We start from the raw sequence: 121,896 nt of genomic DNA, 5'->3' as shown, positions 1-121,896 counted from the left end.
CTGGCTGGCTTGGAACTCACTCCAGGCTGACCTTGAACTCAGGGATATCTGCCTGTCTCTGCCACCTGAGTGCTGGGATCAAGAGGTGGCACATCTGGCTGCTATACTGCTTTTATTATAGGACAGAAGTGAAAAGTTACACTCAGATAATTCTTCCTAAGGTGATAAACTAGTTGCCATGGGTGCTCAAAATTGATGCTAACTTTTCCCAATGAAAGAATGTAAAACAAAACAAAACTCTTCCCTCCCAGCCACCTGCTTTCTATAGTTAAAAACTCAACTCCAGAATATTTTTTCTCATGCTAAAACCAATGTATATTTAAGCTTTTTTTCAAATGCTAAGTGGGCTTTCTCCCTATCCTATCTACCAAATCCTAATTACCAGCAGTAAAACTATTCATAATATACATTATTTGTGGACTGCCTCTTAAAGCCAATGCTACCTGAGTTCACCTCATACCACAGTTAACTGGGCTGTCTCATGGCACCATATTCTCTCCACCTTTCTCTTTCCCATGCCTTGTGCATCCCAGTGAGCAGAGATGCCTTGGCTATTTCCTCCCAACTCTTTTGTCCAGAACAAAACCATGCGCTAAAGACTAAATTATTCTGATGAAGTGAACTCTGAACATGACTTAGAAATTTCAGTGATATTTCCAGAAAAAAATATTTGGAGAGAGACAGAGAAAGACATAGACACAGAGAGAGACAGAGAGAAATAGAGAGAGAGAAAGACATAGAGAGAAAGAAGGGGAGAGAGAGATAGAAAGAGGAAGAGAGAGACAGAGACAAGAAAGGGAGAGAGAGACACAGAGAGCAGAGAGAGATAGAAAGAGAAAGGGACAGAGGGACAGAGACACAGAGAGAATTAGTTACTGCTGCTGGTACTCATTTCCTGTGGAGTAGAGAGCTTTACACCTAGTCACATCTGATGGTAGTAGTACCTGGTTGCTCTGCTCTGCTGGAGGGCAGTACCAGGTACTTCCAGTCTGTGGGCACATAAGGCATATTCTATAAGACAGAATATAAAATTCAGTCAGCTCAAAATCAACAGGGCTTTTTGATTTTGCTTGTTTTTGAGACAGGATTTCTCTCTATGTAGCCCCAGCTGCCCTGGAACTCACTATATAGAGCAGGCTGGCTTTGAACTCACAGATACCCTCCTGCTTCTGACTTTCCACCATGACAGGTCTGACCTTTCCAGGCCTGGATGATTCATTGTGAAGACAAGGAACAAATATAAATCATCATGACAGGAATCCAGTTCCGTTCCCTTTAGTTAAAAACATTTTTCTAATCCAGGAAGTAAAGTGCTTTTATGAAGAAAGGGAGGGACCTTTGTACATACCCCAGACCCTCCAAAGAAACTGAGATTTTTGGTGTATGCAACATAATCATGGTCCCTGGCTGCTTCAGCTCTTGTCAGAACCAGTGATGAAGCCTCCCACCAAGAGAAATTCAGGGTCCTGAGATGTTGTGAGAGCTTTGAAACTCCTGAAGATGATGTTTACCACTATTTCATAACCTGAGAGCCTGTCACTTGGTGACGTAAACACATGGTCATAGAGCCTAGTTTAATAGGTGTCCATCTGTCTTATCTCTAGGATAACTTGCATGCAAATATAAAACCTGGCCATCCAGAAACCTCTGGGGCTGAGTCATTGTCACTCCTGCTGTTACTAATGTCTTCCAGAAAGAAAACTAACCATTGTATATAGGAATTTCTTAAGAAAGCTATGAACCTCTTTACTGTGTTGAGGTTGGTCACAGTCTGTCTTTGTTTTGGTGACTTACAGATGTGATGATAGGATTTCTCAGTGTTGGGGAGCTGCAGTTGGGGTCATCCTCTCCCACACAGAACTGTCTCTATTCTGCTCCCTACAGAGTCCTACAGTCGGTGGCTGTCCACATCTTTCCTCTGGCTCTGCTGTCTAATCTGTTTGCAGTCTTCTGTAGACTGAGCAGATCCCCCATTCCTTTAGAATTATGTATAAGGATTGTGCAGACTCTAGGAGACTCTAAACCAGAGTCCAACCCACATGTTCTGTGCTGGGCTTTTAGCACTAGGTATCATGAGCCCTTTCTGGTGTCTCCGAGCCATTGAGCTGGAAGACTTTCTTATCAGTGACAGGATTCTCAGAGGATGACCTTTGTGTTAGGTTTCATCTTCATGTTGCTCTATCACTTATTAATACTGTAGTGTTGCTCAGTTCAGACTCCACCACAATGAACGACAGCCAAACTCCAAGACAGCAAAGCATGGGAAGAAGTTTCCATCTGTAGAGCCCAGGCTCACGGTACAGGAGGTTGTGTGTGTGTGTCTCACTTGGACAGAGGTAGTGAAAGAGGGCTGTACTACACAACCAGGCAGCACGGGGAGCCACATGCCCCCCTGGAAATGGGGACAAGAATACAGTTGTTGCGGACTGCATGGGTTAGCATCCCATAGCCCTTGGGAAGCATCAACTCCCATTTGAAGACAGAGAAGAGTGAGCCAGGACTGAAGTTTGGTTTTGTTCTAGTATAAGAATGTATTTTTTTTTAAAGAGTGTATTTCCTTTTGCCCCCCCTCTTTTTTTTACTGAGGAGAAAAGAAAAAAAAGGTTAATATGAATTTTTTGCTATGTAATAAATTTTCTCTGCTGCATGAGCTGGCTTTTTGGAGCCCATTGCGTCTGGTGGGACATCTTACACAGCCTTGATGCAGGGGGAGGGACTTGGGCCTGCCTCAGCTGAGTGTGCCAGGCTTTGCTGACTCCCCATACCTTTCCGGTGGAGGGGATGAGGGGATGGGCTGAAGGGTGAAGGCTGGGGAGAGCGAGAGGAGGGATGAGGGACGAATCTTCTGTGGTCGGTATGTGGAATGAATAAAAAAATTGTAAAGAAAAAAAGAAATTTTAATTCATATATTTTATTTGTGTTTGTGTATGCTTGCGCATACGCATGTGCACCATGTGCATGCGGAAGCCCTCTGAGGTCAGAAGAAGGCATCAGATGCTGTGGACTGGAGTTACAGGGTGACATGAGCCACCATGTAGATGCTGGGAATTGAACCTGGGTCTTCTGCAAGAGCAGAAAGTGCTTTCCACTGCCTTCTTCAGCACCTATATAATAATTTCTACTTATCAAAAAAATCTAGCTGGGTAGTGATGGTGCAGTCCTTTAATCCCAGCACTCTAGAGCAGAGGCAGGCAGATCTCAGTGAGTTTGAGGCCAGCCTGGTCAACAAAGTGAGTTCTAGGACATCTAGAGCTGCTACACAGAGAAACCCTGTGTTGGAAAAAAAAAAGAAAAAGAAAGAAAGAAAAGAAAGAGAAAAAAGTGGAGAAAGAAAAAGAGAAAGGAAGGAAGAAAGAAAGAAAGCCATCATGTCTTTTAGAAAACAGCCATTGCCTAAGCAAGACCTAATATTCTGCCAACATCTGACAAGTAAAAACACAAAGAAAGGAAGTAAATAGTGAAGACAGTCACGGGAACTGAGCCAACCAAGGAGTACTTCCAGGTTGACATGCAGGAAGGAAAGCCTTCTGAGATGACTCCCTCGTGTGTGTGTGTGTGTGTGTGTGTGTGTGTGTGTGTGTGTGTGTGTGTGTGTTATGTGTGTGTGTTTGTGTGTGTGTGTATTCATGTATGAATGTGCATGTGTAGGTGTATGTGCCTGAGTGTGCACATGCATGGGGGGCAGAGGTCAACTGTGAGTGTCTTTCTCAAAATTGCTTTCTGTATGATGCCAGCGAAGTACTGAGTAAATCTGCGATGTTGACATGGGCACAGTCATGTTAAGAGACCCATCATTTCAGCCCCATCCAGGTGGCAATGCCTTCCCTGATGAAGCTCAGTGTGGATGTTAACAGTGTGTGCAGAAAATACCCACCAGAGCTTTCCCCTCCTGGATGCAGACTGCTCCTACAGAGATTAGCTAAACTTGCTAATCAGCTGTATGCAATAGCCCTGCCTTCCTAGTCAAGCGTGTATAACAAACACGCTGAGTTTCTTAGGTGCTGCTTCTCCACGCGGGAGCCCAGACCACCCAATGCCAGCTTTTCTGTGTATCTGTTCTTTCTTCATTCCCCAGTCAGGTCAGGCCCTGGAGCTGGGCAAGGATGTGCCAGTGTGATACCTTATTTATTGAGACAGGATTTCCTTTTGCTGAAACTCAAAGATTCAGCTAGGCTGGTTGTCTAGCAAGCCCCAAGGATCCGTGACTGCCCCTCATCTCTGCCTTGCCAGAACCAAGGCTCCAGGAGCATGCTAATGCTGTGACACTCAGCTAATGCTACCACACTGAGCTCTTACACAGTGCTGGGGTTCTAAATTCAAGTCCATATACTTTGAAGATAAGCACTTGACCAGCTGAGCTACCTCCACAACCCACAAGACACTTTTTAATGTGTTCAAGAAGTCCTTCGGGGAAGCGGAAAGAAATGAGGGTAGGCCGGGGCAGGCTAGGGCTAGGGACTTCTTGAGGCAGCAGCCAGCCCACAGACCTTTTCTTCAGTTTTATAATCTCATGAAATGCAGGCTCACCAGCAAGGAAGTGTGGTCTTGAGTTGTTAAACTCCAGGTTTGGTAAATGAAAGGACAAGGCTTGAAGGTGTGTCGTCATTAATTTAGAGGCACAGTTTTTCTCCCCAACTGTTTGTTGACTCATTTCCAAAGACAAACTGCAGAATCCTTGAACTGTGGCTAGAGACAATGAATGGGGATTAGCTTTTTTAGGTGCCCACACCTTATTATTCACCAAGACCTGAGCGACTGGACATAGGCTAGGTCTTTCAAAGCAGTCAGTAAAAGGCAAACAAAAGGCAAGAAAAAGGAAGGTCCTTTGCTTCTACCAGGATGGAGAGTCCCTCTGCCTCCTGCTGAGCTTCCGGGCTGTCAAAACATGAGAAAACAAGATGGTTGGTGGTTTTTATTGTAAACACCAGGCTCCAAACAATCAGCTCAATTCGTTAAGCAGTTGGATGACCCATTTTGACTCATGCTGTCCAGGTTATGGAAATTCCACTGCAAACAGCAGGAGGGATTAGATGAGACTAAGTCAAGTCAGGTGTCTGTGGACGTGGTGAGGGGCAGTGAATCACGGCAGGACTAAGATAAGTCTCGTCCTTCTGAACTCGAAGTAGTCCAGAGTCCATTTGCTGAAGTCATTATGAAAAAGGAAATTCATCTGAGTAAATAGAAAGTAAACCTCGTCAGAGCTGCCCAGGTGACATTTCCCACAAGAAGCTGAAGGTCAGAGCCCAGGAGGGAAGAGGCTTTTGTCAGCCCAACCAGTGGGCCACAAGTCTCCATCCTTCATCACATAGACCAGGTTCATAGAAGAGTAAAATGAGGAGCACAGTGGACTTTACTACACTAAAAAAAAAAAAAAAAATAGTTCAAAACTGGCCTGGTGATGCATGTCTGGACCCTCAGCCCTTGGCTTCACCTAAACAGAAAGTTTAAGGCTAGCTTGGGCTAAATGAAATTCTGTCTCTCCAAACAAAAAATGAACAAACAAAAGACCTCCAAAACTTAATTTGAAAAGAACAAAACAAAGCAAAAACTAAAAATTATTGCAATTATTGAGTTGGGTTTTTTTTCTGTAATAAAAAGAAACAGATATTGTCAGTTGTCCTTAATGAGTTTTTTAAATATGTAGTTTTCACATGTGAGACTGTATGTACATATACATATATATATATATGTATGTATACATATACATACATATATATAGATATACATATATATATACATATATATATATATATATATATATATATATATATATCCTATCATGGGTAAAGATTACTACAAGGTATGTTCTGGGGTAGATATGATGTTGAAGCTTCTGTGTTGAAGTTGACCTATGATGGGAGGGTTGTGGAGCTTGAAGGGTACCAGTCTATCTGCAGGCTGGGAGGCTTAAGCCATCGCTTTCCTCCTCTCAGGCAGGAGAGGAGACTCCCCAAAAACCTGTTTCAGCCCCCTGTCCTTCTAAGGAGTCCTAAGCCTGACTTGTTGGGCTGTCCTCATGGAGTTCAGTCGGTTCTGGCCATTTACCTATTGTGAGTGTTCTTGCCAACAGTCCTGGGGAGTCATGATGAAGTGGGCATTCTGTAAACAGTACACCAGGCTCAGAGTTAGGTGACCAGGGTGGAGTCCAGCTTTACTCCTGAACTCGATATATGTGTCAAGTTACAGTTGCCAGGGCTTGACAGCTAGATGAAGGAGGTAGGGAAAATCCCCACCTCAGAGATTCTGTAAGTCCAGAAGTTCAATTATCAGTGGGAACAAGAGTCTGCAGGCTGGTCAGATGGAGAATATCTGTAGTCCATGCAGAAACAGAAGAATCCCTGAAAGTTTCAGGCCAAACTAGTTCACATAAGTGAGCTGCAAACCAATCAGGACTTCCCAGTGAGACCCTGTCTCAAAAATAAACAGAACCAACCATCCATCCATCCATCCATCCATCCATCCATCCACCCAACCAACCAACCAACCAACCAACCAACCAACCAACCAACCAACCAGTAACAATAAAATCTTCCAAAGTAAGCAGTCTGACAAGCTGCCAGACCCTCCGAGAATACGCCAGCAGAAAGACAAAAGGCATGGAGCAGCTTCTCAGGGCAGGAACCAGGGCTGTGCACTGTCTGCTGGGCCACCATTGTGCAGTGCAGTGAGCCCCACAGTTCGCCGGGAAGGAAGACTTCATTGCCAGTTTTTCAGTGCCCCTATATCTTCTTCTCTCTTTGCACCATGGACTTGAAGTGGTAACCTACCCTCTATGCCATGCAGTATAACATTACCACTCCCCTTGTCCTGCTTTTCATTCCACAAGTATCAGATTGGAGCTGACTCTAAGGAGACAGGGCAGGAGGCACACCTCCCCCCCCCCCCCCCATGAAAAACCAGTTTGTCTTTCACCGGCTCCCATTGTTGAGAGCTGGCCAGAGACTGGGGTGCATTTTAGACAGTATTTATTTTTTTAATATGTGTAGCTGTGTCAAAATTCGAAAGATTCAAAATAATTCTCAAGGTAAAGTAAATCTCCCATTGCTCACCCTCCCCTTCTCTCTTTTCCAGAGGCTCCAACATTCTCCTGATTCTTGCATATCTGCTCAAAGATCATCAACACAGAGGCAGAGGGCAGAGCTCGGAGGCAGAGGCACTGTTTAGGCTGTGTAAGATCTGGGTTTGATCTCCAACACTGCAAAAGAACATATTTAATGCACATATAACACTTTGCAAACACACTGCTATCTTTCCCTTCCACCAACGGAAGCAGGGGCACATGTTAATACACACTTGCTTTCCTTTCATCTCTAGTCATGTTTAGAAATCTTTCATTTTAACACATGTAGAATATGTTAAAATTCCTCTCCCTGCCCCCTCCTTGGTGGTCCTAGAACTCTCTCTGTAGCCCAGGCTGGCCTCGAATCCACAGAGATCAGCCTGCCTCAGCCTCCTGAGTACTGGGTTCAAAAGCATGACGCACTACTATCTGGCATTAAAATTCTTTTTTAAAGCAGTATAGTATTCCACCATGTAACCGATTGTTACTTACTTACAGTCTTCTATTTCACAGACATTTGAATGGTTTCCAGAATGCAGTCATAGAAAACAGCACTGAAACAAATGTCCTTCATACCTAGGACAGTGTCTGGTCACACTCTACCTTGTGCTGTTCATTTTATTCTCATGTGTAAATATCTTTTTGATGAGGTTGTAAATGCCTGGAAGAGACACTATTGCACCATGATTACCAAAGCAAGAAGCAGCAGGGTGCACGTAGTTTGTGTCTTATAATGCTGGATGAACGGACCCGAACTCCCCAGTCATGCTGATGACCCTTTAGACAGAAGCAGAGAGCGTTTGAAAGGTTAAATGGCCGGCCTGATTTCACAGAGACCCAGCCAGTCAAAGCAAACACCAATAAAGTTAAAGAAGTGGACAGATAAAGTTGAGATTTAGAATTTGTTCTTAAATGAGAATGTTTTTCCCAACATTGCCTTGCGCACCAGAAGTGATCATCTTATTGGCTAGCCCAGCAAGAAGAGTAAACAACTGCTCTGGAAAAATTTGTCATCTTGGGAGGTAGGCAGATGTCCCCAGCTTTTGGAATGGCACTTGGCATTGACTCCAATTCTCCCAAAGGTGTCCCAGTGACCTGGAAACACTCGGGTTCAGCATCATGCCAAGAGCCTGGCTGGCAAGTAGATCATTGCTCTCAGTAAGGAACCTGATTGATATAGCCCAGAAGAGGACAAAAATGAGGTTAGGATGAAGGAGCGGGAACCAGGAGAAGCACCCTGTGAGCACGTGCCAGCTCTGGAATAAATCAGGAAAAGAGGGAAGGAGTGGATGACTCCAGGGCTGCTGCCTCAACTGCTGTGGGTGATCCATGGATGGAATGCACCTTTGTTAACAGACAAGCAGGGTGTTGTTATCACAACACCTAATGAGCACTCATTAGAACCGGGTAGGGCAAATGTGTGGTCCAATTGGTGGCCCTCAAAACAATTATGTCGACATCTCATAGCTTAAAGATAGGGCTCTGTGGTTTCGCAACCCCGCACCCCTAAAAAACAGAAAGAGATTTTCATACACATGAGTGTTGCATGAATCTCTATGACTCCTTTCATGGATTTCCAAGATCCCCACCTAGAGTGACTCCATACTGACACACCCTTCCCTTTTTGTTTTGAGGTAGTAAGTTTCCTTTGCCCTCAAGGGAAAGGGAAGGAGAAGAGGTTCCATAGCTGCTGCTGCTTTTCTTTTATTCTTTTTCCTCTTTCATTCCTCTCTTTGGTGACATGGATGAGCAGGCCCACCGAGATCTGGAAGTCTCCCGATTCACTCAGTTCATCATGGACTGGAAAACAACACTCCAGGGAAGAGGAAGTGTGGATGCCAGGCAGCTCTGCAATGCAAGAGTCAGTGGAGAAGTGTAATTATCCAAGGCTGCAGTCTGCTGGGGGATGAAGGCCGACACTCCTCAGCTTGAGTACAGTGCCCTGGAATCTGAGTGGCTATTGAAATAGTCCACATTGCAAGTCTCTGGCTCACCTCAAAGTGCTGGCCGCAACCCCACACCAAGGCCCACCTGGGTGCTCATGGCCCTGACCCATAGGGCAGAGAGCCCATGCTGAATCACCAATCCCTGCTAAGCTGAGCCAAGAGCTACAGGGCAAGGCCACCCTGCTTTTCTTTGTTACCTTGACCAAAACACACATTGAACAGAGTGGCTGGACCAGAGTGCCACAGGCAGATGTTTCAATGATACATTTTAACTTTAACACATCTTTATTAAGATGAGCAATAAGCTTTTAACTTGCTGGTTTGTAGTAGTGGACTCAGAGGTCACCTGGTTTACTTGAGGCATTTTACAGATGTGGAGAGGTGACATGCTTTGCTAAAGTCATCCAGCTGGCCAGACCAGTAGCAAGCCAAGTGTCTTGGTCACCTGACCGCTAACATCCCCTGGTCCAGTCCTGTCCATCTCCTGACACCGACACTCCCCAGGACTCCAGCTTTTCATCATTCCTTTTCCAAAGAACATTTTTTAAAAATAAAATAATGTCTCGTTACAGTGACTGTAGACATCCTTATGAAACAGGGAGCTGGTTTGAAATTAAAACCTCACACCATCTCAGCAAGAGATTTTCTACATGCTACTGGAAAAACAAATCAAGTCAGTGTTATCTCTAGAGACTCCTGTCTATGAAGAGCTGCATAGAGACAGCACTGACCAGCCACACGCGAGTCACCACTGTCATAACTGACATTTGCACAGGAAGACACAGGCAGATGTACCAGTGGTTGATGCTACTCTGACCTTGTCCCATTGGGCCGGTACCCTGAGTGGAATATGGAATTTTTCTACTAGGCATCTGAACCTAAATACTGTCAGAATATTGTTCATATTCACAAAACCCTTTTGAGCCCCAGATGAACATATGTAATAATACTTTTTAAAATCTGTAAAATTAAAAGCTGTATAGTCAAAGCTGGGTATTAGTCTCTTAAAATAAATTTGATCTCCCTTAGCAGATACTAATATAACTACTTTATTTAAAAAGTACCAGTGACATGAATCAAATTATACATTACACTTTCCCTGCTAAAGCAGGTAATTCTCTGAGGTCAAAGTCCTGGCCTTGTTCCTACCTGACCCTCGACCTGGCCTGCCCCCAATACCTGGAGTGCAACAGGCAGGCAATAAAGGATGAGTGCATGCGTGGAGACAGCTTGAAAAGCTGGAGTTCTTTTTTGTTCTCACGATGACAAACCTGTAACTTGAGACAGAAATAAAAGAATCCGAAGTTTCACATCTTTATGTATCTGATGAGAGGATTTACAATTATGAGGGGCACTCAATGACTCCCAAACACTTCACACTGTGGTGTCAATTATATGTTGGTGATCCTTCCTAAACTCTTCCACCTGGTAATACACAGTAAAATGTAGGTTTCAGTATACATTGTAAACTTTATCTTACTTCTTACTTCAAAGATCTAGGGTTGTTTTTGTTTGTTTGTTTGTTTTTTTAAACTAAAGTTGAGCTTCTGAGATGGAGAAAGTGTTGGCCATAAGTTAGAAAGGCTTTGGTCACAGTAAGTGTGACATTAAGTTACTCAAGAATATTTTTAGAGGGGCTGGGAATGTGGCTCAGTGGTTAAGAACACTTGCTGTTCTTGCAAAAGACCCATGTTGGGTTTCCATTACCCACATGAAAGTTCATAACCTTCTGTAACTCCAGTTCTAGGGAATCTGTTGCCTTCTTCTGACCTTCATGGACACTAGGCACACATGTGGTGCACATACATACATACATACATACATACATACATATATACATACAAGCAAAGCACTAATACACATAACATTAAAATACATATATATTTTTAAAAATATTTTTTTTACACAGGACAGTGGCTGTGTACACCTTTTATACCAGCATTTGGGAGTCAGAGGCAGGTGAATCTCTGTGAGTTTGAGGCTAGCCTGGTCTACAGAGAGCTAGTTCCAGGACAGCCAGAGCTACACAAAGAAACCCTGTTTCAAAAAACCAAAATAATAACAATAATAATGGTAATAATAAAATAAAAATTTTTAGAGCCAGGCCTGGTGACACACCCAGCTACTGAGGCAGATGGATTACAAATTCAAGGCCTACCTAGGCCAGTTAAGAAGACCCTGTCTGAAAAAAAATTGAAAAGAGAACTGGGGGTCATGGTTCAGTGTTATAGCACTTGTCTAGCAGGTAGGAGACTCTAGGTTCAACCTTCAGTCATATAAAGGAGAAACTTCCTACAGCACCGTGTTGTCTCTCTACATCATCCAATGTTTACCCTCTCTGGATTCCTTTTTCTGTACCTGTGAAATGGACCTAATAAAATAACCTTAAGGGGCGTTTGTGAGGATAAGTTAATCACCAGGACCAACTTAGTGTCTTCTCGGGAGAAGTGGAACTCGAGGCACCGTGTTCAGACTGCTCCGATCAGAGGCTGTCTTTAGGTTCATTTTTACTTTCTGTTTCTTCTGCTGGAACCATGCCACTTTAAATGAATACTATGGAGGAAAAACAGACATGACTCATGAATCAGACGTTCTTTGGAACCCTAATCTCTTGCTTTCTTCATTTATCTCATGAAGGAAATGAACTGAAGAAGGAAAAGACCAGGCAAGGGTGGACATAAAGCCACTGTAAGGAGCGCTAGGCGAATTTCTAGAAAGCTCACTGCCAAGCAGTGTCGGCAACTTGTCCAAGGTACTTTATAGGGCTGTGAGATGATTGGAGTGTGATTTGTAATCTGTCCATGCAGTTTATTTCCCCAGCATTTCTGCTTAAGAGTAAGAAGCATATTGTAAAAGCCTCTGAGCTTTGTTCTGTTCTGGGCAGGACTATCATCTACTGAAAAACAAGCCAGCTTCATTCTGAGCCTTGAAGCTTGACAGTGTCATTTACAGCGTGACCAGAAACATTCCAGAGTTCATGACTGTTGTGTAACAACAACACTTCAAGGGTGGCTGCAGGCACGAGGTACAGCACGCCCAGTGTGCAGTGACTGCGGAGTAACCACTCCCCTGGAATGTGGCCTTGCTCAAAGGCAGTCAGGCCTTCTCGCCATCCCTACCAGCCGAGCGTGCTGGGGGTGGACAGGCCAGACTGGAGGGACAGCTCTATTTTCAGGGAATGACAACTTGATTGTGCTGATTGGGCGAGAGTACTTACCTGCCCCCTGCTCTGGTTCCAGGGACAACCTGCAGGGAGGATTTGCTTAGTATATGAGGAAATGCCACCACACAACCAGCTACTGAAGAGGGAAAAGGACATCAACCAAGGGTTGACTAGAAAATTCTCCTCCCGACAACCCTACAGCCACCAGGTTGAAGAAGAGGACATTCCATTCCACTGAGAAGGAGAAGGAGACAAGATGGCAACTCTAAATTACATGTGCAATAGCCAAGAGGCTTATAAACATTTAAGGAGCTGATTGTTATTTTCATTCCTGACTGGTGTGCTGGTGCAAATAACTCCATAAACTGCTGCAGCCCAACTGGAGTGCTGAGCACATGGATTTGTGATTGTGATCTGCAGTGAATGATGAATGTTCACAATGAGTGAATCTGGACTGCTCCTCCAGCATGGCAGTTGGTGTGTGAACTCAAAACAGGTGGTGGTGTGGAAATCAAGCTTATAGACATAACTGAAGAAAAGCACTCATGATCAGTGTCATGATCAAGAAATGTCAGTACCCAGTAGCTGAAGGGGAGGGGAAGGAGGACAAGAGTTTCAGTTTTGCAAGATGAAAAAGGTCTATTGCACAACAAAGTGCATACAGTTGACACTACTCTACTGAATACTTAAAAATGCTTAAGACGGTACATTTTCTATGTTTTTATAACCAAGAAGAGAGGCCACAGATGGAGCTCAGTTAGTGGAAGGCTTGTCTAACATGCTCTAAGTCCTGGCATTGATTCTCAGCACCACATAAACTGGGTGTGGTCACAGACACCTGGAATCCCTGGAATCCCAGCACTTGGAAGTAGCAGCACAAGTTCAAGATCACCCTTGGCTACAGGGCTGAGGACCAGCCAAGATACACAAGACTCTATCTCAAAAGAAAAAAAGAAAAATAGGAGAAAAGACAGACCACGTGGCACTACAGAGTTTATCCCTAACGGCTACAACGAAATAGGTACCTGTTCTCCCGCCCATCTTTACCCATCTGAGCCCTCGTCAGTACCTGTGCTAACGAGTCAAGCATAAACTATTCTTAGGCTACCCAGAAGTCATTGTGGCCACTCTATTGGCTTCTCAGAACCACAGAGCTCTTGAAGTTATGTTCTTTGCTTTGTCTAATGATATGTTTCTCCTCATCCCGCGATGATGAAAGGTGAAGTGGACTCCCCAAAAGACACGCTTGGCTGATTGGAGGACTTAAGTCTATGTAGGCCAGAGAGGCAGGCTTCAGGCCCTCTCTGCTCCCCTTGCCCCTGTCATCCCTTCCCAGTCCTCAACACCCTCTCCCCCCACAGGCACCATCAAAGGGACTTTCCCTCTCTAACCACCAGGGTCTCCAGCGGTGAGCAAAGACATGACAGAAGAGGTGATGTGGTTTCTGCACAGTTAGAAGCCCAGAAACAACTTTCAAACAGCCCTTAGAAGGGGCAAAACCAAGTGCGGAAGGAAGTCTGAGCACTTCAGCACAGGCTTGTCTCTTTTTCTTCTAAATCTTCCACAAGGACCTGGTTTGGAGAAGGCCCTCAGCAGAGCTCAGGGTAGAATCTGTACTGGCAAGACTCACTTCCACCCCACCGATTTCACACTCCTTTCTCTGATATAAATCAGGATTCGGCCCTAGATTTACAAAATGCTTCTTGCCTCTAAGTTTTAGAAGGGTCCTTCCTTCCCTCTTTCTTTCTTTCTTTCTTTCTTTCTTTCTTTCTTTCTTTCTTTCTTTCTTTCTTTCTTTCCTTCCTTCCTTCCTTCCTTCCTTCCTTCTTTCTTTCCTTCCTTCCTTTCTTTCTTTCTTTTCTTCCCAGCCAGCTTTTTAAAGAGCACATAATTCTTCAGGCTACAGATGAACAATAATATGTTTTGCAACTGACTTCAAGTTGGAGGAAGGGTTGAAACAGCTGTAACCTAGCTGATATGGGCTGGTTTACCTCGAATAATAGAAGTTTTAGTCTGGGACCCACATGTAGGTCAAAACCAGAAGAAACTAAAGCTGCCAATTTGAAGCACTACAAATATAAATCTTCTAGGGTTTCTGTTGATTGTAAAAGCTCTGTGACGGGTGGCCATGTGAAAAGAAGCCTTCACACAATCCCAAAAGAAGTTGTACCTATTGGGATCCCACTGCCTAAGAACAAAAGATTGACCATACTGTTCTTTCTTAACTTTCATCTCTGCCATATTTAAGGCAGGGAATGAACCATCTTAAATTCAGAAGCAACACACGATTTTTCTGTGTACTCGAAATAGAAATGTATGTATTCATGTGTCCTCCTTCCTTTGTGGAGAGGATCCAGGTTCTCTGCTCTAAAGTGGAAGGAATGTTTAAAACCAGTTTTTCTAAACAGCAAATGCCTACTCAATCCCTGCTACCCAGGATTTGAGTGCTCTGAGGCATGGGTTAACTTGGTACCTCAGTTTCCTCTCTGAAAAACAGTTGATCTGAGGCTGGCATAGAAGCCTGACACCTGCCTATCTACAAAAGCAACAGAAATACAAACTTCCTGAGGCACCTCACAGAAGTCCTGTCATCCCCAGGACTGAAGAGGAGGGTTCAGAATAATAGCAGACCATGGTAGGCCGTAGTTCTCCAAGACTCTCTATCTCTTCCCTTCTAACATGACTTACAGAGTTAAGAGTCCAAGCCATGTGGCTGCAGGTCTAGTTCAGTGGTAAAGCACTCACCTAGTACCCACAGGGCCTGAGCTCAATACCCAGTACAGAAGAAGAGCTAAGTGTCTGACACAGCAACAGGCTGTACTCTAGTGCCATAAAGCCCTCACGTTTGGTACCTGCCCAAAGTATAAGCAATAGCAGCGGCTCCTTTGTTTGCCCAGCTGAGTTAGAAGCAATGTCTAACCTGCTGACATATTGCCCACAGTCACTTTCCAGTACCAGCATGAAGTTGTTAGATGCCTTGGGCATCATCCTTGACCGTTTTCCCATCTCTGGGCTGGAGATACTCCAAGCCCAATCCCATCTATGTCCTTCATGGAAAACCCCGGAGAGGAAAACACATTGACTTTAAGCTTCCCACTAGCAAAGGCCAGGGACCTTCTATTCTCTAACAGCTATTGAAGGTCCTATGGGGCTTTCAGGGAAACCTCAGCCTCATTGGCCAGTGGACAGAACTACATTCACACGATGGTTATTAAAAATGAAACAGGTACATTAGGAGCAGACTCATCCTTTGGCTGTCCACCCAGCTACATGCATGGGTTAGTAGTTCGTTGGGTCATCTGGGTCCAATGTCCCCTGGGCCTAGTTTCCCTAGTGCCTAGGTCACTAGAGAGGCACCTGCCTCCTTAAGCCTGTCACTTAGATGAGGGTGAGCTCACAGAGGGAGGATGCTTCCCAATGGAGTGCACAGAAAACACAGCCACACAACTAAGCTTGGGATGTGTGGCCACCTGCTTCCCACCACCTAGCTGTGTGCAACCCCACAGTGGGGAACTAGCTATGGCATCTGATACTGGCCATTTTCCAAAACACCAGGTCTGGCTGGTGGGTACTTAAGCACTTCCTCTCATATCCCTAGTCATGCAGGCTCACAGGAGGGCAGACTCATACTGGCAGAACCGGTCCACTTCCTGGTGCTCTCTGTACTTCCCCAACTATGCAAAGGGGTGGAGGACGGAAGCCTGCTATGATTGGCATCTTTCTTGCTACACCCGAGCCCAGATGTGCTCAGGGGAGGGTCATCTGTTGGTGTCATCGGAGAAGGGACTTGAGGCAGGGCCACCATGGCTTTGTTGGGAACATACCCTCAGGAATGACAAGAATCATTGAACAGCAAAATGTAGCAGCAGGTCATGGCTTCGGGTCTCAAGAACCCCTCTGCTTCTTCTTCCCCCTCTGCCCTCACCCCTTGGCTTGTCCCATTGGGCGCTGCTTGGCTATCACCTACTGTCATGTCAGCAGGTTGGAGAGGTGACCAGTCATGTTTTTGGTGATCAGGGTGGTAAAGTGGCCCATGCCGTCTGTGCTGGAGGCAATCACAATGAAACTGAACAGTCAAGTAGAAAACAGTGTCCGCCCACAGGCACTGCCGAGCCAAGTGCTGCTGTGGAGGTAGGGGCTAGGGCTGCTCAGGCCAGCTCCCTGCCACAGCTTGTGATTCAGTAATAACTGGAAGCGCGATTGCTTTTTCACTCACTATTTTTCAACGGTTTATTCATAAAGCAGTTTTTCACTTTTCACTTATTTTCAGCCCCTTTCACATCTGTCTACTCCCAGTTTCTGTCGTGGCTTAACCTTTTCCTACTCCTCCCTCTCAGCTCAAATCTTCTTTATTCCCCTTTTTCAACTTTGAGCCGTTAAAGTGGGGTCGAGGCCTCAATGGCCTTGCTGACTGAAACGTTTCCTCTCAATGCCTCCTTGGGGTCTGCTTACCGTGTTCTCACGGTCTTCCTCAGTGGTCAGTGCTCCTGTCTCCTTGCCCCTTCTGTGGCAACACACTTAAATCTTTCTCAGTTGTCCTGTAAACATGATTTTGCTTTAAAGAAATTAAAAAAAGGGAAAGAGGACAAAGAAGGAAAAGCAAAAACTGATTCAATTAGACACTCTAGAACTCTGGTACGGAGTCTAGCATGGGTCTGACCTAAGCATAACCCATTATTTCCATTAAAAGAATGTAGGTTTCCTTCAGATGAGCAGAGGAAAGTGCATAGTTCTCACAAGTTAGCAGGACCTGTAAGCTCACTCTCTTTGCCAGAAGAAGCCCCAGTAGTTGGCCCCACACCAGTGTGTCCTTGGTATCTGGGTCCCTGTCATCTACTCTCTGCCTACCACAGCAGCCACACTTCAAAGGACAACAAAATGATTAGCACAGCAAAGGTGGAATACTTCAGAGAGAGCTGGGAACAACCCAGGAATGGCTCCCCATTCTTAGGATCAGGAGACAGAGGCCCAGGAAGGTTCTAGGATTTTCTCAGGAGGATACTTCTGATGACAGGCAGACCCAAGGCTAGCGCTATACTCCTTATTCTGGATACACAGTGTGTCCCAGGAGAAGAAGGATTCAAACTCAGTTTGTACCTTGAATATATTCCTGGACAATGGGTCTAAGACATGTGGAAGAAAGCATTAGGTGACCCTTTTATTGATCTTCAGCTAGTGGGTGTCCTAGGGCATCTCTAGCAGGTTACTTGTATTAAAACTGGGTAAGAAAGGTTTAAAAAGAAGATGTTGATGCCCCATACTTCCTTTGCCTGCAGGGGTGGGAATTTATAGTCAGTTCCATTGTGCTAATGCTGATGGGAGAGGGGAGGCCAGAGGACCCCTTCTTCCCAAGTAATTACCAATCCTGAACCTTCTTGGTTGGGGATTTCTCTAACATTGCCAGGTGAACACATCATTTTATTGCCCTTTTCAATACCTGGGAATTGCCACGAGAAAGATTTTTTTTAATTACATGAGATTTTGTTTGTTTGTTTGTTTCTGCATAGTATCATGGACTCTTGCTCAGAGTTAGGCAGCCTTTCCTAGTTTGTTTAATTATATACATTGCAGCTGGGCAGTGGTGGTGCATGCCTAAAATCCCAGCACTCAGGAGGTAGGAGCAGGCAGATCTCTGTGAGTTCGAGGCCAGCCTGGTCTACGGAGTGAGTGCCAGAACAGCCAGGACTGTTACACAGAGACAAAGATACCTCAGGCACATAAAGGAAACTAAAGTTATCCACCAAAGCCTTGTATGTGTCTTGGTTTAGGTCTACAGCTGCACACAGAATTGACAAATGCTTGGACTGTGGGCTTAGGAGGGCTTGCCATGGCATCTTGGGCTAAGCTTGTGTTTTCAAGCCAGGTAGCTCTTCCTTAAGACCTGCAAGCAGGGAGGCTCTGTCCCTGCCCTGGGAGAAGTCCAGTGTGTTGCCAACCTCAGAATGGTTAGTTAGTTAGGTTAATTGGGTAGTTAGTCTCTTTAGTTTAAACCAATGATTCTCAACCTTCCTGATGCTGTGACCCTTTGATACAGTTCCTCATGTTGTGGTGACCCCCAAACATACATTTATTTCACTGCTACTTCATAACTGTAATTTTGCTACTGTTATGAATCATAATGTAAATATCTGCTATGCGCCCCCCAGGTTGAGAGCCAGCTGCTGGTTTAAACCCTTCTGCTGTGGGCTAACTTCCTTTCCTGTCCTTGGCCTTGCTTCCAGTGGAGAACAGCTGGTTGCCATTATCCACAGGTGAGTCCTGAAGCCTAAAGATGGGGCGTTTTCCTACCATTTCATGAAAACACATTTTGTGAGCACGTTGAAGAATTTCTTACCAAAATTGCCCATGGTGCTTATCTGTCACTTCCTCTTTCTTTCTCGATAGGGCAGAGGAAAACTAAGAGATGACTATGCCACACTGGTGCTGAATAACACCTTCTATCTTAAACACACAGCGAGGGAAATGTGCACATGGCCGCCTCTGACTCAGCACTTGGCAAGCCTGGAAGGAGCAAACAAGGAGAGGTTAGTTTATAGTATTCTCAGAAGCTGGGCTGTGCAGAGAACATTTGCATACATCAGGTTAAAAATAACCTTCTGGAATCTTGCTGCAGTTCTCTGAATCACACTGATTAGGGCTGTATTGAGATTAAAATCACTTCTCACTCCTTGAAGAAGCTGTCAGCCGGGACTTTGAACACTGGGACTTAGGGGGCTCTGAGGTCTTGAAAGGGGTGTAATGGGAGGTTTCCCCATAGGTTCAGAAACTTTACAATCATGAAACAGTGGGAAATGGATGTCAAGAAGTAGCCAGTGCCTGAATGGTCTGGCTGAAGGTAAGGAAAGGACACATTATGGGGAAAGTACTCCCTGGTTCTCCCGGAAAGGAAGTGCCCTCTGGGCTGGTTCAGTGAGCACTGTGAGTTTCTTCCAGTTCATCATCACTTCTTCCAGCTGCTCCCTCTGCTCCAGCCCTCCTTTCTACAGAGATCTCCCTGGAGAGCTGCTTCTACATTAGAAATCCTCCTCCACATCCCTCTAATTATTGTCGTATCTCCCTCTGTCCCGGCCCTTTCTCATTATCTATGTGTGTCTGTGTGTGTGTTTAGACAGGATCTCACTACATAGCCCTGACTGGCCTGGAACTCCCTATGTAGACCAGGCTGGGCTTGAACTCAGAGATATCTGTCTGCTTCCCCCTCCAGAATACTGGCATTAAAAGTGTGTGCTACCACACTTGGCACCATCATTTTTAGAGGACACCCCCTTCCCCCGACCCCTACACACACACACACACACACACACACACACACACACAGACAGACGAGAGAGAGAGAGAGAGAGAGAGAGAGAGAGAGAGAGAATAACTTCACTCATACCATTTTATGGGACATGAATTGATTTCATTTCCCCCAAAGAAAAATCATCAAGAAATGTGCTCATAAACTTCTATGGTGGAACTTATACAGTCTATATATTGTCATATGGTAGAAAGTATTTCTACATAGCTTTTATATAATTAAGGAAATTTTCAAAAAGTAGTGGCTTCTGCAAATTTGCTTTGCCCCACAGAGGGCAGTGATGCCTAAATCTAACAATATGGACTCTGGCAGATGGTCTTGGACTCCTGTGGGTATTAATGTTCCATCCAAGTCCACCCACAAGTGTTCCTGAGATAGGCAACTCTCAAGAAAATAAGACATGATCTACCAACTAAAGAATTACGATTTATGTTAGGAATTGTTACACCCCAGATCTTATAGGGGCTTTAAAAAGAATTATTCCCACAATGGTTCTGCAGAATTTAGGCATCTAACCAGCACCACTTGGCACATTATGACAACAGGGCTCTGTTTTTCTTCACTACACAGTTGTATGTTGGCAGCCTTTCAAATTCTTGGCACAGATATTTAAGAGAATTTAAAGATACACCGAAAGCAAAAGAAAATGTAAGGGAGTCTTGAGTGTCTAAATGTAAGAAGACTCATTTTCTCAACATGCAGTTAGCGTGGACTCATGAACTTGTAATGGTGAAATGGGAACCATGAAAAGCTTTGTAAAGGGGCTTTAGGTCATTCCCCAGAGAGCACTGGCACTCTTTAGACCTGTCTTCCTATTTTATCTACCAGAAGGGAAACAATGTGCTTGTGCCTTCTCTCTGGGAAGTGGTTTGGTTCTGGAACATCCATGAACAAGAAAGGAAACTTATTCCCACCATATGATCCATGAGGCCCAGAGCCTTGCCATCACGAACCCTGGGTTTCTCACTAAGAATGCCTAGATTTGGGTTAAACCATCCTTTTGGAAATTCACGTTAAATACTCAAGTTGCAAATGTGCTTTCCAAGTTGATGAGGGGTGGAATTTAGGGCTTTCCTTGTGGCATGCTTTGTGTTAGCTTCAAACTGCAGAAAGAATGCTAATGTGGGAAATGTTCCTGAACTCAGCTCCCAGGATCCCTTACCCACCCAAGAGCTGAGTACACACATGCCATTTCTGAAATAGGTCCTAGTGTTCCTTGGCTCCTCACTATGACCTCAAGATTATCGATAAATATCCATAACTCATAATGAAAGCAAAACTGTACACTGACATTCCCATCCTGAACATAGTCTCAGAAGCTGAGCAGGGCCAGGCATGCTTAGTACTTGAATAGGAGCATTATGAGGTACTACAATGCTCACTGGCTTTCTGGAGAACACAGGAGAGTGGGAAATGGGGCATTATGGCTGGTACTGGCAGGACAAAGGAAAAGAGGGTGCTGATGGAGCAGGAGGAGACAAACTGAAAAAACCTTCATTCAAAATGTTCAGTGACACTCTGGCAGTCGGGACAAAAGGATAGGGCATCTTATTCAAGACACTAGACAAGCACTGATAAAGCGTGAACATTTATATTTAATTTACATTTTAACAATTTGCACATAAATAACAATGTAAACCAGTACGTAAACATAAGATAGTTTGTTGTTCTAGCAAAGTAAAAAGCCAATAACTTTGGTCAGTTTTAACTCTGAGGGGAAAAATAAAATAAAACCACTGTTCATTGTGGGCGCAACACTCACATGTAAGAGGCCTAAGAGGAAGACAGATGGCAAGAAAAGCAGTTAGGACTTGTAAAAATCCTCCCAACACAGAAAAACGCAGGAAGAAACCATAGGAGTTCACTAGAAAGAAAACGTATTTGGTGATGTTGTATCATGCTTTGGTTTACCTACACTTAAGGACTATTTTCCTCAAACACAGATGCATCCCGAAATGTCAGTCTTGAGTTGGGCTGCAGCTCAGTGATAGCTTGCTTCTCTAGCATGTGTGGAATCTCTGGTTCTGATCCTTGTAGGTGAAGAGAAACCCATCTTGCTAGTCACAGCAGCAGATAAGTAAGGCTCTTGGGCTTCCCTGGATGATCTGAAGTTTTCTCTTTGTAAGTTGACAGACATATACAAACCACTGAAGAGCAAGGAGGTGTCAGGGTTCCAAAGGAGGGGGTGAAGAGTATAGTGAAGATGAAATGATTTTTATTTCTGTGACCCAACTGACACAAATGGAGCAGAACAATCAAACAGGACAGGTGACGCTAGGAAGCAGAATGACATTCTACTCCTCCCTAGTTGCTACATGGCCCTGACCTCAACACCGAGGTGCTGTGGTCTCTGGTAGTAGGCAAAGAGGTGCGCAAGCACCAGTGTGAATGTGAGGTCATGGAGTTTCAAGCAAAACTTCAGAAAAGGGTTCTTTTTGCTCCTTAGGAAAAGTAGGTTCTTTTACATGGCTTGGCTCACAATTTAAGTGGTTATAAATATATTATATATACACATGGTATAGTGGTATAAATAGACTCATAAATATACATCATTCTTTGCTACACCTTGAACACCAACAGGTAACCTTTGGGCTTAGACGAGTACAAGACAGAACAACCCAGCCTACCATTCTGGAGCACACATGCTCAGCTGAGTAGCAAGTCATGAGATAAGACATCACTTCCTGCACTCCTACTGGATACACTCAATGAGGTAATTGTTGTTGAACAACTTTGCAATGCCCTTTCATCTTCAATTAAATTATAAAATGCAAAAACAGAAATACTGAGAAAAGCTAGGTTTTACAGAAATTACAATTGATGTGTTGGGGATAGGAATGTTCATTACCCGCTTAACCTAAGATGACAGGAATACCCGTTTCTTTTATTTGTTTGTTTTGTTTAGTTTTCTGTTAGTTTTTTGTTTGTATTTTAAATGTGGCCTGAGCCTATCTACATCAAATCCTTCTTGGTAGGGCACCACCTTTGTGCAATTTTGACACTAAAAGACAATAACAAGTCAACAACAAAATGACACCCAGACTCAAGCCCCAACCCTCACACACAATCATCTGTGCTAAAAGACAGATTCTCGGTGGTTTGAATATGGCATTAATCTTCTTCACATTTTCAGATAACACACTAGGATGCCAAAGTCATATGGCCACTCACAATGGTCCTATGACATTGGAGATAGGAAGACCCTATATTTTGGAGGGACAGGCTGGCAAAGCCTATCACCATTTTGGTAAAATTGTGGCTAGGAGGGGGGAAAATAAACTATCATTAGAAACATAAAATAGTCCTTATCTGATTCCTTCCCCTCAAATATTGCTAAGTAATTCTGCACACATACCCCTAACTTACACAATGTTGTTCAAATGATATTATCCTCTGAGTTAATACATCAACCATATGACTTTGGCAACATCAAAACCTCATTTTAAAGCATTATTATAGAGAAAGGTTGACTGAGATCACACAGCTGTTTACTAAGTCTCAGGGATCAACAGATGTGCAGAAATTATCTACAAAGAGTAGCCACAAGACAATAACACATTTATATTCAATTACGAAGAATCTTTCCAGTCATTGTAAACTTTTTTAATTATTGCTTTTTGAAAGATAAACTGTATAATAAATTATGAACTATTATCTTTGAAAAAATAATTATGGCTAGGCAATAGTTTTAGTAATAGGAAGGCTATGCAAACATATCCACACAAATATTCAAAATACACAGGTTCAAATATATAGACATAACTGTAAATAAGTATATATATATATATATATATATATAATATGTATATATGTATATAGAGTGAGTCTTTGCCTCATTTATGCCCTGAGATTTTGGTAACTTTGGAGTCCTTCTTTAATTCCAGAGAGGTTCGGAGAACCACCTGCTGCCAGGAGTTTTGCAGATCTGGAATTGTTTACAAGCAATTTGATACAGGCACCCTGACTCACCAAGTCATAACCTAAGAAGCAAAGCAAAACAAAACACCTGTTTTCTGAAAATCTTAAGGATCCATTGGTTCAACTGTTTCTTGTTTGACCTTTACAGGTACCAGAGGTAGTGGCTTGCTGTGAGGCAACTTCATGAGAGACAGGTCTGATGACTCATAGAGGCTGCACCCTGAGGACAGAAGTCCGGTCCCCATGTTTCTTTGCAAAGACACTTTCAGACCAGTTTCTTCTTTCTCTTTGCTGACAACAGATAGAATCTCCTTCTCCACCAGAGAGGTAACATCCATGTTGTCCTCCATGTCCTCAAGACGGTCAGCATTGTCGCTAATGTCAAACTTTTCGATTTCTTCATTGATTCGGGTCAGATCCTCCAAAGGCAGCCCAGTGGCGGGGGCCACAGGACAGTTGCCCTTCAGGTGGACCTTGAGACTGCAGAGATGGATGTAGCTCTTGTGGCACTGGGCACACTTGTGGGGCCGTTCCCGGGTATGCAGCCGCTTATGCAGCTTCAGGTGCACAAACTGAGTAAACTTGGCGGGGCACACCTTACATTGGTAAGGTTTTTCTCCAGAATGCAGTCGAAGGTGGGTCTTGAGATTGCTTGTGCTGCTGAATCGCTTGTGGCAGACCTAAAGCACGGAGACAAAAGAATACAGGGAAAGGATAGAGGGGGGAAAATCGTAAGATTACATATTGCCAATGGGAGGAGCCAGACAACAGGCCATTACCCAGCAACCTTGGGAGACCAGAAGTCTCTTAAGGGCACTCACGGTGTGGCAAGTAATAAGGGGAAGGTGCTGTTTATCTGTGGCCATTTCTCCACCCACTGTTCACTAACTGTGTCACCCGCCCATCACTGGAGCCTGCCAGTAGCCACAGAGCCTCCAGGAGCATCACAGTGTCAGTAGCTTGTGGCAGGGAAGGAATCTTGTGCTGGCTGAAGCAACACTACCAATGTTTTTCTCAAAAGTTCTACCCAGAAAACACTGCCCACCTGGCATTCGTGTGGCTTTTCTCCTGTGTGTACCAGGTAGTGTTTCTGCAGGTGGGCGAGCTGAGTAAAACCCTTGTTGCAGGTCTGGCATTTGAAAGGCCGTTCTCCACTGTGCACTCTCAAGTGGACCTGGGAAGAAGCCACAGGGGTTAGCTCTAGAATTGAGATGAGGCCTACCACTTAAGCTTCTGCTCAAAGGGCCAAGTGTGTGCGATGCAAGGATCTTATGAAAGGCATCAAGATAAACCCCACATTTTCATGATTCAGCAGGCAGCACCCGCCCAGGCCCAAGCTGGGTCTCCTATGGCTCAAGTGCAATTAAACAACCCTCAGGTGTCTGGAGGCCTACCTTCAAGTTGGAGAGCTGACCAAATGTCTTGGCACAGACATTACACTCATACTTGATCTTGCCGTTCTGTTTCTTCAGCGGGTAGGGAAGAGTCTTGTAACCAGTCATGTTTCTTTTGTTTTTTATGAGATTCATGGCTCCGTCAGTGCTGGGGGCTGCCATCACTGCTGAGGTAGCTTTGGGTTGTACCACGTGTTCTGGTGTGGCTGCGGTTCCCGCTGTTGGAGATCCACTCGGGGGACTACTCTCGTCCTTCATGCTGGCGGCAGCCCCGGTAAGGGAAAAGGCACTGTGGGGCGCTGGGATGGGGTGCTCCGGAGGAAGCAACCTCCGGGCTCCATCTGAGGGCAGGGAACTCGGTAGAGAAGCTGGATTGAGCATGGGGTGAGGCAGGTTGCCCCCACCAAGGAGGTTACTATACACAGGATACAACCTGGGGAAGAGGCTGAAGTTGTTGATGCCATTGATGTTGCTCATGGTGCTCAAGCCATTGGAACTTAGGCCATAGGGTGGCAACAGGAACTTGGGGTAGTGAGCATTGTAAGAGGGAATGAAAGCCGGTGGGAGGTGGGGGGCAGGTGCGTAGCCATGGTAGGAGCCCAGGCCCTCGGAGCCATAGGAGACATTCAAGTAGGGGTAGGAGTCCCGGGGTTCTGGGGGGCCTGGCGCCAGGGGTGACACGGTGTTCCCCGGGCTGCTGTGGGGGCTGGAGCTCTTGAGGCTCTGCTCTGGGCTACTGCTTGCCGGGGGGCTTGGAGTTGTGGAAGACAGAAGGGGGCTGTGAGTAATGTAAGTGGGTCTCTCGATCCCATAGGCCAGGGATGCTTTCAAATAGTCTTCTGGCAGAGGTGCCCGGATGGGGTAAACGACCCGAGGGTAGAAGGGCGTGTCGGGGCTCCCATTTTTCCTAAAGCCATCCATGTCCTTTTCTGAAGTGAGTGGTGAAATGTCGGAACGGTAGAAGTCCTTTCTTTTGGAGGGATTGGAGTCCAGTTTTAGGATTTCTTTCACACTGTACTCTCTCTTGGGAACATTCTTTGGGTACAGTTCATTTTTCCCACTACTGTATTGCTTTGGGTTGCTTTCCGTTTGCGCTAAAATGAAGAAGAAAGGGCGGTTACTCAGACTGTGGAGAACTGAAGTGAAATCAGAAAGCATCCTCTCTTCTTGAGAAACCCTGAGCAGCAGCTGGCAGTACAGAGGCTAGACACCTGGCCCCTACCGCCTCTCACTCCAGAGGGCTCTGGGCCACCCACTCAGAAGCACTGCTCCACTTCCTCCGAGGGGAAAAAGTGGGAACATCAACAACGAAAACGGGACCAGTGGCAGCCTCCACTCGGCCCCAGCGCCATTCGGATGAGCTCGTTTCCATTAGTGCAAACTAGGACCGAAAAGTGCTGTTCAAACCGGAACGGTAGAGCGCACACTAAGTCGGGGTGGAAAAATACAGGGGTGGGGGGTTGGCACGGGTTCATAAGTCATTCTGATGTTCGCAGTTTACCTAAAGGAAATCGGCACACTCTGCAAACTTAGATGGAAGATTAAAACTAGTTTTAAGTAATGAACAGTCATCAATTTTCAGCTTGATTATTTAAATAGGAACTCCATAAGGCCCTGGTCAAATGGCCTGTGCCAAAGAGATTAAGAACATGGATGCAACCCTTTATGGCCATTGTTGGACAGCACATGCTTCTAGTCTAACTAAGCTACCATCTGGGCTGTGTCCTGGAATTGTGAGGTGTGACAGCCACCTCTGCCAAACCACAACACGTACTTCCCAAGCCAGTTCAATTACTTACAGCACCAAAGAAAACAGAGGCAGCTCAAAGGAAAACATTCACTCTTAGAGACAGCTTATATTCCCTGGTAACAATGAGCACCTTCCTAGACTATCTACAGCCGTCTGGCCCTATTACACACAGAAGATGAAGCCTGCAGGAAAAGCCTCAGCTCAACTCCCCTGGCCAAAGATAACACATATGATGCACAGGATGAGCTCTGGTTTCTACCCAGGAGTATGCCGCGGGCAATGGGGAGGGGGCACGTGGGTGCAATGGGTGCTGCACATGCTCTGCGTGAAAGCAACATTCCTGTAATTCTCTGCAACTGAAGATGTGGCAGGTTCTGGATGATGTTTAAGACACTGTAAAAAAGTATCCTTTGTACTCATATAAAACAGCCCTGTTGGGCTTAACTGAGAAGGAACTCCAAGCTTGCTACCTGATAGGTCTGAAGATGAACTCTTTGGAAGCCCAGAACTAAACCTTTCAAATCCATTCTCCAGGCTGACAGGCTGGAGGGATTCAATTCCAGTTGGAAAGCCCTTTAGAGGCTGTTATCTCCTGCAGGCTGTTATCAGTTACCCCTGGGCAGCCAGAGCCCCAGAATAAACACCAGTGGACAACACTATCAGGGAAGATGCTGGGGGGGGGGGGGTCAGTGACGGAAAGCTTTCTGAGGGAGGGCAATTTCTCAAGCCTCTAAACCAAAATAAATATCCCCTTATCAGGCCAATATCTGTCTTTCGGTGAGGCCCAGCAGGCAGGAAGTTCAAATTGTCACTTTTGTTTTTTAAAGCTAAACTGGTAAGGGAAGAGAGACAAGGAAGCTGGAAAGCTGATAGGCAAGGCATCCACAGTCACAGGAAGGGATTTACTGGAGGTTAAAAAAAAAAAAAAGATAATGATTTGGAAGCATCCTCAGGTCAAAAGAAAAGAAAAGGAGGTTGTGTGTGTGTACAACCCTACTAACTCTGCCCTTTGTGGGGGGGATGAGATAGTAAATGCAGCCTTAGTTGGTCTGGAACTTGCTCTGTAGACCAGATTGGCCAAGAACTCAGAGATCCACCTGCTTCTGCCTCTCAATTGCTGGGATTAAAGGTGTGTGCCACCACACCCAAGTCTGTGCCATTTTTATGTGGCAAATCACATCAACGCCTCATAATGTTTTTGCAGTAGTCCCACAGTGGAAATATAATGAATGAAAGCTCTAAGTATAAAGAATTAGCCTCTCTCCCTTTGCTGCCCCCTGTTTAATCATGTGTTCTTGCTAAGCACTTCAGTTACTGAACTGATCTAAAGCTAATGGTTCAGCCAACAAAGAGTCAAAACTTCATTTTCTCTATGACACATATAGCATCATGTTTGGTGTCTCTGTCTTCAGAAAAGCAGGCTGGACAGCTTACTCTGAAGGAATATCTGCAGCAAAATGTCAGTGTCTCTAAAATACTTTACAGCTGGAAATTATAAACTGTGTATGAAGGTACATTTTTAAAAACTCATCCTTCAGCAGCTGAGTAATCAGAGGAGCTGGTATCATTTCTAACTCTCCCACTTAGCAGCTTGAGTTAACATGAAAAAGAAAATCAAGATCTGTTTTTGTTCTTAAATCTCAAATGGCTGTAGGCGGACAGAGTCATTTCAAGAGTGAGCTGCCTCTGAGGTTCTGAATGGCTTAATTATGCCGACTCACATTTTCGATCTATAATAAGCACCCCCAAGACGCCAAGAAAGAACCTAGAAGTTCTGCAGTAGGCAAAACAAAGTCTGTTTTCAACTGAAACCGAGAAAGCAGGTTAACATTCAGAAGTCTATAATTTGGTCAACTGATTTCTAGATGGGTTGGTTAGATAGATAGATAGATAGATAGATAGATAGATAGATAGATAGATAGATAGATAGAGAAAGAAAGAAAGAAAGAAAGAAAGAAAGAAAGAAAGAAAGAAAGAAAGAAAGAAAGGAGTTACCAAAACCAGTCCTCTTTACCTGCTTCCCTCCCTGTCCCTTCTTGCCAGTTTGTGATTTCTGGCTACCTATTCTCCTTCATCCCATCTCTAGTCTTTCTCCACATTGTCAGTCCCTAGGGACATTCTGGACAGACCTCCATTGTGCTTTAAGCATGGAAACCCAGAACAGCTCATCATGGACACACACTCTACCTATTAGGCATGATGAAATGGTGGAAATTTTCCTGATCACAGTCTCATCCATCAGTTAGCACACCTGAGCCAACAGATTTCACAATCAGTGGCAGGAGCCGTGTAGTGTGACTGCATTGTTACCTCTTTCTTTAGTAGGAATATCAGACAAAGGGGGTGCTCACATGACACTCAAAAGAACCCTGGATAAACCAAAGGAGACATCTGGAAGAACAAAGATGCCATTTCACAGTATACATCACAATTACTTCTGAACACACACACACAAAATCAATGCTTGAGCCAGGCATGGTGGGCACACGCTTGTAACCCTTGCATTTCAGGAATGTGGGTGAGGTCAGAAGTTCAAGGGCATCCTTGGCTACCTATCAAGTTTGAGGTGAGCCTAAGCTGAATGAGACCCTGTCAAAACAAAAACAAAACAACAGTAATAAAAAAACAAAATTAAAACATAGGAGGAGAGGGATCACTCTCTTTGGCTAGGATGGATGGTACCTACCATGTTCAGCTCAAGGGCACACTATGCTGAGTTAATGGCCCTGGGCACAGAACCTATAATGTGATCCTTCAGCTGCTGAAGCTGTGACTTTCAGAAAACTGAAAATTCCTGACAACCTGAACATTGTAGAATAAACATGGACAGAGTATGCTGTCATTAAGTCATTGGTCTTAAAGTTAAAATATTAAAATTAATATTTATTCCCAATGTCTCAATGGTAAAATGTGAACTATATTTAGTCTCCAGGGAAAGCAAAGGAGACAGCAAAGTAAAATCTGGGTAAAAAACATATTGGAACTCTGTAGTTTTCTGGAAACGTTTCCTCAGGTTTGAGATACTATCAAAATGGAAATTTTTGCTGGGAGGTGGTGGTGCCCACCTTTAATCTCAGCACTTAGGAGGCAGAGGCAGGCAGATCTCTGAGTCTGAAGCCAGCCTGGTCTACACAGCTAGTTCAGGGACAACCAGGGCTACACAAAGAAATTCTATCTCAGAAAACCAAAAATCAAATCCAAAACAAAACCCCCCAAACAAACAAAACCAAAACTTTTAAACCTTCACCATTTCATTTTAATCAAAAGGTGGTCATTTAAAAAGTGCTACAGAATTCATCAGTATAACCCAGAACATATAACCAGAGTTATAATAGAAGTTAGAATTTTTTATTCTTAAATTCTTCTTAAAGCTACTTGAGAATGACTGAAATAGAGCATTGCTTTGTAGAGGCCATGACAGCAATTTTAGCCAAACTTTAAAAAAAAAAAAAAATAGAAAAGTAAAAGCTTATAAACCTAAGGAACCAAGAATTTGTCAAGATAAAGTGATAGGTGGTTACCGTAAGACTGATTAAAAGATGAGATTAATTCATTTTACCATAAGGAAGGAAGCTAAGATATGAAATCTTTTAGGGTTAGACTACTTGAAAAATTATGACAGGTTTTCTAGAAACAGCCTTCCACATTAGCTCCTGGCTTTATCCACAGGTTTCTTTCTTTCCAAGATTTCATGAACACACTAAGCCCTGACACATGGAGGCAGTAAGGGACTGCAGCCGGCATGTCCATACCAGTCTGCATCATGCCTCCAATCACCCCCTCCGCATAAATTAGAATTGGAAATGTATTTTTTCCTGTAACTTACTGAAATCAACATCCAGAGTAGATCATTTTTTATGTATGTAATAAACACATATAAATATTTGATGATTAAGTTTCATAATAAGGAATAGGGATATTAAAAATGTTTTCCTCTTCCTAGTCTTAGCTAAAGCCACCTACTTAGTCCAACAGGTATGAAGCCAATAATTAAACAACAATGTTATTAGCTCATAGGGGCCGAACTGACATGACTGGCGTTTTTGATTTATTTTTTGTTCTGTAATCCACTTACTGAGATTCATCACTGTGAGCTCTCCAGGATAAGGATAGTGAAGGCGCTCTGCAAAGTCCCGACAATACCACACAAGAAGTTCCTGGTTGGCAGGGATGGGCTTAATGGTGTAGAAGTAGATGTTCATCCCGTTCTGACAGGCAGCCAGGTTTTGCTCCCGGGCAGAGTGAGCTGGATTCACGTAGCGCATCCAGTTACTTTTCTCCTCATTAAAGCCATCGATGAAGTGGTGGAACTCCTCTCTGGAATAGATCTGTCCAAAAGAGAGGAAAGATGTGGTGTTGAAGAACAGCTAGCCCAAGCCAGGGAAAGCTTCCCCAAATCTCTCAGAATAAACACAGGCAGGCAAGGCAGTAGGTGGGATTCCAGCCCTCACTGACTAGTTAGAGAAAGGAATCCAATCACTGGTCTGGTGGGAATCACCTTGAATCAGCAGAAATGAGGTAAGGTACATTTTCTCAGTTACCTTTTCCATTTCAATTTTATGGTCTTTCCATGTATGTGGTGGTGGGGCAGATAGCAAAAGAATAAAACACAAAACCTCATCTAAAGAGCAGCCTGGAGTGGATGAAAGTGCCACAGAGAACTCTGGCTACAGTAGCAAAGAGCGGATGGGCCACTAGGCTCAGCACACTTCCAACTATGCTGACTTTTAGTGCTTTGAGTCACTGGGCAGACGAGCAAGCAGAGGACTGCGTCAAACCGAGTCTCAGCTTTTTTCTATGGCCTCTGTACTTGTGTTTCCTACACCTCCGCCTGGGGCTCTGACTCTGCAAACATCCTCCACCCCCAACCCTGAGTCCCACAGTAACACTTGTTCAGATGAATACTTGGAACCCTGCCTTTTTGTGGAAACACGGGGTGGGGCAAAGGTGAACTTCACCTGCCATAACAAAGTGAGCCACTGGCACAGAGGCCAGTTTGGCAGTCTACTGAGAAGTAAGTCACTTTTCCTCTTGGTGAACGTGTGCAGCCTTGTGCCTCTCTCTCATGCCAAAGGAGTAGACGTTCCCCGGTGTCTGTGAGGAGGCTGGCCACAACAGCACACACAGAATCACGCTTTGGGGATTTTTGAAAAAGAAGAAGAAAAATATATGGTTCCTGTAAAGAACAGAGTTCGTCCTTGCTACCTCTGGCTAAGTAAAAAACGCATAGTTAAGAACAGGGAGAGAGAGAGAGAAAAAAAAAAACACTCTTACTGAAACTGAGGGGTAATAAACTCACTCCTTATCTTCTCCAGAAAGTTCCTTTCCTTGAAGAGGCACCGCCTTCCTTCAGACCCCAGAGCTCTTTACACACAAGACAGTTAGTACCTGGTCATCTGCAACTGAGTCTCCAAGAGGTGCCGTGTTGCTCACCCCAGAGAGCTCTACGGGGCAGAAGGCTATTGCTTTATTCTTAGTCACACTGACTGTGTGAGCGTTTCTGTATTTCTCTCCAACGTTATCAGAAATAAAAAGGAACTCTGTCCCTTTAATACAGGCAGCAAACAGTAGAATCAGTTTCTTTTAAGAGTGACTTCCTGTGAATTGTGAGGGGGATGTATGTGGCTTCATCAAAGCAGCCTGTGAGAGCTTCCGCGGTGTGTCTTGTTAAGAGAAAATGTAACAAGACTGGGTGAATTCAGCTATCAAGAGGGGTTTTCAAGTTTGTTTACTCTGACGCGCAAACTTCCAGGAACATGGGGTTCCAGTGCTCTTGCACTAGGGCGGAAACTGCTAGTGGCAGAGGTGTTGATCCCAGTCGGCTTTCCACGACTACAACTTACTGTGTCCTCATTTAAAAACATCATTTAAAAACAGACTCGTGGATGCCATGAAGTCACACACAGCCCAAGAAAATAAAACCATGCATTTGTAAAACGCACACGGATGCCTGCCTTTCCATCTATTATCAAGAAGATTAAACACGTGCTGACTCATAGTACAGTTACAAGAAATGTCACTGGTTTCTCAACTTGAGCATCTCTTTGACTGTGTAATTTGCATGAAACCCTTTCATTCCTCACAACAGATGTTCGTATTCCTGCCCTACAAATCAGGCTTTCCAACATGGGAAAAGTTTTCTTCCCTACAGTCTTTGTTGCATGTGAAAGGAAAGCCTTTCTGTTTATTATTATTATTATTTTGCAAATCTTTGAAACAGGACTGGGAGAGCAATGGGAAATTCTTAGGTATTTCTTGACTGTTTTCAAAATGACAATGTATTAATGAACATGTCAGATTGTCTTAGTTCAGACCATTTGAGGCCAAGATTAATATACCTCTATGGCTCCCATCTGAGAAGGGCAATAAAGGTAAAATGGCACTCATATTTTCACATTGTCAGTCATATAGCAGTATATTTTAACACTAAATAATTATTAAAAACAAAAATTAAGAACAAATAATTCTTAACAAATCTACAGTAGCAAGTAAGTGTCTGGAAATAAAATGCCCTAGATGTAGAGGAATCTCTCAGGAATAACTTCACGAGTAATTTCCTAACCAAAGTCTTGATAAGTTACTTATGCAAAAATATCAGCCAGAGTACACATGATCCAGTCTTGGTTATTACTATATCTTCAGGTGATGTGTACTTTATGTCTGTATGAGGAAAAGTGCTCACTAAATTTATATAAATATTTCTTCATTTCTAACCTGAGAATGCCAGAGACATCTTGGGGAAAGGGAGGCTGACTTTTCTTTATCTACTCCCAATTTAGATTTTACCCATGAATCCCATCTCTTAGGTCACCTCAGAGTCCTTGCAAACCATGACATCCCAAGAGACTGCATTGGTCAGACCTTTGAAATAGCTGTACTAGCCAAGTTTCTCGTGTCACATGCATGTCCGGATTTTCCTTATGCTTAGCAGCTTAAGATGCTCTCAAATGTAGCAGTTTTACAGTATTGAGAGATTTAAATAAAATGACTTCTGTGGTCATTTTCTGCCCCACTAACCCACCTTTTACCTATCCTTTTTTAGTGACATTTCTCTTCAAGATAATTCATTTATGATAACTCTTCCATTCAACTGAAGTGAACTCAGCAAGAAATCAAGAAAGGGTGAAATCGAAGGCTTGGTGACTCATTACTACTTCCTCGAAGGGAATGCAAATGAACCTGCCCTTGAAGCAAGCATCAAACTGTTTCCTTTCATCACAAAGCTGGATGCAATGAGTTGCAAAAATCAAGATTCACATGGAGTCCCTGTCTCATTACCTACAGCACTATTTCCAGAACATTTAAGCAGTTTCATCGAACTTGCTCAGATTTCCAAAGCTTCCTTGAGTGAGCCCCATTGTTTCCCATCACAGGCTGAGAAGGAAGTGGCCCTGTTCCTTAAGCTCCATCTACCCCAAATATTGAAAAGTCTTAAAAATGTTTCCTTACTTACCCGCCAAAAATATTTCCTGTTGGCGTTCTTGGGAACCGTGTCATTGGTATAGATTTCACCTATCAGGGGTCCAAACCTCGTTCCCTGTGGTATGTACTCCTTACTCACCACGCCAATGACCTACAGAGTAAAACATGAACTCATTACACAAAACTTCAAGATGTTAATCTTGTTACTTCAGTGAACCGAATTGTCCATTAATAACCTACCAAGACACCAATGATGCCTCTACAGTAAACAGTAAGCTTCATTACAGAGGAGGCTGCCTGGCACTGAGATAGTCCAGGGAATTGTTTTCTGGTGTCTGTGGCTCTTGGCTTTATTGCTTTTTATGCTAGGACACCAGAAGATCAGCATTCTGTTCTAAGAAAATGAGCGGCGTAGGGACATGTCCAGATTCGACCAGTTTCCTAATTCCCTCCTTCTCCCTCAAACCATAAACATAGTGTTCTTGAGGGGAATAAAAGAGTTTTTAACCTCAGAAACCAAAATGCTCTTTATTTGTTCTACAGAGGCCGAAGAAACCAGAAACCAAACACATTAAGGTTTTTGTTTTTGTTTTTCATTCCAGATGAGGTTTTTCCTCCCCCCCCCTCCCTTTCCCTCATAGCTTGGAAGGGTTTTTTACTAGAAGAAAGATCTTCAAGTAACTTTGTTCTTCTCTAACATCTACTCAATGGTGGTCAGAAGTCCCTCTTTGAAATGGAATGTGTAATGAGGAGACTGTGGGTTCTAAAAGATGTGGCTTCTAAGATCTGAGGAAATGACCTTTTCAGACTGAAGCCTTCATGCATTACAACTCTGTGGGGTTTACTAAAGAAACATGTTAACTATGGCGGGTCTTCCTTGATCATAACTTTCTTTTTAGGGTATTAAAAAAATCAGACACAAACCAGGAAGCAATTCAAATGAACTCTAAGAACTACTCAGAGTTCACCTTTCACGGTAGAGATTTGTTTTCTCATTTTAATATTTGTTCTGGTTCAAAACAATAAGGAATGCCTTACTGAAATGACCAAGGCAGTGTAAACCATAGTATTCATTTCTACTTTTATTTCTCTTGGTGGCTCTTGTATAATTATATACCTGAAATGGAAGGTGCAGATAAGTGAATTAATGACTGTTCAAACGGTTTGTAGTGGAATCCAGGACTTTGGTTTTAATACACATTGTACCTCATTCAATCCAACAAAAATTTAACCTCTGTCTAATTAATATGAAATAAGTAAACTTGAATAGCTTGCACAGGCCACTCTTTCTCATGTCAGTTTTTTTTAAATCATCAAATGCCCTTTTTTCTTAAACAATTTAATATTTAATATACAGTTAATGGTGCATTCTTAAGACAGGAAAGGGGTGGAGGTGGAGAAAATTTGCTATACTCAATACAAACTCGAAACGAAGTCGGTGAGTTAAAGGTGTTATTTTTGGTCCTATATGAATTTGTGGCAAAGGTCTGAAAAAGGCAGATGTTCATGTCCTCTGCCCTCATTACATCTGTTTATGCTTCCAAGAAAGCTTCATCACTGCTGCTGTCTGTTGCAGCCCAGCTTTGGGGAGGCAGGAGCATCTCAGAGCAGAGACTCTAGAGATAAAAAGATACTCAGAAAGCCTGGCTAACCTTCCCTGGTCACGGGCTCGTTTAGGACAAATTATTGAACCTACTCTGTAAAACTCATGGAATTGTCTTCTATAATACACACATTATTAGACATTTACATTTGAATGCTTATTCCATAATATTAAAATGCCAAACAGGAAAAACAAATAATGCCATTTGTCAGTGAGCCAATAATTAGCAGCTGATAATTTCAACATATCCACTTTAAAGCAGTAATTTTAAGAAAGGCACTAGACTGGTTCATCAACTTTGTTTTAAATTATAGCCTCCTGCAGACAGTCTTTGGAGTCAGAGCCTGATTACCAACAAGGAGCATTACATTGAGGTCACAGTTTCCCTTCTAAATTGCCATTCTTCTTGCTACAGAATGGCCGCTTGGTTTTCAGCTATCAATCTTATTCTAAGAAAATACATTTTTCCTGTGGCCAAAAGGAAGTTAATTAGAATCTTGTTCCTACAACAAAAGAATGTGGGGAAGGCATAACCTTGTCTAGTACCTGTTAAGCACAGCTATGGACTCAGCACTGTAGATGTTTAAATCAGTTTTGGAAGCATCTGCCATCTATAACCTCACACATGCAAATTGACAGACAGGATGCGAGAACAATGAAAAACCAAGCAGCTTTTTTAAGAAAGAAAGTACCGGTGTGGCTTCATATCCCAGCTACTCTGGAGGCTAAGGCAAGGGATTGGTGAGTTCAAGGCCTGTCTGGGAAATACAGCCAGACTGAACTTCAATATTAGATGATTTTTATGAATAAAATAGAACCTTAATAATTAGAATTCCCACTATATGCAGAGCTGAGGAATACAGATAAATTAACACTGACAGATCAAGAAACAATTCAGCATTCTGAGATTAGAAGAATCCTGTTGCTTCCAAGTCACCTATCTATCACTAGTGGGGATGTATGCTTTAATCATAGTACACAGGAGGCAGAAAGATCACCAGCTTGTGGCCTGCTCTGACAGACATCTCAAGATTCGATCTCAGAAAACAACATAGGCTAAGCCATCTACATCCACTCCAAGTTCAGCTTACTACTAATAACACACAATAAACACCTCTGTGTCAAACCCGCGTCTGCTTTATTAGTCAAAGAAGACACAAAAACTGCCACTTTAACATGGGGATGGGAGCCAGAGTTGTTCTTAATGGAAATTAGAAAATGGAGTTAGAGGTCTCTGGTCCTAAAAAACCTAGATGAATATTGTAGCCCAACCCCACCTCCCTAACCCATTGTTTACAGTGTTCTAGCCTAGGAACAAGCAATTGGTATAGAGAAACCTGGCCTGTGCTTTGAGTTTCACAGTGCTAAAAACACTAATTAAGAACGTGCTTACCTAACTCAGGAAGGAAATGTCACTGGAACTGACCAGGGTCCTAAAGAATTACTGCTGGGGACTGGCAGCTTTGTACTTTCTATAAACCTATCAGTAAGAGAAAGAGGCTTCCAAAGGCTGCCCATGCTTCTTCTGCCCCTACAGAAGCCCTTCAAGCTTGCTTTATGTGCTGAGCTGACCTCTCTGCCACCTGGGCACATCTGTCTCTGTCAGTGCTTTGGCTATAGAATACAAACTGTCGAGCTTTAAGACAAAAGCCAGGGCTTCTTTTTAACTTTACAAAATAAAGATTATTTTAAAACAGTTCAGGATGGAATGAATGAGAATATGGAATGAAAAGTCTCATAATAAGGACAACGTAGGCCACCCTTAAGACAGTGTGCAATATACACACACAAGAAAGCACAGGGATTTGAAAGAGACTCTTCATTTATGAATGTGGTCTGAGTTGACACTTCAAATTAAGAGTACTTTAACTACTTGTTATCTTTCTCCTCTCCAAAGCTCACCACATTAGGGCTTTCCCCCCCTATATTTTTAACTGTAAGGGTGTAGACCAAGATATCAGTCTGTATTTCACTCCATTATTCAAAGGAATGAACAGGTGTTTTGAAAGGTTTCCAACTTTGTTATCTTTACATTAAAGGAAATGTGGTAATGCCTTGCCATACACTACCAAATAAAAGAGTTTGGAGGTGGAATTGCATATTATGGTGAGATTCTTTACAGATGGTTCAACTTAATAATGTACCTCAGTTGGAATGGACACCAAGTCCCTACCACCTGCCTGGCGTTTGTCAGCACTCAACTGCAGATCAGAGTCTCAGAGGAGCCAAGTGTCTCTTGAGGACAACCCACCTCAACTGACAGCAGAAATCTGTCCCGGACACTGCTCCTAAACCTCCAGTGATTTTTATGTAGTCAAATATTCACAGATTATCTCAGGAGGCTAAGGGGAAACTCCCCACAAAAGAATAACCCACCAGGTTAAACGTTCTAAAAGCTTTAAATAGCATGTCTGTATTTAGTTTTAGATCTGGAAATAGGAAGTAAGAACAGCTTCAATAAAAGTGCAAAATGATTCTGAGCCAGATCTAAAAATTAATGTTGAGATCAGAAATACAGTTTGTATGTTTTGTTTTTAAACCGAGGGGGTGGGGAGTGAGAAGGTGCTGACACATAGCACAAATTCATAATGAAAAATGATCTTGTTAAAAAAAAATTCCCCAGGATGTCAGCACACAGTACATAAAGTAACAGCTTTTGCTATTTTAATGAAAACATTTAAAGATGAGTGAGATAAATCAGTCAGATAAAACCTACATGTAGAAAGGCCTTTTCCCTGTTTCCACGACTCATGGGACTCAGAGAACTAACTGAACAATGAAACAACGATAATGTATGTAAACATTTCAGCAATTCTAGACACTTCTGTCCTGGAACTGGTTTGCATCTATCACGCCCTCAGTGGCTCAATTCTACCATTCTCCCTTACCACTCTTAAGGAGCTGTCCCAAAGTTCAAAATGGGGGGGGGGAGACAGAGACAGACAGAGAGATGAGACAAACAAACAGACAGACAGACAGACAGACAGACAGACACACACACACACACACACACACACACACATACAGGGAGAGACAGAGAGAGAGAGAGAAACAGGCATACATTTTGGTATAAGCTTAGGACAGGATGATATTTAAGTTGTTTCCTGGCTGCTTTTGTGATTGAGGACTAAAGAGGTACTACCTTCTATTCAACTGTTTCATTTAAGTAAAATACCTGGAAGAAGGATAACAGAATCCCAACTTCCTACGTGCTATGAAGGACTCCCCTTCAGGAAATAAGTACTGTCTCTTTCTGGTTGCTTAACATTGCAGAGATAAGGAAGGATTCAGCAGAAAAAAACCCAAACAGACTTAGTGAAAAGACAGTTCTGACCTATGCTAAGGAGATAAATAAAGCCACAGTGACACCAAGAGGGACCAGAGTAGCATGGTCCAGCAACACCTGGAGCAATCAGAGAACTTTGCTCCCAGTCTGAGCCTGGCTGTAGCTACATAGCCTTTGGGGAAGTTGACTGTCTCTCTCTGAACCTTGAACTAAATGATCTAATAGCATAACTCCACTCAGCCATGATTTCCAGTAGAATGACAAAAATTGAAAAACTTAAATGAGCTGAACTGAGAAAGACATTGTAGGCTAACAAAGCAGAGAACCCACAGAATGGGGGTCTTCACTTCTATCCTAACAGGCTGCAGAGACAGCAGGGCATGAATGACCCTTTTGAGGGGACAAATATTTAGTCAAATCTGATGTGGAAAAAACCACACTACACCTTTGAAGCCACAGCCAGGCCTCAGACACCCAAACAAATGCTACATTGACTCCAAGAACTGCGCTCAGAGGCTTTCTCCTGAGAACACTGCTTTCAGGAAGAGGTATAATTAACGCTGACCTCTGGGGTTACATTTTTTTTGTAATATTTATATACAAATTACAATTTAAATTTTGCTTTTTATAACATCTAGCACTGGTCTCCCATCAGAAACAAAAGAAAGCATGGAGCTTTAGTGAAACACAAAGCAGAATTCCTCTCTTTAAGTTTGGATCGATCTCTCTCTCCCCCTCCCTTCTTCCCAAAAACATTGAACGCAGACACTCAAACAGGAAAGAGACAAAGTGTTTCCCGACTCTGGGATTCTTTCACATGCTGAAGGAGGAAAGTGATTTAACATGGCCATCATGAATACTTCCAGGAGCAAATCTGGGATTTTTACAACTCAGGACCTCCTTTTCACTGCTCCCCAAAATCAGTAAGTATCAGAAACCCACAGCTGGGAGTGAAGGCTGTTGTGATGGTGGGAAGCCTTGTGGGAGTGTGCTGGAGGCTATCCTCGGCCACTTAGCCCCTCAGAGGACAGCAACTACAGGAGCTAGATTCTCAGAACAAGAGATGGTTCTCAAATCACTTCCAAGTTACACATCATGCCAGCTTTAATTGTTATATAAACGGGTCAACACAAATCAGGTGTTCCTCAGTTGCCTGTCCCTTTGAAACAACAAAGAGCATACCCACTTCAGAAGCCATAACAAGTGGGCCTGCCAGCCTGGCCAAGGTGAAGAAGCTGCCACGGGTAAACAGTGGTTAGTGAAGTCATCCTGACAGAGGACACTTTTACGTGACCCTCTTCCTCCTGGTTAAGGCCATCACTTCAGTTAATAAACATGTCAAGGTTTTGAGAATAATTTTAGAAACCCAGCTAATAAAGCTGGCTCGTTAAAAAGAATAAAGCTATCTCACAAGCAAAAGGAGACAAAAGGAAACTTTTTTTCCTCTCAGAAAACTTCCTTCTTTAAAGCTGTGTACAGCAGGGCCAGTGTGAAGGGCAGAGCTAAAGCTACCCCAGAGTGCTGCCCACCCAAGCTGCAAGTCAGCTCTTCCGAGACATGTCAGTTTGCCAAAAGATTTAACTGTTTACTAATTAGTATAGAACAGCTGACCGTAGGAGGAAATGAACAGGAATTGGCTCGAAGAGAAAGCAATGAAAACCGTGACTAGAGCGATCAATTATTTGTCAATGCCTGTAAATCCTCATGGTTCTCAGAGACAGTAGGGGAGCTGCCCAAGTGCCAGTCAGTGTTCACTAAGGCTGAGGCTTACCTCTTTGCTGTTGGTGGCGGCGTACTTGAAAAGCAGGTTCCTTGGTAAGGATGCCTCTGCTTGAAGAGAAGTACCCCCGTCAGCACCAGAATCCCAGGGGTGGTCATTCACTATGTAGGTACACTTCTCTTCAAACTCAGCCTCGGTCCATAGAGTCATATCAGCGTCCTCCATGTCCATTTTCATGATCCCAGTCCTCTCTGCCAATCCCTGAAACTTCACGGGGCTGGAGCTACACTTAGGGGCAGCCTGGAAGAGAAGGGAAAGGCCTTTAATCCCCATTGTCCGACGTTCCTGTGGCTCCCTCTGAGAGGCTATGACTAACACAGTAGTCTGAAGACTTTAAGAGCTGATGGAGTACTTGTACAGTTGAGTAAGAGTCCAAAGCAGTATAAAGCAGACTGCCTTGAAGAAGCACGATTTGAAAATGCAACCCTTGTCTGAAAAAACAAAAACAAAAACCCATATGTATATATGGCAACTTATCAGGAGAAAAAGAATAGCTACCTTTGAACAATCCTTGGTTTTACCTCTGAAGGCAGAAATACGTTGTGGGCGCTGCTGCGTCCTGTGTCCCGGGACGCCTGGGGTCATGGCCGCCAGACCCTCAGCTCTGTGGAAAAGCTGCCTCAGAGAAGTGTCACAAACAAGGAGAGGAAGAGGAAGGAGCGCTGTCTGCCTCTGAATGAAGCTAAAAATGGAAAGCGCGTGTGGTGCAGGAGCGGAACCTAGCCTGCCTTTTCCAAATGGGGAAGACTGAACTTTCCCACCAGCTCCCTACGCGAAACAACTTTCAAAACAACTGGGTTGTCACCCTCCCTCTGGCGCGCTCCATCTCTTTCATCCTCTAGCAGGGAAGCCCGAAAGGGGCTGCATCCTGCCAGCATCCCTGAGCACCAGCCTTCCCGAGCTCCCGTGGACCACAGGAAAAGAGAAATGGGTGAAGGGGGAAACACCCTGCAGCCTTTTTGGATCGGAGGACGTCTCGAGCCAGATAGGAAAAATAAAAAACAAAACATAAAAATATTCAATAGAATTCCCTGAAGAGAATTCCTTTAGGAGCTCTCAGCTACAAATAGCACTTTCCATTTAAATGTGAAAGTGCATGAATTCCCAGAAGTCACCGAAGCGGCACAGCTTTACTGTAACTAAGTTATACAGAAGACTCCGGGATCCTCCTGGAATCGGCCCTCGGAAAAAAGTGCTTCCCAAAGAGGAAAAACAAAAGGATGAACAGCCCCTCCAACGCATTGCCACATAGACGCGACAGATTAAAAATTAGGAGTAAGGATATCCAAGTAAGAACATGCGCTAGGAAAATGTAAACACTGTGAGAGTCGCTCGAGGTGTTTTTCACATTTCCCACATCTTCCCTAAATATCATGCTCCTGGGGTGGGGGGGGGGGTGATGTTCAGTTGTCTTTGCCCCAGTCACAACTTAAACTCTTTATTCAGTTCCAACACGTAAGGTCATGTTGGACGAGCGATGTTAAAGTTAATAAAATTGGAAACCTAAGCCAACCCGGGATAGTGGCTTTTGCTGGCAGCGGGTGGGGAAGCGGGGAAGCCGACTAGAACCACTACTGAAATTTCAGTGAATTGACAATTATATCTAGAACTGAAAGGGTTAATGATTCATACGGAAAAAGTCTTTTTAAATGTTTGACAGTGCTCCGCGGACTAAAGCAGAAGCGTCGGTTTCTACTGCAGCTGCGTCCTTTAAAAAATAAAAATAATAAAAAAAAAGAAAGGAACGGGGGAGAGAGAGAGAGAGAGAGAGAGAGAGAGAGAGAGAGAATAAAGTTTCCCAATCAGATTAAAAAGAGAATTTAGGTCCTTACCAAGGTCGTACCCACACGTTTTTCCAAGAGAAGATCCAACATCTGAGATAAGGCTCGCTCATGTCCACCCAGTCCACATCCTCCCGCGTCCCGGCCGGGCTGAGCAGCACTGACGCGCACCTCCGCGGTCCCTCCTTTTCTACGGCCGCGCTCCGGGCGGACAGGTGCTGCGCGCTGCTCTTGCGTCTCCGCAACACTGGAGGGCCGAGTGTCACGGCAGCACTGTCTGTGCTCGCGAGCGCCGGCGCTTCCCCCTCCCTGCTTGCCGCAGACTTCTCTACCCACTGTTGGGTCTGATTCACTCCTACCAGCCGCCGGGATGGGGGCGTGGCCGCACCTGGACGGCCCAGCCGTGCGGCGCGGGGTTCAGGGCTCCCTCCACCCCCCAGCACCCCGACTGCGAGCCACGGCAGCTTCCTCTCTTTGCAAGTGAATTTCAACACGGACTGGGAATCTTCTTACTTCCCTTTGCGGGCGCTTGCCCTCCACGTTTACTCACGCTGCGATTGCGATTGTATTCTAAGTGCTCCAGGACTGGGAATCTTTCTAATTCCCTGTGCTGGCGCTAGCCCTCCACGCTTACTCACTCTGCGATTGTATTCTAAGGACTGCAGATCGCCTGCTTCCTGTCGCGGCAGAATGGGGCGGGGTGGGGGACTCCTCCGAGGAAGAAAACCCAAGTTACCTAAACTTGGTGTCTCAGTTACAGGATCCGACTTACTCGGAAGGAGAGAGTTAAAGTATTTCGGCATCACAGGCAACACGAGGACGCTGTGTAGTCCCGGAGTCACTGCCAGTGAAATAAGTATTCTGAGGCGTTTCTCGTCTACTATCTAAACACGTAGGCTTTCATTTTTCCTGCTTAACTGAATACATTCAGCTTGGGTAGACGTAACTTCCTTCTTTCAACCATTTGGAAATAGGGAAACAGGAAAAAGTTATGATCATATATACTGGTTTTGTTGTTCCCACGCCCCAGGCCCAAACCCACAGCCAGGCTTCTGAGCACGTACTGCAATGGAGAGTAAGATGCCTCGCAGTTCAAAGGGGGGTATTGAACTGATCACCGGGAGTGGAAAGCTGTTGGAGGCAGTAATTAGTGGGGCTTGTACTGAGCCTGGGTGGCTTTTCCTTCAGCCCCAGCCAGTCCTCCAGAAGGAAGGACATCCTGCGATGATGGCATACAATGTCCTGTTTGTTTATTATTAAGAGCGTGGACCTTGCATTCCTGCTTCTCATTACAAAACAAACCAGATGCTTTACTTCCTTCAATGGCCTTGTGCCTTCAGCAAGGAATCCTCTAATTCAGAGAAACAATGATGCAAAGGCCCATTTATAGCCAGCACCCCATCACCATGACGGTTTAGATCACAGAAATTCAAGTCCTCCACTTTTCCTGCTTGCCTCATTGCATGTATTTGTTTTGTTTTTAAAAATCAGCTCTCCTTCAACCTTAGGCTGTGGTGTCTTTTCTAGTATTTTAAACACACGAGACATCCACACCCACCCACATCCACATCCACACCCACATTCACACACCCAGACCCAACCTAATGATACCAGCTTAGTCATACAATGAAGTGGACATTTGAGTATTTGTTTACAGGAAGAAATGAAACACAGCAAAACAAAAACCCAGCTCAATCATAAAAACAGGCCTGTTTATCTTTAAGTTTTCTTTCAAGAAACTTTCCCAGAATTTTTTTTTAGGGGGGAGGAATGGGGTGGGGTAGGAGGTAGAAGATTACCTCACAGAAAATGGTATGTGCATCTAAAAATCCTTCTACGACGATCTGTGTACTTCAGAACAATCAAATACCTACTAGGGGACCAGAGTAGCAACACTCCCCGGGGCTATAGGTCCACCTGTTATTGCATGTTTTGCCAGAGGGGGCGCTAGCACCAAGAGGAAACATACATGTTCGCATACTCTTGTGCCAGGGGGATAAAACTGAATGAACAATTCTTAAGAGTTCTCAGAAAGGTCCAAGTGATAATTAAACAAAAGAAACCCAGCCTTCTACAGAGGGTTTATTAACTGATGCTGAGTCAGCATCACGATGGACAGGAAAACAATGTAGTCATCCCAAGGGCTGGCCTGCTGTTAGCTGTCTCCACTGCAGATCAGGTAACACGGTTTTTCCACTTCCCTTTCAGGATAAACTCTGCTCCTGGGCCACAGACACGGTGCAAGTGTCGGTGACTCCACCACTGTGGTGTAAAGGAACAGGCAAAGGGTGGCAGTCAGGGTGGGAAGGGGCTATTTTAGGCCAAATACCTGCTTTAATGACTAGAAGATGCCAGTGAATCAGCTCACGGTTAATTAATATCAGCCTGCACTCACCTTCTGAGGTGGTGAAATGGGCTTGAGTCTAGGGAGGACGCAAACATCAAATACCAGTGTGAGGCTTAGCCAGGCAACCCTAAAATTATTTCCAGGTGTTTCAGCTGAGCTGGACAAAGCCATAGGCAGAACAGTCAGGAAAGCAGATTTGGGGTACCGTATTGGAATATAATGTCCTTGAAGTGTTTGCTTCTTGTTTCAAAGAAATGAGGAAAAACAAACAAGCAAACAGCTCTATGCCAATTTTTGATGATGATTACGGGGTTAAGGACAGAAAATGCTAGAACTTAAAATGAAGGGTACAAAGAAGGAGAATGGGCACAGGGAAGAAAGCAAGATCCCTATTCAGAAGAGTCATGTTCATATTACAGTATTAGGTGTTGTCCAGTGCAGAATGGCTAGGAGGTGAGAAAAGGGCTGAGGGCGTGTGTCACTCAGCCCTCCCGGATTCAAGAGCAACGATGTCCAGATTGTGGACTAAGGCTGGGAGACGCCAGCACGTGCACTACAGAGAGGCCGAGGCTGCCACGCTCTGCAATCTTAAGTGTCAAGATGTTCACTCTAAACAATCCCTGGGGACATCTTCAGGCACTCACTGTATTATCTTCTCCAGGGTTAGAACACCCAAACTCCTCAGCACTTGTCTTTATTAATCAGCTTTTTTCAGGCAGAGTTTACTCATGACGAGTGTGTGAAATGGTAGCTCACCACAGACAATGCCAAAGCTCCGTTCTCAGAAACCCTGGTCCTTTTCTTTTGATGCATCATCACAAGCCAACATTCATTCAGTTTCAGCTCCTGGGCCAGGTCCCCACCCCCCAGTCCTTGGGTGGGTTGGAAATCACTGTGTCGGCGGCGGCCAGATGAGTGTGTGGGGAGGGACTATTGTAGCTGATGCAGCAGGGAGGGGAATCGAGCACCAAAACTGGAGACCGGACTCCATTTGGGTTTAAAACAATTTTTTTTCCCTAAGGAAAGTTTAAAAAAAAAAAATGGAAAAAAAGGGATGAAATATACTCAAGATGAAACAAGTTTTCATTTTCTAATTCAACTCCTGCTATACCCAAACAAGGTCAATGACAGGCTAACCACATCAATAGAGCACCCCCCACCCTCTTCCCCACTCCCTACTCACCCACCCACCCTCAACCCCCACACCCATTTCCCACTTCCTGTAAGTTAGGCATCTTCATGCTGGTAAACATTTGGGGACCAACTGTAAGCCTGAGCCTAAGAGAGGGGCACTGTGGCTTTGAAGCCCTCCACATGTCTCAGAGCCAGGATGAGAACTGGGGGGCATTTGGCTTTTAAACTTTAACAGCCTTTTCAACTCAAGTCACTGGGCTTGGCTTCTCTGGCTGCCTTTCTTTCTTTCTTTCTTTTTCTTTTTTGTTTTAGAAAGCCGGACAAGAAGAGCAAGTCTGTGTGTGAGTGAGCGAGAATGTATGTATGACACACACGCTGTATTGTAATACAGCGTGTGTGTCATGGGTGTGACATGTGTATGATATGTTTCAATGATGTGTTAAATCAATTTAAAAATAGCACCAGCTCCCTTTGCATGACACAGCTTACCTCCCCAAAACTGGGACAAACATTGTCAGGACCTAGACTTTGGAATGGTGATCCTAGGGGCCTGTGGGATGTTTTAGAATGATGTCAGTGTTTTGACATCCTAAAGAAAGGAAACAAAGATTAAGTAAATTAAAGCAGGGCTCTCTTCTCTCTCCAGGAATGTAACAAAGATAAGTGCTCTTCTAAGGCCTATATAAACCTTCAAGATGGCTGCCATGTCAGGGCTTCCCAGAGCCATCCACGTTATGACATCTTAGAACATCTTGGTCTGTCATCAGAGTCACAGTTTTGTTTTTATCTAATTATTCACATATTTTAATGTTATTCATTCAGTTTAACATCCACAACTTAACAAATAATGCCAACAGTACTCATCATCTCTGTGGCATCTGGCGGGGTGGGGGGGGTTTGGGGTGGTGGGAGGGTGGGGGGAAACCACTGTGGGTTTCCAAGATCTGATTGCCTTCCTAATCATGCTTTTATTATGGTGATTCAAATAGGAGAGAGATCTTAATTCCTGAAAAGGCTGTGGGAAAAGCAGTCATTTCTGAACCCAGAAGGTGTCTTCTAGGCCTGAATTTGGTGGGAAAAGAATAAGCTTGATCTAAGAGGAGGCAGAGCAGAGACTCTGAGGGAAAGAGTGGGGGGCATCAGGGCAGGCGCATACTCAAATGCAGTTTCCTTATAGCTTCCACCTCAGTGAGACCCTGGGGCAAATGCTTCCTGTCTCTTTCAGTGGGAGGAGAAGCCTTACAGCAAGAGGAATGGCCCACAGAAAGGGGGGAAAGGTGGCTGTACAAACCCCTGGGTTCGGTTCCTAGCACTGCATAAAGACAGAAAAGGGACATGTGCCTGCAATCCCCACATGGGGGTGTTGAGGCAGGAGGATCAGAAAAAAGAAGGTCATCTTCAGCTACATAGCAAGTTAGTTGGTCAGGGAGGCAAAAAAGATTGATGAAAACTTCTCATGCTTCCTAAGAGAAAATTAAAGACAGTAGAGGCTTGGGGGGTGTGTGTGTGTGTGTGTGTGTGTGTGTGTGTGTGTGTGTGTGTGTGCGCGTGCATGCATTCCGGGGGAAGTTAGAAGCAGAGAAAGAGGCATCACTGACTCCTATCATATGTGTAGACTCTGCTTCGTGGGGTTTAGTACTTTACCTAAGCTGAAGACCAGGTTAGTAACAAAACCCCACTTTCCTGCCAGGAAAACTGAGGACAGATTTTCAGAAGCTTAGAAAGCACATGCCTCCTGGCTTTGCTTACAATAACTATATCTCACCAACAACCATGACCCTGGGAGGTGCCAGCGCACAGACATGGCTGCTGCCTAGAAAAATAAACCCATAACGTGCAGAATCCCAAACCCAGAGTTCTAAATATTATACCAGCATCATATCAGGCTCAGAAAGGGGGAAGAAAGCCCATTGCCAAACCTTTTAAATTGGACCTGGAGTTCAGAGGCCAGTTCCTTTCCACCACAGAGGTTGAGAGGTGGTAGAGGGAAGAGAAAACAATGGTATTACAATAACAGGCCTCATCTAATAGACACTTTATCTTATGAAAAAACTCTCTACTGTTGACTTTGAATAAGCCTCACAACTCTTAACGGGAAGATAGTGAGGCAGTTTTGACCTGACAAAGATAGTGGGAGATTCTGAAGCCATCAACCAGGACTTATCTGGTCCATCTACAGCCCATTGTTTCCTGAAAGTGCCTACCAGGGAAACAAGCCACCTATTAATGTTCAATAGGCATCTTTCCTTTAAGCTGCACCTGTGGGGACCCTGGGCCAACACTGCATTACCTTAGAATGGGATCCTCCACAGAGAAAGTAACAGCTCTGTGTTTTAAGGGAGGTTTCCCAACAGCTCCTTTTAAAAGAGCAGACACTGTTTTTAGGAGAGCTAAGCCCACAATGGAGGGCCATTAAAAGTATTAAGAGTGTAGACTGCCACCAGGATCCTCTGGAGGGGAGCTGGGTCCTGACAATAGACAATTAAAGCTGATAAATCCAAGCTACTTGTCCCAGGTCTAATTCCTCCTAATTGTATTCGACTTGTATTCAGAGATGAAGCAAGCTAGTCTAATCTCCCGAGTACCTGACCTACTTCCTAAAGGATCTTTCCAGCATCCTTTTCTTCCCATCTGGACCCCTTCCCCTCTTCTACTATGTCCCTCTTCCCTGTGGCTTGAAAAGCGGACAAGAATGGTCAAGGGTGATAGGAAGAGAAGAGAGACGGCATCAGACACGACACTAATAGGTAACAGCTAATCATGCTAATGGGCCGGTCCGTGATTAAACTACACTTTGGATTAGGCGCAACAAGTCACACAATGCATGCTTAGGGCCACTGCTAGTTCACTGCTAGATGCCAAGTGTGCGTGGCTTCAGAGAATCCGTATGTAGCTGATGTCTCACTGCCGGCACTAATACCAGCCGGTCGGAGTGAAGGCTTGTTTCATCCAGCATCCCAAATCATAGAATTCTACCTAACAATAGCAGTTTGAATAGCAGAGACCCCGACAGACCCACTCAAGGCTTGGCCTAGGTGTCAACTTTGTATTAGCAGGCAGGGAAGTTAAGTTAAAATATGGTCAGAGTGTGTTAAATGTTTATGTAAGGATATCACAATAAAACTCATTATCCTGTGCAGTTGGTATATGCTGATAAAAACAAATGGAAGCCAGGCAGTGGTGGTGCATGTCTTTAATCCCAGCACTTGGGAGGCACAGCCAGGCAGAGCTCTATCAGTTGGAGGCCAGCCTGGGCTACCAAGTGAGTTCCAGGAAAGACGCAAAGCTACACAGAGAATCCCTGTCTCGAAAAACCAAAAAAACAAATGCAAGAAGTGAGAGGTCACTGGAAGCCTTGTCAGGACGGGGAGAAGGTGCTTCCTTTCCTTGTCCCCACCTCCATGTCAGCCAGCAACAAAAGAGCAAGTCTCAGGGCGGTAATATTTCAGAGAAAGTACGTTTTTCACTACTTGCAAAATAAGGCACTTTCAACACCCTTCAAATATGCATCAGTCACCCAACAGCTTTAATTTTGTCCTTTCCTTATAATTAAAAACTGTGTCTTGTTTGGTGCATTTCTACAGTGACCTTGCTAAGCAATCATCTCAGGCTGAAAACTTAAGCACCGTGGGAGGTGAAACCCATAGCCACCTGAATCTGTCTTTGTTCCTTTTAGACTAGGGAGTAAGAACAAAATATTGCGGACAACTCACTTTTGCTCTGCAGTAGTCTGAGCAAGCTGAGCAAGTGACAGGCAGCCCCCAGCAGGGGCTCAACTGATAAACTGTGTCAAACTCCAACCATTTGTCAGTTCCAGAGAGGGGAGAACTAGCTGAAAGATGGACTCAGGAAACAGATTTATCTCATGTAACACATTAACTAGTCTAAATAGCAGTAGATAAATGTAAACGGATTTGCAGGGAAGAAAAGAACTCATCTCAGGGCCACGGCTGAACTGGATGTTCTCCCAGCTTTCACCTCCTCAGGCTTCTTGATGATCTTTCCAGAATACAGTTAAACAAACTAAAGGTTTGTTTCCTTATTGACCATGATTTCATTAGTTTGCACAGATATAAAGTTTCTGCCAGCCTTGAAGAAAGAGGTCTCCATTCTCTAGAGTAGAGGTTTTCCAAAGAGCCATTGTAAAAATTAATGTGGTGAAAACATGAACTCATACCTCAAACTGCTGTGCACAGTAAATGTACACATTACTTCATGTCATTCTGAACACTCCAGGAAGCATTTTTAACTGCAGAAGTTCCCATAAAAAGGCAAGGCAGATCCAGTAACGCATCTGCGTTACTACAAGCCTACAAAGCTGCTAACGCACCCAAGCAGACACATGCTTCCAGGACAGGCTGTGCCTCCGTAGGACACAAAGTGCCTGCTTCCCTTCCCCAGGCTGACCACTTCTGTTCAAGCTTTACCAGGGAAGCCATTCTAGTCAATGACATCTTCTGTGGTCTTTTACCTTCTAGGACCAGTCGTGGTCGTCATGAAAACTCAAGACTAAGCTCAGTGCCTGGTCTGTACCATGCTTGCTGAGTAGACTAAAAGTGGTTCTGGGGTCCCAGCTGGAGATGAGGCGCTGAAACTTGCTCTGAAGACACTTTCGCTAGAGAGAGCACAGTGCACTCAGCCCACAGTCATAGAACTTAGGAAGTATTCCAGGGCAGGAGCCATCGCCATGAGAATGGACCTCTAACCTCAGCATATGAAAAGAAATTCTTCCATTAAAAACAAATGAAACAGGGCCTTGCCATTTATCTCTGGCTAGTATGGATCTCAATGTGCAGATCAGGCCTGGAACCCACAGAGTTCTTCCTGCCTCTGTCTCCCAAGTGCTAGGATTAAGGCGTCCACCACCAGGCTAGGCCTACATGTAATAGACTTTTCAGGCACAAATGCTCACTTAGTTCTAGTTGGGTCTGCTTACATCCACTCTCACCTGTATACACATCTCCTCACTGGAGTTCTGGAAGTTTCTCCTGCCAGTCTTGGGCCCTCTCTCTACTCCATAGCAATCAGGCTGAACTAGAGAAATCAGCAACTGTCTTGCATACCATTTGAAGTAGACTAAAATTATACTTTGCTAAGGGTTAAGACTTCTTCACATAATCCTAGTTTATATCTAGTTGGGATTAGAGCTCAGAGTATTAAACTCTTTAGAGACAATGGCCTCCTTTTTTCTGCTAATAAGCAAATAACAGCTCCTTAGGTATTTGTAAATGAAAGAATGAGGAAACATAATTAATATGCCCACTTTCCTGTACAGCTTCTATACAAAATATTATGCTTAAAGTTTCACAGCCACCATTACTGGAAGTTTTTTGCTGGACACAAGAGATAGCATCATGTCCATATTCACTTATCATTCAACCTCAATGCAGCATGTGATTCCAATGTCAATCTGAAGTTTCATATACTTTCACTTTTTTTTTTTTTTTTTACTTGTAGTGGTTCTTATGATAGTCTTATGTCAGCCAGCTTCTTTAAATTTTGGAATGAGAGTGTGGTGCTGAAAGGAAGAAGCTCTCTGCATTTCAACCCAAAAAGGAACCATCTACATTCAATTAAGAGCAAAGCTCCTTCCTTTGTAAGTCCTGGTGAACATGCCACAGCAATAAAAGTCAGTGTGTTAAAGCCATGGAAACAATCACAATAGCATCCCAGGGCCAGGGACAGAACTTATCAGAACCAGAGACATGCAGTAATTATTGTAAGGCTGTGTTTATTTTTTTGATTTCCCAAGAAGCCATTGCTGCTAAATATTATGTCCTTATTTTATCCAGAATACTGAATATAAAAAGGCAATTTTTAAAAAACGTACACAACTGCTAAAGTCAGAGCCAAAACCATGGCAAAAATATTATTTCTCCTCTTAGAAATATAATTTAGTATAGGAAAATGAGTTTTGAAAATTATTTGCTTTGGAAATGAAGCCACCGAGAATTAATAACAAACTTTTTCCTTTCCAATATGGTCCAATATTTACTTATTTGTTATTTATTTTACTTTTTCTAGGGTTGTAAGCATGCTTGGCAAGAGCATTACCACTGAGCTGCATCCTTGGTACTCAAAGTTCAATTTGTAGCAATTGGTTTTAGGCAAAATTTCTTTAGCCCTTCTTTCTTCCCTTCCTTCCTTCCTTTCTCTGTAGCATCCCCTGGAGTGTGAATTTGTGTTCATATGTGGCGATGCAAATTGTGTGTGTGTGTGTGTGTGTGTGTGTGTGTGTGTGTGTGTGTGTGTGTGTGTGAAGAAAGACAGACAGAGACACACACACAGAGGCAAAGAGAAACAGAAACAGCATATGTGTGGAGGCCAGAAGTTGATTGTCAGGTGTTTTCTTAGCTTGTTCCCTGGCTTACATGCTGAGCAGGGTCTCACTGTTCCCTAGCTTACAGATGAGCAGGGTCTCACTTGTTCCCTAGCTTACAGATGAGCAGGGTCTCACTTGTTCCCTGGCTTACATGCTGAGCAGGGTCTCACTTGTTCCCTGGCTTACATGCTGAGCAGGGTCTCACTGTTCACTGGCTTACATGCTGAGCAGGGTCTCACTGTTCACTGGCTTACATGTTGAGCAGGGTCTCACTATTCACTGGCTTACAGATGAGCAGGGTCTCACTGTTCCCTGGCTTACATGCTGAGCAGGGTCTCACTTGTTCCCTAGCTTACAGATGAGCAGGGTCTCACTTGTTCCCTGGCTTACATGCTGAGCAGGGTCTCACTTGTTCCCTAGCTTACAGATGAGCAGGGTCTCACTTGTTCCCTAGCTTACATGTTGAGCAGGGTCTCACTAGTTCCCTAGCTTACATGCTGAGCAGGGTCTCACTTGTTCCCTAGCTTACAGATGAGCAGGGTCTCACTGTTCCCTAGCTTACAGATGAGCAGGGTCTCACTGTTCCCTAGCTTACAGATGAGCAGGGTCTCACTGTTTCCTGGCTTACATGTTGAGCAGAGTCTCACTGTTCCCTGGCTTACATGCTGAGCAAGGTCTCACTGTTCACTGTCTTACATGTTGAGCAGGGTCTCTCACTTGAAACCCAAGCTTGTGGATTTCTTCCAGGATCTCCTGTCTCTGCTTCTCATGTGATGGGATTACAGCCAGCTGTCAAGACCACCCAGCATTTACATGGATTCTGGGATCCAAATTCCTGTGGTCCTCACACTTTCATGGGAAGCACTTTTACTGCTTTTTCCATATCCCTAGGCCCAGAGGAATTTCTAATTAAGATGTGTTGATATATTACATTGATTACAATAGTCAAAATTAGCTTTGTTTCCAAATTAATTGATTATCCACATGGTTGATGCCTTCTTATCCAGTGCAAATGGGACCAATCATGTTAAAAATATGGAAACAGTCAACCCAAAGACAGTTAAAAATAATAATTACTGATCTTCAACACCGAAACTCAGACAACATATCAATACGTGTCCATTTTCCCATCTTTGATTCAGGGCCAAGACCTGATGGTTGAGAGTGTACTTCTCCCTGGTCGCACACAAAATGCCATCCCTACGTAAAGCCTCACACAGAGCACTGCTGCTCTCTACAAGTAACCTAAGCACCTGTGGTGGTTTAAATGACCTGTGTCTCCTACAGGCTTGTGTTTTAAGTAACCAGTCCCCAGCCAGTGGCACTGTTTAGGGAGGTTATGGAACTTGTAAGTGGTGCCATTTTGCTGAAGGAAGCACATCATGGGGCAGGCTTTTAGAGTTCCCATCTTAACCGTTTTCAGTCTGCTCTCTATGCTTCATGTTACCAGTTGAAGATGTGATTGCAGAGGTTCCTGCCTGGGCCACCTGCTGCTAAGCCTCCTCGGCCACTATGGCCTCTTATCTCTCTGGAACCATAAACCAAAATAAACTCTCTTAAGTTGCCTCTGGTCACGGTAATTTATCGTAGTAACAACAAAACCCTAAATAATAAAGCACCATATCCTACTATATTACATCTTCCCACAGTTTTACACAAAGCTCTTTGTATTATAAGATTTTTCAACCATCATTATTATTTTTTAATCTACTTTTCTTTTTTAATGGAAACAACTCTTAACAATTTTTATTGGTTTATGTAATAGCCATGTCTTATATATACAACAAATACTACCTATTCTTATTAAACACATAAGTCAAGAAACAGGGTCTGAGACAACACAAGAGGTACAGGCCCTTGCTAAGCACTTGACAACCCAGAACCTATAAGGCAGAAGGTGAGAATCAATCCCTGTGAACTGAATTGATCATCACATGCATGGCATGGCATATGTGCACTCACTCCCTACACAATAAATAAATAAATAGATGTAATAAATCAAGAAATACAAAGTAGACGTGCTCAGGCATAGTAAATAGCTGCCTAGACAGGATGTGAGATATAAAAAACTACCCCAGCTTGGTCAACCCTTCCAGGTAATCAGTTTGCAACTGAAGTCTAAGCTCATTGACAGATTAATAAATTGTTTTGAAGAGGTAATAAACCAAGAAGGATTTATGATTTTAAATTTTTAAAAATATCTTTCTCATTGTTCACAATTCTAAATTATGCAAACCAATCTTTAACGAGAGAATCTGAAAGATGGACCCTATAAAATAAATGTTCTGACCTAAAGGATAACACCTATGCTGAAAGACTGTCCCATAAATACATCCTTTCCATACCTAAAATTGCCTCGGATGTGTCCACTGATGTTTTGTTTGTTTACTTGCTAGTTTGTTTGAGGGAGAGTGTTACTATGTAGCTCAGGCTCTCCATAAAGTCACTGTGAGCCCAGACCAGCCTCCAGTTCTCAGGGATCCTCAGCCTTAGCGTCCTGAGTGCAGGAGTTACAGGCACATGCCACCACACTTGGCAGATTCATTGAATGTGTTGACAGTTACTGGCAGAACTCAGATCCCAAGCAAGCTGCTCCTAGGGTTAAATGCCAGGAATTTAATCAGCAGTGGTGCTTAAATACACAGCAGGCAGGGGGAATTTTGGAAACATTTACACTAAAAAATAAGTTACTCTTATTCCTAACACAAAAGTAATTAGTATTTATGGAAAATTTTCTATAAATATAGAGAACATTGACATTTCCTAAAATATTACAACCCAGGTAAACTCTGGCAGGGCCATGATGGTGAGGCTGGAGGGAGCATCCTGAGAGCCCTGAGTCAGTCAGATCCTTAAGAACACAGAATGTAGCTAGGTAGCGGTGGTGCACACCTTTAATCCCAGCACTCAGAGGCCTAGACCCGTAGATCTCTGTGAGTTCAAGGCCAGTCTGGTCTGCAAAGTGAGTTTCAGAACAACCAGGGCTACACCAGAATCCCTGTCTCAAAACAACAAAAACCAAAAGGAAAAACAAGAAAGAAAGAAAGAAAGAAAGGAAGAAGGAGGGAGGGAGGGAGGGAGGGAGGGAGGGAGGGAGGGAGGGAGGAAGGAAGGAAGGAAGGAAGGAAGGAAGGAAGGAAGGAAGGAAGAAGACTGTCAGAATGAATCCGGAGGGGGTCTTGGAACTCCGAGGTTCTAAACATAAAAACTGCAGGTCTGGTGGAAGTGAAAATGAGCAGAATAGGAAACTGATTGAGAGAACTAAAGGAAAGTCAAACACTGTCCTTGAGAGAGGGAGAGAACTATTGTGGATGTAGGCTGTCAGGCTCCTGAAAACCCCAGGAGGCAGCTTTCCTGCATTTGCCTGTAGGCATCCAGGAGATTACCCTGTGTGTCCTGTCCATAAATCCCACTGAGGGCCTCACACAGCCTCTGGAGTAAACAGGGTGGTTTATTATCCCTTGCTGCCCTGTTGATATTTTTAAAAAGCCAGTCATTGTTAGCAATTTGGTGTAGATTCTGGTACTTAAGTGTCACTTCTAAATGGACTTGTATCACAAATAATGGTTTTGTTTCTTTCTGGTGTTTTGAGACAGTCTCACCTTGAACTCCTGGCCCCTGGCTTCTAGTTTCCCTGCTGTTAGCATTGCAGCTCCGCAGGCTAGCACTCTAGCACACCGCAGTGTTTTATGACTGCCATTTCCCCTTACTACTGCGAACACTTCCCTATGTCCACCTCACTCTTAATGGCCGCAGAGTATTCCAACGTGCAAGGATGTATCATTTTTATTTAGTTAATAATCAACACGCATTAACTGTTTGCAGCGCTGAAGATTACCTAGGGCCTTCCTAAATTCATATTCTACCACAGAGCTACACCCCAGCCCTAAGGTATTTTTAAACTATACCGAATACTTTGAAAAACTGGGAATCTGAGCCTGAAGTTCAGGATTTGAAAAGTTCTGAATTCAAAGTCACATCTAAATTTCCAAGTGTTTTATAGATAAGGGCCATGGGAGTCCGGGGACTTCTCTCCCTGCCTGGTTGTGGGGTCAGGGGACTTCTCTCCCTGCCTGGTCGTGGGGCCCAAGGTTTCTTGGATAGTAATTGATTCTAGTCCCAACAAACATACTTGCTTAAATTAATTATTAAGCACTAGGCTGTCTATTTTCATACAACCTTAAAAATATCAAGCATTGGAGTATTTGGTTGTTTAATTTTGTTGCTGAGATAGGGTCTCTATGAGTGGCGAAGGTTGAACTGGTGGGCATCCTCCTGTCTCAGAGGCCTCCTGAGTACTGAGATTACATGTGTGAGCATTCAGACTCAGCGAAAAATCACTTTTAAATTAAAAGATATTGTCAGATATTTTCTAGGCAAAACAATAAGTGAAAATAATAAGCAGAAAGGACCATGTACAATGAATATACAGATAAAAAATTAAAAATAATTTTAACCCCCTCCCCACAGGGATTCTCTGTGTAGCCCTGGTTGTCACAGAACTTGTTGGGTAGACCAGGCAGTCCTCAAATGTACAAAGATCCTCCTGCCTCTGCCTCCCAAGTGCTGCTTCCTAAGGAATGGGACACCACCACCTAGCTAATAATTTCAATTTAAAAAAAAATAGTTTCTCAATATTATTTGGCTGACCAGAGGGTATAGACTGTAAAATGGCTTGATCACTTTTGTAGAGAATTTTTAAATTGAAGAAACAATAAAAACCTGGGGCTGGAGAGATGGCTCAGGGGTTAAGAGCACTCTAGGCTCTGAGACCTCCTATACCAGAGCTGGGTCCCCACCCACATGGTGGCTCATGAGCTCTGTAACTCCAGTTCTGGGACACTCACTGTCCTCTTCGGCATGAGGCAAGCATGTGGTGCACAGACATATGTGCAGGCAAAATTCCATACACATTAAATGAATAAATGTATCTTTGAAATAACTTAAAATTAATAAATAAGACAGTTTCCTTAACACTATGGTAATGTTGCTTAATCCTCTTACCTTTGAGTTCAGACCATCTATGCACACAGCCCCCCATTCCTTCATCTCCTGGAGTTGAGCTCCACACCAAGCCCAGTCTGCCTGGTGTTGAAGAGAACAGCCAGCAGCCAGTTCTCATCCCTTTCCTCTTCCCCTTCTTGGGAGTCAGATCTGTAACAGCGCAGGCCCTGGCTTCTTGTGAAGCTCTAAGGCCTGCTGGCATAAGGTTCCCTGGAAGTCTGTGTGGGATGAGGAGGAATGAAACCATTCCCTTTCCAGAGAAGAGCGAACTGTGCCCCACCATGTTTCTGTTCTCTTTTACCAGCAGCTCAGGACACAAACGGTTGTTGCTCAGCTCCCCACTACAGGCATCCAAAGCTGCACCCCATCTGTGCAGACCCTCCCAAAAGGCACACACTGACTCCACTTGCCTGGTCTTGAGTTTTACTATGGGTGGTTCATAGAAGAAAAAGGTAACTGTACTATTAATTGTGAGATGGGATATAAAATCTGTCTGTCTGTCTGTCTGTCTATCTACCTATCCATCTATCTCTATTTCTCTTTGTTAAAATAAACAGTGAGCTGTGTCTTCAGTCTCAGGTGAGGTGACTCCCAGCTGTATGCTGTATTCTTATGTAGCTGGGACAAGAAGACTACAATTCTCACAAACATCTCATTCACAATCTAAATTTGTGGAGAATAACTGAATAATACTCCCCATTACATTCCACACTCCCCTTTACATTCCCATGGAATAATTTTCAGGTAATTTCATTGTTGCGAATGAATGGCTAAGAGGTATGAAGGGTGCCTTTTTTTCTCATACTAGATAAAAAAAGAGACATTTTTTTATGGGATGTGAATACAAAATCCTAGACAAAGGCAAACAGAATGCAACACATTGACAGTAAAACATTAAAATATGCTCCACAAATGCTTTTATTAGTAGCCTTCAAACTTTGGTGCACACCAGAACTGTCTGAAAAAAATCTTAAAATATTATCATTCAGATTGAATCTCATACCAATAAAGTTGAACGATGAAGCAGGAGCCAGCTACCACCATCTTTGAAGTTCCTTGGGGCCTTTGCTTTATTTAACTAGATTTCTACCTTTTAAATATTATATACACACAAAATTTTGTCTCTCCTAATGCTTCCTGCAAAGACAAGGTCATTTTGTTGTTAAATCTTTTTAATCTAGATTTTAGTTAACATTCGAGATAATGCATTTTATTATGACATCTTGCTGCATGAATATCATTGTATTTCCTCATATTTTCTTCCTTATTACCCCCTTGCCCCTTCTCCACTCTGTTGGTCTCTCTTCTGCTTTTGCATCATTTATATGCATATGTAGTTAAATCTGGATTCTGTGTGAGGGAAAATATGTAATATTTGTCTTCCCTGCTTTATTCTTTCTTGAACCCCCATTTCCTCCTCCTTTAGTTCCCACTTCCCTTATGCATAGTCTCCTTCTCCTTTTTTTTTTTTTTTTTTTTGGTTTTTGAGATGTTTTGGTGCCTGTCCTGGATCTCTCTCTGTAGACCAGGTTGGCCTCGAACTCACAGAGATCCTCCTGGCTCTGCCTCCCGAGTGCTGGGATTAAAGGCGTGCGCCACCACCACCTGGCCTCCTACTTTTATGTAATTGAAACCTAGGTACAAAAACAGCTTCCAAGTATCTGGCTTGGACTAATGATACTCAGTCTGCCTTAGGGGTTGACCAAGGATGTGGGGCAATGAGGCTAAGCATACAGTTCCTGCACTACAGACTTGAGCTGGTGCCCTCAGACTATATGCCTATTCCATTCATGGATGAATTTGAGACTTGGAACAGAAACTGCCACCCAGAATGGGGAAGAATAAACACTACACACCCAATGCTGGAACATCAACTAAAAATTATACATTCTGTGGTTTGTAGCACAGTTGAAAGAGTGCTCGTTTCCAACGTATGAGACCTTCCTTGGGTTGGACACCCTACACTGCCAAAACAATGCAGATTCTACATTCTATTGAAAATGGGTTGGTATCACCATCTTCATGTATTGAAGATCTTTACATAGATATACATGCACATATACACACATTCATAGCACACCCACATCCACACAAGGCCTGTCTCAAACTCACAGATACTCAAGTGCTGAGACCAAAGGTGTGAGCCATCACACTTAGCTTACAAGATATGTTCTTAAAACATATTGTCCAAACATACCATTACAAATTGCAATTGTTCAAAGAAACAGTGGAAGATGATCATAAGAATAAACATTTAAAGGGACTAAAAGCTACTCCTTGGGGTATGGCACATCACACACAGTCAGACATCACTATGTTTCTCAAATGAGTAAAAGATAGAAAATCAGCCATCCATTAATAATGTCATCAATACTTACATAAAATTTTAGGGTTAATCTCAGTTTCTAGGTAATTACACAACATGCTTTGTTCATATAACTCTTCTCTAAAAATTTTTAAAGATTTTTTTATTATGTGTGTGCATGTTTGCCTGCATGTATGTCTGTGCACCATGTGTTGTGCCTGGTGCTTGGGGAGTTCAGAAGAGTGGAGTGGACAGCTGTTCTTGTTATGACCTTGAAGCATTGCCCCCTAGTGAGGTATCAGGTAACTGTTACTTCTGCCTATGACCTTGAAGTACATGCCTCTGGGGTGTGGCTGCTCTGGACCCTTAAGACCTGGGATCCACTTATGCAGCTCTCTCTCTTTGCCTCCTTTTGGTACTGGATCAGTGTGGGACATAGCTCAGCTTTCCCAGACCCTATGATAAATCTCCCAAATAAATTCCTTTGCTCTTTAAATAGACTCCATGGATTTCTCACACTAAAAGAGTGCATCCAATCCCTTGGAACTGGAGATGGATAACCATGAGCCACCATGTGGGTGCTGGGAACTGAACTTGGTCCGCTGCAAGAGCGGTCTGTACTCTTAACTACAAAGCTGTCTCGCCAGCCCCCACGTAACTTTTCTAGAAATAAATTTAGCTACATATACCAAGAACCTTAAAGATCTGTAACCTTTGGTCAAATAATTCATATGCACAGGAATAGATCCATGGGAAAATAATTTGAGCAGCCATAGTGATATAAGTATATTTAATTAGAATGTCATACATAGTTATACTAAATTAGAAATGGTCTGAGTACTGAAATTTATGGAAATGTGCTACTTAGATTACGATGTTGGTCATGACATTGCCATTACTTAGTCACTGGAAAGGTTTTGAGGTAAAGGTAGCAGAGAGAATGTTCACAATAAAGCACAAGAAAAAAGATCCAGCAAAAAGTCCTGTAATTCCATTTGCTTCTTCAGACAGTTACTAGAAAGCCCTTTGATGTAAGGAAGAAACATCTAAAGCCATTAGAAGGGTTTTCTAATGTCACTTCTCCCTTTCCTCTCTAATTAGTCCTAATGAAGACAGCAGTCATAAATTTCAATTAACTGTAATCCTCATCTGGCACAAACCCACTGGTCCATATGTTAGGTCTTTCAGTTAACCAAATGTAACAGCCTTGAAAACTGATTTATCGAAAAACAAAAACATGCAATAGACTGAAAAAAAAAAGACAGACACCTAGGAAATCTGAAAAGATAATAATAAGAAACAAATCAAGGAATAAGTTGCGGCTAGGAAGAAAGAATTTCACATTCAATGTATTTTTGAAAACTTGGCTTTCGTTTCTTACATAAGTTCATCTAATCACGCTGATGAAGGAAGTTCTGTGGTGAAGAAAATACACCTGGGTATTGGAAGGCAGCTCTCTAGCCCCTTCTCACGTCACTGAGGAAAAGCCCATCACCAGAGTCAGGCCACCAGTGGAAGTGTAGCACAGTGCATTTTTTATCGAGCAGAAATATTTAGCTTGGCTGTCTGCCAGAGAATGCTGGAAGAGCGAACTGAACTGGGGGATTTACCGTCCACGTGCTTGGCACGTGTCTCAGAGTCTCCTAGACTATGCCCACTCTCAGGTGTCTGCACAGAGCAGAGTACTGGGGGACTCCAGGTAAAGGAAAGTAGCTTGCTGTCCTAACAAGGCACAGCATCATCTGACTGGACAACCTGGTGGCTTTTCTCATTCCAGTTTTCTTTCTAGGATTGCTCTAACTGTAAGACTGGGGTGTCAGAGGCTGGAGAGATGGTCAGACTTACTGCACAAGTAAGAGCACTGAAAAGACACACAAACCAAAGCAGACTACAATCCCAGCTCTGGGGAGGTGGAGACGGGAGGATCTCTGAGTCTTGTTGGCCATCCAGGTTAGCCCAAAGAGCTCCTGGTCAGTGAGATACCCCATCTAAAACAGCAAGGTAGAGAGCAATTGAGAGTTAATGTCTAGCCTGAAGTTAATGTCTAGCCTCTGGGCACACATGTGTGTACACGTGTAGACACCACACACTGTACACACACACACACCACAAAACTAACAAAAACCTGAGCATATTCTAGGTATTGATGATGAAAAGAAAAAGCCTATACTATTTTTGCAGAATTCCAAAAATGCTTCCCTTTAAATTGATTTCATGCCATTTATTTGAGTGTGTGCCACAGTGTGAATGTGGAGGGTTTTTTTTTTTGTTTGTTTTGTTTTGTTTTTTTTGAGCTGAGGATTGAACCCAGGGTCTTGTGCTTGCTAGGCAAGCAAGCTACCACTGAGCTAAATCCCCAACCTGTGAATGTGGAGATTGATCCTGTGGAAGTCAATCCTCTTCCTCCACAGTGGGGGTCCCAGGGTCATTAGCCTTGGCAACGTGATTTCATCTGCTGAATCATCTCATCATCTCTGAACGTCGTTTTTATTCAAGCCAATACTATGTGGCTGTTTGGGGATAAAGGCTAAAAGACGTGAATATAAGTGGCAGACATGCATGCAGGCAAACCACCCATACAAATAAAATTAAATAAAAAATACAGTTTTGCAGAAGACATATAATGGGGAAAACATTTGGACTCATAGTTGACATCACTACAATAATTTTCTGTTGGAAAAGACATATTTGCATTTCCATAGGAATTAGATGGTAAATATACACACACATTAATTAAATAGGTGGTAAAATGTTATTATTATTTTTTCTTTCTGTATTTTCTAAAAGACTGAAGCGTGAGGTCTGGGGAGAGAGCTCTGTGGGTAAAGCACCAGGCTTGAGTATAATTCCTAGAGCCCACACGGTGGGGAGAGAGCTGGCTCCAGCAAGGTGTCCTGACTTCTACATTCCTGCTGTTACATGAGTGCCAGTGCACACACACATGCACAAACACATGAAATAAAATGTACCGAAAGGTTTGTTTGGTTTGGTTTGGTTTTGTTTTCTGAGAAAGGTTTCTCTATATAACAGTCCTTGGCTGCCCTAGAACTCGCCCTGTAGACCAGGCTGGCTTCTAACTCACAGAGACCCCTCTGCCTCTGCCACCAAACTGCTGGGATTAAAGGTGTGTACCACCACCGCCCGACACTAAAAGACTTTTGAAAAAGAAGATCTTTATAAGAAGGAGGAGCCGAGGAGCTATCTTCCGGTTCTCATTACCATTTCAGTTTGTATCCTTGAAGCAAACACATTTTGTTGCACTGTCTTTTGAAACGCTAGCTGTCATGTTTCATGAAGCCAAAGATTCTCTCTCACACAACTGTCTACTTGATTAAAATCTCAATTAGAATCTTTATTAAAATCCGCTAATCATCCTTCCTGGTGATGCTCTGAGGTGGACACAGCTTAGCCCTCCTCTGCACCCTCCCATCTTGTGACATGATCAGTGAGGCTCTGTCCACCCGAATGATGAATTGAATGCATGATAGTCATGACAGGTGAGGAGTATATGGCTTAACTAGCAGGGATAAGATAAAGCCCCCACCAAAGCTGGCCCATTAATGACCACACTGGGAATCTCTTTCTTTGTCCCATTTGGAAGGAGCAGGCAGAAACTATAGACAATGGGTAGCCAGGCAAGGCACTGTCTCCAAGGGCCTACAACCAGCTAATTGAAAATCCTTTATATTTTACTAAACATGTCTGAAAGGCGGGCTCAGTGTCCATGGAAGAGTAAGGCTTCCTTTCAATGTTGCATTAATACAATAGACTTAAATTTACAGCTGGACTGAGTGGAATTACAGTGTATAAACCATAATATCTATCTGCAGGGATCCAGCTAAGCCCCCGAGAGACTAGACTAGTCCAGCAGGACAAATCCAAGGAATTTCGGAAATCAATCCATTAGGATTACAGGGCAGCCCCCTGATTTTGGAAGTCATAGGCTCAATCTATAGAAGCAGTGAAGCCCCAATCTTCTTTTATCCTAACCTCTTATCTGCAGACTTGTTGACCCAGTTTTTAAAGTACAGATGAGATAACAACCATTTTCTATAATGTTTACACAACATTCTTAGACAGTCTGGTCATGTATTAACTTTGGTGCAATAATTTCAAACATACTTTGGAAAATTGTTTGTATGCCAAAGGTGTAGCCCTTTTACTATATAATTACAATAAGTAGCCTTACCATCATGAAGGATACACACTATACAACCCACATAAGAAAGTGTGAACTATTGGTTATGGTTCCCTGTGAAAGGCATTTAGCCACTGTTTATTTCAGCTTATTAATAACAGGCATTATAAAAGCATACAGGTATAGGAGGCCCCCCAAAAATATACAATAATCTAAGGCCTAGATCCTGTCTATTGGTCTGTGTGGGAGCAGGTGTACACAGTTATACAACAAACACTTATGAATCAGTAAGAGCATTGAGAGAGAAATGTCAAAGCCACAGAGCATCTCCAACCATCATGGTAGCCTCCAGTTCCTCTATCGATCAGAGTGAATGTGTGGAGTAGAGGACCTGAGTACTTCCAGAGTCTGAAAGGCTGGTCTTCTGGCCACAGCTGTGGGCAGTGGAAGCCCATGTGAGAACCAAGTGGATTAGGAGCAGAGAACCTCATTCCTCTTCTACATGAGGAAACATTGGCTCAGGCAACCAACTGCTCCATACAGAAAAAGTGACTCAACAGCCGAGATGAGGACCCCAGAGCACAAGTGAGGCTCCAGAGACTAACAAAAGAATCTTCTGTTTTCCTGGTCCTGCCCCAGTGCTAACTTTAGTTCCACATCCTCAAGGACTCTGGCCCACTGTATTCTCTCCATCTCTCTACAGAGAGCCCTGCTCAGGGAACATCGGAAAGGGAAGGTCCCAGTTCATATCTACACTGTCAGGAAAACCGAACTCTCTTGTGATTAGTGGCCAAGGCAATGCAAACTGCCCTTGTTCTCACACCTACTCTCCCCTGATCCAGGCAGGAGAATCATTCCCTGGCAAATGCTCTTCCAGGCTGTGTATCTGGACCTACAGCAGAAATACCCATTGGAGCTTTAACAGCTCAACGATTTCCCTGTTGGCTCAGCAGCTGCCTAGCAGCCTGAGCAGTTGCCCTCTCGACTTCTGAACAGGCCTGGATTTTGTCTGTCCACAGCTCAACACCACAAGGGGATATTTTGCAGAAGAGCCAATAGACACAAAAGTGGACGGCTTCAGGGTCTTATCTGAATGGTGGTACTCAACTCTCACCACCCAGGCCTTGCTGGGGAAGCAGATACACTCAATCATTGCCTCTTTTCCTAGACAACGACCATTTAATCCCTCCTCCAGCTGATATGAACTGGTGGAAACACAATGCTATTTTTAGATAGGGGTGTGAGTTCTTTCATCTATGAGAAACTTCCTGCTACAGTGGGTCAAGCCCAGATGCTGGGTTGGAGGTAAAAACGTAATACTATGTCGTTGTTACCCTTTTCAGAATGAATGAATTTTGATCCTTCTAAAACTGTTTTCAACTCAAAGTTATTCTCCACGTTGCAGAAGGCTGTAGGAAACAGAACTTTCGGCTAGCACGCAGGGCAGATATTAGTAAATATCCCTACAAGAGCTTCTCGACAGGTTTCGGCTGCCTCAGCTGTTGTCCTTAGCCATCTTCCCAGTCTCAACTGAACAAATGATTTGAACAAGAGCTTGATTCCGATAGAGTAAACTTAAAATGGAATTTTCAGAATTGACTGGTAGCTTGGGAAATGATCATAATGTATTTCTTTCTTCTGATGTCTGAAACACTAGGGTTGATGCTTTCAATTTAACTTGTGACTCCTCGTTTCTTCACTGGGGTGGGGGTAGAGTAAGAGAAATTTATAGGCAACATACAATTTAAGACCAAGAAAGCTCTACATGTAAAACTTACTTTACATCTCACTAGTTGGTACCCAGATGGTCTGCTCTGCAGCTAAGTCATGGGAAGGCTGGGATGTGAATGCTTGCTGTACAGGGCAGACTTTGAAAGTCCAGGCACATTATTTCCCCTGGTGTTTTCTTGCCATTTGCAGAACGATCTGGAAAGGAGGTGTTGAGTTAGTTTACATTGACCTCCTCCTGACCTGGCAGGAGAGGTTTTAAGAGCTGAGCAGCAGTTGCCGCCAGGAAGGCCCAGGAAAACAGGACTCGGAAAGGGCTTCATTTATGGGGACCCGGAGTCACCCCACCATTCTTGTTGTAGACGAAGGGCATCCCCTTCGCCCTTTGTGGAAAAGAAGCCCATCCATCTTCATTTAGACTGTTTTGAGGGGGGCGGGATGACTGGGGTGGAGGGAGACAGGACTGCCATTTCCTTTGGCTCTTAAAAACAAAACCCTGCAATGATTATTCATTTCTACCCCTGATGCTACCCCTCCCCTGTCCTAGAACCTTCTAGCAGAAACCAGGGAGGAATCAACACTATCTGAGTACATTAGCTCTCCTGCTTAGCCTCAACAAGCAATAACTTCCCATTACACACACACACACACACACACACACACACACACACACACAGAGTCCAATCTATGGACAATTCCATTTTTTGAAATGATCAAGGACTACTTTTTAGATATCATAAAAGTTATAAAAACAACATATATAAATATCATGGTAAGAAATAAAAACAAATCAGAATGGACACCCGTTTTTCCAACACCAATGAAGGTATCGAATTCACAGTGAGTTGCCTTTTCATTTGTTTTCAGCTGTTTTCATTTCTGCAAATCTGATGAAACGTGTTAGAATTACTGAGATCAGAATCGACATTTCTTGAGCATATCTTCTGACTGCTTTGAAGCCTGTTTGCTTCCCCCCATGTTCTCCTGCATAGGTCTAAATTCCAAGTCCATTCTCTACTGCTGAGCTGGATCACAGATGGGTCAGAGCTCAGTTTGCCTGGTGGATATCATTAACAACTCCAAAAGCCTCTGAAATGCATGAAGACCTCTGCCCCTAATTAGCTGAAAGCTTTAAGCCCATCACTCAATGTCTCTGAGCCTCGATTTCCTTATTAAGACATTCAACTCAACAAGACATAGCATGTCTGATATTACATTACACATTGCTGGGACACCAGGTCCAAATTGCTTATAGGAAATGGCTAAAATGAAGTAGAGGAGCTCAGAATCTATCCTCGAAATCCTATTTGCAAAAGCATTAAGTGGTAGAACATAATTTACCACAGTGCAGGTAAATCCAACCAGAAGTAAAGACAGGTAGTGGCTGGCGAGGCTGGTAAACTGGTCACTCCTGAGTCAGGAGGTTCAAGTCGGGAACTGAAGCTGCTGGAAGGCACACAATTCTGGGTAGTGAAACCAATTCCATGATCTGGATAAATCGATGGACATTTAGCTGAAAGCCAAAGAAGCTTGGGGATCCAGGGTTGCCCTCATTTCTATGACTTCCATCAGACCTCATTTCTCAGCCTCAACATGACATCAGAGAGAGATCTGCTATACCATGGCATGATGCCGTTCCCCTTAAAGCCTGAAGACCTCTATACCCAGCTCACTCTTGCCTTCTCTACCTGCACTTCTTGTTACCTGTGACATCATGGAGGCTTCTCTCTCTTGGTCCCCTTCCCAGCCATCGGTGGCAGTCTACTCAGTCAGCTTGAATCATTATACCAAGTGGCATCATGAAGCTTCCTACACCAGCTCCCTCCAAGCATACTTCTTACTTTAAATGCTAAACGTTCTTGAAATCATATTATTCTTCTAACCCAATGACAAACTGCCTTTCTCCTCAGTTCACAGATTGAAATCTTGATCCCTAATATGACTTTATTGGGGGGACGATAATACAGACACCCGCAAAGGTATTAGTTGACTCCTAAGTGGGACAACAGAGTTTCCTTACTCTCTTTCTGCCATATAAGAACCCAGCAAGAGCACAGCAGTGCACAGCCCTGAAGAGAGAGCTCATTAGAACCCACATCGTACTGCCAAGGACCTTGGACCTGTAGATTCCAGCCCTGGGAGGCATGCAGTTCTGTTATTTGTTGTTGTTAGAGCAGTTCCAACAGACTTAAAGGCTGCTGAGAGAACCACATGAGTGTTGAGAAATCTTGTGCCGTACTATTGGGAGGTTGCCATGGAGAGGAAGAGTCACCAAGAGCTCCAAACCAAAACCTATATAAATAAGTGGCACCCTCTGCTCAGGTGGGAGCTTAAAAGAGGACAGCTATAACGCATTTACATGAAGCACTGCTTGCTCCCTTGAACAAAGCATGTAGAAAATCGCTTTCAGAATGGATCTATCCTAATTTTGTTTTCCCTACATTTGTATAACAAAAACCAGGATAAATTTCCTTACTCCTTAAGCCTTAATGTCTCTTTTCTTAAAGTAAGGATACAAGAATAAAAATGAAAATTTTCTGGATTCAATGCCAGCTCCAAAATCTGCAGCCAAAGAAACAGTTTTATATAGAAGGACCGAGAGATTACTATACCCACTTTAATTTCAACGGATGAATTATGGCTCTGCTAGAAATTTCTGTCATTTCAAATAATTTCAAGTGACTTTTCCTCATGTTTTCCTTTGAAACAGGGAACTTGGCATTCTCTGCAATGATATCTGAAAAGTAATTATTAAAAAGAAAAATCAATATAGTGCAAGTACCCAGTATATTTCCTTTCAAATTCAGGTGCTTGAACAGATTACAGACACAGACAGACAGACAGACAGACAGACATACACACAGAGAGACACACAGACAGACAGACAGACAGACACACACACACAGAGACACACAGACAGACAGACAGACAGACAGACACACACACACACACACACACACACACACACACACGCCTAGTGATATATACTTTATTTACTGTGTATTCCAAATCAACAACTGAGGTGAAAAATTTATCCCACTGCTTCCTATCAGGGTCTACAAGAAAAAACAGCACTCACATGAACATCTTTGGCAGGTGTATGACATGAAATGCTTCTTCACCATTTTGTACCAATACAACATGAACAACAGGGTTTGGGCATGCTTTTCTCTAAATCCACTCATAAAAATTCTTGAGGTTCTTAACCTTACTGGAAAAGAAAACCTCAGATGACTATAAAGTAAATACACAGCATATTCTCAATATCATGGCCATCTTCAAGCAATTTCTCACACTTATAATGCATTTATTTTTATATAAAGCAGATGCATGTCTTTGGGGCAAACCATGCCTTTTATTCTTATGTTGTGAAAGTCCCTTCTAATTAAAACAGGAAATACAAATTTCCTTGTCTAGTTCTAAGGATAAATCCTACTTAGCACAAGCAGCTGTCTGCAATTTTGGATGAACACTTTGGCTGTTCTGAATGTGCACTGAATTCCTCTTGTGGAGGAGCACTTTTGTATCCACTTCCATTGTGGATACCCAGCCCTTGCATACCTCCGCTCTTTCTGAAACGGAAGCCATGCTACAGCTTTAAAAACTGAAAACACAGAGCAGAGGAGGTGGGCTAGGTTTTAGAGGAGGCTATGGGAAGTAAAATAAAACACTAAACTGTAAAATGAGAAGTCATTTAAAGACGGCTTGGGGTTGAATGCGGGAGAGAACGGCCATGCACTTCTTTTTAAAAGCCGTTCTGTAAATGCTTTGTGTTACAGCTCAAATTGCAATTAGGAAGAATCTGGTCCCACCCTTCTAATTAAAAAGCACAAGTAGTTCCTTCACTGACCACAACAAAGGGTAGGCAGAAGCACACCCACTTCCTCCACAGGAGCTTCTTGGCTTGTAGTTTCCAGGCTGGCTGTGTATGGCTGATAAACAGGCTACAGGTCTATAGAAACTAAAACCCAAGAGAGTGGACACCCACTGCAGTGGAGTAGAGGAGTGGGGTGGGTTTTACACAATGATAACATCTAGATTAATATTCTTACTAACTGCAGAGGGAACCAGTTAGGAGCTGGGGATGTGACTCAGTGCTAGTGTGCTTGCTTGGCACTCATGAGGCTCTGGGCTCCATCCTCATCAGCCCCCTTCCCCAAAAGAAAAACAGCCACTTAATTCACTTGCGGAAGTGACAAGAGGTGTCTAGAAGCGGGGAGGCCAGAACTGCACTCCTTTCAGAGATGGATTTGTATGCTTATGTTCACCATGCGCCGTCTGTCTTTGAGTCCTTCTAATTCACAGCTGTGGGCTCACACACTGGGCATGAAGAAATAGGCCGCAACCCACGTTCTATGTGGTGATGGAAGCTTGGGTTTCAATAGTGGAATAAGACTACTTTTGTAGATTCCTCTGTAAAGAATTATGAGATGAGAATTTCTAACTTGAAAGTTCTCTTTTAACCTTAAATACCTACTATCTGAAACAATGTGCTTTCCCTTGAGTGAAATGTTCTCAGGAGCTCTCTCCAGTGCCTTCCCATGCACAGCTTTTATTTGTACTTTCCAGCAAGGGTCTCATTACTTACACTCAGATTTACAAACCCAGCAAACAAGGAGATACACTGAAATAATAACAGCCACATTTGCAAGTCTTCCTGCTGACTCTAGTCTCTTTAAAAATGTAGGTAAGGGCCAGGAGTTGTAACCACGATTCTCCATAAACATGACAAGAAAGTTAATAAACACTAAGTTTTTTCAACTTCAGCAATAAATCGTTCAATTGGTGAAATGTCTCCAAGTTCTTCTCAAAACACCTTGTGAACTGTTTAATTAGCAAACTCTTGCAACACTCAACAAATAGAAATTGGCAAGTTAGGGAGCCACAAGGTCCCTTAAGCATGAACTGTGCTGATAATCTAATCCAAAGGCTTTTCAAAGGGCCATCTAATCCATTCTTCTTTCCCTCCTAGGGTTTGAGGTACTCAAAGGACAAACATTTCTCCTTAAAATATTCCAACAGTAAATAAAATATAAGAGAAGTTTAGATAACAGTTATAATCATATACCAGGCTTCATCAAGAATAATAACAAATAACATGTCTCCTGTGTAAAACAATGCAGGACATGAATAGATCACCCCCAAAGTAATAGTATTTGCTTTGACGAAATATTTTTTAAAAATCCCTTTAAAAACCAAATCTTCTGTTTTCTTCACCATGCCATAAAATAGGTCAAAGTATCTGTTATTTCAGATATCCATTCAAGAACATCTACCCAGTCTCCTACCTGACACTGGGAAGGTTCAGGTAGTGATGTTTTAACTATTGAACAATCTTAGGTCAAAGCTCTCTGGCATGTTTTGAACCAGGATGCTGTGGATGGGAGGGGGTCATCCTTCAGTCACCTTTGCATTCTCAGTGCTGACAATACTTAGGGGAGGGTGAGCAGTTTGGGTATGACAAGCCAAGCTGAACACATCAGTTCTAGGGGACCCTGAAGTAGGATGTACTCTGTAAGAATGATTTCTTTCCTCAGCTCAGACAGACTGGGCCAGGCATGTGGATGAGGGCTAGTCAAGTGATGGGAACCATATCACAGACCCAAGAGCAGTGTATATTATTTCAAAATACACTATCCCAAGAGGGCCGAGGGATTACCAGAGTTTATGACAGCTTTGTACTCGGTCAAAGCTCCACTCACAATGTGGATAGAAACAAAACCCACATGCTCTATTGAAGATCTATCTGTACAATGAATGCTCTTGCTGGAAGAATATTCATGAAGGAATACATATAATCTGCTCATAAAGACAAAGGAAACCAGGCCTTTTCTTGGCATAGAAAAGTTTTAAGCTCTTTCTCCTTCTTGGAAAGCCCATTTGCAGTTCATTACGGTCACTATAAAATAACTGGGGAAGCTGAACGAAGCTGTTCTTAGTTCTACCCAAACAAGTAGAGTGCCACGATCCTTATCTTCTCAAGGCTTCCAGATTAATCTGACAGTGATCTTCTTACACTGGAATATCCCAGTGTAAGTTTGTAATGCACAAGAGGACACATTGCTGGAGAGTGGAGAAGCATGGCCTGTTTTGTTGTTGTTTGTTTGTTTTTAATTCAGGAGTTTTTCAGACAGTGGACATATTACTGGAAGAAAATCAAATATCCCTGCTTCCTCACCTCCAATTAGGAATGGTTTATTGGTTGGTTTGTTTTTGGAGACATGGACGCTAGCCACAGCTGCCCTGTGGTTCTCAGTCCTTCTGCTTCAGCCTCTGAGCGCCTGGAGTACAAATGTGTGTGGCCACACCTGGCCTTGGGATTGGTTTTAAATGAGAGACAGACAGACAGACATGAGGAGTCAAGTAGCGGAAAGTGGTACACGAAGCACACACGGAAGGTGTTTACAGTCCTTCCAGGAAGAGTTGAGCAGTTTCCCTCAAAGCCTTGACACCCTCCTGGGGACTATCTAGGTTTGTACCTTCCTTCGCTTTTCTCTAGACACAGCGGTAAAAAGTTTTGGAATCTCCCTGGTATCTGGGACCATGAAATAATTGCAGTTACTGCATGATACCATCAGTTTTTGGTCAGTCACTTAAGGCTGCTACAAGCAAATGACCTGTGAGCCAGTGAGCATTCATGATGAGAAGGAGACCAAGCCAGTGACCACGTTCTGCAATGAAAGCCGAATGGGGCTTTTATTCTGAACTTTTTACAAGTAGTTCATAACCTTTGTCCTCTAGACACCCACCCAGACTATCTCACCACTCTGTAAATGAGGGGCTGAGGATGCTATAACATGAACTTTCTACCCAAACAGGGAGTTGTAAACATCTAGAGGAGGCACGGTGCTACTGCTAAAACAAACCATAAAAAGGATGTTAACACCACACTGTTATTCAGGGGCCTCTCTACTTAGCGAACTTCGTTTTTTGCTTCTTCAAGAACTGCCTTTGTCAGTGCTGAGAAGGGAAGTGAACATAAGCCCCCATCCCTAACCCAGAAGCTATCTCCAACAGATAACCACTCACAAAGGAAGAATTCGTTTTCTCCAAGGGAGTCAGTCTCACTGGGTATGCAAAACACCTTCAAGAACAGACCCCCATGCCCAGCAGTAGATGGCCAGCATAGAACAAACTCAACAGCAGTTTTGGAGGTTCCTTGTCCCATAATGGTTTCTGGTGTGTTTTTATGGGATTTCTGTGTGAGCGACTGTGTGGTCTCTGTATGTACATGTGTTTTCTGTGTCTCCTTTTCTCCTGGTAGTCTGCTTGCTTTTCCTATTCTGGTTTGTTTGTTTTTATTTTTATATTATTTTATTATCTCTTTAGATTCCTATTTGTAGTCCAATAAGAGAGAGAGAAAGGGTATGGATTTGGATGGATGAGTAGTTGGGGAGAATCGGGGAGGAGTTGGAGGAAGGAGAACTGTAATCAGAATTTATTGTCTGAACAGTATTTTCAATAAAAACATATGCTAAAAATTGGGTTTGAGTACTAATATTTTGTAAGCATCCTTAGGTAATAAAAGATAAGTTTAGAAGAACTTAAACAACTAGGATACTATGGAATAAGAGACAACCATACACACAGACACACATATATGGTACACACAAACATAAGTAGACACTATCTCTTTTTTAAACTGTAGAGAAAACAGGCAACGCACAGAAAAAGAAGAATGCAAATCTCAAGAGATTGTTGCTTAACATTTCCACTCTCTTGTTTGGTTATTTCAATTTTAGCTTTAAAACTAAGAAGTCTTGTTTCAGATGAGAATGTTTGAGGCAGAAATTAAAAAATAAAGCAGATGAGATGGTTCAGTGTGTAAAGGCACCTGCAGCCATGCCTGAAGACCCAGGGTACGCATGGAGAAGGAGAGAACCTACTCCTGGAAGTTGTTCTCTGACTTGGCATGTACACAAACATCTATATGATAATGTAACAAAAATATAATAGCTTTTTCAAAAGAAATTAAAATTAAATTATTTAATTTTTCCATTATTTGGAAGAAGGGTCACCAATGATTTAAAATTGTGTAAAATTAAATAAATAAAGTCACCAATGAAGCAGGAGAGGAACTTTGTTCATTTTACCTACATTGCATAAAACAAAAGAATAAACTTAAATTAATTTAATTAAACCGAAGTTTTATTTTAAAAGTTCGGGAGTAAATTTGTGGAAAACAAAGGTTCAGCAAATTTTATGCTTTTTCATAACATCTCTGTGGTGACTGTGGACATTTATGTTATACATTTTTACACATCCAGAAGTGTTTAAGGATAAACTTGCCTTCTTGCCAAATCCTAACAATTAGGAAACTTTCCCCAAAGGACCCCAAATAATTGCTGGAGTTAACAGGGTGGCTGCCGTACTGCACTGGCATCTGATGAGCCAAGATATAAATCATTAACATCAAGCTGATAATTATTTTTAGTTGTTAATTAAATGTGAAGTACATGAAACATAAACGACATAATTAACTAGACATTCAAAAAGTTCTACCACACACAGCATAGAAAGAGCAAAAGAGGGTGGGGGAGGGTTGTTCTTAGTTGTGTTAATCACTTGGTCACTGGATCAAGTGTTTGCAAGCTGACTTTGGCTTTATAATTGGTATAGGTTTGGACAATAATTACGATGGCTTTTCTAACTTTGGTAAGATACACATAACTAAAGTTTACTGTTTTTACCACTTTCGAATGTTCGGTTCCGTGGCATTAAGAATAGTCCCATTGTTGTGCGACCACCATCCTTACCATCCCCAGAACTTTCCATTGCCTCAGACTACTTACAAGTCACCTCCTCTTTATCTTCCTCAGCTCCAGTCTCTGCTGACTTAATTCTGCTTCCCGCCTAAGAATGTGACTATTCCAGATACCTCATACAGAATGGAAGGATGCAATATTTATCTGTTTTGTGCCTGACTTATCAGCATAGTGTTAATGTTTGTAAATGAACATCCTAACCATCCCACTTACACATAGAATAAGAAAGAAAATACATTTATTACCCAGAAAATATCTATGTAGCACCTTTCCCCAAATACAATACAATCCATCTAGGCTACCCACTCACCTTTTCAGAAACAATTTCACCTTCTATAAGGAAACTCAGGGCTCAGCATCATGTCCCTTTTAGGGCTCAGACTATAGCATCTTTAGCTAGGTTACACTGCGTTTCCTTTGTGGCTGGTTCTTCTAGGAGGAAAGGACACTCTGCTTACTGTCCTAAGCAATCCATGCTGTTCCTCACACCTGCTCTGACCATGGGGCAGGAAAAAAGGGAACTAACAGCTGAGAAAGGCAGGTCACGCACCCTGTGATCTTCAAGACATTTACAGAACCAGTGTCCCTCTTTGCCTTCTTTATTTGAAAATAGCAATTTAAGTAACATGATTCCTTCCCTTTCTGTTTGAAGAGACAGTGAAAGGCCGCCTACTGTGAGTCCACCCCCGGGTCTGGGGAAGTGGCTGCCTCAATCATCCACAGGCTCAGCCCCTTAGCCTGAGTCCATGGGGGAAAGAGTACCTTCCTTTTGTGGTTGTGTTTGCTCAAGGAGCCAGGGGCAACTACCAGAGTTAACCGTTAACCAGGTCCACATTTTATCTCACATATACTCGTTGCCACGACTTTTACTCCCAGGTCTAGTTAAAGACATTTCTTGATTTTCTGACCTCCCCTTAACTTTCTCCTCATAAATTTTGGACCTCAGTGTTCCAAATTCAAAACCACACACACACACACACACACACCAGCAAGGATGAGGTACTGCTCAGTGGTAGAGTGTTTGCTTTCCTTGTTTGAGGCCCTAAGGTTTGATCCTTAGCACAGGGTGGGGCATTAAACAAGGAACAGTCAATCTTTATCTTCAGAAGCACACATACACTCACACTTTGGTCCTCTTTCAAGCTTCCATTCTAATCTTAGTTATGCTCTTCTTATGTTCTCTTGAATCAACCTTTTTGATCTTGTTTATTTTGGTTGCTGGTGCTTGAATTTGAACCCAGGGACTTGTGCTTACTGGAGGGGTGTTCTGCTACTGAGCTCTCTTCTCAGCCCAAATCACATGGCTTAGAATTCTATAAGGAGCACTGGGGACGGTGGTGCACAGTGGAGCACTCTCAGAACACTCCATAGTGGAGCACCTCTGGTTAGCTTTGTCCTCTCACAGTTTCTGAAATCTTAGGATAACTCTGAAACAATGCTGCAGTAGACAGGAGTGGAAATCCAACTGTGGAAGCCACCCAAAGACTCACTCAACCCCTCATCTGAGACCGTGGAAACAGAAGCCCCACGGGATCACGTTCGTGTTCACAGCACTCAGGGATAGAAGAATCAGGAGGCGTTCAAGGCCAGGCTCAGCTATGTAGTAAGGTTCACATGGGCCTGGGCTACTTGAGACCCTTCCTCAAAACAAAACATAATCACATGACTTTTTAACCTTCACCCCACCCCTCCACTGGCTTAAGCTCCTCCCTTCGTGCTTCTCCCATCAGATGCCAACAGCTTGAAACATTGTCCAGGTGCTTATTTCACATTTGGAGAACTGCAGTATTAGTGTGGAGGAGAGATATGGGTTTGAAATTTTTTTTCACATTTACACACACACACACACACACACACACACACACACACGCACGCACGCGTGCGCACATGTGTGGATATCGGAGGGACAACCTGTGCGAGTTGGTTCTCTCATTTTGCCATGTGGGTTTCCAGGGATGGAACTCGGGATGTCAGGTTCAGCAGCAAGCACCTTTACCTGGTGAGCCATCCATCTCATGGGCCCTGGAATTCTTGATTACCTAAACTCAGGTTCTTAGGGTCAAAAAGACAAGAAATAAAGGGAAATGGAGACTTGGGAGAACAAGGGCCCTGAATTTAACAAAAAGGCAGTGGGCATCATTCTGTTCTCTGGTCATCAATCTTCTCTCCATCCATTACTCACTCACGGGTGCCGTGTGTGAGATAGGCATTAAGACTTACCGTGCACAGTACATGCAGGTGTGTGTGAGAGAGCATGTGTGCAGTCCTAACCAGAACATGTCAGATGCCCAAAAGTGAGTGCTCAGGAGAGCTGAGAGGAAAGGAGGAACAGTCAAGGAACAGTGGCCGAGATGGTGTCTTCCAAGCAGAGTCTGGAACAGAATCTGAGTTGCAGTGGCTAGCACAGGCTGACACACATCTTTCCCACCATGCTGGTCACTTGGTGTCATCTGACAGGAGGCATGTCTGCAAATGTGACTTTGGAAGAATATTCCCTAAGAAAGGCCTGGAAAATGTGTCCGTATGGATGGAAGATGTGTATAGTTAGGACAACCACCCAAAAGTTGTTTGTTGGTAAAAGGAAGTCGTATATCTGAACATTTGTTGTCAAGATCTTCTATTGTACAAATAACAGAAGTACCGTCATTTGTTCTCAGGGCTTCGACTTGCTTTTCAGGAGTAGTGTCTTCACACTACTGAAGTGTGATCACACACACACACACACACACACACACACACACACACAGACATCTACTACAGAGTCTATTGCCTTCAAAAGTGCTAAATATAAAGTTTGAAGGCATTACTTCATATTTAGGAAGAATAATAGTTCTAACTATGAAGGAATGGAATAGGTTAAATCTGAAGCAAGAGAAAAGTAATAACAAAGGAAAAGAGAAAAACTTCCCCTGACTGTGGCCTTCGGTGTCCATAAAACACACTTCTCCCTGATAAGCCCTATGCTGACCAGGCAAGCACACTTTACTGCAGGTTCACTAATTGAACTCAGCTGTCTTTTTCAAGGACATCAATACAGCCGGGAGGGTCATAAAGTTGTGAAATCGTAAGGAAGAGGGGCTAAGTCAAACATAGGCTTGGCTGAGACTGGCCAGTCCAGGTGCAACTGTGGACTGGAGACACCACAGTGTGGTCAGCTCTGTGGACCCGAGTCCTGCCACCTCTGCACAAACTGCTGCTTCTAGACGTGTAGCTTTGGGCAGGTAGAGGGCCCATGTCAAGTTTCTGGAAAAGGGGGATATTTTCTCCCAATTTCTAGTTATTCACACAAAATAGAAATAAAGGCATAAAACTCACTTGCTAATTACCATTTGACTTTGGAATTCCTGGCACAAGTTGCTTAAGAAGTACTAAAATGAGATACTTCCCCACCACAGAAGCCCGTCTCTCCACCTAGACTCTCCTCATTGAATGGCCCAGAATTTTAGAACTGTGCAGTTCTGGCCTTGCCTTGGCATCCTTGCTCAGAAGAATTAGAGGGATGGAGTATAGAATTTGCTCTCACTTGGCCAGTCAACATAAAAAAAAAAAGAAAAAAAAGGTCAGCTACCGTGGGTATTAAACTCACAGCGTCACTCTCTTAGCTACCAAGACATCTTGCTTGCCAGCCTTTCAGTCTTCAGTGAAGTTCACGTTGCTACAAGCACTGTGGCCACGTTTTAGTAAAAAGAAACTTTGAGGATGAGGTTACAGGAGAGCACTGGAGTGGATGCACGTGTCCAGGCACACCGCACATCCAGGAACACCACATTCTGGCTCTGTAGTTCAGGCTTTCCTTTAACATAGCCCAGACTGGCTGCTTTGATCTCTTGAATACTGGGTCTGCCAGCATGTGCTGCCACACCTCTCTGCGGTGAGAATCTGTCTACACACTTTCTCCTTGCCAGGTCCTGTCCACTTCTGACAATAATGATTTTTCTTCTTCTTCTTTTTGGTTTTTTGAGACAGGGTTTCTCTGCACAGCCTGCCTTGAACTCACAGAGATTTGCCTGGCTCTGCCTCCTAAGTGCCACTATGCCCTGCATAATGCAACTCTTAATTTATATTTTGACTACTCTTGTCTGTCTGTCATTCTGTGGGCATTTCCACTGAAGATCCATCCTGCTGTTAAAGACAAATTTTAAAAAGAAATCACAGAAGCTCAAGACCCTAATCTGTGACTAACCAGGGGTACAACACAAGCAAGTAGAAGTAGAGTGAAATATCAAATTCTTCTCTTACCTCCACTGATTGTGATTATTCTTTTTTTTAAAGGCAGTTCTGGTAATTATTAGCAGAAAAAAAAATCAAACTGGGTACAGCATTCTTAAAGTGTCATGAGCCAGCAGATCAGCAGATTTAGTTTTGCTTTATTTTGGCCTGTTAAAAACAAACAAACAAAGCTGAGTGGTGATGGCACAAGTCTTTAATCCCAGCACTCACCAGGCAGAGGCAGGCAGGTCTCTGTGAGTTTGAGGCCAGCAGCGTGGTCTACACAGGGAGTTCCAGGCCATTCAGAGACCCTATCTCAAAAGATTAAATTAAAACAAACAAAAAACCAAGAAAGATGATATGAGATACTCTGTAAGATTATCTTAGATGAGTCTTGCTTTTTAATGTTCTGAATAAGTAAGGAGGTGATAAGCGCCTGCCCTTACCTTCAGAATAAACAGTCAGGATGGATGGATGCTACTTTGCAGTCAGTAGGAAGAGGACATTGATTAGATGGTCAGAGAATGGGATCATCCCAAACTGCTTTGTCCTTTCTTCCCTTTGGCTAGATTAAGACTCTCCTACTGTTGATGGAGAATATTAACTTTCCTACTCAGGGCACCTGGGATTTCTGAAAAGATGTCCCTAGGCAGAGCAGGGTGGACACAGGCTGTCTTCCTGTACTAGAATGTGGATTTGCAAAGTGCTGGTGTCAGCAGCCCTACCAGGAAGATCACATGACATGGTCTTTGCTTCCTGCTAGTGAGTCAGTGGTCATGGCCAAGGACTGCAGTGGGGGATGAAAGTGTCTCACCTGTATTCCAGCTGTTACAGCGGAAAGCAAGCTCATGCTTGCACCACTTCCTTCATAGCCTAGACACCTGCCTCTTTACCTGCATGGCTCAGTGTGCGGAGGAAACCAGATCTCCAGCCAGGAGTCAGTTCTTCGTCCTCACTCTAGGACAAGTTGCTTTGATCATCTAGGAGACCATCCATCTCCTCCTTCTGAAGCCTTAACTCCACCACAGCACCAGCTGCCTCCCCTCCCCCCAGGAGCCTCAGTCCCTCCTCCAGGCTTGAGGATCAGGGTAATCAGTTTGATCTGACAGATTTTAATTACATTAATTAGGGCTTTTCAGAATAGGCCTGATTAGCATCCTGCCAAGGTTGTTTTTTTTTTTTTTTTGTCTTCCTTTTTCCTTCTCTAAAGGGACATCAGGACTACTGCTTTTCTTCCTTCTAACACTTCTCATCTTGCTCAAGGTAAACACACACCGTGTGTAGACAGCATTTTATAACAAAACTGTTCACAGGGATGGGGCAGAGGCCTAGGCAGGGGAGAAGACACTGTTATTTAGAATGCTTTCTAGGTCTCAAACATTGGTTGGGTTTGGCTGTCGAGAAAACACTCTGCATTCAATTTCAGCTGGGAACACCCAGCCTCTCCCAAATCTCACACTCAGAAGGAAGTGCAGAGACTCTTGCCTCTCTGTTACATTCCCATCTCACTTTAGAGAGAACTAAAGACACATTCCAAAAAGCCAAGGGAGATTTAGCCTTTGTCCCTCACCAGTTTTCAAAAACAAAACCAAATCTTTCAGTGTCAACAAGTCTCTTACTGAAAATATTTCCTAACTGCTGAAAACTACTCGTAAACCCACACTGATTTCCCTGGTCACCGTGCAGAGCATGGCACAGTGCATGCATATCCAGCCCCCTCTATCATCTGTACTTTAATTGCTACTTTAAAATGTGCTGTATTGAATGGGCCACAATAATCGAGGGCATAGTTCCAGAAACCAGGAAGAAAAATCTCATTTGAAGTTTGTTTGTTTTTAAAAAGCCTAATGGAAAACTAATTTTTTTAAACCACATATCTTAAGTTAAGCAGTAAAAGTATGGACTTGCGACCCTTAATCCAAGTTTCACCTCCCAGGGACATCCCTATCTCCACGTGACTTGTGCAATAGCTGTTTCTGGAAATTAACACTACTGTTCCCACTTAACTGCATTATGTCCCAGTGATGATTGTGTCATATTGGGATAGTTCCCATTTGGGACTTTAGTATGAGAGCTGAGCGATCACATTGTTTAGCCCTGACGGTTTGTTAGGAGAAGTTATACAGAGTTAGTCACTTCAAAATGCATTCTGGTGCGCATGCACTTAACATTTCTAGCTCTCAGGTTTTAAAGGGAGAGGTAGCTTACCATAACTTACTCTCTGTTCACTGTTTTTCCCATTGGTGGGTTAGGGTGGGCTTAACGAACCCACCTTTATTTTCAGCCTTCTGGCTATTACCTGATTCTCTCTGGAAATGAGGATGGTCTTCTTTCAACTTCTCTTGTCCTTGGAGTTGGGTGAGATGTAGTTAAAGACCCTGATTTAATGTTGTCCTTGACAACTACTTCGCCCCTAAGGACCAGGAGTGGCAGCTGCAAGCTTTCCACTCTAGGGTTTGTTCCTGGTTGGGTCAGATAATAAAGAATGTCTAGGAAGTGTGAGTCACCCTATGATCCCTGTTACTCAGGAAGCTGAGGCAGGAAGATTGGGAAGAAATGCATGAATAAATAATAAACACATGCTGGGCATTGGTGGCACACGCCTTTAATCCCAGCACTCGGGAGGCAGAGGCAGGCGGATCTCTGTTGAGTTCAAGGCCAGCCTGGGCTACCAAGTGAGCTCCAGGAAAGACGCAAAGCTACACAGAGAAACCTTGTCTTGAAAAAAACAAAATAATAATAATAATAATAATAATAATAATAATAATAAACACAAGCATATAAATAGAGAGATATCAGAATTTCTAGGAAGTGTGGTGAAAAGACTGGAGAAATGTTAAAACTTCAAAATAGAACTACCATACGATCCAGCTATTCCGCTCCTGGCCACATACTCAGCCATCCCCAGAAATATTTGTATATTCACATTTATTGCAGCTCTGATTAGGTTATGGAATCAACCCAGCTGAGAAGCATCGTCTGAATGGATAATGAAAACATGGCACATTTACAGAACAGAATATTATTCAGCTGTAAAGACAATAAGATGATAAAATTTTCAGGAAAATGGGTGGATTTTATAAAGTATAATACTAAACAAGATGACACAAAATCAGAAAGGAAAAAAAAAGACCCATGTTCTTCCTCATATGTGGACCCTAGTCTTATATATAATGCATTATAATGCATACATGTCTATCTATAAGCAGGTATAAGTGTGATATAGAATAACATCTAGAAGGAGATCAAGAAAGGTGATGAGGAAGGACTGGGGACAAGCAAAAGATATATGAATCATGAAATGAGATATAAATATAATTTTTGTTTTCAATTTTCAACTATTGTAGTTCCAGTTCATTTGTTTTGTGCAAATAAGTGAATAAAAACCCTAAGCAAAGCTCCACAGCTTCAGAATGGCCATTCTAACTATATGGACGTTCACTAAGATGGAGAGTTGGGGACTGGCAAAGTGTTTGAGTGGCTTCCTTAATCTAGATGCGCGATTTTTCAGTTGTGATCCAGTTAAAATAAAGTGATTTTTTGTTTGTTTTTGTTGTTTTCGAGACAGAGTTTCTCTGTGCAACAGCCTTAGCTGTCCTGGAACTTGCTCTGTACACCAGGCTGGCCTTGAACTCACAGAGATCCATCTGCCTCTGCCTCCCGAGTACTGGGATTAAAGATGTGCACCACCATTGCCCAGCAGGTGATTTTATTTTTTAAGAAAGCCTGGAGGGCTGGGCGGTGGTCATTCGGAGGCAGAGCCAGGCGGATCTCTGTGAGTTCGAGGCCAGCCTGGGCTACCAAGTGAGTTCCAGGAAGGGTGCAAAGCTACACAGGGAAACCCTGTCTCAAAAAAACCAAAAAAAAAAAAAAAAAAAAAAAAGCCTGGAGGAACTTAAGAGCAGAAACAGCTATGTGTTTGGAGGCAGACACTGAAAGTCTTGCTGCTCCCTAACACCGGGTATTTTACACACTGAGTGGCAGTTTACATCTTGTTTCTCCTGGCAAACAATGCCAATTAGTTAATTAAACAAACACAACAGCAACAAAATAAGCAAACCCACACGCAACCAAATACCTACGTTCTCTAGTAATCAATTTAGATACTTAATTACAACCTCAAAGTCTCCTAGAGTTCAAGAAAGAGACACGGGTTTCCACAATCACAGAATGTTAGCAATCAACTCTGGGGAAAGAAAACAGAGGTGGGAGAGAAAGGAAGAAAGGAAGCAAGAAAGAAGGAAAGAGAGAGAGGTGAGTAGTCGATGGGAGCAAAATTAATCAAAGTTTTGTTTTCCAAAGAGACTGCGAGGTGCAAATCCAGAAGTAATATTAAAAATGCAGAGAGAAATGCTCATGTATGTAGACATACACTGTACACACACACACACACACACACACACACACACACACACACACACACACACAGCCTACACAGAAGAAATAAAATGGAAAAGAAAAAACCTGGAGTTCAGAAGAAACACAGGGGTGGAGAGATGGCTGACTGGGTCAGAAGAGCACTGACTGCTCCCGCAAAGGACCTGGGTTCAGTTCCCGGTACTCATATGATAGCTCCAGTCATCTGTAACTCTTGGTCCAGCAGAATCTGAAGCCTTCTTCTGACCTCCAAGGGTAACAGGCATACACATATGCATGCATACACATATACATATTGGCAACACTGGTATACATAAAATAAAGAAATCCAAAAATATGATTTAAAATATCAACTCATTTGATTAAGTTTAGCAAGCCAGTGGGAGAGAAAGGAGGGAACAAGAAGGTGCAATGGGGAGACGAATATGAGCAAACTGCAATGATGTACACATATGCAAATACCAAAATGATGACATTATTCTATATATTAATTAAAATAAATTAAAAAATACACTTACAGTCACTGAGCAATTCACTGCTACTTATAGTTAGTTTGATTAAAAATGTTAAGATCTAAATATAAGATCTCTATTTGAGTAATCACGAGCACCCCACTGTGTGTGTGAGTATGTGTATTCTAACAACTGCACACTTCTGCTGCTTTCTTCCGTTGGTCTTGGGAGGGTCCTGAGAGAAGGGGACAGCTAAGTCAACCTGAGGAAATTGTCAGGATGCTCTGATTTCTGGATGAATGACACGAGAAGGAGACAATGGGTCTCAGCCATTCAGCGCTGCACAGTGCTAGACAAGAAAGAGTTAAGCAGATGGTAATCTGCACAGTTAGGCTGGATTTCAAACCTTTGGTTCCCTAATCACTTCTTCCTTGGTGCACAGTGTCCAAACACACAGGGAATACTTAGAATGGTCTGGTCTTTGTGATGATGAAAACGAAGTGTGGGAAGTGTAAAGGAACGGAGGATGGAGACAGAGCGTAAAGGGACTGAACAGCCTTTCCTAGGAACCTGAAACCATTTCTTAATTACCATTTGGGAAATAGGCTAACCACAATCTCCCTAAGCCGCTGTGGATCAGCTAACTGACTATGGCAGGGATGTCATCAAGAAATACTTATTCCTAATATTATATGACAATAGATTTGTGACTAACCCATTTAGTACTATTGTTCTGCAAACTAGCTTATTTTAACTATTACTCATGTTTCGCTGAACACATCAAGTCTAAAATTATACACTTGAATTTAACGGTTAAGAGATGAAAGGAAGCTAATTCCAGGTGGTTTATATTTCAGGCCTCATAAAAGAAAAACAATAAACTTGTATAACAGCGATTGATTCCTTTTTTTTTTTTTTTTTTGTCCTTTTTAGGCTAACAAAAAAGTCCACCTCAGAACAGAGTTTATGAATGAACACACAGATCAAGTGCTGTTTTATACTCTCAATTTAATAAAAAATCTTTACACATAAAAAGGTTCTTTGCCTATCTATTTTCTGAGAAATGCCTATCCTTTGAAGGCACATCTCAGCTTCTCCCCACCTTCCCAATATGATCATAGGATATCTTATAGACAGACTACTTATATCATAGTTAGTCTGTATTTTTCCAAGTTTGTGGCCTACTTATAAAGAACATGAGCAAGAGAAAAGATAATTTACTTATTTTCCAAATTTATACACATACAGTGTCTCATACTGATCTCACATCTCTAGCAAAGGTCTGCTAAGATTAACCAGTTCAGCTCAGGATAAAATTGCTGAAAGTACATACAAAAGGATGTAAAGACTTATGCATTTGAAATGGCAGTTGGGGACCGAGGATATAGTTTGGAGGTAGACCAGTTGCCCAACATGTGTCATTCCCAGCAATGTAAAATAATAGTAATGATAATAACAGTGGCAATTGGGAGAGAAGATTTTGGAAAGGTGAGAAAGTAGAGAATCAGTTTTTACACTTAGACAACAATCACACTGGCAGAATCTGTCCCTGTAATTGTTTTGGGAACATGCAGCTTGTAAAGGAAGGCTTGGATCGTAACTGCAGCTAATTGTGGTCGATTTTAGTTTTTAATCTCAACAGTAGCTATCGTTCCCTTAACCTCCATGATCAAGATGGGCAGCTGTGAACATGTTCCTGCACAGCTTGTGGAGGCTTGTGGGAGCAGCTAGAACAACCAGCAAAAACTGTCTTCAAATTGTGGGGTCCATATTTTCGTCATTGATTGCATAGGTGTATAGTTCTGATCATGGGTGTACAGGAAGATAATCTCTGAGTTTGTTGCATACACTTTCTAGTCATTATTTCATGTTCTCCTTTTTCTGGTGGGGAGGAGAAACCTTGTCTCAAAAAACCCAAAAGAAAGAAAGAAAGAAAGAAAGAAAGAAAGGAAGGAAGGAAGGAAGGAAGGAAGGAAGGAAGGAAGGAAGGAAGAAAAAGAAAAAACACAAGGAAGACCAAGAAAATAGTGCTGGTATGAAAGAAAGAACAAGCTTGCAACAGTCCTTTGGAAATGCAGGCAGCAGACTCACAAGACACAGGCTCTAAAACAGTTACATTTAAGATGCTCCAAAAGTAAAGGAAGATGCAAATAAAGTCAACTGATAGAACAAAATTAGAATACCAATAAGGAGGGGGAAACCCATAAAGACTAAAATTTCTACAGCTAATGTGAAAATTCTGCTAGGGAGATTCTGTCTGATGCGAGGAAGCAAAAGATCAGCAAGTTTAAAGAAAAGACAAGGAAATAATTTCATCTTAGGGCCAAAAAAGAAAAAGACCAGGGGAAAAGCAAAGCCCAGGAGACCTGTGGGACATTTTCCAGGTGACCAACCTGTCCATCACAAGGGATGAGGGGGGGTGGAAAAATTATATGAAGAATAAAGGCTGAAAACTGTCCAAGTTTGATGGAATACTTTATATGCAAGGATTCTGAGAAGCTTAATGAACTCTAAATGCCAAGTTGGAGGAACCCATGAGATATCACATCAGAAGGCAGAGGCAGGAGGATTTCTATGAATTCCAGGCCAGCCAGGGTTACACAGTGAGATCCTATCTTTAAATTTTTTTTTATTTATTTATTTTTTGTTTTGTTTTTGGTTTTGGTTTTGGTTTTGGTTTTTGGAGATAGGGTTTCTCTGTGCAACCTCCTTGTCCTGGAACTAGTTCTGTAGACCAGGCTAGCCTCAGATTCACAGAGTTCTGCCCACCTGTGCCTCTGAGTGCTGAGATTAAAGGCACACGCAACCACACCTGGCAAAAAAGAAAACAACAACAACAAAAATCCTTTTCATTTCTTAATTCACTTTACAACTCGACTGCAGTGTCCTTTTCCTCCTCCCCCTCCCTCAATTCACTCCTCCTCCTCTGATTGCGGTCAGAAAGGGGCAGGTCCCGTGGGAACCAACAAAGCACCGAATGAATACCCAGTTGCCTGAAGACTAAGCCCCTCCACTTGTGAGGCTGGGCAACCAATTCAGTATGAAGAATAGGCCCCCAAACCCAGTCAAAGCATCAGGGACATCCCCTGCTCCCACTGCTGGGAGTCCCACAAGTAGACCAAGTTACACAGCTGTCACACATACGTAGAGGTCTTAGGTCAGTCCCATGCAGGGTTGTTGGTTCAGACTCTGTGAGTTCCTATGAGCCATATTAGGAACTAAAATTTTTAATAAAAGCATCAGATTTCTCATCAGAAATAACTGGAAGCTAAGAGAAAGAAGAAAAGAGTCAGCTAAGAACCCTTAAAAGTGAGAAGAAATGAAGGGTTTCTTTGAGAGGACTGATGACCACTAGCCTCTCCCTGCCAGCTGTGCCAAAGTCTTCAAAGTTGAAATGAAGGAGCTTAGACATCAACTCAAAGCTAGATGAAAAAGTAAGGACAAAAACTAGTATTGCCTAAATTTGTCTACAATTTTTTTATTACATTTGTTATTTGCGCGCGCACCCGTGTGTGTGTGTGTGTGTGTGTGTGTGTGTGTGTGTGTGTGTGTGTGTGTGGTGTTATGGGTCCTGCGGATTGAACTCAGGTTGTCAGGCTTGTGTGGCAAATGTTTTTTACCTGCTGAGCCATCTTAATGGATCATTATAAAATTGTTTTAAACTCTTCATTTTGTACTCTACATGATTTGGGTGATTATTTCATGGTTTTGGTAACACAATATACAGAGACCTAAATTTGCAGTATCAATAGTTTACAGAGGTTTATAACTGAGCAGGGATTACAAGTGTTATTATGTTTAGTGGGTGTGGGTTCAAATTGATGTAGCTTAAGTCCAGGATACAGGAGAGAAGGGACCAAAACAAAGAAACAGACAAAACCAGGAAAAATGTCTTCATAGGGCAAATAGAAAGTGAACAGCAGAACTGAGGCAAACTCTCCTTATTAGCTTGTACCTTAAAAGTCAGAGAATTAAGTAGGGTTACAGGGAGGGTGCGTTAACAGATGGTGAGTTCAAGGACACGGTGAAGATGGTGCTGATGAAATGTCTGAATCCTGACGATATTATTGTCTGCAGATGTCAAAACAGTGAACTATGCCAGTGTGGTGGAGAATATGTATAACTTCAGCACTCAGGAGGCAGAGGCAGGAGGATCTCTGTAAGTCTGAGGCCAGCTGGTTTACACAGTGAGTTCCAGGACAACCAGGGTTACATAACGGAAACCCTGTCTTGAAAGTCCAAAAAATAAAATAAATAAAACAAAAACCCACATCAAATTATAGGTGATAAGTAGTTTTTATTTAGTATATTTCAGTAAGGCTGGAAAACTAGAGGTCAAAAAGGATCATACGCACATTAATTAAATTAATATGGTGAGAACACATCTTGATATTAATGCTTTAATTTTTGTATTGTTTTGGTTTCCCTTTACATATACTCTTGAGAGAGTATCCCAATACTCTTGTCTTATTAATCTTGACCTTTGTTAATAGATATCCAAGTCTTTTTCAACTTTTCACTTTACAGACTACAGACAGTGATAGTTTTAGTGGGAGGTGACTGTTCTATCAGTTGTTCTTGAGCTGGCCTACTGACCCAGACCTGTGATCCCAAGCTACTCAGGTGGCTGAGGAAGGAAAACTGTAAACTCAAGGCATGCTGGGGCTATAGAGTTAGTTATAGACCAGCCCAAACAAGTTAGTAAAACACTGTCTCAATATAAAAATGAGAAGAAGGTTAGGTATGCATGTTTGGTGGAAGGGCAGTTAGCATGCCCAGGTTCAATCCCCAGTAACTGAAAAACACAAAGAGACAACACAACAAACTCTACACATGAAGCAAGGGCCCACATGGAAACTCTGTGTCATAGACATCAACTTGGACTGTTGTGTAAATCCACACAGAGCATGAAGAAAGAAAAAAAAAATGAGCAGAAGAAAAAAAAGCCTGAGAACTGCAGCTCAGCCATCTCCAAACGCAAAGATGCTCAATATAAAAAAATCAGGAAAGAAAGCCACCATTGCAGGTATTCAAAGTAGACTTGGTGAGAAAAGAATGTTCAAGGGTCTCCCACAAACGTCCCATCCCTTGTGCTTACACTTCATGGAGCAAAGTGAGTTAAGGTAAAGCCACCATTTGAAAACCCACTCCCAGCCTTGTGTCCAGCTAGCTGCAGCTTGTAGAAATGGCCTGAGATCCAGGGCTGGGAAATGGTGAGGGATCAATTCAGCAGTCAAAGGACATTTCAAATGGGTTAAAAATATCAAAGGAAAAAACAGAGAATATTATATTTTCTCTCCTTAAAAACAGAGGTGCGTTTTCATCTGGAAGGCATTTCTAAATGATGAAATCAAAACTCATGCTTTAGAGTAGAGTATATATTATTCAGTACTGATCTTCACCTTGAAGAAAAATCCCTCAGCTGCTTCCCTCCCTGCCCCTCTCTACTGGTGCCCTTCACTATTTCTCCTTCCAGTCTGTACTTTACAACTCTTTCTCTCCCTGCTGGAGCAGATCTCTCCTTCATGCCCAAACTGCCCTTTGAAGTCTGCCCTCTCTTTAGGGCTTTGGTGGAAGTATTCAGACTGATCACACAATCCTAGCAGAGTTCCTGGACCATCCATGTTCTGTCGAATACAGTTGTTTCATGTGGCCTGTGATTTACAGTCTTAATTAATGCTCAAAAGAAGAGCACATCTTTGGTGGAGTTTTTCCCCCTTCTTGCTACAAAACAGGACTCTTGGGGTTTCTGTGGACATTGTGCAGGATGGTTTTGCCAAATGGAATGAGGCATGGTTAATACTTTTCCTTTATAACCTTTGCCATAAATCAGCTGGCACTCTGTTTGCACAAGTGCGGCGATTAATGTCCTGCCCCACCCCCAGCACTTCCCGAATCTTAAAGTAGGAATAAACTGAGGGTGAGCAGAGCCATGGGCTCAGTAAGTCAGTTTAATGAGGTCTGAGTAGATCACACAGGACACATGGTGGCAGAATGAGGTGGGTGGTGGGGATCCGGCAGGAGAGAAGAGACGGCGGAGCTGGGGCAGGTGATGCTCACACTGACATGTGTCTTTGGTAAAAAGAGCACATCTTACATTCTCTTTGCCATTTGCTGAAGCTTAGCAGTGGGGACACATTTCGATTTAGCGCTGTTTCTTGTCTGTGGCTTTGCTTTGCCATGTTCTCAAACACATGGAAAGTTTATTGTTTGCTTCTCGTCCATAACTGTCTTGATCTGTACTCACTCTTATTCTCCAGCCTCCTGCCTGCAAACAGACATCGCCATATGCCAAAAGAATTCCTTACAGTAGAGAAGAAAAGTAAAGACCTGCCTAGCTAGGGGCTGGACACCTCCGAAAACAATTATTACTCCCTACCCATTCTCGCTGGACAGCCACAGTCCCCTCAAGCTACACTTCACTTAAATGTATGCTCCTCCCTTCCCTCAAGGGCATCAGAGAAAGGTATGCTGCTCCCCTTCCTACTCCTTAAGTCAAACACACACATAGGATCTGACCTTTAATGAAAACTATACAGCAAGGAAAAAGGAAACAACCTTCTTCAAAGAAGCCATCTTAATGGGGCTGAGAATATGGCAGAGTGCTTGCCCCTCACCAAAGCCCTGGGGCTGAGGGGGTGAGGTGAGGTGTCAAGGGGTGTCTGATGACTTATTTTCCTAATGTCAGTCACAAACTCACAAAGAAAAGCCCACGGCCAGGAAAGAGTGACCCTGTTACAGTCTTATGCATTATAGACTTTGAGGGAAGATTGTTGGAAAGAAATTCAAGAAAATACAAGAGTGTTTCTTCATGTTTCATTTAATTTGTGAATTATACAAGGTCTGTTTTCCAAGCCCTCAGTTCTTCATACACAAGGTGACAGTTATTACTCTCCTGACGAACACGGGAAGCTGAGGATGTCACAGGCCCGCTGACTCTACAAGGGAGGAGACCCTGGCCTCTCCACAGTGCCAACTCGATTCTAAGAAGATGCATGAGAAAACCGTGCTCCATCTTTGAGACGCAGAGGACACAGGTTCTACATTTTTCTTTTCTAGAAGAGGAAGGAGAACTATTCTTACATTTATCTCTTGTCTAATTTATGCCTAGCACACTGAGCAGCCACCTAGCCTCAGCTGAGTAGAACAGGCCAGGTCAAGGCCATGGGGTGCTAGGCAACCTAGCCTCCTCTGAAACAAGTCTTCTAAAAAGAGGATTCAAGATATGAACATTTCAAATCCATATTCCCTCAGAAAACAACTGGGAAGACAGCACAGCCCTGAAGTGCACTGCTGAAAGTCCTGCACACAGACTGAGTGAATGTTTGTTTGGTTTGATTTTTCAAGACAGGGTTTCTCTGTGTAGCCCTGGTTTTCCTGGAACTTGCTCTGTTGAACAGGCTGGCCTTGAACTCTCAGATATCCACCTGCCTCTGACTCTGAGTGCTGGGATTAAAGAGGTGCGCCACCACTGCCCAGCAGCGCAGACTGAATGTTTTTGAGTCATACAAATTTCCAGCGTAGTAAACTTGAACAATGGTACCAAGCTGAAAGCTGTGGATTGACTAAGGCAAATCCAAGCCTTGTGCTTCTGGACTATTCTGCATTATGGATTACTTCAAGCACATGGCATAAAAGTTAATGGATTCAAGGGCACAAAAGCTGTGGGAGAGACTAAACTGCACAGCAACAGCTTTGCGTTTCAAGATGTAGGCCTGTGGTGCCCTTTCATACTTAGCACAAGGTCCCATCACCACTGTCTCTCCCTCCTTTTTTAAAATGTGAAAGACAGTTGATAACATATTTAAGCTTCAGATAGCTCAGACATGGTATGTTTGCTTTAAAAGTCCTCACTATACATACTATTTGTTTTTCAAAGTTATTAATTGCTCTCTCTCTCTCTCTCTCTCTCTCTCTCTCTCTCTCTCTCTCTCTCTCTCTCTCTCTCTCTCTCACACACACACACACACACACACACACACACACACACACACACAAACACAGTTCAAGACATAAAAATGTTCTGCCTTACAGTGATAAGACATTGAAAATTCTTCAGAGTGAAAAGTACTGATTCATTCCTAAGTGCTAGATTTCAACCAGTATGCTTTGTACAGAACCATTTACTTTTTTAAATGAGACTGGATATATTACTGTATTACTTAACACATAACAGCTAAGAAGAAAAGCAAGCTCACTGTGAGCTAAACACAAGTGTCTGGTCTGGTAGGTAACTCTGTGTGAATCACTGTTCAAAGCACATAGAAGGGCTTAGGAGCATAGCTCAGCCATGGAATACTTTACTAGCATGTAAGAGGTCCTGGCTTCCAGCTCCAGCACAAACCAAATCAACCCACCCACCCAGCAACCCATTGCTTTCATTTGTACTTTACTAAATAGATGGAAGAAGATAGACTACAATTAGATGAAAAATAGTTTTTTACATTTAGTGTGGGGGATGGAGAGATGGCTGAGTGGTTAAGAGCACTGGCTGCTCTTCCAAGGGATCAGGGTTCAATTCCTAGCCCCCACAGGGTAGCTAAAATTGTCTATAACTCCAGTTCCAGGGGTTCTGACACCCTCAAAAAGACATACATGTAGGCAAAACACAAATAAATGCATACATTTAGTGTGTGTGTGTGTGTGTGTGTGTGTGTGTGTGTGTGTGTGTGTGTACACATGCCATGGTGCATATGAAAGTCAGAAGTAAACCTGAAATACTGAAATAGTTGTATCTCTCCTACCATGTGGGTTCTGGGAATACACACACACACACACACACACACACACACACACACACACACACACACAATGTATATTGTGGAGGTTCATGGCTATCCTGAGACCATCACAAGCCATGCTCAATGGGGACAGCTGGAACTCCAGTACAGAGGACTCTGGTCACTTACTTGGATGTGTGGGCACTGGCCTGATTTTCCTGAATCTTTTATTAGAGAGAAAGTAAGCATCTGGGTCATAGTTGAGACATAGTAGGAAAACAGCCTGGAGTGAACTTCAGCCAACAGGATGTGTAGCTAGGAAGGAATGGGAAAGGATGACGTGGAACAGGATGCAGGTGGGGAAGGATCTCAGGGATGATGCCCTCCACCTTCTGCCTTTACCTCCTTGGAAACAGATTTAGACATGAAGGGACTTGCCCATCTGACTGAGAGCAGCACTCATAGCATATGCACGTCATGGGAAAGTGTATGGATGCCAAGAGTGTGGCCCTCGGGGCCCGTCTGTCTGGTTGGTCGGTTTTGGTCCTTTATCACATTCACTGTGCTGCACAGGAGCAACAGGGGTGGTGGTCAGATGCACAGTATAACACACAGACACATGCAGGGGTGTTTCACACTCAGACTGGATTCACATTGCCTCTGTAAATTTTGGACAAATCCCTTCATGCACTGACTCCCTTTTCCTGGACATGGGGGTGATATTCTCCATCAGCTCTTAAGAGTTTTTCTCTTGAACATGCTAAGTATATCCTCCATCCCTGATCTTTGCCTATGGTCCTCTTCTTTAATACAGTAAGAGAGAGAGAGAGAGAGAGAGAGAGAGAGAGAGAGAGAGAGAGAGAGAAATTGAATCATTGATAAATATAGCACATCATTTATTATTTAGGAGTGGATAACCAGGATGTGGAATATTCACATCTGTTCTTCTAACAACCCCATTCCATTTTGTGTGAAGGAGATGTGAGGGACTGAGTTTATGTGTGGGTGTAAGGAAAGCTTGTGGGGCTTGGTGCCTCCCTGCTGTGGATTCTGGGGATTGAACTTGGGTCCTTAGATTTACTGTCAGAACTTGCTCAAGCATCTCACTGGCTCTTATTTTTAATGGACATTTTTGGTTTACTTTTGGGGTGGATGAAAGAAATGCAAATTAATCGAACATTTATTTAACTTTACTTAACTTAATTTTGAGACAGGGCCCTCTCCCTGAATAGCTCAGATTGGTTCCTGGGTTCAAAAGATCCGCCTGCCTCAGCCTCCTACATTCTGGGAATGCAGGAGTATAACACCATGGCTAGCTTCTAATTTTTTTAATTATAGAGGGAAGAAAAAAAACCCAAAAAATTATAAACTTCATTCAGCATTTGTGATTTACTTATATTCTATTTACTCTTGTTATTCTGAGATGTGAGCTACCTAATACTCTATGAATAAACAACATATAAAACATATAAAAATCTATAGGAGATCCTAAGCATTTGTTAGGGTACCACGTCCCTCTTTCCCGGGTACTTTATATAGCTTCTCTGCTCAAGGAAGTGTCACGTAACTACTTCCTGTGTGTGAACTGAACATGGTGACTTCCATAAAGTATGTGTGGGGACAAAAAGAGTCACTTCAGACAAAAGGGCAGTGGTAGTGCACACCTGCAATCCCAGCACTCAGGAGGCAGAGGCAAGATAATCTCTGTGAGTTCAAAGCCAGCCTGTAGTTCTATATGAGTTCCAGAACAGTCAGGGATGTTACACAAGAAAACTTGTCTTGAAAACAAACAAAAACCATCACTTCCCTAAGTTGAAACATGACAGATATGGCCTCCATGGTGCTAACAAGGTTCACATCAATGATGATGAACATCACACACTGACAGAATAAAATGGCACTTTACCTCTGTGGTCTTTCTCCATACAACCCATAACCCTAGTCTAACCATATTTCAAAAAAGCATCAGAAAATTATAGCTGAGGGAGTTTTCATCAAAATTCTCGAGGTCATGAAAAGGAAGCGCCCCAGAGGAGCCCCCTCAGGCCTGTCCGAGGGGCAGGATCTACGAATGGAGTGTGGCCTCTCCATGCTGTTCTGGGACTCCAGAGGAAAGCAGGGAAAACCAGGGATGTGTGAGTGAAAATGGGTCATTTCCTAAAACTGTACCAATTCTGTTATATTAGATTAAACCTCATTAATGCTAGACGTCAAAAACAAAGGAGGCTGGATGTGGAACATACAAAAACTCCTTGTACAATCTCCTCAATTTAAGCTGTTTTAAAATAAATGTAATGTTTATAAAACACCACAAATCCTAATATTGACAAAATAATTTTAATGACTGCCTTGGATTACTACAAAACTCATTCTTTTCCTGAGCCAAATATTTGTCTTTGTTACATTTTCTTTTTCAAGAGAGGTATTTTATTGAAAGACTAGCCATTATTGAAAAATCAGCTTCCCAAAGGCTGCGTGGTTCAGATGACAGGGTCTCAGTCCTCTGCATCAATCTCTGCCATGTGCTAAACCTCCTAAAAAACTCTCTTGAGCTAAATTCCTCACCCCCAGATTCGAGGAGCTGGAGTGGAGTAGCAGTGGTGTGTGGTGGTATTGTGTTCCTCAAAATATTGTGCACCCTAATAAACTCATCTAGGGTCAGAGAACAGACAGCCACTAGATATAGAGGCCAAAAAATAGTGGCACACATGCCTTTAATCCTAGCATTCCAGAGGCAGAAATCCCTCTGGATTTCTGTGAGTTCAAGGCCATACTGGAAACAGCCAGGCATGGTGACTCACGCCTTTAATCCCAGGAAGTGATGGCAGGAAGAAGAAAGGTATATAAGGCATGAGGACCAGGAACTAGGGCTGGTTAAGCTTTCAGGCTTTCAAGAAGCAGTTCAGCTGAGAGTCATTCTGGATGAGGACTCAGAGGCTTCTAGTCTGAGGAAACAGGATCAGCTGAGGAATTGGCAAGATGAGGTGGCTGTGGCTTGTTCTGCTTCTCTGATCTTCCAACATTCACCCCAATACCTGGGTCCAGGTTTGTTTTTATTAATAAGACCCTCTAACAGTTCATGCTACAGTGGTGTTCTGTTTTTTCTAGACAGGGTTTCTCTGTGTAGCCCTGGCTGTCTTGTAGACCAGGCTGGCCTCAAACTCAGGTCCTTTTTTTTTTTTTTTCTATCCACCTGTTTCTGCCTCCTGAGTGCTGGGATTAAAGGCACACACCATCACTCCACTGGCTAATAGTATTTTTTTTTAATGTACCATTTCTCCCAAAGCCAGAAGTACACATGCAAACCCGCAGAGAACTCCCCCACCCAGAGCTTCCTTCCTTTCTCAACCTACTACAGGCTTTATTTCTCATTCCTAAAGTAGGCCTGGCCTTTAAATGGCCCTGCTTCCACATTATCATCATGATGGACAGAGTCAACCGTGAGAGGAGGCCACTAAATCAACATGCCTTTAGGGGCTCTTTCCAAAAAGGAAAGAAAATCTGGCAGCTGGCTTTGGAACTAAGATTACTTAGCTTGGTCAAAGTTGCTACATCATCCATCATTGAGAGACGAGGGGACATTTGCCCAGGGTCAGTGGCCAAGCAACTGGGTGAACTTGTCCCAAATTGTCGCTGTTCCCCTTTGCCCAGTTCTAAACTTAGTTGCTTTGTTCTTAACATGGTGCCTCCGGCAGGAGGAGGGCAAATACTTGCAGGTCACCCTCTCTAGCCAGTTCCATAGTGGAGTCACATACACAGACTCAGACAGCAGTGGTTTCCATTAGCCTGTGTTCATTAATATCACCTTCTAGCTGCCGTGTCCTGTTTGGAGAATGGTTACATTTTTCAGCAGCTATTTCCTATTGCCTAAATGTGCTTTAGCTTCAAGCCAATTCCAGGTAAAGGGGGACATTGCTTTAAAACTGATAGATTAAAAAAAAATACCTTTGAATTCTGTAGTTGGAGTTTTCCTGCCTGGCCCATAGTCAGAGCAAATCTCTCTCACCCGCCAGTCCCACAGTCTCTCAGACCCAACCAAGAAAGCATACAGAAACTTACATTGTTTATAAACTGTATGGTCATGGCAGGCTGCTTGTTATCTACCTTTTTTTATCTTAAATTAACCCATTTCTGTTAGTCTATATTTTGTCACATGGCTTGTGGCTTACCAGTGTCTTTACATGTTGCTTTTCATGGCGGCGGCTGGCGGTGTCTCTCTCCAGCCTTCTACTTCCCAGAATTCTCTTCTCTCTTGTCCCACCTATATTTCCTGCCTGGCCACTGGCCAATCAGAACTTTATTTACATAGAGCGATATCCACAGCACTCCCCCCCCCCCCACTTTTTTTAAGGAAGGTTTTAACTTTTACATAGTACAATTACATATAATAAAACAATTATCAAGCAAGAATTACAGTTACAATATTAAAGAAGATATCCTATCTATCTTATATTCGTGAGTCTAAGGTTTTATATCTAACTTATCTTTTATCATAACTGAGGAAATTATAACTACCTAGTCTTCAACCACATCAAAGACCTCAGAAGGATATAATATTACCTGAGAACTGGGAGAAGGATGTAAGCATTTTTTAGGAGTCTTGCAGGGTAGACAGAGACAGCTGGCAGCCTGGACAGTCACCTAATGTTCCTTTGTAAAGTTGGGGCATTTCTCTTTAGCCCACAGGGGTAGAGTCTCTTGGTCACTTCTCTCAGTGTCCTGTAGAATGTCTGGCAGTTTCCTCTGTGAAGCAGGAACCTGAAGGACCATTTTGTCAAGCAAAGCTCAGTGGTCACCTTTCTATGGGTCCTGCATGTCCAGTTGATCGAGCAGTCCAGGCAAGAACAGTTTCTTACCCAAATGGCTATTTTTGCCAAGGTGAAGATAAACTCCCTATGAAGTGTCTTCAATGCCCATCTTCCTCTCTGAAGTAAATTGGTGCTGCCAGGAGCAGACATGTCTCATTGTCCAGAAAGTCTAAATTTTAAAAGTATTTTAAATGCCATATTCTGTAGGTCTTTGAAGTATTTGAAGATTACCTATCTGTCTGAAATATCTCTATGTATACCTAGAAGACTTAACTAACATGGCTACGAGTATGATTATCGTAGATGACTAATTATTAATCTATTTTTAATTATCCATTTCAATTTAAAATGAGCTATACAAACATAATACCTTAAACACGATTAGAAATATACACACAGTATAACAAAATTAACTTTAAGTTTGTATCAATAGACTAAAATCTATACCAATGTAAAACATTTTAAACAAGTTGTTGCTCTTTAGAAGTAAGTTCCTTAATCTACCCTTTTATCCTATTATATCTGTGTCATATCCCCTTTTCTTCTTTAGAAAGAGATCTCATTTATAATCAAACTGTTTTAAATAAAAATATTGGGTTTTTTTTGTCCCACATCAGAGGGCTTTTTTGATTTGGGACATAAGAATCTCTTAACCTTTTTTTTTAGCAATATGTCTGGGTTTAGAGAAGGAGTGAGCCAATTCCATCTCTAAAGCCAGCTTGATAATTTTGGGAATGTGGGTGTAGTTTTTCTTACTATTTCCTGCTGGAGGGGGGGGCGCTGTATCTTATGGGGACACAAAGAAGATTTTAGGAGTATGGAGTAGTCCATTAGGGTGAACCTCTGAGCCAGTTGCCTTGAAAGCATTCTGGATGTTGGATCATCTGGGCCATGGTGTCATCAGAGACCTTTCAGGTGGTCTTGGCTGATCAAACCTGATGTATTTTAATCTGGAACAAATCCACAGCCTCTGGCTTTCTGTGGAAACAAAAGCAGAGACTCCTTTCCAAAGCAACATATCCTTATATCCAAATTTTGAAGTCAAGGTATCTTTAAAATTTACATATTTGTTTAACTTAACAGCTTTTATGATCAAATCTTTTTTTGTGGTTAAAAATCCCAAAGACAAGACAAACCAGATTTTCTGTGTAATATCCATCTTTGTAAGACTGAAACGCTGCTTTGGCTGCTGGCTCCACCCACCTCAGCTTCCCAACATGGCGGTGGTACAGTTTACTGCCAGCTCTGGGTCTGGGGCTGGAGCCATGTGTACCATCAACTATCAGAAGCAGTTCTATCAAAGCAGTGAATAGCCCAGAAGCTTTTTTTTTTTTTTTTTAAACTAGCAAAGACTAAATCTACCACGCAGCAGAGTAAAGTGTCGCTTGTAGACTCTTCATTCCCGCCACACTGCAGGTCAGACACACACGCCAGGAACCCGCCATAGTAGCTCAAACTGGCAGGCTGCCGCTAATTTGAGAGAGACAATTAGGAAGCTGTTTTTAGCTCCGTCTTAGAATCTTTTTTTTTTTAGATTTTAGGTGGAAACTCTTGCCCCACGTTGGGCGCCATTTGTAGTTGGAGTTTTCCTGCCTGGCCCATAGTCAGAGCAAATCTCTCTCACCCGCCAGTCCCACAGTCTCTCAGACCCAACCAAGAAAACATACAGAAACTTACATTGTTTATAAACTGTATGGTCATGGCAGGCTGCTTGTTATCTACCTTTTTTATCTTAAATTAACCCATTTCTGTTAGTCTATATTTTGTCACATGGCTTGTGGCTTACCAGTGTCTTTACATGTTGCTTTTCATGGCGGCAGCTGGCGGTGTCTCTCTCCAGCCTTCTACTTCCCAGAATTCTCTTCTCTCTTGTCCCACCTATATTTCCTGCCTGGCCACTGGCCAATCAGAACTTTATTTACACAGAACGATATCCACAGCAGAATTCTGTTTTGCTCTTTATGAAGTAGGCTGCAATCTTGTTTTAAACCTAAGACATCACTTGAAGACTTAAAGTTTATTCAAAATAGCCTAAATGTAAAAACAGCCAAACTATCCACCAAAATACAAAAAGTAACATACATGCACATCATGGCATATTACTCAGTCATACAAAGAATGAAGTTCTGATATGTTACAGCATTCATGGGCCTTAAGAGCATCATGGTCAGTGATATAAGTCAGAAACAAGAGGACAAACACTGCGTGACTTCACTTACAAGAGACAGCCAATAGAAAACAGACAATAGAAAGCTGAATCAGAGCTGGAAGATGGGGAGAGCTATCAATGAAGAGCTTCTGTTGGGGATGCAGAAAAGGCTCTGGAGGCAGATACTGGTGATGGTCGACAGTGCTGTGGATGAGCTTGGTGCTGAGTGAACCATGCACTTAGAAGTGGTTAGAACAGGGCTGGGGTGTAGCGTGCTGGCAGAACACCCACTCAGCTTAGCATGAGCAAGGCCGTGGGCTCAATCCATAGCACTAGCCAAATAACATTAGAATGGTGGATTCTCTTGCTTATATTTACTACTAAAAAAAAAAACAAAACAAAAACAAACAAAATCCAGGACACCAGAAGACTAAGATCAAAACAGCATTGCAGCTAGGAACTTGGAAATTCTGATTTTCTGCTTTGCTCTGTTTTGCTGTTGGCAATTTTGTAGAGATGTTGTCTCACTGTGTACCTCTGACTTGCCTGGAACTCACTATGTAGCTCAGGCTGACTGAACTTACTGCTATCCTCCTGCCTCTGCCTCCCAAGTGCTGGGATTAAAAAGAATTGTACCATTCCATCCAGCCTTACTTTATGTTTTATTGGTAGATATCACACTACTGATTCAAGAGTCAGAATGATATAAAAAGACACACAGGGAGAAAGCCTTAATGCAGACATCTTCTCCAGTCCTCTCCCTACAATGTACCCTCCCCTTCATCCCAATTTACATCCATCAAAGACTATGATTATTGGTCTCTTTTTTACTTTCCCTTTTCTTCAGCCAACAGAAGTGAACATATATTCTTATTTTTCCATATTTTCTACTCAAAAGGTGACAGACTATATTCACTATTAGATACTTTGCCTAAACCTTGAAGAATTTTGAATTCTTTTAAAAATTTTAAAATTTTTGCAAATCCAAAACTTTTGATTTTACAGTTGTAGACAGGACACAGTTGTATTTGCTTTACCCAAGTAAAACAGTATAGAGAAGTTTGCTTTCTACTTTATTTTTGACAGAAGTTGAGACAGAGAGAAAGGAGGAGTGACAGGGAGGAGGGAGAGGAGGGAGGGGGGGAGAGAGGGAGAGGGGGGGGAGAGGGAGAGGGAGAGAGAGAGAGAGGATTTAAAGGTTCAGGAACACCAAGGCTGGCTGACTTGCCCTGGGGAGAAGTTTAACGTGTGTAAATCTCCTCTTTCAAAGCACTTTATGTCCATTGCTCACTTGGAGATTACCACCTTGTAAAAGAAAGGAAGAAAAGCAAGGGCCCCACCGTTACCCATCCCAGCAAGGGAAGAGATGGGGGTGGAGGTGGCCCCAACTTGACCACTGCTCCAACTCAGGGCTAAGTGCTCCTTTTCAATTTAAGGAAATCCAGCTGGCACCTGAAGGACTATACCTTGAGCTCTGAGAACCCATCACCTATGATGTCAGGCAGCCCGGAAGGCTCTTGTTCTCAGCACTGACTCCCTACTGGCTGGGCTAGTCCCTCTGCTCCTAACTATTTCTGTTGCAGTAATTCACAGCTTTGGCAATTTAAAAAGAGAAAGACACCTGTCACCAGAAAACCAACTGCTGTCTTTAAAAATACCATAAAACAACAAAACCCCCAACACTTTCTATTTTTTTAAGGCCAAATCCACAATTTTGTAATGCAATTATAGAGAAAAATGTAAATTTACACTTCTAACTATAATTTTCTATTGTTGTTTATACTCATTCTATAATAAATTTGTATTATAGGCAATATTTTGACTTATATTAAAGCCAAAGGAAGATACTATTTATTAAAAATAATCTGATTTCAGATGTTTTTTCTTTTCTTTTTTAAAACAGGGTTTGTCTGTATAGCCCTGGCTGTTTGTAGACCATGCTGGCCTGGAACTCAGAGATCTTGCCTCTGCTTCCTGAGAGCTAGAATTGAAGAAAAGACTCTGCTGTGAGGAGACACCGAACCTGGGAAGGGAGCCGGCAAGCTAGGTGAGGAAGCTGCGTGAACCAGCCTGCCTGGGCAGGAAGCAGCGGAAGACAGTGTGGGCAAGGACTCCCGTGGCCAGAAGAGAGTGGGGACGGCGGTCCAATAGCACAGAAGGGCCCCCAGAAACTCTTGGTAGCCCTGAGCTTGTTAGTATTAAAAGTTGAACCTTGCTGAAAACACTCTTCAATAAATGAGAGGAGAAACCCAAGGTCAAAAGTCAATTCACACACATTTAAGATGGGCTCAGTCTGGGCAGGTGCCTGGGATGCACTTATGCTGGAGGAGGACCCAGCAGGATCCAACTGTCCACTGCCAACGGTTTAAGGGTAAGTGGTAAGAGAAAAAGAAGGGCATGGCAAATATTATACCTCTGTCTTTTTACAGGCATCTAACAAAGCAAGAATCAGAAAGCAGAAATCAACTTCTGTTTTTTAACTTGCACTTCCAAACGTACAGAGGATCAAGTAATCTTGTTCTTAGGACAACTAAGGTTTAGTTCTTCAGAATTGCTAAACTGCCAGAAGTTGCTTTAGAAAACTCTTCTCCTTAGTACATAGGGGCATGTCCTGGGCACATAGGGACATGTCCTGGGTACATAGGGGCATGTCCTGGGTACACAGGGGCATGTCCTGGGTACACAGGGGCATGTCCTGGGTACGGGGAGACTTGTAAACCACACAATAGGTAGTCACTGGTGTTAACACAAGTGGCTATGTGCCTGCAGTAGGGCACGTGCATGGCATGTGGTTGTGGCTGTGTGGTATGGTATGTGCCTATTGTGGTTAGTGTGCTGAGGTGTATGCAGGGGATGTGAAGGCTGTGTGTCTGTGTATGCACTCGCCTAGTAAGTGCAAGGCCATGGGTTCAGCTGGGGGGGGGGGGACGCCAAAATATTTATGTGAGAACTTGGCCAGGAGACTGGTTGAGAACAGGGGAGATGAGCCTCAAAGCTCATTTTCATTTAAATTGGATGCTGAGAAGAACCACTCCTGCGGCAATGTCACACATGGACTAATAGAGTCACACTTGGTGCAGGGGGCTGACTTGAGCTCCGACCGTAGCTCTTGTTCTTCTCTGTCAACAAGAGGCATTTGTCCATCTCCGTCTCAAGAACTGAGGGAAACTGGCCAATAATTTCATGAGATGAGCTGATTCGATAAGGTGACCAACCTATAGAGATGGAGTGAATGCCATAGCTGAAATAAGGCTGTCACTGTCATGTATCCACAGACTGTGATTCAATTTTTTTAAGCACTGCAGGCAGGGCCTTGGTCACCCTTGGAGCTTTGTCCAGAAGCCTTTTTATTATTTTGTGAAGATCTTGCTAAGTTACTTCAAAACTTTGGGTCGCTTAGATAGGCCTTGAACTTGTGATCCCCCTGCCTCAGCATTTATCACCATGCCCAGTGTCATGGATATCTCACAGATGGATTTCAACCAGAGTTTAATTAATTTACTTCAACAAATAAACAAACAAACAAATAAATAAATGCTTTGAGTGGAAGCATATAAAATAAAGAATTTAAATTTGTGCTTATATGTTTTATATTAGTATTGAGCTGTAACATAAATTTTTAAATTAATTTTTTTAGATTAGCATGAAAAATAATGGGTTTCATTATAGCATCATGATACAGGGGTCATTATCCTTTGCTCTCCTTCATTCCTGTTCCCTAGTCTCTTCCTCTTTCCTGCTGGTTTCTTCTCCCCCAGTTAGTCCTGTCTCTGTTTTCCTATAACTTCTATTCCATTATCTTAGTGGTCATCTCCCTTAAGATCTCCTCCTCTCTGTCATGATCCCCTTTCTGGTTTCATGACCCACAAACACACACATCAACACACACACAATTTTGAATCTAGGATCTGCATGTGACAGAAAGCCTATGGCAACTGTCTTTCTGAGTCTGGCTTATTTCACTTAACACACTGATTTCAGTTGTGTTTCATTTTCCTGCAAATATGATTTCATTTTCTCCATGGCTGAATAAAATTGCATTGTATAGAATATATTCTCACAAATCTGAGATTATTAGCTCTTGTTTAAAAAAGAAGGCGGTGAATTCTGTCCCAACATTAAAGCCAAGTCCCTGGCCACCTGCAGGACAGTTCTCAGGCAGATTCTCTGGAGTCCCAAGCTCTGAGGCTTAACTAGACCAGCTAACTGGGATGTGGAGGGCCTAAGCCAGCCTCACTATGCACTAGACTGGGGGGGGGGGGGGGGGGGGGGGGGGGGGATGGACTATATCTTGGGAGCCCATAGCTCGTAGGGTGGCCCTGTGGACTTCTGCTGACTCTAACTTGTCACAGCATGACCCAAATATTAAGGAGGGAGAATTTACATTCACAGCACATCAGCTCAGACACTCTGTCTCCCATTCTGATGACCTCTTTTCTCTCCCGACTAAACTTCAGATCCAGTCATCTGTGCTCTCTGTCTCGGTAGGACGTTTTCTTCCACCAGCGCCCATGCTTATGTGTCCCTTCCTCCTTACCACACCTGTGAATATGTGACAATAGTTCCCTCCCCAGGGAAATGATCTGCCTGAAGAACAATAATTGCCCAAGTAAATTTACAACCTTCCTTAATTTTTCTTCAGTTTGCGTGGTTCTTCCCCTCCACCAGAAGGAAGAGAAAGTGATCCTTCAAAGTCCACATCAATGTTTGCCTCACTGGAAGTGGAAAGTTGAGCAAATCCCCTTGGAAGCCTGTGAGTGACATTTTGGAGTCTAATTGTCACAGATACACTTTGAATGTCTTTCACTCATTTGCAGTTTGTCCAATTTCCCTGCTTTACATATCTCATGTCAAAGTTAATCTGCTTTAGGCTAAAAGCAAAAGCAAATGCCTAGCAGCCTTCTGTGCCAACGTTCTAGGGAGACAAGAGACCAAGACAGGAACAGGAGTGAAGAACACAGGGAAGCCAAGACCCATGGGAGAGTACCAGCCTGGCTGCGGGAGCTGTGCTTGGCCTCCCTGGTCTTCAGCAGAGAAATATGATGTCTGGCTATGGACCAGCTGTGTGGAGAAGACGGTCTGGACCTTGTGGAAAGGTAAGATTCATCCAGATAGAGTTTGAAGCAGAAGGGATTTCATGTACCAGAAGACAGTCAAGACTAAGCCATTGCCAGTAATTAGGTTTCTTCTTAAGCAAAGATAAAAGATAAGCTCTGTGGGAACTGGGGAGAAAACAGATGTGATCTCTGCCTTTAGTTCAGGTAAAGGGCACCACCAAATAGTCCCATACTCCTCTTATACAGAGATGTCACCTGATTAGACCTACTTTCCCCCTTGTAGTGTGTGTGTATGTGTGTGTGTGTGTGTGTGTGTGGTGTGTGTGTGTGCACACGCGCGCGCTCCCAGAAGGCAGTTGCTAGGCCTGTCTGCAGCAGGTGTTTACCAAATGACAGTGTAATTAATGCTGTAAAAGGAACACTGGATGTAAAAGGAAAATAAACTGAAGAATGCACATGGACAGACTCCTACACGGTGAGGGGAGAGACGTTAGGCAATTTCCTAAAGGGCTTTGAAAAGGATGTAGGATTAAGGTGCTTAACGTCTAGTCTGTATGTAAAGCAAAGCCATTAGTTCTCAACCTTCCTAATGCTGTGACTCTTTAATACAGCTCCTCATGCTGGAGTGACCTCCAACCAGAAAGTTATTTTTGTTGCTACTTCATTACTGTAATTTTGCTATTGTTATGAATCATAATGTAAATATCTAATATGCAGGATATCTGATATGAGACCCCTGTGAAAGGGTTGTTGAACCCCCAAGGAGGTCCTGGCCCACAGGTTGAGAATCACTACATTGGAAGGTCTGGAGAGTCAAAGAGGCTTCATCAGAATGGACAAACACTGCAATACACAGAGTGTGCTGAGCCGGAGACAAGCTGGGATTTCATCTCCATACGATGTCCTAATGGTTAGGGGCTTGCGCTGATGCTGGCCTGGGGAAAGGCTGCAGCTGGGGAAAATCCTTAGAGTTGAGCTTTGGAAAATAAAAAGACAGACTACTGCAATGGCAAAGGGATGGGTAGGCAGGCCGCCTGGACTACCGGGCCACAAATGAGGCGTGAGAGTAAGAAAGAGTTTGGAGTAATGAGGAGGAGAAGTCCTGATAGCGTGGGACATTTTATCTCCTCTGCTTAACTAGCCTGAGATAGAAGAAAGATGAAAAGTTCCAAAGCATGAGTTTTAAATAACTTGTCTAGGAACTGCAGAGATGGCTCAGTGGTTGGAGAGCATTTTCTGCTCTTCCAGGGAACCAGGGTTCCGTTCTTAGCACCCAAAGCAGGCAGCTCAACACACACACACACACACACACACACACACACACACACACACACACACACACCAGATCAATAATTCCTTTTAAAAACAACTTTAATAAATCTTTGAAAAATACAACTTGTTCATTTGCGAACTCGTCCCTTACCTTAGTAACATGTAATTTGGAAGATATCATAATAGGTAATTTTACATGAATGATCTGCTCAGCTAGTGTAACAAAAATGACATCTGCTTTTGTTTCAAAGAAGTTTTGATGTGGCAGCTCTTCAACGTGCAGAACAGTTAGGAAGTACAGGACGGACATCACTGGGAGTCAGGCTAGCTTCCACTGTGACTAAGCCCCAAGGAACAATGGGGCCATGACAAATAAACACTAACAAAAGCCCCATGGACTTTCTATCCTCTGGCAAGGAAATGGACCAAGTTGCCATGGAGCACACAGTCAGAGAAACACAGTAAGCATGCTGAGTCACAGTCAGGCCCAGGACCACCAGAACAAGGCTCTGCTGTCCAAGGAGAGAAGGCAGGAGGGGGATTCCTTCCTTCCCACGGTGGCACAATGCCTGAGCGGTCTGTGTCCTCATAGGAGTGATAGGAGTGTGACAGGGACAGCCTTCACCTCCAAGAACTTCACGGGGAGACCTGCTTCTCAGATGTGCACCAACCAGACACCAAGGACACTTTGGTGCTAGCTGGCAAAGGGCTCACTTCCTTGTCCATTATTTATTACGGGAAGGGGTGGCTGGGAGACAGGAGAAGGTGCCTTGTAAGTACAAGAAGAATTCTAAAATGGTCTCCAAAGCAAAATTAGGTTCTAAGAGACTCTCAAGCTTCGGTTTAATCAGCACCCCAAGTTCACCCCTCAAGGAGGACGTTTATGAAATTCTCTTGATTACAAGGTCATGAAGAGGTTCACTGAGGAAGCAAAGCTGACTCTCTCCAGGATGCCCTTCTCTGAACCTACAAAACTAAAGATATGCCACTACTTACCCAGCTGGGCTCTAAGGAAGCCATCCTACCTTAGAGTTTTAAACTTAAGAGGCTGGAAGTGTCTCACTTTGGGGTGGGGGGTTGTCACAAAACCAGTCTGTAACCCTCCAGCCTCAGAACCCTTCAGATGGCAGAAATACCCAGTTGCCAGTAGAAGAGCTGTATAAGAACACACAGCATAGCATCAAGACTCAAGTCCAAATAGCATCTACTTTATTGCAAAGAATCTGACATACTGCCCTGCAGGAACCTTCTTCTCTGCCAAAGAACATCTTTCTTTCTCCTCTGACCACTCAAAAATGGGATTGTGGGTTCTTTAGTCCTATAGACTATCTAGGCTGAAGAACGTGTTTAAGAAAATTCCAGGTCACTCTGAAAAATCAAATCTGATGCTCAAGCTTTTAAAATCAAAGTTTGTCACTTTAGCAAGGGAAACAGATCAGGGCCTTCTTCAGCCTTCATCAGAAAACCTTCCTCCTGCAGTGGATGGGAACAAACACAGAGACCCACAGGCAGACATTATAGAGTGAATGAGAGACTGTGGAACACTCAGCCCTAAATGGGATGTCTCCATCAGGTTCCTCCCGTCAGAGCTCATGGAACCCCTAAGGAGAGAAGACAGAGAGGGTGGGAGGGCCAGAGCGCATGGAGGACACCAGGAGAACAAGACCCTTTGAATCAACATGATTAAAGCTCATATGACCTCACAGAGACTGAGGCAGCATGCACAGGGCCTGCTCGGGTCTGCACCAGATGGAGTCCTAGGGCTTCTGAAAGGAGAAGTGGACACGTGTCCCCACCCGTACTGCAGAAGCTGTCTCCAGCTGATAACCACCACAAATGAAAATTCAGTTTTCCCCAAGGAGGATTCACTGGAGAAACCCACTACTGAGGGTAGGCCACATGCCTAGCAGTAGATGAGGAACTCAGTGGCCTCTTTGGAGATCCTTGTCTCATGATGTCCTGTCACGGCTCATTCTTGTTTTTTTTTTTTCTTTTAAATATTTTTCCCTCTCTTTTTAGCCTACAGGTCCTTTGTTTATATATTATGTCTTCCAGTTTAGAGTTCGTTTGTTTTTTTTTAAGGGATTCTGGGTGTGTAAAGGAGGGGATTTCTGTGTCTATATCTGTTTCTTGTACCTTTTCTTAGGCCCTTTTCCTTCTGTTTGTTTTGTCCTGTTCTCATGTGTTGGTTTTTGTTTTGCCTTACTGTATTTTATTTGATTATTATTCCTTAGAAGCTTGGTTTTTCTCTAACAAGAGACAGAAAGGAAGTACATCAAGATGATGGGGAGGTGGGGAGGAATGGGGAGGAATAGAGGGAGAGGAAATTGTAATAAGTTTATATTATTTGAAGGAGAAAAAAAAATCCATTTCCAATAAAAAGAATAAGCCCTCAAACTTTAAAATTTAAAGTTTTTCTTCCCTGATTTAAATAATTTTACTAAAAAAAAAAAAATTCCTCAAGGAGCACATTGGGGGGAAAGGAAACCTGAACTTCATTGTTTTTGCAACTTTTTGGAAGATTTTACAGAATAAGTTCTTTTGAAATTGAACATCTGGTTTGACAGCTTGGCTAATTACAGTCCTTCCTGCAGAGGAAGACCAAGGCCTGTGCCCTGGCAGACAGATTATCTGCAGTGCTCAGAAAGACAACAATTTAGCGGAGACAACCTGGGATGGAAGCTGAGGAAGCCCTGTGTGTACCAAACAGGCTGCCTGTGTCACCCTCGGCTTCATTAGCACCTGAAAATGAGGTCATGGAACGTCCTTCAGCCTCCCATCAAGTGGTCAGATCAATCATTTTGATAAGAGGTGTCTGAACACCATCAAAGACTTCAGGAGGTGTCCTTCTTTCTGCCTTAAGACAATTCGGGCCACACTGGACTGCAGGGCAGGGAAGGTGAAGGAGTTGTCACTGGAGCAGCAGCAGGAGAGCAGATCCCACAGGTTTGTTTACACAAAAATAGTGATTTGGGGAGATGTTGTTCCCTTTTTCACAGATTCATCACTGGGACAGTTGTTTGGATAAGCTATGTATAAGGATATATATTTTTAACTAAACATTTACTCTAAGAAAAGATAAAGAAAAACTATACTTCGTTTTTTTTTTTTTTTTGGAGACAAGATCTTGCTATTTAGCCCATGCTGACACCAAACTTGGGTCAGTCCTCATACCTCAGCCTTCCTAATGCTGGGATTTACAAGCATGTTACCTGGTTGGGCTTATGTTGTCAGTATTTCTTAACTATAGTGTAAGTGGATATACATTTTAAATATACAAGCACACACACACACACACACACACACATGCTTGTACAAATACCTGAGTCATAGTGCGTTTATTGAGGTCAGAGGGCAACTTGTGGGAGTGGTTTTCTCTTTTCACTGTGTGTCCCTGGAATTAAACTTGTCATCAAGCTTGATGGTAAGTACCCTTGCCTACTAAGCAACCTCTCTAGCCCTTGCATGTACCTTTTGATGACACTTTGAAATGTTTTAATACATTCATGTCTTGGCTCACAACTGTAATATTACCATGGGAGGCTGAGGCAGGATAACTGTTATGACTTCCAGGCCAGCTTATGTTACTGACACTCATACATTAAATAGCCATGTCACACAGCATTGCCAGTATCCCCCCAAATTATCCAGATGTCTTCCCCCAAATCTGAAAATGGAAAGTAACAATACTAATAGCCCCCCAAAGGAAAGGGTAAGATTGCAAATTATCTATTATACGTCTCACAATCAAGCCCCCACCCCCTTTTAAGATACGTTATCTTCTAAACTATAGGAAGACCAGAGAATAAGCTGATAGGAAGCCACTTGGTTCCTTTTTCCAACTATATTCTTCTAGCCTGCAAATATTTGTAAACTCTCTGAAAGTTACTGGGGACATGATTATCTTTGGTGGCACAAATGTTAGTTTTTTAAAGAGTATGGGTCAACATTTCCATTCATTATTGTCTAACAAAAGGACTCTAAACAAAGAGGCCAAGAACTTGTTAACAAAGGGGTTCAGCATTTCTGTCAATATACATTACCACCTTTTCTTCAATCTCCTCTGATTTCCTCAGTGTAGCTCAGCTTTACCATGCCCATACAGACTCACACATTCCACACAGCCCTGAGCAGGCAGGGCAGGACCCAGGCTGTGGTTCTCTCTGTTGCTTACTCAGAACTTGGCTACAACGGGAGAGCCATTGAGCCCCTCCTCCAGGTGCTTTAGCCCCTGTGGGAACCTTCGATCTGGTGATCAGCAGACACACGTGCCCATATTTTGTATTCCTGGGTATAGATTTCAAAAGGGGTGGGGGACGCAAGCCACCAAACCAAAATGACTCTAACATAAACATCCGTACACCCTCCTCAAAGAGAGGCAACCCCTTCCCCACCTGTCACCCCCTCAGTGACTCGCACACTCCCTCTCCCTCTGGAGGGACAAACAAACGGAGCAACCCAGGCACACCAAGTTTTTCTGCTCTGAGCACTACGTGCACCAGTGTCCAAAAACGAGCCAGCTCTCATGAATGGCTTTTGCTGCCTCTCAGACCCTTTAGCTGTGAGATGATGAGGCTGGCCTGGAACTTGTTCTGTTGCCAAGGACTGGTGCTGTCAGCTCTTGCTGCTCCCTCCCTTCCTCCCTGGTGCTGGTTCTGCCAGGATCATATCTGCACACCATGACACCTGGCTTATGTGGTGTGGGGAGCTAGGACATTCCACCTGACCCCTCACATTCTTTATAATCTAAGGAAATCACCAACAAGACCTACAGCTTGATTGATCAGGAAGGCCAGTGCAAGAGCTACCTGGAGGCCTTCTTCCCCTAGTGGTTCAAAAGACAAAAAACAAAAAGTGAGTCAGTTTATCTAGATCAGTGATTCTCAACCTCCCTGATGCTGGGACCCTTAATACAGTTCCTCATGTTGTGCTGACTCCAGCCATAAAGTTATTTTTGTTGCTGCTTCGTAACTGTAATTTTGTTACTATTATGAATTGTCCTGTAAATATCTGACATGCAGGATAGCTGCTATGCAACCCCTGCAAAGGGGCTGTTTGACCCCAAAGGGGTTACGACCCACAGGTTGAGAGCCACTGACCTAGATGAATAAAATTAGCCCAATTTTAAAACAAGGGAAAAATGGAAGAAATTCTTGAGACAGAGTATATAATGAGACTTAGTGAAAGGAAATGAAGATGTTCAGTGTAATGTTGCAAAACGTCTACAAGGGAGTTAGTATAGACTCAATTCCCACAACCACTGGGTGTGTAAATGCAAGGAAACTGACAGGTAGGGCACACTTTTGGTGTGTGAGTTACATTAATAGGAGCAATGTCTACACAGAGGCCTCCCCTTGCTTCTGATCAACTCTTTCTCTTTCTTTCTCCCAAGAAAGCTAAGGAAGTTATTTTTAAAACTTCTTGGCTGTAGGAATCATGACACATAGAAGTTAGTGTCTTCTGGCTTGCCGGGAAATACCCCGGCTTGTACTTATTATCCTGACAGTAATTATTCGTAATGGGGCCCGATTTCCCCCTCAAAGTGCCCTGCTGTAGACAATGGGTTCTGTGATCACTTTAGTCACAGTAGGCAAATGTACATACAGTAGATGAATGAGTAAATGAGGCACTGTCCTAAGTTGCAACTATATGTTCTTCTATAAAACTGTAAAGGGCACATCTTGGTCTTTACTTAGACTATTTGAATTAACTTTTAAACATGAAAGAAGGAAAATAGCCGTAACCTGATGCCATCACACCCCTATAACCCAGGATCTTGTTGAATGCTCTCTCCTCCTTTCCTTGACTAAGGAACTCAGCCAAGCTAAGCTTAGAACAGAAAAGGATGTCAAATTAGGAGCATGGGCTGGTGATTACAGTAGCACAGGTGTCCCTCAGACCAATGTAGAAGTTGGAGTAGGAGCCAACTGCCTGCTTTAAGTACCATTTCTTTTTCCAAAGTGAAAAAGCAATAAATAAGGGAAAAATCCTCAAAAAACAAAAACCTCAACAAATGTATAAAATTATGATGGAAATTCATGCTTGGTGAAGACAATGAAAGGCTATTTCTAAATTGGTATAAAGCAAAATATATTTTAAAAAAAGCCAAAATTCTAGATACCTTACATTTTAATATTAAAGCTCATTTCCCATACTGGATGTCTTAAAGATGAAAGAATTCAAAATAAATTTCCAGTTAAATGAATCCATGACAATTCTACTTTTAATCATTTGTCCAGAATAATCTTCTAAAGCATCCTATCTTCAGCAATAGTCACCATTATCTACCTGTTTCCCTGGAGCACCAACAAGGTAAGTGTTTCTAAGCAATTCTCTCAGAAGTTAAACATTAAATTAAGAAATTGAAATACCACTAAGAACCTTGTGATGACCTGAAGGCCTGTTCAGAGCATGGCAAAGGTTAGGAGGTGGTTCTCAAGTAACACCCATTGTTCTAGCCTTGCTTAAAAACAAAAGGAGAAAAGAAGGCCATTACCTGGTCTTACAACCACATCTCAATTCAAATGCTACTTAAGAAAGCAAAGCAAAACAAAATACCTTAATTTTTGCAATTTAAAACTCTTTTGCTGAGACAAACTTTCATATTTTTTTAAATGAAGTGAACTTTCTGACTTTGTTCATGTACCAAAACTCAGGATAGCCAAAAGAAACAATAGACTTCAAGTTAGTGTTTATTATTCACTACATAATGTGTTTTAATTTCAACAAAGATATAAAAATTATATTGAGAACATACTAAATAAGGTCAGCTTGAAACTCTGCAGAAAATTATTTGTGGATATTAGTGTTCAAAACTTTCAGGAATGTTTTCTTCACTATGTAAAAAGTGCCTGACCCTAAAATCACAGGAAAAAGCAAAAGACCGAAAATGTTTTTTATAAAATGCATGACTTACCCTTATGTGAAGCACTAGGTTTGATCCCCAATACTTCAAAACAAACAAACAAGGAGATAATTTTGAAGACTACAGCAGCAGATTCATTCTAGCAGATTTTAAAGACATGGTAGTTTATCTCCTGCAGTGGTGCAGATATGTGAAAAGAAAAGGTACATACACAAAGACAATTGACGGAGGTAACTTTTCAAACAAATCTTACTTATTACTGGGCAGTGGTGGCACATCTGGGAGGTAGAGGAAGGCGAGTCTAGTCTCTGAGTTCAAGTCCAGCCTGGTCTACAGGACAGCCAGCATTACACAGAGAAATTCTGTCTGGAGAGACAAAAACAGAAACAAAACCAGCACTTACAAGTAGTGTGGGTCTGGAGTATGCGCCACATGTGTGCAGTACCCACAGAAGACTGGAGAGGGTGTTGAACATCCTGGAGCTGGAGTTATAGGCAGTTGGGAGTCATCTGATGTGGGTGCTAGGAACGAGGCAGAGCCATTTCTCCAGGCCAAGGAGGAACCTTTGTAAAGTGCAAGGAAAGGAAAAGTGCTTGCACAGATAGTGAATAGGTATCACTTGGCTAAAAACGTAAACATGTATCATTGTATCTTTTTTTTTCCTTACTCTTTTTTGGGAGAGAGGCAGGGATTATTTAAGTAGCTGGCTTTGGAACTCACTATGTAAACTTAATGACTTTGAACTCAGAGATCTGCCTGCCTCTGCCTCCTGAGGGCTGAGATTAAAGGTGTGCACCACCATGCCTAGTCTTACTGTGATTTTTAACAAACTTAAAAGCAAGATCAATATATTTCATTATATTAAAATGAAAACACTTTTGCCTGTTCATTTATTTAGACAGGGTCTCATGTAATCAGGCTGACCACAAAGTCTTTTGAGGAGGGTCTCGAACTCCTGGTCCTCCTGCCTTTGCTATCCTGCTTGGGTTACAGGTTTTATACATGATTAAATTTATACTTTTTAAAAAGATGTCATAAACAATGTAAAGCCAAGCCACAGATCAGGAAAATGTTTTATGATTAAGAAAGGAATTAGAATCTAGAGCAGGCATAGGAAAAGATATCAATAATCAAACAAATCTCCTAACACAAAATACAAGCTGTGGAAGACAACAAGCAAATCCCAGCAGGTGGAAGTTCAGCATCCATCAGAGGAAGACACTCGAGTTGAACAGCAGTCAGAAAACAGATGAGTCAGGTGGGAGTCACCGATGCACACCTTCTGAAATAGTAGGGCTAGTGACAGCAGGCTTGCTGGGCCGTATATATCGCCAGTAGTGACAACTAGTAGAACTACTTTAAACCCAATTTGGTGACATTTTTCAAGGTTGAAAACATGCATCTGCTATGTCCTCATTATTCCATTTCTGTACAGTTATTGCCATATGTAAGGTGACACATCTCAGAATGGCACAGCAGCCTCGTCTGCACAGCAAACACCAGCAAACTGATGATGTAATGAAAACACCACTAATACAACACAATTGTGTTGGTAACACTGACCAAAGCTGAACAGATGTGTTAAGAACAACATAATGTTTACTTAGAAATATATAAATCAGGCTTGGTGGTGCATGCCTTTAATCCCAGCACTGGGAAGCAGAGTAGGCAAATCTTTGTGAGTTCAAAGCCAGTCTGGTTTACATAGTGAGTACCAGGCCAGCAAGCTACATAGTGAAAGCCTGTCTCCAGAAGAAACACACACACACCATTACACCACCACCACTACCACCACCACCACTACCACCACCACCACCACCAACAACAACAACAAACAAAACAAAAACAAGGAATGTATCAACAGTCTGATTCTGTTTGTCGGATTTTCTAACCTTAACAGTACATCCAAAACACAATATGAGTCTAAGGCTATACATAGAATTAACTGGTAAGATTAAGGGAAAGAGTACAAAGGAGGATTCACCACATACATAAAATTGGGAATTAATGTCATGATTTTAAACTGGGTGGAGAGATTCCTTGGAGTCTGACTCAGCAACAAACTAAGACTATTAATCTGGAGCTCATTCCTTAGCATAGGCTGGTCTGGAATTTAGTACATAGCCCATAATAACCTAGGGTCACCCTCTTGCCTCTGCCTCCCAAGGGCTAGAAGTACAGATGTGCTCTCTTCTCCATTGTTCTTTCTCCTCCCACTCTGTCTTTTATCCCCTCTGCCCCTCTTGTCCCTCTGTCCCTCCCTCAGTCCCTTCCTTTGTGCTCAGGGCTGGTGTATTCCCAGTCCTACAAATCTTAACAAAGTACAATTTTTCCCCCTGGTCAACTGTGCGGCAGGAGAATGAGTGTGTCCATCTAACTGAGAGGTTTATGCAGAGTCTGGATTTCATACTGCAAAAGTCTTTCAGGTTTTAGATCAATTTATGTCTGGTACAGAAAATACTTATTGTTAAATGCAGAGCAGTTTTTTAAAGCTTCCCTCCCCATGTATGTGTCATATTTAAAGTATCTTTCTAACTAACAACTGAAAGAAAAGGTTAATATCTAGCCACAAACTCCCACGTTGATGTATTCAGACATTTCAAGTGTGAAATGCTGAGAAGCATTGGTGTTAATCTGTAAGAACAAAGTTGTTGGAAGCCTCCACCAGAAAAGATTCTAATTAGTAATAAAGATACTTGAAATTCATAGATCCAAGCTACTTGCACTCTGCTGTTATCTAAATTATTGTAAAAGAGAAACTGCCTAAATACACACATTTCTAAGCTCCAACAACCCGTTCTCTGTGCAAGTTCTGTTGGAGTACACAATGCCATTTCAATAAGAGAGCTAGTTGCAAATTGACTCTCAGCTGTCATAAGTGAATTAGTACTGCCTGTAGTGAGTGATCTTTTCTTTCAAGCAATGACCCCCATCATTACTAACATTCAAAGTATTCCTTTCAGTTAAAAGAACCAAAATACTTTTCTTTTGCAGTGGTAAAGTTCAACACACAGGCTTTTGTTCATATATTATCCAAATATTGCATTAGAAGTCACAGAAGCATACTTGAAATTTCCTTAGGGAAACCCTCACACATATTCTACTCAGGCACCTGGTGAAAGACAGGCTGCTTGGTCTACAGAGCCTCCCACTGCAGCTCTGTAAAAGTTACAAGAAAATGTGGCTCAATTTTGGGGAGAAAAATCTTCTTCAAATTAAGGTACATTTTGAAGGTCATGAATGGAAATACATTAAGACTCCAGGGTAGAACAATAAAGCTCTGAAAGAAAAGCCAAATAGTTCTTTTTAAAAACATAGACAGAAACTTTAGCCCAAATACTCATTACAAAGCTCAGAAATCTGCTTCCCAAGAATTGCTAATAAGTTGTACCACCTCTAATGACTTCATCATTCCCAACAAGTTAGGAAACAATACAAATTTCAGAGAACTTCAACATCATCACCTGTAGTGGGTAAGGAGACAGGCCTGGAGGAATTCCTAAATATAGATCAAGCCAGAAATCCCAGCAGGTGATCAATGAACACTGTTTATAACAGACTAAAATCATTTTACCAATTAAAACTACACCCTGGTATGAGACTAAGAAAGCAAACAAACAGAAATAAAACAAATTTAATCCTGGTCTAGCACTCATGGTGCTCATGATGCATAAAGGAACTTGAGAATCATTTAGAGAGTTAGGACTTGGTGAATGATGTGTACCTTGCATTTATCAATGAGACTTGTTTGTGAATGCTGAGTCCCCATCTTTGACTTTTACTCCACGCCTATACTGTCACTCATATTGCCCACTTAGGAAGTGTCTATGCTCAGATCTCTAGCAGCTGCCGTGGACAGTATGAGGTAAAGAAATCTGTAGACCTAGAACAAGCAGTAACGTCGTTTGTGGCAGCGGTTAGTTTTCTTGCTAACTTAAAGACAAATCAAACTACAGTGATGTGACTCCAAGGCACAAGGTAGTCTATTTGGTTAAGATAATGTTTACTGTGTGTCAGAAACAAAGGATTCCAGTGACTGTCTGTCAGAGGGGGTAATTTGAACTCTACCTGCCCTTAAGAGATACAGTCGCTGGAAAATAGGGAGGACTCTAGAGGCGGGGGCTCAAATGGAGACCAATTCTTAAGGAGGTACAGACCTTACAATGTAATGTGCTCTTGGCCTTTAATGTTTAAAAAACATTTAAGACAAGCACAGAGATCCACAAAAGGGTGACAGCCTATTCTTAGAAATTGGTTTTTGCTAAACACCAAATAGATTTTGAAGCATGACATACATTAAAACGTTGTTCAAGCCGTAAGAGTGTTTGGCAATGGATTTGTTGAGTACTGTAGAACATCTTGGTTTCCTGCATGTTCCAATGTCTAGGAAATGGATAATTTATAAAGACAAATCGGAACCATGCAGCATGGTCTAAAAGACAAGAAACAGTAAGAGGCAAGAGCTAGCCGCAGAAGAACACTCGGCTTGGCTTATCTTGATGCTGTATGTTTAGATTCAAAGTAGAAAGGCCCAATTGCTAATTTTACCACACAAAGCAATGCTAGCAAGCATCTCACCTGTCAGAGGATTATTACCAAAAATCTGTCTTTATGTTTATATTTCAGAGTACTAAAAGTTTGGTAACATTAATTCACATTAAGTTATGCATCTTTAAAAACAACAACAACAAAAAACTACAATTAGCTGCTTAACCAGCTCCAGAAGACTCAAGTTATGATATAAAAAACAAGTTTCAACTAATTGGGAACATGCTGTGTTTTAAAGATTTCAATTTTCTTAAACAGAAAATATTTTGAAATTTGAATTTCCTAAGATCTGAAAGAAATTTAAAGAGGCACTAGAATGAATGTGAAGGGCCGCACACATCCCACTGAAAGCTTTTCCAAGGCAGAACAAGGAAGTGGCGTTGCTACCAGGCTCTGGAACGAATGTCTCCGTGGTTTTTGTACCACAATGTTTAAAAACATCATATTTTAATTTCAGGCCTTATAAACTAAAGATGTCCCCCCAAACTAATTACACTATTATTTTGGATCCGAGTTTGTGGCTGACAACATCTGTTAGAAACTCAATTGTGCTTCCTAATTAAAGAACCAAGGCTAGTTGATGGAAAAAGTTTAATTCAAAAGGAGCTGTAATACTGTGAAAATAACCAAATAATTTTTCTCCACAACTATTCTGCCTGTGAGAAAGAGGCTTTCAGTGGGAACAGAGCTGCCCAACCGTCTGTGTTGAGTATCTACTGTATGCTTGCTTTATTATTTTTCACATTTTCTGGGTCTTTCCTGTTACTTTCCAGCTGAAGACTCACTTAGCCAATTGTTTTCTGCAATTCGCTGTTTTATTCAGCAATGACAAAGCAAAGCAGTTTCAAGCCAGACCTTTCCCTTTTGTTCTGTTTATAAATGCCTGTTGCATCAAAACATTTAAAACTTTAAATAGCGATCCCTGAAGGTTCCTTTTTAAAAGGGGGGGGGGAAGTAAACCTTTGCCGAAAACGCCCTGTCTTCTTGTGAAAGAGGCAGCCCATAGTTCATTGATCCCATAGCGAATGTGACCACGCCAGCTAGGTTCTTAGACCTGGCACCTGTCCAAACCGCCCTGTGCCTAACCTATACACTTGCCAGGAACTGAGAACCTGGGGAGGTGAGGTGAGGCTTACACCGAAGCTTAAACTGTCATTGTGAGTTGGACTCATCACTCTGGATTTCAAAACCGGAAAGAAGGGAGGCTGCTCTGGGCGCCACGGGGCCCCATCTCTCCAGCCGACGCCCCTAAGCTCAGCATGTCGCTATGATGCTCACAGGTTGTGAGGGCTCCAAAGCTCTGGTGGTCCCGACTCTTGCCCCAGGCAGCCTGCTGACCATTTACTCTAGTTTGCAAGCCCAGCCATTCACGCTGGGGAATCTGCTCTGCTCGAAGGTGGCCACACTTAGGAAGTGACAGGCAGCACCCTAATCCAGTGACAGCGGGAGGGCCCCGCCAGGAGTTCTCTGAAAGTTTGCTTCGCGCAACCAATTCACCTTGGAGTCTAGGGAGACCTGACACAGAAGGACGCCCCTCTGGGATCCTCCTGGTCTCGCTCAGAACCCTTGGTTCTCCTCATCTTATCCGAAGGAATGCAACCTCTGGGCCACCCGAAGCTCTCCCTCGGTTGGTGACGGGACTTGAAAGAAAGGGGCTTCAGGTCAAAGAAGATGCACAAAAGGTGTCTCCACTCTCTCACACCTCCTCCCGGTTCTGGAAGTATTAGCGTCCCTGCAGGATTGCTGTCCGAACCCCCCCCCCCCCCCTCCCCGCGCGCGCCTTAAAATAAACCACGCAGTCTAGCACAGCTTAGTCTAATTAAGAGCCGCTAGTTCCGAATTCCCTTTCCAGTTTGTCTTTGACAATCGGCGGGAGGGTCGGTCCCGAGTACCCTCTCCTCTGCGTCTTACCTCGTCCCCTGGCCTCCCACCAGCTCTCATCCCCATCCCCAGAGTCGCCCTGCTCTCTGCCTCCCTTGTCCCGCCCCCAGCGCCTAAAACTTGGGACGCAGATTTTGCGCTACTGACAAACGTGGTTGCCTCCGTTCAATTGTCACAGGCCTTTCAGAAATTCGGACATTGTATTAGGTTTACATTTCAAAATAAGGTGTACCCGACTCTGCGTTTAATTAACCAACGCGAAATTCGACATATCCTTTGAATAGAATGTAAGAGAATCGCCTAATGTCCCTTCCATCCCGTTTTAAAATCTTAAATCACCAATGCCATCGGAAGATGTGCTTTCAGATGAAGCAGCAGGAGATCCCCACTGGTTTACTATGCCAACACTGGGCGTCTTTCCCCACACTGATACCCTGTTTTAAACCACACCCCTGGCTCGACTTGAAAATCTATTTCCTAAGATAGCAAAAGGAACGTTTTAAAGACCTTATGCCGTCCACTGCTCTTCGAAGTCACAAGTGGCACACCTGCGCAGCCGGGCAGCTCCTGAAGACCTCCAGCCTGAGAGCTGCAATCTTCCCTGTGGCATGCTCAGTGCCACAATAAACTCCGACAACAGGCAACTTCAATGAAAGCAAACTAAGCTTTCCCGGAGAAACTTCACTGCAGCTACACTCAGTCTCCGGTTACACAAACATACCTAAGGGCAGGTTGGAGTGTGACAAGGGCCTTGAGGGTGGGGGTTTGTCTGCTCAGAGGTGGCTGAAACCAGTTTTCCCATTGTTATTTAGCTAAGAAAAGCTAGCTTTTGTTTTGTGGTTGATATGGGGTTAAAACAAACAAACAAACAAAAAAAAAAAAACCAAACGCAGACGCCACAGTTAAGTTTCCCAGGAGTCTTTGAGATTAGGACAAAACCTAACCTCAAGCGAGGGCTTTGGTTCTTTTACATTACAATACCGAACCAAGTGTAAAGATTTAACGAGGAAAAAAAATCCAAGTCATTTAAAAATATTCTAAAGAGGGACGGCAAATTGGCCCAATGAATAAAGAGTGCTTGCTGCCTAGTCTGATGACCAGGGTTCGCCCCCACAGAGTGGAAGGAGAGAACCAAATTCTACAAGTTCTCACCATGGAACACTAACTCCTCCACCCCTTACTTAAAACTAATATAATTTAAAAATATTCCTAAGACCTGACGTTGAATCCTGCTACCTGCCGGGTGTTTCAGTAGCCCAGTTCCCCTCCGGTATCTGTCAAACTAAGAACGGTGGCATCAGCGTTTCAGACTCCGTCCAATTATCACTGTGCACATTTGCTTTAGAGGAAAGAGGCATACAGCCCTAGGGACCCAGCAGCCTGCAGAACAGAAACTGTGGCCCCATCTTTCCTGGGCCCATCGGGAGCCACACATCTGCAAGCGAAAGACGCTTTCCCACATCAGCAGCAACAGCAGCTGATGGAAGGTGGTCCGCACTCCCCATCATTCGTCCAACAGTGGAAGTGTGTAGACGGGGCGGGGTGGGGGGCGCAGGGAGCTGCAAACCACTGTGCGCGCCGCAGGGTCCTGCAGTACCAGCCTGGCCAACTTGCCTTCACCCAGCGAGTGAGGCTCGGGAGGAGAGGCAACCGGGGCCCCAGGGATTGGACAGCTCCGAGCCACGTGACCAGCGCGGGGAGCTCGCGCCCTGCCCCTTCCCTCCTCGCGCTCTCTGCCGACTGCCGTGCGTGCCTCGTGCCCACTTTCACTTTCTGCTCTGGAGGTTCACACACGAATGATAACTTTCTGGGCTTTTTTAGATTTACTTTTGAGGCAACCAGTGCAAGAGGGAGACTACGGACAAGAAATGAGTCGCATGTTTATGGTGGGGGGCGAGGCGTGGGGAGGTTGCTTGGGGAGGGTGCCGACCCTGGGAAACTGGTCTGATAGTCTTAGGAAGGGCACAGCTGTTTGAGCTTGTGTGTGCCCATGAAATGGCCTGTGAGGCGACACCCGCCACCGGGGCTTGTCAAGCAAAGTCCAAAGCAAGTGAGAGCTAAATCCTCCAAGTCCTCATTTAGTCTTTTGCTAGGTTAGCTGATGTTAAAGGCCACTTGTTAGCCCACGCAGGTGCCTTGGTTGGAATTAGTACAGCAAAAATGCCAAGAATGGTCCCTGCTAGTCGTGGGGGATCAGTTGGTGGCTCTGAAAAGCAACCCAAAGTGAGTGCACATGCACTTCCCGGCTCTTACCTCGTATCTGTCTGTTCAGAAGATTTGTTCCTCCCACAGTCCCAAGGAATCTAGTCTTCAGGAAGTCAATAGTCCAGGTTGTTTTTGTTTTGTTTTGTTTTGTTTTTTATTACACAAAAGTAACTTTACATCCTAAACCTGAGACGTTCTGGACATAGCGTCAGCCTGCCCCTCTACCCTTTCTTGTGTAAGTGCTCTTATCTTCAATAACCCGGGCAGATTGTAACACAAGACTGGTTTTTAGAAAGAAAATTGCTTTTCCTGCAAAGTGACATTTAACAAGTTCTGAAATCCCTATTTTATTTTTTCTTTTCTAAAGAGTAAGAGGAAACCACATTTACAAAGTGTGGACAATTATCAAGTAAATTTTCTGGCACAAAATAAATGCGCAATAAATTATTATTGAAATTAGGCCATACTTCCTCCTGTGGAGTTTTGAGTGACAGTGAGGTAGTACCATATCTGTGCTTTATTTTTATGTAGAGGTTTGGTTAGGGAGAAAGCAAAACTCATAAAGCAATTTGCTTCAATCATATGTTGTGACAAGTAACTTCCACTGACTAATTACATGTCATTTTGAAAGTATTTTCTCAAATTTGTCTTGAATATATGATATTGCCTTTGAATTTCTCTAATGTCACCCATGTACTTTCACAAAATGAAAGAGTCTGGGCTTGTATTACCGGTTATTTCATAACCAAACATGGTGACTTTTGGGGGGAAGACATGATTATTTTTGCTAGGTAGTTAGCTGAAAGTCTATCATAAAGTGAAGTCTAGAATAAGAACTAATTACATACAAAAAGTTACATTCTTTTTGCTATTGGGACAAAAAAATAATATAGAACAGATATATATATATATTCTTAATTTAAAAACAGCCCTGGTCTTGGCGCCTGGTTTTGAGACCAAGTATATGTGCAGGCCTGAAATGAAAGTTGTTTTCTCTTTAAAACTAGTATAATTACTGCTGGTAGAAAGAAAAAAAAATCTCTGGCCTAGGGATATAATTCAGTATTATAGTGCCTACTGATTAGCATGCATAATGCTGTCCACCAGTTGGATCCCTGGAGAAGGGGGAAGAGGGAGCCAGGTCTGAGTTCCAGACCCCCACCCCCACCCCTATTCTAGCTCTCTCTTAGTCCAATCCCCCACACAC

The 121,896-nt window shown here is 43.0% G+C and overlaps 1 protein-coding gene across 1 annotated transcript; it reads right to left on the bottom strand.

Moving 5' to 3' along the window:
* Nucleotides 1-21,044: 21,044 nt before the first annotated feature.
* On the bottom strand, nucleotides 21,045-42,689 carry Prdm1 (PR/SET domain 1). Its single transcript, XM_036169011.1, has 7 exons — nucleotides 42,455-42,689; nucleotides 40,614-40,862; nucleotides 33,985-34,104; nucleotides 30,607-30,859; nucleotides 24,782-25,875; nucleotides 24,433-24,561; nucleotides 21,045-24,067 (listed from the first exon to the last, which is right to left on the bottom strand). The coding sequence occupies exons 1-7, from the start codon at nucleotides 42,494-42,496 to the stop codon at nucleotides 23,492-23,494; spliced, it is 2,463 nt and encodes an 820-aa protein (XP_036024904.1). The 5' UTR covers nucleotides 42,497-42,689; the 3' UTR covers nucleotides 21,045-23,491.
* Nucleotides 42,690-121,896: the final 79,207 nt, after the last annotated feature.

This window comes from Onychomys torridus, chromosome 19, assembly GCF_903995425.1.
Source record: "Onychomys torridus chromosome 19, mOncTor1.1, whole genome shotgun sequence".
Lineage (NCBI taxonomy): Eukaryota > Metazoa > Chordata > Mammalia > Rodentia > Cricetidae > Onychomys > Onychomys torridus.
The sequence above is the reverse complement of the archived record's forward strand: the minus strand, read 5'-3'. Positions and strand labels throughout refer to the sequence as shown.

Coding starts and splice junctions, on each gene's coding strand:
- Prdm1 (XM_036169011.1), bottom strand. CDS start 42,496: ATGTTGGATCTTCTCTTGGAAAAACGTGTGGGTACGACCTTG. Junction 40,863..42,454: donor AACGTGTGGGTACGACCTTG/GTAAGGACCTAA, acceptor CTTCTCTTCCAG/GCTGCCCCTAAGTGTAGCTC. Junction 30,860..33,984: donor ACAGGAAATATTTTTGGCGG/GTAAGTAAGGAA, acceptor TCTTTTGGACAG/ATCTATTCCAGAGAGGAGTT.